Below are 142,644 nucleotides of genomic sequence, written 5' to 3' on the forward strand. Positions count from 1 at the left end.
GCGAAAAGTATCGTACAATTTAGGGGAAATCTTAAAAAATATAAAATTGTGTTCGAGTTTTCCTCTATTACCTTAATATTTTGAATGAACTGATTAATTAACAGTTCAATATAGATATGTGTATAACTATCACACTCACTGTTGTTATAAAAAATATATTTTTCTTGATGTAAATCAAGTTATATAACCCAGTATCAAATATATTTTCAGTATAATGAAAAACGGTAAAATGAAGAACTCGAATAATGGAGAAGATGCATTATGCTTAGGATGGCTTTCACTTTCACTTTCTCATCGACAAATAAACATGCAAATTATAAAATGCATAAATGATAGTTGATGTTATGTACATATCTTTGTTTATCTGATCAGATCAAGAGCCACGTTGAAGAAGATGAAGCACAAAAAAATTGAGAAAAAATTATTATACTAAATCGTTTGGAGAATGCAAACAAAAACAATGCCATCACTATCTAACCAATAGAAACCGTACGAATGCTATAAATTCTTTTACCTAAGGCCTTTAATAGCTTTTCAAATATAAATGAATTTACATCAATTATTAAATTATAAGTATATGTAAAGTTAATATTCTAGGGAAAATGTTAAATACATAACTATTTTTAACATCTAGAGCAAATAAGATATGAGCACGGTTGGATAGCTCAAGTGGTTAACGCCTTGCTCCCGAGTTTTAAAAAGGAAGGAAATCAAATGGATGATAAGTAAAGTTGTTTTACTTCCCTCCGTAATCGTGCTCCCGAGTTTTTAAAAGGATCGAAAACAAGTGTTATTGAATGCAAATTTAACAATATTTCACTCCAAAACTTTCACTTCAAAAATGGGATGAAAGTACTTTACCTCCTAATCACTTACTTCCTTCCCATTAAAAAACTCGGGAGCAAGCCGTAAGAGTTTATCCTCTGTCGGCCCAGGTCAATCTGTTGGCCCAGGTCAATGGCCATCTCTGAATATACATCAATAACTCCTGAAAATTTTAATGTGAAGTTAAGACCGTCTTTTCACAACAAGTTTGCTCTGAAAATTAAAAAAGAGCTTTGAATTTAATATTTCCCTATTATATATGAGTTTTTTGGTCTTAGGGCGATCTCTACAAAATTAGTATAAATTAAGGTATCTTGTGAATAATAAAGGGTGATATTTATATTTACAAATTTGTCATTACGATTTTGTATTGAAAAATGACTTTACTATATTTTTTTTGTTATAACGGACTTTTGAGACTTAAATTTGTTACGTTCCGCCCTTCAAACGTATTTTAGACTTAATTTATCCGTTAAAATATTTTATCAAAATTTATCTGTTAAAATATAACGTATTATTATAACGAAATTTTAAGTTTGAAGGCACAGTTTTTCGTCAAAAATGTCACAAATATTCTCGTAACGTACATAACGTACTTATTTTAAAATATAAACACGAACTAAATCTCACGAATATTTTCGTAACGTGTTTTTTTTTTAATATAAAATTAACCCCAACAAAAATGCTCACTCGAATTCAAGTAACCCGCAGAATTAAAGACTTTTCGTTGGTATAGTAAACAGAAATAATATAAACAGGTTCACGTGATTTGCAGACTATTGCGTAAGGTTTACCAGGTGCTCAACCAAAGGTTAGCGGCTGCGGGTTATCTACGATAAAAAAAAATACAAACAGGTCCCTTTATTTTGTTTTGAGGCGATTTTTGACATGACCTTTGTCCCATATATGAACCTTTCTTTCATGTTCTTGCATGAGAATTATGATTTGGATGATTTGGTTTGTGATGTAGGGCATGATAATATATATGATGTCTCTATCTTCTTTATATCCTTTGGTTAGTACAGACGAAAATGATATATCAGCCACAAAGGGACAATTTGTGTAATTGAATCAGGTCCATCTGATACAACAAAATTGGATTATGTGAAGTTGAAATTAGTTAAATTTTGTGTTTAGGGGTAATTGTTTACTAGATTTGTCTAAACATGGGTGATTATCTGTTTTGTTTTGCTAATTAAGATTCATACATGCCATTAAAGATCCGTGTTTAGGATGCATTAATCAATGTTTGATCGAAAAAATATCTGAGGTTGCAAACTAAATTTTTGATACTTAAAGGCCTGTTTGTAACTTATAATAAGTTACTTATAATTTATAAGTCTGTAATGACTTATTTCGGAATGTCGTCTTAACTTATATAACTTATAAGCTGATAAGTTGAATATCAGTAAAAACGAATTTTTTCTCAACTTTTTTTGAATTTTTATTTTTTTTATTAACTTTAGTTTTAAAAAATATTTCTAAATTATTTCTCTAATATAATAATTACGAATTGCGATAATTTTATTTATAATTTATTTATTTTTGTTCAATTAAGTAAAAAAAAATTCTGATTTTTCTCCAAATACTTATATAACTTATAAGAATTTATCTATTTATCATTTATAAGACACTTATTCATTTTAAGTCGTAAGTTACATATTTTTAGATTTCTCAAACGGACACTTAATCTTATCGCACAAAACAATAGTCATCTAGCTAAACATCACAAGAGCAAGTCCAACGGCTCCTTAAACATGCTCTTAAGTCCAAATATAAGGAAAATGACATAAAATTGCACTCCAACAGTGTCTTAGTGGTTCCTTATATCACTGAGATACTTCTCTCATACCTTATCTTTAAGGAATCACAAGTCATCCCTTATATCATTTTTATTAATAAAAAATTGATTTCTCTCTCTTCTTTTTAGTTCTTTTCTCTCTATTCTTTTCATATTTCATTCAAATTTATTATTATTATTATAATAATAAGGAATGAAGATAAGTAACATTATTGGAGTTGAAATTCAAAATTATGTCTTAAATCACTAAGAGTTAATATTTTATAATATTTATAAGAAATTAATTAAGAGACTGTTGGACTTGCTATAAGAAGATAAGAGCTCAATCATTACTCCAACTAGGGATGGCAATCGGTTCGGTCGAAACGGGTTTAGCAAAAACCAAACCCGAACCCGATTATTTTTGTCGAACCTGAACCCGAACCCGAACCCGGAAAAACCCGAACCACTAAACCCGAACCCGAACCCGACGGGTTCGGTTCGGGTTCGGTTCGGATTCGGGTTTGTAGATCACTATCAAATTGCACCTTAATTTGCACAAACTCTAATGAAAAATTACTAGGATCTGGTATGAGCAAAGTGCTCATAAATATGACGGTATTGAAATTTTTGAGATTGAATTAGAGGGTTTTAAGAAGACAATGGATAATATACCTCTATGAATAAAATTGTTGGTGAAATAATGCAACGATCTTGACCTTTAGTATACTTGTAGTGAAAATGCTGCTAAAAACATATTTAAACAACTTTAATGCAATAGTTTGTAAAAAGTATAATTTTTTAGTACTAATATTAGTAAAATATTGTATTATATATTATATTATTACTTATAAAATATAAAATATTATTTATATATTAACACCGGTTTCGGATCGGGTTCGGGTTCGGATCGGAACGGAACGGGTTTCGGGTTTTCGGGTCGGGTTCGAAACGGTATGCCTTAAAACCAAACCCGACCCGAAAATGATTCGGGTTTAAAAATCAAACCCGAACCCGAATCCAAACCCGAAATATTCGGGTTCGCTAAAACCCGATCGGATCGGTACGGATCGGGTATCTATCGGTTCGGTACAAATTGTCATCCCTAACTCCAACTCTTTGTTGACGTATTAAATTTTAAGACAACAAAACTTTGAAAACTAATTAGTGAGTTGTGCTGCTTGATATTCCGGCAAAGTCTCGAATTTTAAAAGTATGTGAGATTTTTAAATTTTAATATGACCGATCACTTAAATATATTATCGAATTTCAGGTAATCGGCTTGAAAAAAAAACATTCATGTAATCATCAAATTTTTTTATAACTACAACACTCACTCCGAGATTCGAACTCGTCTTTTAAAGAAGTCAAGAGTTTAAACAAATACAGTAACACAGATATCCTTATCGGTCAATTTTTTTAAAATTCATTTTTAATATTCACAGCATACACCCGAAACGATTAATTTCTCAAAAATACTCGATTTAATCAATCAATTTTTAGAAGGGTGAGTGATCAAAATACCAACCATTTGGGGAGATTTGCCCAAAATACCCACCGGCGGGAAAAGTGCCCAAAATACCGACGAAATACGCATTATCATCTTGCGTATTCTGATTTTCAAAAATTTTACAAAGAATACGCATGTCAGACATGCGTATTCTTTGTAAAATTTTTGAAAATCAGAATACGCATATCTAAAATGCACATTTTGTCGGTATTTTGGGCACTTTTCCGGCGGTTAGTATTTTGGGCAGTTAGAAGCTGGAAAATGATGTATTTTCTACATTCTTTCTTTTTAGAACACCAACCAAAATTTTATATCACAACCTGCACATTAATGGGTTAGGTCAGTGATAGATGGGGGCAAGACAAACACCCTACCAATATTCTTGGTGTTTTGATAACTTAACGCAAGACACAATGCGTCACATCAGCGAATTGTATTAAGCTTTGTTTAATTAACTAATAAAACTAATTAATTAAAAATGTAAGTTTATTTTTTTATTAAAAAGTACAGTAATAGCTGGATCAAGCACAACCCAGATATAGAAAAAGGGGAATCCAAGTTCTAGTTTGTGGGTTCCAATAAAAATAACATGTACAAAGTCAACAAATAATTGAATAATAAAAAATTAACAACGAATAAAATGCTTAGTGTTCACACAGCTAATTGTAGTTTATGTAGGTACAATTGTATAATAATTCAGTTTTGTTTAATCTAATTCTTCGATTTTGTCACACTGGGTATTATGTTAATGATTAATCATGAACGCCGGGACTATATTATTTACCGGTGTCTCCAAATGTGGTTACGTTTCAGGATCTCGATAAATTAATATTCGATAAACGAATAATTTTGTCATAAAATAAATATTTTTTTCCGGTTCCAATACAATAAAAACAGTATATTTTTTAACTTGATAAGTGAATAATTTTAATTAATTAATAAAATATAACGGTCCCAAAAATATTTATTTATCGAGATTTAACTGTATATATGAATTGAAAATGCAAAATTATTTCTTTATTAATATCGTCCTAAGATCTTGGATTCCATTGGCACGACTGCTAATGAGTATTATATGATTTAATCAAAAAAAGAAAATTTGAAATAATTAGTATAATTTTACGGAAACAGTGAAACAAATAAATTGAAAAAATATTAGTTACAGATACGTTTTCATACAATCGAATTAAAATATTTGAAAAAGTAGGCTCATTCATTATTTACGGAAATAGTGAAACAAATAAATCGAAAAAATATTAGTTACAGATACGTTTTCTTACAATCGAATTAAAATGTTTGAAAAAATAGGCTCATTCATTATTTTTAAACTCACCTCAAACTGTATATGAAATATCAGACTCCCTAAGCACTTAAGTATTTATTAAATAACTAATTGTTGTAATTTAGCAAAAAATTAAATTGTTTGTAATATTGTTAACAAAAGTCAACTCATGGTCAAACCTTTTGATAAAGATTTTGGTGCATTTTATTCCAGTAAGGCCCAAGTCAGATATAACTGGGCTGGACATGAGCAAATCCAATCCAAGTTAAATAATACACACTGAACAGAGAAAAGGTCCACAAGTCTATGATTCATGTGTGTTCTGGGAAATAGACTTTGGGCCTAGGGAAGCCTAAAAGTACTTCACTAGTGGCCCTAAAAAAAACAAGAAAAACCGGTAAAAATAAGAAGGCCTTATAGATTTGAGTCATTTTTTTTGACTAATTAGGCCCAAATTCGGGGGTTAGCAAGTATCAAATCCTGGGACATGGGACAGTAAAAGATAAATTTTTATCACTTAAGTTATCTCAAGATTTATCTTGGTTCACTGATTTGCAGGATATTGCGTGAGCTCGTAGGGTTTACCCAGTGCGCACCCGAAGGGTAGCGGCTGCGGGTTACCTACGATAAAAAAAAGATTTGAGTAATTTTTGGTGTCCTAGATAATCATTATGACTCATGAATCAGAGTCTGTCGTTTAAATGCGGTTTAAGTTGGTTCACGTGGTTTGCAGGATATTACGTGAGCCGTGGGTGCGCACTTCAGATAGCGGCTGCGGGTTCCGTACGATAAAAAAACCGAAAAAGGTGACTAGAAAAGAACAAAACAGAAAATAAAACTTCAGTTACACACTGAATTAATATTACAAAATTAAAGTACAATTAAATCTACAAATACTTAATTTCTGTAAGAAATCCACTTCTACAAGTCTTGTCCATGTCATGTTGTACCACATAGCTTCATAAGTGATCACTAGAATTTATACTCAAAGAATATATCATAGTCCCTAAAGATCTAAAAAGAGTAGCAAATAAATAAGTAGGAATACAGAAGAACAAAATTCTGTCTGAAGAAACGGTTGATTCTTCATTTACTCTGTTGTGTATTTAAAACTGTCATTACTCATTACACTTGTTCTTAAAAACCTATTTTTAGGGTTTCTTTTAGCTGATCAGTTTTGAAGAAGTTGAAGAGTGTGTTAGAAATGATGAAGAAAACTAGTCTTTGGATTTTTGTCTTCCTCATGACATGCTACTTGGGTATGTAAAACTCTCTCGTTTTTCGTGTTTTCGGTGTCTTGTTATGGTGCCGTGTTTCTGTTTCATAGAACGGTCACCAAATTTTATGAGTTTGGTGCATTTTTATTGGTAGAGTTGTTATAAATGCAGGGTCCATCAATATTTATGATTAGAGGACCGATCAAAATGATGATTAAAGGACCGATCAAAATGCACCAAACTCATGGGAATTAGTGCTTATTGTGTGCCCAGCCCTTGGGCACACCTGTTCATAGAATTAGCAGAGTAGGAATGTTTTGAAGGTCTTGCTTGGCGCGGAAAAGTGTTTATTAGCATGATATCTGCCACTGCTAGTGCTTTGAATTGATGGAAACGAGTCTCGAGTTTCTGCACTGTAGTATAATGTTTCGGGGTTAGCCTGTTATGAAAATTTCTCTGATCTTTGTGCTTGCATGCTTACTAATTGGTTACATTTTGATTACTGGTTTTTCATATGTGTTTATGTTAGAGAAATTTGATCAAGTTACTGCTAGTTCTAAACAACCCAGGCTTTGTGTTCTTGCTTTTCGCAACATATATTTTTGAGCTGCTGACAATAATTATTCTTGCAAATATGGTGAAAAATTACCTAGATAGTTTAACTGACAGTATCGAACCTCTGTTTTCTGTAATGTTAGTTTATTAGTGTTCATCGTTTTCTCTGTACGAGTTCTCGTGAGAACCAAACTGGAGGTGTAAATAAGAATCAGAAGAATTGAGTACTGGTCTTGTTGCTTTAACTGGAAGAAAGGTTATGAATAAAAATGTACTGCAGTACTTTAGAAACAAAGAGACACTTAGGTGCTTTGCTTCTTCATTGTATCTTATGCTAGTTATGCTAAAATTCCAAAAAGAAAAACACTAAATTAGTGAGGCAAAACTACATCATGCGAGCCCCAGGTTCTTTAGAGAATATAAGAGTAAGGTTGCATATGTCGGGACTTTCCCCAGAAACTGTCGATGTTAGAGCCTTGAGCAGTTGAGCTACTAGATATGGCCTTTTTAGCATAAATTTATTTTCATAAGAGTAATTTTTATTTTTTGAAGTTAATATTGTGCAGTATGTATTCAAATCTTATGACATGAATATTGTTTGGTTTTTTTGTTATCATTTTCACCAGAGCACGACTGGATTGAATATAATGGCATAAGGTCCATTTCCAAACAATCGCCATCTGAGCTTTGATTAAAGTTTTGCAACTTCAGAATTATGAAGCATATTGATGATAAAACTACTAGTTCTGTCATTTTATGACAAAGCTAAAATCTGCTCTTTTTTGTCGTTTTTTGGTTCTCAGCCGATGCAGTAGAGTTAATGCCTGTTCAAGAGAAAACTGATGATAAAACTACTAGTTCTGTCATTTTATGACAAAGCTAAAATCTGTTCTTTTTTGTCGTATTTTGGTTCTCAGCCGATGCAGTAGAGTTAATGCCTGTTCAGGAGAAAACTGATATAACCAACTATCAACCAGTGCTAACACCACCAGAAGGCAACACAACATTCCTTGATGGAACAAGCTGGTGTGTTGCGCGGCCTGGGGCCTCTCAAGGAGATCTGCAGGATGCATTAGACTGGGCTTGCGGCATGGGAAAGACTGATTGTAGTCCGATTAAATCTGGCGGTCCATGCTTTGAACCGAATACACTTTTGTCCCATGCCTCTTTTGCTTTCAACAGCTATTACCAACAAAATGGGAATTCTGATATCGCCTGCAATTTTGGAGGAACTGCCACCTTAACTAAGAGAAACCCTAGTAAGGAATCCTCACTTTTTTTATCTGAATTTAAATGTGTTTTTTGGATTCTATCAATAATTAAAACTACAATTTACTTGATCATGAGCTCCATAAATAAAAGCGGCTCAGTGGTAGATTTACATTAACATATAAGCATGTTTGAAGTAAGATCTGATTGTGACTTGAAATGGTCTGAAAGCTATTCTGGCATAGCAGCAGTCTGTGTTGAGTAACTAGCAAGAGGAAGGTCCAACAGGATCTATATTTCTCTGCCATCCTGAGCTCTGATACCATGTTGAGTAACCAGCTCATCTAAAATCTTAAGGTGTTAGAGAATGACCCAACCGCATCTATATTCTAACAGTCCGGAGATCAACTGCCAAGAATTTCAATATTCTAAATATTCATCTTGGACTGAAGTAAAATAGTATTCCACATTCGATTAATGGAAAAACTTGTACTACACAACGAGAAAACACATTCTCCTTTATACAATCTAACAGAGTAGTCTAATTCCACTCTTTAATCGTTTATTCTTAACTACAGGTTATGGAAAATGTGCTTACTCTACATCCGAGTAAGTCTAGAGTATGTGCACTCCAGAAATTGATAATTTTGCTCTTGACAATAACTTATTTCTAAATTTTGGTTGCACTAATGTTTTGGCTTCAGATCTTTACGAGCTTCGGCATCTGCATTGTCAAGGTACAGACAGAGGTTTATGCAATGGAAGTTATCTGGGATTCTGCTTCTCTTATACTTGGGTAGTTGATCTGTATAACACAATGTGACCATGTAAGATGTTCCCTTGTGAAGCAATCAGAGTTGCAAGTGTAGGATTAAATTTTGGTAAAATTATTTAGGAAAATTAAAGCAGATGGGGAATATGTTTGGGAAATTAGCACTTTTTCAAAGGATTCTTAGCTTTTTTGTTGGTTTACTAATCAAATGTAAATTAGCCTCTGCAGCATCCTTTCACATTTATCCACTTTCATAGTTTGTATTGCTCACAAAAACTATGTGTACACAAATAATAATAAAAACTCATACAATAACAAATTTTACGTTCATACAAATATAAAAACTCACACAATACCAGATTTTTTGAGATACGTATTTACAAGTTGAGCACTCCGTACAGAGTGAAATGGAATACCGGTTATGCATTTGATCCAAATTACCAGTTGATGCAAAAATTTAGAATTAGTATATTTTATAATTTCTCTAAATTTTAAGGACCAAGAATTTCAGTGGTCTAATATTTCAGGAGTTTGCAAGTATGTAAATTGTTGTACATATAAGTGCAACTTCTCTTTTAAGCTTCTAGTTATAAATTGAAGTACAATTCTTGGAGTTAATGTTACTGCACTCCTTTGAAATTTCATAATAGTCTTTTAAATTTTAATTTCGTTATTATGCATCTTCATCGAAGATTAACCAGATTATATATATATAACAGCATATGATCAATAATCAAATAATCCCAATTTTAAAGTTATGTAAATTTTTAAAAAACTGGTATAACCAACTATCAACCAGTTCTAACACCACCAGAAGGCAGCACAACATTCCTTGATGAAACAAGCTGGTGTGTCCCGGGGTCACGCAAGGAGAGTGTAAAACTTAGGGGGTGTATTCAATTGAGATTTTGAAAGATTTTTAAGGATTTTAGAAATTACTGGGTATTCAATCTAGATTTTAAATAATCCTTCAAAATTTGAAGGTATTCAACAAGGATTAGAAAAAATCTTTTAAAATCTGAGTGTATTCAATTTAGGTTTTAAAAAGTCAATCAAAATTTGGTGGTATTCAATTTGGATTTTAAAAAATCCATCAAAATCTGATGGTATTCAAAAGTCCATGGATTTTCTTTTATTTAAAAAAATTATGGATTTTGATGGATTTGATAGGACATTTTTAATATCTTGAAATCTCTTCAAAATACATGAGATTTTGATGGATTTCTAAAAAACTCCACAAAATCTGCAAGACTCTACAAGATTTTGGATCAATTCCATCAAAATCCAAGAAGAATTAAAATCAACAAAAATTCTTTAAAATCCATGAATTATTAACAATACTTTAAAATCTGAAATGAATACACTCCCTAAGTATCGTATTGATACAAGTTGAATATATTTATATGAATCATACATGTTATAACTGGGAATTTATAGAAATGAAATGATAAATACAATAAGTGATAAAAATAAGATTTAATTAAGTGATAAACTAAAGAATACGCTATATACAAATAACTAATATCTAACTGTAGGGATTTAGTGATAAACTTCCCGGAATGTAGGATATGAACTCTTCTAATTTGTTATTATTGACTAGGTCGTGTCCATATGCGAGTTGTTGTTGTACACTTGGATAATACATGTAATACCCCCTTAAGTTGGAGAGGGAGAAGCGTGAAGACGAACTCCCAACTTACTAGCTAATTTGTGGAATTGGTCTGCACCGAGGGGTTTTGTGAAAATATCGGCAAACTTGTTTTTGGAAGCAATTTGTGTTGGTGAAATGAGACCGGAGAGCACCTTTTCACGAACAAAATAGCAATCGAGTTCAATGTGTTTGGCGCGTTCATTAAAGACGGGATTAGCAGAAATGTGAATGGCTGCTTCGTTGTCACAGTAGACTGGAACCGGTGCAGTAAAAGAAATACCTAGATCGGTGAAAAAATAATGGAGCCATTGAATTTCAGAAGCGAGATTGGATAAGGCTCGATATTCTGCTTCAGCTGATGAGTGAGAAATTGTAGGCTGTCGTTTAGACTTCCAAGATACTCCATCCGTCCCACTGGATTCTTAAATTGGGGGACGGGGTATCGCCACGCATTTTAAGGCTCCCGTAAAACATGTTTTCCTAAATAATTTTAAATATTATTTTCTTTTAAATAAAATTATGATGTTTAAACTTTTATACAGAAAAAAAAATTCTAAAAATAAATTATAGAACTATACTTTATAGTAGCCTTAAAATGCGTGTCAAGCATGAGTAAAAAGTATGTAAAGAATCCAATGGGACGGAGGGAGTATTGGACTAGCACCAAACATAGTAAAATAGCCAGTAGTAGAGCGACGGGTTGTTGGACATCCTGCCCAATCTGAATCAATGTAACCTTGCAAATGAACGTTACTGAATGAAGAAAGGAATAAACCATGATTAAGAGTTCCCTTTAGATAATGAAGAATGCGAAATGCATCATCCTTATGAGAAGTTCGAGGGTGCTGCACAAACTAGCTTAAATAATTGACCGAAAATGAGATGTCGGGTCTAGTGACAATAAGATAGATTAGTCTGCCTCTTAAGCGGGGATAAGTACTCGGATCTGGAAGTGGATCACCGGTGAATGGAAGTAATTTGAGATGTTGTTCCATCGGAAAAGATGAAGATGTGGTGTTGAAAAAATCATAATCATGAAGTATGTCAATGATGTATTTACGTTGACATAAAAATATGCCAGAAGATGATCTTGAAACTTCCATCCCGAGAAAATAATGCAGATTTCCACGGTTTTTGATAGAAAATTTTGATTCAAGGTAAAAGATTAATGAAAAGATAAATACATTACCGGAACCTGTGATGATATTATCATCAACATAAACAAGGACATATATAGCCATAGTGTCAGTTTTATAGAAAAACAAGGAGCACGAGATTGATGAAAACCTTGGTCGAGAAGTGTTAAAATATAAGATCCTGGAAAGGGCCATTCTCCAAAACCTTGATGTTCTAGAGTAACTGGTTCCTTGACATGGTATCAGAGGTCAGGCCGGCAGAGGAATCAGGTTCGATCCCTGCCAGCCCCAATATTTCTCACAATTTATGAGGGACACGAAAGGCAAATTTATGCCCCAAAGATGGGCGCCCGTGATTTACTCTTCGACCCATAAATGGGCTCTCGAGTGAGGGGGAATATTAGAATATAAGATCCTGGAAAGGGCCATTATCTAAAATCTTGAGATTCTAGAGTAACTGGTTCTTTGACATGGAGATCAGATGACTTGTAGAGATTTGTGGGCAGTTAAGAGATGATTTATACAGTCCTTTATTATGGGAATAATGTCAGGGATCTGTTTTATTAATTCCAGATTTGATGATGATATGATTTCTAGTCTGTTGGGATTATTGTATGTCAAGAATAAGCCTGTATAATCTGAGACTCCTCTTATATATGATAAGCAAGAATAATACAATAAAAATGTTTTATCAAGCTTCTCTTCTGTGCCATTGTTACATGGTATCAGAGCAAGGCTATTGTTGAAAGAAAAAAACACCATGACACGCTATAGACAGGCCCTTACCGGATCAAGAAAGGACAGAAATGATGAAGCTGTTGTGGAATCATCTCAACTACCTAAACTTGCTATTAATCCCATTGATAACTCTACCCTTCCCCTTCAGATTACTCCCTTCAAACTAAATGAAAAAAATTATCTTCAATGGTCAAGATTTGTACAAATGGTTATACGATGAAGAGGAAAAACTGGGTTTCTTGATGGTTCGCTAAAGAAACCAAGTTCAACTAATCCTTCGTACAATACGTGGGACACTCAAAATGCTTTGGTGATGTCCTGGCTCATCAACTCCATGGAGGAACAAATTGGGTCATTATATTTGGTCCACTCCATAGCCAAGGTCATTTGGGACAAGGTGAAAGTTTCATACGCTAATTTGGATAATTCAGTACAGTTGTGTGAATTAAGAGATAAAGCCAGAGATCTCAAACAAGGAAGTATGGACGTCATAGAGTACTAAACAACTCTTACCAAGTTATGGCAGGAGCTGGATATATTTGAGCCAAATGACTGGTACAGTGATTGTGTAGGCAAATATGCAGAACTTGTTGGAAACACCCGTACTTTTGACTTACTAGCTGGATTGAACAAGGATCTAGATGAGGTCCACGGAAGAATGATAGGAATGCGACCACTGCCTCAAATTAAAGAAGTCTTCGCTGAAGTTTGAAGGGAGGAAAGTAGACGGAAAATTATGCTTGGTGATCCTAAATCTACTATTCAATCAGAGGCTTCTACACTTGTCTCTAAGAGTTATGATCAGATGCGAAAATCCGAATTCTCGAATGAACCAAGGCGTCCTAGAAAAGGAAATCTTTGGTGTGACTATTATAAAAAAACTAGTCACACTAAAGAAACTTGCTGGAAATTGAATGGAAAACCTCCAAATCAGAATTATCGTGAACATCAAAGGCAGTCTGGGCACTTTCAGAAGGATACTCTTGCCTATCAAACCAATGTTAAACGAGCTGAACAAAAACCTGGTGAAAATATAGGCGGCATCAACCTCAATAAGGAGCAACTTGAGCGCCTTTATAAGCTTCTCTCTCCTGATAATAAAACTTGTACTTCTTTAGTTTCCCAACAAGGTAATTTTCTTTCTCCTGGTACTTTCATTGCACATGAAGGACATTTGCATTCAGTTGTAAGTTGTCACAAGATAAATTAAGATCTTGGATTATAGATTCCGGTGCCTCAGATCATATGACAGGTTGTGCTCAATTATTTTTCTCATATATTCTGAATCATGGGAATACTAAAGTAAGAATTGTTGATGGGTCATTGTCTCCGATTGCTGGAATTGGAACTGTTAAAATTAACTCAACTCTTGTTCTCGAGGCTGTATTACATGTTCCAAATCTATCATGTAATCTATTGTTTGTAAGCAAAATTTCAGAGGATTGTAATTGTAAAGTCATTTCTCACAGAATTGTTGTGAATTTCAGGACTTGAGTTCGGGGAAGAGGATTGGCAAAGCTAGTGAGTATGAGGGGTTGTATTACTTTGACATGGGCAACGACGAGAATAAATAAGTTCATAATGTTAGTTGGGAACCTTCATCAAGGTAAAATCAAGTAATATTGTGGCATTTCAGATTATGACATCCCAGTTTTACATATTTGAAGCATCTATTTCCTTCCTTATTTAAGAATGATGATAATTTTCAATGTGAAATCTGTCAGTTATCCAAACATCAAATATCTGTCTTTAAACCCAAACCTTATAAAGCTACTAGACCTTTTTCCATGATTCATATTGACATTTGGGGGCCTTCTCAGTTTCATAACATTTACTCAAAACTTTGGTTCATTACCTTTATCGATGATCATACTCGTGTGTGTTGGTTGTACTTGCTCAAAGATAAATCTGATGCCAAACAAATTTTCATAAATTTTCACAAAATGGTTGAAACTCCATACTCTACGAATATCTAAATCTTACACACAGATAACGGTAAAGGGTATTTTAACCAGATTTTAGGAAAATATCTCATTGAAAATGGGATCATTCATCAAAGTTCTTGCACCTACACCCCCAACAAAACGACATCACTGAAAGAAAAAATAAACACCTTTTGGAGGTTGCTAGGTCAATTATGTTCACATCCAACACTCCTAAACTTTTCTGGGGGAATGTTGTTCTCACTGCTTGCTACCTTATAAACAGAATGCCCTCAAAGGTTCTTCAGTTACAAACTCCACTAAGCATATTATCTAAATCTTTTCCAGAAAATAGGACTATCAGTAGTCTTCCTCTAAAAGTGTTCGGGTGTACTGTGGTTGCCCACAACCATGAACTCAATCGAAACAAACTTGACCCAAAATCCTTAAAGTGTATTTTTCTTGGATATGTTGCGAACCAGAAGAGGTATAAATGTTACTTTCCTGAAAAGAAAAAATTAATTGTGACCATGGATCTTAACTTCTTTGAAAATACTCTTTTCTTTCCCTAAAATTTTCTTCGAGGGGAAGAGAAACAGAAACACGGTGAAAGAATTAGTGAAGAAAATATTTGGCAAAACTCTACCTCTTGGAAATATTTTCCAGAAATCCTCGATTTCCCTCTTTATCCCTATGAGTATTCATCTTTGCCAAATGAAGAGACTGGTGATGAGAATAAAAAACAAGGGGAGAATCTTGATGCTGAAAGTAATCAAAAGAAAAACAAGGTGTCTGATTTAGATGAACAGAAAAACACCCATCATAATAAAGAGCTTCTTGTTTATTCTCGTTGGAAGAATCAACAGCCACCTTCAGCTCTCGAGACTTATCATGAATCTGACCCGGAATCAGGTAACTTACATGTTCATTCTCTTGTGGAAAATTCAATAATTTACCTATTGCTTTAAGGAAAGGTGTTCGCTCTTGTACTCAACATCCTATAGCACAATTTGTACAATATGATCATTTATCACCTTCTATGAAAACACTGGTATCCAATCTTGAAGGAAAATAAATTCCCAAAAATATTCAGGAAGCTTTACGACCTGAGTGGAAAAGGGCATTTGAAGAGGAAATGAAAGCTCTGAAAAAGAACGACACTCGGGAATTGGTAAATAGACCCAAAAATGTTGTTCCAGTAGGATGTAAATGGGTATTCACTGTGAAATATAAATTTGATGGGTCTATTGAAAGGCACAAAGCACGTTTAGTTGCCAAAGACTTCATCAAACATACGGGATAGATTATCAAGAGACTTTTGCTCCTGTTTCCAAGCTAAATATAATTCGTGTACTTCTCTCTCTTGCAGCAAATCTAAACCGGACGCTCCATTAACTTGACATCAAGAATGCATTTCTTAACGGAGACTTGAAGGAAGAAATTTATATGAAACTACCTCCTGGTTTTAAGAGTGTTGGAAAAATAAGACAAGTTTGTAAGCTGAAAAAACTATTTATGGACTGAAACAATCACCGAGAGGATGGTTTGAAAGGTTCACAAAAGTTGTCCGCCAACAAGGGTATAAACAAGCTCATGCTGATCATACCTTATTCTACAAACACGAAGGCGGCAAGTCAACTATACTAATAGTATACGTTGATGCTATTATCATAACAGGTGATAATATTCCCGAGATTAATAGCTTAAAAAGAAAGATGGAAGACGAATTTGAGATCAAAGATATGGGAATGCCAAGGTATTTTCTTGGTATGGAGATTGCTCGAAATAGATCAAGCATTCTTGTTATTCCTAGTGGACTAACAATGAGATTTACAGAAGGGGGGTTGAATGTAAATCTCAAAACTTTTTCAAGTTTTGAGCAGTTTTAAAGGCTAAGTGTTCAAGATAAACAAGTGTGTGAATTGCTTTAAGCTAATACAGACATATATATATTCAAACACTAATGAAAAGAACACAACAGACCTTAAAAACTTTTCTGGTGGATTGTTGTTCCACCAGAGATGGTATTTCAGAAATTTTGTGATCTAAGAATTTGATCACAGCTGCGTCCTAGTACAAACTAGATAATTTTTCTCTCAAGATTTTTCTAAACAGCTCTGGAAAAATTATTCTCTAATTACTAGCTGCTACTTGGTTTATATATCACCAAGTTTACAAGTGAAGACAAGGATAAAATAAAATAATAAAATAAGTTCTCCACTTGTTTCTTCTCCAGTTTACTCCGATACATTGTTGACTATTGCCTCTTTATACTAGAGTAGAACGGCTGCTTTTTCTGATGTTCCTGAAATTAGGCTGTCACATCTCAGTTGTCTCTGTTTACCCATGTGCCTCTGTCTGCAGTTACAACTACCACTTATCAACTGTTATTTAACAGAACATCCGTTGAAGCCTTCATCCGTTGATGGCTTTATCCGTTGATGTGTTAGCAGTTGAAGCTCTATCCGTTGATGCGCTCATCCGTTGAAGGATGTTATCCGTTGAAGCTTTAGAGACATCCGTTGAAGCTTTGTTTCTCATCCGTTGAAGGTCTTTAAGTTATCCGTTGACACCACTTCATTTATACAAATTTACAAGGCATGAAATATTTACAATTGGCCTTCCTATCTGCATATCCTCTAGTAGTCAACATGACTTATAATTTCCCTCAACTTCTAAGAATAATATCTTAAATTCAGAGACTGAAATGTGCTACAACACTAGACTTATTTCTAAGTAAAGCTACACCATCAACGGATAGCCAAAGTGGTCTTATCCGTTGAGGCTACAAACACTAGACTTCTACTTAAGTGTTTTGTTAAACATATCATCAAACTAATGCACATATATTCCTAACAATCTCCCCCTATTTATGTCTATAAGAATTGTAGGCATAAATTCAGAGTTAACTTGATGATAACAAAACACTTAACAAATATATGAATTGAAACTAAGTAGAAATTTAAAAGTGCTGTAAAAGTGTATGTACTAGGAGGTAATTGAAGATTTACAGAATTTCCAAGGGTGCTCCTCTAACCTGAGCAAATCATCTTTTTCTTCTTTGTTCCCTAGTTTTCTTTCCTAGCCCTTTGTCATTTTCCTCAATTTGGAGTTGGAGTTGTCTGAAGAATTCAGCTTCATCTTCATCACTGATATCCAACTTAGATTGCATTTCCTTGAGAGTTTCATTGCTGGCAATCTTGAGTTGGTCTTCAAGTCTGAAAAATCTTCTGACTCATTTATCATCTCTAAATTCCATCAACCAATGAGGTGATTTGTGAATTGTAGTTCCCTTTTCTTGAATGAGTAAGGTTCTGGGCAAAGCATTGGGCTCCCTCCAAGTTTTCCTTATGTTGGCAATCTTGTTGAGAATTTCAGTCTTGGCAGTCCTGGTAAAGCCAGAATCCTTTTGTATGGATGAATAGACTCTGATCAAGGTAGAGTAGCCTTCATTCAGAATCCTGTAGAGAGGCCGTGTTCTTTCCCCAGCTCCTTTGTATCTGAACACCAGTCTCTCTGGTAGCTGTCTGTAGGCAGCTATTCCCCTTACATCCTCCAGCTCATCCAGATAGAGATCAATGTCTGAAATTTCTTTTATGTCACAGATGTGAATATAATCATCTTTAGAAATGGGTGGCTCAGGGTTAGGTTTTTGTTTTTGAGTGAATTTCTTAGAGGTTAGGGGAGGTGTAGATTTGGATTTTCTTTTCTGTTTCTTTGGTAGTGGAAGAGTGGTTAAAAAGGTAGGCAATTTGATGTTCTCCCAATCAATAGGTTCCTCTTTTGGGATGATTGGTTCACCGTGGATGTTTATAGTGGGATCAGCAACAAAGGGTTCAGGTATGGAAGGTAGTGGTTTAGATATTGATATAGTTTCTTCAGTGTTATCTTCACTCCTTCTATGTGCCTTGGCCTTTCTTCTGTTTCCCTTCTACCATTCCTCTCTTTCCTCCATATTTTCACCAAATATACTCCCAAGAACCTCATCTAAGTTAGCAATCTTGTCTTCACCCCTGACTTCAATTCCTTTCTTTTCTTCAACTTGACTTGACTTTAGCTGTTGTTCAAGCTTTGCTTGTGCTCTTTTGTCAGCCTTGAGTTTTTCAGCTTCTTTCTTCAACCTTTTGGTTTCTTCCCTCTTGGCCTTTGGAAATTTGGGATGTCCTTGCATCACACAGATACTCTTTCCCTCTCTATAGATAATGGCCATGTTCATTCTCTTAGCTTTGTCCTTGGTCTCCTTGCGTTTTATGATGCTAGCACCCAGAACTTTGTCTTCATCAGGCTTTGGAAGAGGAAAGTCCACTTCTTTCATCTGAGCAAAGTCTAGGGGGTTCTTTGTGGAGTCCTTGCTGGATCTAGTGTTGGGCTTGAGAACCATAGGTTTTAAATTCTTGAAAGAAGTCTCTCCAACCTTATTTCTCCTTTCTGGCTTGTGCTCCATATTGATTGGTTCAACCTTTGTGCTATGTTTCACTGATATTGATTTATCTTGTGTAGAGCCAAACAACTGTTGCATCCTTTCATCAATTCTCCTCCTTTGCTCTTTCACTTGAATTTCAGCTGCTGCCAGCTGGATTAAATCAATTCCATCAGGCTTTCCTTTGATTTGAATGATTGGAGAAGTAGTGATGGCAGGAACTAGCACTTTAGATATTTGGATTTTTGTAGATGGCTCTCCTTCCCCTTCCCTTTTACTCTCCCCCTTTTTGTTATCATCAAGGAGAGGGGTCAAGCCCTGTGCTTTTGCCAGCTGCATAAGTAGACTTGTTTGAGATTGTTGGTTATGAAGAATGGTGGCCACAGAATCTTCAATACCTTGAACTCTGTCTTCCAACTTGGCCAGTCTCTTTTCAGTATTTGATTCCTTTTTCAATCTCAACAAAAAGTCCTGCATTGTACCATAGGGCATGACTGAATCCAATTTTTCAGAATTGTAGGATTTCAAGTCAGCAATATCCTTTCTGAGTTCATCCATACTCAGATTCTGTCTTACTTGCTGCAACTTCATGAGATGCAGTGAGTCCAGGTGAGCTGTAAGGATAGCCTTGGTACCGGCATGAGAAGTTTTCTGAATGGCCTATTGAATAGTACTGATTTGTTTGACTAAGGAGACATTGAATTGCCCTGGTGTAGACTCCTTTGTCAAGGCCCATTCAGGTAGATTTGGAATTGAACTAGGGCCTTCATCTCCCCCTAAGTTCATGCTTCCATCAGAAGAAACAGAGTCATCATCATCAGAATTTACTCCAAATTCCTCAGATGACTCACCAGCTGTAGAAGGCATCTTGTTAATAGCAGCTTTATCTCTTTGAAGAGATTCTGTTGTATGTACTAGATGTAGTGTATTTTCTGCCTCCTCATTGCCCTGAGCAGCCAACAATTGATAGGCTGGCACAGGATGAGTAGAAGTGTCAGCATCCAAGGAAATGTTATCAATTACAGCTTTGTAATGTTGCTGAAATTGTCTTTCCTTTTCAGCATCATCCACAATCATTGACTCACTTGCAATGGCTGGTTCCACCCTTATATCTGCTGTACCTGCCTTTCTCTCATTTTCTCTATTTTCTTGCATCAGGGGCTCCCCCTGGCTCACACAATTGACTCCCTCACCTTCACCTACTAAGGTGATACTCCTCTCACTTACTTTTGCCATGCTGGAAGAAATAGCATGCATATTTGAGCTCTCAATCTCTCCTTTTGCCTGGGAGCAACCCAGCCTCTCACTCAAATTATCACTCCCTTCCCTCAGTCCTAGAAGTGATTGTACAGTAATCATGTCTTCTACACTTGGAATTGTTTCAGTTGAGTGTGTAGAGACTATCAACGGATATGGAGTATACTAGTGCACCTGTAGACAAATGTAGATATCAATGACTTGTTGGGAAACTCATATATTTAGCCCACACAAGACCTGATATAGCTTTTGTCGTTAGCATGGCAAGTCAGTTTATGCACAAGCCATATAAAGAACACATGGACGCGGTTATTTGAATATTAAGGTATTTAAAGAGAACTCCATGAAAAGGATTGTTCTTCGAGAAAGGAGAGTCGCGAGAAATTGAAGCCTATACTGATGTAGATTGGGTTGGTTCAGTAGTAGATAGGAGATCTACCTCTGGGTATTGTACTTATGTTTGAGGAAACTTGGTCACGTGGAGGAGCAAGAAACAAAATATAGTCGCCAGAAGTAGCGCAGAGGCTGAATTTGGGTCTTTGGAAAATGAAGTTAGTGAACTGATTTGGCTGAAGCTATTACTCAAAGAACTTCAAGTTTCAACAAAAAGCCCTATGAAATTGTACAGTGACAACAAGGCTGCCATCAACATAGCTCAAAACCCTGTCCATCATGATCGTACGAAATATGTAGATGTTGATCAATATATTATTAAAGAGAAGATTGAAGACGGGAACATCTGCATTCCTTATATACCTTCAGCAGAGCAAACATCAAACATTTTAACTAAAGGATTTTCTAAACCCTTATTTGGAAGAAGGATCAGCAAGCTAGGATTGTTCGATATGTACAATCTACCTTGAGGGGGAGTCTTGAAGATCAGATGACCTGGAGAGATTTGTGGACAGTTAAGAGATGATTTATACAGTCCTTTATTATGGGAATAATCTCACGGATCTGTTTTTATTAATTCCAGATTTGGTGCTGATCTGATTTCTAGTCTGTTGGGATTCTTGTATGTCTAGAATAAGCTTATATATTCTGATACTCCTCTTGTATATGATAAGCAAGAATAATACTATAAAAGTGTTTTATCAAGCTTCTCTTCTGTGCCATTGTTTCTTACAAGAAGTGTAGAGGAAAATTTTGCGAACCACTCCCTAGAAGCTTGTTCAAGACTATAGATTGATTTATTTAAACGAAGAACACGAGTATCGCGCTTTTTCTGAAAACCAGGAGGAAGGCGCATGTATACTTCTTCTGAGAGATCACCTTGTAAAAAGGCATTATTGACATTTAATTGATGTAGATGCCATTTTCTTACATCAACAATAGAGAAAAGAGCACGGACTGTGATAAGTTTTGAAACTGGAGCAAATGTATCAAGATAATCAATGCCTTCTTGTTGTATGTATCATTTTTCAACAAGGGGAACTTTATATCAATCGAAGGAACCGTCAGGAGAGAATTTAGTTTTGTAGACTCATTTACAACTAACGGCTTTCTTTCCTAGTAGTAGTTGAGTAATTGTCCAAGTTTTATGAAGTTTCAAGGCTTTGATTTCTTTCGCCATTACATCCTTCCAATGAGGATATTTCATTTCCTCGTGAAAGGTATGTGCCTCAGTTGCAGAGATTATGGATACTAAAGCCTTTTGATGTTGAGAACGAGTACAATTAATCAAACATCATTATGAAGACCGCAAAAGTGAGGCAACAAGTACGAGCCCGAAAGTTTGTGACAAACTATGAACCTAAGAGTATACACACGCACAAATATTTAATCTACAGACATCAAAATATGACAACAACTTGGATGCAACTTTGCACAACTTCAAACAACCGAGAATATTAACATCATGACGAGTCATGTACAATGGCTGGACAATTTGTCTACAATGAAGTAGATAACAACCAATACATCTACATGCAAGTCTAATCGGCAAAATCCGATTACTTCGTCAAGATAACAAGTCTATTCGAAGGTACATACTTATCAAAGAAACAAGTGCATGACCTAGAAACATCATGATATAGTACAACAATAGATCAAAAAAATACTCATACATAAGCTGAACATATCGATGGACTATGAAATCTAAACTTCAAGACAAAACTACTGCAAAGAAGATGATACATCACTCTTGTACGAATCAACACATATGAAAACTCCACTCATCAACTTGACAACAACTGTACTTGTAGTGTTTGGCGTTCAGGTAGGACAAGGAATTGATCTACAATCAAAGCGACTGAAGTACGTGTGGTAACAAGTTATCCTTTGATGATGTTACAAAGATTAGAATCGACATGAACATGAAATGAAGATAATTTCATTAGATGTTGAACACTCCCAATCAAATTAAGGGTAATTGTTGGTGTCAGATTTTTGCTTGACTGGACGAGAAGGCAAGGACAAGAAGCTGTCTAATGACGTAAATTTACAAGGACATAGCTAACAGACAGGGAAGATCAATACAAATGGACGAGTAGAGTACCATAATAGAAACAAATCAAATAACAGCCCTGGAAATTAGGAGGGTGGTTATCTAAAATACCAATTATACAACAAAGTTAGGGGCTGGTGGCAGGAAAGTAGTAATGGATGAAGGCTAGTGAAAGATGATATATCAAGAAAAGAGTTATATACAAATCAGAAGATATACATACAAGAACAAAAATTATAGAGTACCTTTAAAAAGAATTAGTGTGAAGTTTGGTTTTCTACTAAATTTAGCCTAAACATAAGCAAAGAGGATTCAATGCAGTTTTTATTTAGCTTGATAAGTTACTCGCACATGACTTCGATAATTATAATATGATATAGATATAGATTGATTACACTATTAACGAAATTTTCAGTAATGTTTTAATATTGTACTTTTTTTTATCGTAGGTAATCCACAGCCGCTACCTTTCGGGTGCGCACTGGGTAAACCCTACGGGTTTACGCAATAACCTGCAAATCACGTGAACCAATGTAAACCACCCTACGGGTTCACGCAATAGCCTGCAAACCACGTGAACCAAGGTAAACCGCATTTAAGCAACAGGCTCTGGCTCATGAGGCATAATCATAAACTCTTTTTCCGTGGGATTCGAACATGTGATTAAGAGGATAATTATCCACTCTTTAACCAACTGAACCAACCCTTGCGGGCTTAATATTGTACTTTGTAGAGGTTAAAAGTGAATATATGTGTATTATATAATTTAGCAATAATTTATATGGGCGTACCGTGTACGTTTGTATTAGTGTGTGAAATAAAAAAATGATATTATTAAATAGTGAATAATGACATAATGAACAAATTATATAATAACAAACCACACTAATAACGAAATACTGATATTTCGTTAGCAATATTATTGTATAAATTTCTTAAAATAAGTAATTTATTAAAACACTTTCTAAAAATCCACTTGATATTAATACATAAATACTAAACACAAAATCAGGCCTAAGAAAGCTACATTAGGACAACAATTAGAAAAAATAAAAGTTACTACTGATATTAAATAAAATTAATTTTGTCTAACCTAGCATTTTGTCAATTTCATATTATATATCAAATATTGGTTGTTTAAGAGCCTAACTTCTAGGTTAAATAAGGCGTCGGTCCCAAATATCACTTTCTTGAGTCAAATGTTCCTCAATGTCATTTTTTAAATTATTGGCCCCAAATGTCAATTCAAAACGGGGTTTCGGTTAAAGTTTTCAAAATAAACGAAAAACGCAATTTCGTGTTGAGTTTTCTATAACAATTTTTTTAAAATAAAAGAAAAACGTAGTTTCGTTTTGTGTTTTTGTTTAAAAACATGGTTTCAAACTGTGTTTTGGATGAAAACGCAATTTCAGAAATTATTTTGGTAAAAAACGTAGTCTCGTCTTTAGTTTATGGATATAAAAACGGGTTTTCAAACTTAGTTTTCTGTAAAAACGCAGTTTCCAACCGAGTTTTTCTGATGATGCAAAAAAAACAAAACCAAAACGCAAATCCAAGATGAGTTAATATGAAAAACTCATCCTGAAATTGCGTTTTGGCCCCATAAACATGAATTGAAGTTGCATTTTCATTTTAAAAAAAAAATAAAAAAAATTGAAAACGTAACAGGCTACTCCATTTTTCATTAAAAATAAAAATTTCAACCAAAACTCCATTTTGAAATAACATTTGAGGCCGATTATCTAGAAAATGACATTCAGGGCCGTTTCAACCGGTGACATTTGGGGTGAATGACAAATTTAGCCTATTTTTACACAAAATTGACAAAAATAATCAATTTCTAAAAAGTTGGCCAACTTTGGCCGATGGGATACCCAACTGTCAGTGGAGTATCCACTTTATATAAGATACCCAACTGGCAGTGGAGTATCCCATATATGAAATACCCAACTACCAGTGGAGTATCTTATATAAATTGGGATACCCAACTGACAGTGGAGTATTCAATCGGCCAAAATTGGCCAATTTTTTCATAATTGCTATTTTTGTTAATTTTTTTTTAAAAATAGGCTATTTTTGTTAAATTTTTTTAAAAATAAGCTATTTTTGTCATTTTTTCTGACATTTGGGCCCTTTTTTTTGTTAAACACAATACTTGTTGTTTATTAGCTACCTTCTAGGTTAAACACAACACTAAAGCCTCTACACGACCCTAGATAAAAGCCATCGTGTTGGTGTTTTATATTTACTCGTTTATCTTGCAACTTGTTTTTGTTTTGAGTTGTTGCAGTAAATATGTCCAACAATGAAGGTGTAGCAATTGGAATAGACCTAGGAACAACCTACTCATGTGTTGGAGTTTGGCAACATGATCGAGTTGAAATCATTGCGAATGATCTTGGTAACAGAACTACACCATCATGTGTTGCTTTCACTGATACGGAGCGTTTCATTGGCGAGGCTGCTAAGAATCAAGCGGCTCGTAATCCCGTCAACACCGTATTTGGTACTCGTATTTACGTGAATATCTCTATTTGAGTGTTGCCTGAACCATGTTTAGCTTGATTTTAAATTATTCGTTGGAGTTGTTATAAGTTTCACTTCTGGGCTTATAAAAACATTAAAGATTTTTTGTAGAATCGTATTTTACGTGAATATTTCTATTTGAGTGTTGCCTGAATTCTAGCTTGATTTTAAATTATTGGTCGGAGTTTTTATAAGTTTCAGTTATATTTACGTGAATATCTCTATTTGTGAATACCTCTTGATAACTCCTGGTGGCGGGGCTGCTCCTTCGACGCCGTCCTGGATCCTTCGCCGCTGTAGAGGTGTAGCTGTGGTTGGGTTCCTACAAAACAACACCGGAAGGGGGGTTAGAGTCCCGCGGCGCCTCCGGCGTGAGAGTAAGAACTAGCTTTTTGGGAAGATGAAGATGAATATGAATGTAAGGTTGCTGTGTGTGTATATGAGCGTGAAAGAATCATTAACCCCAAAACCTCACCTTCTTGGGCTATTTATAGCTCAAGGGTAGGGTTTTGGGGTTGGTACCTTTGAATCGTAGTCATTGGTTCTGGGAGCGGAGGGCACCTGGCGGGAGTGGATGCTTTACACGCGTCAGCGCGGGACTGGTCGAGGAATGTTTTGAGGATCCTCTGACACGTGCCCTGATTATTCCCATGATTGATGTGTGACAGTTGTCCCCGTCACGTGCTTGGGCCAACGTCTCACGTGTTGGGGTTTATCAAGGTTCCGCTTATGGGACTAAGCTGGTCAGGAGTGGTAGTGTGCGGGACTACCCCTTCCAGGAGCTGCGTAGAGTTATGAGCCTAGGAGTAGGCATCCCCGGAGCTGTATGGAGTTAGGAGCTTAGGAGTAGGCCTCCCAAGAGCTGCATGGAGTTAGGAGCTTAGGAGTAGGCCTCCCAGGAGCTGTATGGAGTTAGGAGCTTAGGAGTAGGCCTCCCAGGAGCTGTATGGAGTTAGGAGCTTAGGAGTAGGCCTCCCAGGAGCTGTATGGAGTTAGGAGCTTAAGAGTAGGCCTCCCAGGAGCTGTATGGAGTTAGGAGCTTAAGAGTAGGCCTAACAGGAGCCATATGGAGTTAGGAGCTTAAGAGTAGGCCTAACAGGAGCCATATGTACTATCATGTGCCCCCCACTCCCTTATGCAGATTTTATGGATGGGGGAGTGTTTTTGGGTTTGTTTTTAGAACATGAGTTTCTTATTATTTTATTGGAAGGAGTTGAGCTTTTCTTGCCCTCCAGTCCGGATTGCACTGAGTTTGGCGAATCCGGACTAAGGTTGTTGCCCTTGTCAGGAGTTGCGTTTTTCTTGCCCCCCCAGTCCGGATTGCGCTGAGTTCGGCGAATCAGGACTAAGGTGGTTGTCCTTAGCAGGAGTTGAGCTTTTTCTTGCCCCCCAGTCCGGAGTTCGTTGAGAATCAGGACTAAGGTGGTTGCCCTTGTCAGGAGTTGCGCTTTTCTTGCCCCCCAGTCCGGATTGCGCTGAGTTCGGCGAATCAGGACTAAGGTGGTTGTCCTTAGCAGGAGTTGAGCTTTTTCTTGCCCCCCAGTCCGGAGTTCGTTGAGAATCAGGACTAAGGTGGTTGCCCTTAGCAGGAGTTGAGGTTTTTCTTGCCCCAGTCCGGAGTTCGTTGAGTTCGGCGAGTCAGGACTAAGGTGGTTGTCCTTAGTAGGAGTTGAGCTTTTCTTGCCCCCCAGTCCGGAGTTCGTTGAGTTCGGCGAATCAGGACTAAGGTGGTTGTCCTTAGCAGGAGTTGAGCTTTTTCTTGCCCCCCAGTCTGGAGTGCACTGAGTTTGGCGAATCCGAACTAAGGTTGTTGCCCTTGTCAGGAGTTGCGCTTTTCTTGCCCCCCAGTCCGGATTGCGCTGAGTTCGGCGAATCAGGACTAAGGTGGTTGTCCTTAGCAGGAGTTGAGCTTTTCTTGCCCCGAGTCCGGATTGCGCTGAGCTCGGCGAGTCAGGACTAAGGTGGTTGTCCTTAGTAGGAGTTGAGCTTTTCTTGCCCCCCAGTCCGGAGTTCGTTGAGTTCGGCGAATCAGGATTAAGGTGGTTGTCCTTAGCAGGAGTTGAGCTTTTTCTTCCCCCCAGTCTGGAGTGCACTGAGTTTGGCGAATCCGAACTAAGGTTGTTGCCCTTGTCAGGAGTTGCGCTTTTCTTGCCCCCCAGTCCGGATTGCGCTGAGTTCGGCGAATCAGGACTAAGGTGGTTGTCCTTAGCAGGAGTTGAGCTTTTCTTGCCCCCAGTCCGGATTAAATTGAGTTGTGTAGTCCGGACTTGGAAGTTTAAACGGTTTTGGGGAATTTCCCCCCAATTATTTGAATTGTTACAGTTGTCTTTTTCAAAAGACGTGCTGTAATAATGACTCTTCAATAATGACCGCTCGTGATGGGCGGCTGAGATCGTGCCACGTGGCGTGGCTATTTAGTTTTTAACCCCCTATAAAAGGAGGCGCTGCCTTCTTTGTTTTCTTTTTATTGCTTCTTCAATTCTTCTTTTATCTTTTTATTTCTTTCTCTCGAGGTCTTTCTTTGTTGTTCTTGCCGTCGTTACCTGTCGCTGTAGCTTGGCCTGTGGTTGATTATTGGTCGTCCCCAGTCGCTCCGTTATATCAATCTCGTAAGTGTTGCTCTTTTTCCCTGTTTGTGTCTTTACTTTGAGTCCTCCGTGGCCCTCATTGTTTGGTTGTATTGTTTATGTGTTCTTGCATTTTGTTGTTGTTGTTTTGCTGTATGTATGTGTATATATATGTGTTTGTGGGCATGTTTTGGTTTTTGATCTGTGTTAATTGTGTTTCTGGAATTAGGGTTTTCTGTTAGGGTCCGGACTTGGATACCCCGTCCGGACTCATAGCCTAGGATTTGGAGTTTGTAATTGGTGGGTTTTTTTGTGTTTCTGTGTTATTTGAGTTCGTAGTAGTAGGCTAGTTTTGGTTTATCTTCGAGGTTTTTGCAGTTCGGAGCGCCTGTTTAGTGCTGTATTTTTCATTGGGTCTCCGGATTGTTGCTTTTAACTTGTAATAAAAATGAATCATAGGGTAGTCCGGACCATGTAGCTTCAAAGATAAATAAACTGTAGGAGTTTTAGACTAACCTTTGTAACTTGTTTTAGGTTTATGGTCCGGACTAAAGCTCTTGCCAAGGCCTTCATAACTTGTTATCCGGGGCCATCTAGTTCAGATTCTGAGTCTTCTGCTGATTCTGAACGGGTCGCGATGGGGAAGAGGGCTTCCACTTCGGATTCTGAGGCAATAACGAAGCTTACGGTTGCTAAGATATCTTCGAGAAAGGTACCCTGTAGTCCGGAGGGTTTGTGGGTGGAGGATCTTGGTTATTTTGTTACTAAGAGCGAGGAGATAGAAAACAGTTTTTATTTTAGGAGCGTTAGGTCCGGATATGCTAGGCAGGAGAATGCTGGCCCGGGGCCCTATGATAGGGAAGCTTTTGATAGGAAGTTTGCGAACAGCATAGTGGCCAATGAGCACTATGAGTTGAAGGATGAGTATGCTGGGCTAGATAATGAAGCCCAGGATTCGGCGGTCCGGGCTGCTTTTCAGTTGGATCGCCGGATTGAGTGGAGGTGGCCGACTCCGGACGAGAGGGCTCATCATAGACCGGCTGATGGCTTCGTTCCCGTGTGGTTGGAGCATCTCCGGTCTGGATGGAATCCACACTGGCATTTGTTTCTAAAACATTTGTGCAAATATGTGTACAAGATCTCTCCAATGCAGATAACGCCTAATGGAATAAAGTGGATGACTTGGTTCATTGCCACCTGCAATCAATTTAAAGTTCAGCCCACGTTCAAGCTGTGGCATCACATCTTTCATTTAGTCCGGTCTAGCCAGTTCCCGTTATACGAGCTTCGGTTCCGGGCTCCGGAGTGTGGGTACGGTGGCTCTTATAGGCCCGTTATTCAGCAATCTTCGCTGAAGTTTTGGAATGGGGAGTTGATCATGCTCCGGGGTTTGGACTTGTACTATCTACCCCATATAGCTTCGGAAGGAGTCCGGACTCGCTTCCGCAGGGATGTGCTCCGGGGTGACGCTCTCCGTTTAATTTTTGCATTTTGTGAATCTCTGGGTTTCCAGATGACCCGAGACACCTTTATGAATCATAGAACTTTGCATAGGTTGGGCTGTAAGTAGTTTTCTTTGTTGTCCGGACCTTTTAAATGTTTCTTTTCTGCTCCCCTTTGTTTTTGCTTCTTGTTTTTGACTTGTGTTTTTTGTTTGTTTCCTGCAGGTTTGCCACATTATAATCCGGACATGCCGTCCTCCGCTTACAGTGATGCTCTGAAAGGTTTGGGCAAGGCTTTCAAGTTGCCAAAGAAAAATGCTGCTGGTGGCTCCGGATCGAACGCCTCGGCCGAGGAGGGATCACAGAGCAATGCCGTCCCCAATCCGGAGCCTGAAGTTCATTTAAACCAATCCACTCCGGAGCATAATGTTGAGTTGGATATGGGTAATGAGTTTGACAATCTTGAGGATCTAGGTCCTATTGGGGAGGTTCCAGGTGCTGATTCTGGGCGGAGGAGGAAGAGGCTCCGGACTCTTGGGTCGAAACCTCCTAGGGCTGAAAACTATGAAGCTGGCTCTGGGTCCGGGGCTGGCAAAGGGAAAGCAGTTGATGTGGATAGTCCGGATGAAGGTGGTCCGGGGCTGGAGGAAAAGGTGGCGCGGTTCATGGCTGGGATTCCGACTCAACCTCAGTGGAGTAAGATGAATGAGTCCAGATTCGATGCCACAATGAAGGAGTGTTCCCGGCTCTGGGGTCAGGTATTTTCTTTATGTTCTTGTTTTTTGCCTTGATTTGCCTTAGAATATTTTTCTGAGTTTTTTCATTTTTTGCAGCTTGGTGGGTATATGGCCGGATCAGCTTCTCTGGCCTACAATGAACTGAAAATCTCCCGGAGTGCCATTGCTGATAAAGACTCGGAGATTAGTCACCTCCGGGACCAGATTATTGAGAAGGATAACTCTTTGTCCGGGTTGAACAAGAATCTGAATGAAGTGACTATCCGGGCTGATAACGCGGAGAGGGAGGTTTCTGATTTAAAATCCGAATTGGCAGAGCTCCGGAGGCAAATGTCTGCTGTTCGTCCGGAGGCTGAGGTTATCGATGAGTTTAAAAGATCTGAGGAGTACGATAGGGCCCTTGCCAATGCTGGTGCTCCGGAGATAGCTCGCTGCTGGCTGGTTGCTGAGCGACACATCAAGACTAATCCGGAGGCCGATTGGGATAGCTTCGTCTCCGAGTTTATCAAGGCTAAGGAAGACATTGAGCTCGGATTGGGGGAACCGGAGCCATTTGACGGCCCCTGTCCCAGTTTCATTCCTCCCAGTGCTCCGGACGCTTGACTTTCTATTTGTTAAGGATTTTTTGATATGTTCGATCTATGTAATATTCGTACTTTGCTCCGGACTTTGTTGAGTCCGGTGAATTTGTGATGAATGCTTTCCTTGACGCTATTTTACTTTGTTTCTGTAGTTTGTTTTTGCCTTAGAATATTTTTCCAGGTAAGATTTGTTGCTCTAGTCCTGACTAATCCTCTTATCCGGACTAGTGGCTGCTTTTAGTTAGAAAATTAATTCTAAGTAGAAATTGGTTGCTCTAGTCCTGACTAATAGCTTGTCCGGACTAGTGGCTGCTTTTAGTTAGAAAATTAATTCTAAGTAAAAATTGGTTGCTCTAGTCCTGACTAATAGCTTGTCCGAACTAGTGGCTGCTTTTAGTTAGAAAATTAATTCTAAGTAAAAATTGGTTGTTTTAGTCCTGACTAATAGCTTGTCCGGACTAGTGGCTGCTTTTAGTTAGAAAATTAATTCTAAGTAAAAATTGGTTGCTCTAGTCCTGACTAATAGCTTGTCCGGACTAGTGGCTGCTTTTAGTTAGAAAATTAATTCTAAGTAAAAATTGGTTGCTCTAGTCCTGACTAATAGCTTGTCCGGACTAGTGGCTGCTTTTAGTTAGAAAATTAATTCTAAGTAAAAATTGGTTGCTCTAGTCCTGACTAATAGCTTGTCCGGACTAGTGGCTGTTTTTGAAACATATGCAACTTAAAAAGAAAGCTTTTCACTGATCATTCATACAATGTAGAAGGAGAAACATATTGGTTGCTTGCCGTATTGGCTACAAGTTTGTTTGCTTTACTACTTGTAGAATTTTCTTAGCCTTAGTCCATGCCAGGTGTTTGGGACTTCTGAGTCATCCATGTTCAAGAGCTTGTAGGTTCCTGGCCTGAGAACTTCTTTGACCTTGTATGGTCCTTCCCATTTGGGCATTAACTTTCCGGTGTTTGTGGGATCTGATGCTTCAGTGTCTCGAAGGACTAAGTCTCCAACTTGGAAGTTTTTGACTCTTGACTTCTTACTGAAGTGGTCTCTTGTTTTCTCCTTGTATTTTTCCATCCTTTGTACAGCTTGGTCCCGGACCTCATCAATTAGTTCCATGTTTGTTTTGAGTCCTTCTTCGTTTGCTTCTTCTTCAAAGTTTATTGCTCTGTGTGTAGGAGCCATATGATTTTTGAAGTATGTTTAGCTTGATTTTAAATTATTAAGTTGGAGTTATTATAAGTTTCGGTTGTTGTCTTGTATAAATATTAAAGATTTGTAGGAGAATCGTAGGTATACGTATTCAGTGACGGATACAGAAGTTTATAAATGGTGTGTTAAGAATTAAAGGTGCATACAAACTTTTCACTGAGCCTAAAATGTTACATAATAACACTTATCTAATCACACAATCCTAAATTAACTAAATACAATCCCAAATTAACCTACTGAGACTTATCTAATCAGAGATTAACAAGCCAGTGAAAATAGAAAAATAGTAAAGTAAAACATCTATTTGACAATTTCACAAACTTGTAAGCAGTAGTATACTCTTTTTTCATTGATATTGATATGAGCAATAAATGGGATGAGTTTGGAATACAAGTTGTACTTGTGAACATAAATGAGACTTCGGTAGAGAATGGAGGCACAAGCATAATTCGTATAAGCCGTAAAAAAAAGAAATAATTTCCTTGAAAATAATGGTGTGTCAAGTGACACACCATGCATTACACTACATCCGCCACTGCTCGTATTTACGTGAATATCTTATTTGAGTTTTGCATGAATTATGTTTAGCTTTATTTTAAATTATTGGTTGAAGTTATTATAAGATTCAGTTAGGATCTTTCTCTAACAATTAAGATCGGTTGCAGGACGAGAAAGTGTCGATATTATGCCTCTTAAAAAATACTGCAGATACATGCTTATGGTGGATTTTATTGCACCTGTAGTTAGTAAACTTGAACTTTTTGTGTGCACAGATGCTAAAAGGTTGATCGGAAGGAGAGTCACAGATTTGACTGTCAAAAGCGACATGAACCTGTGGCCTTTTAAGGTTATCGGTGACCAAGATAAAAAGCCCAAGATTGTTGTCGATTATAAAGGTGTGGAGAAACAATTCTCACCTGAGGAGTTGTCTGCGATGGTTCTTACTAAGATGAAGGAGATTGCAGAAGACTACTTGGGAAGTAAAATAAAGAATGCTGTGGTCACTGTCCCTGCACACTTTAATGACTCACAGCGCCAGGCTACAAAAGATGCAGCAACAATAGCAGGTCTCAATGTTCTGCGTATTCTTGTTGAGCCGACAGCTGCTGCAGTTGCTTATGGTCTTGACAAGGAGCTTACAAGTAGCTTAGAAGGGGAGAAAATTGTCCTTGTATTTGATCTTGGTGGTGGTACTTTTGATGTTTCGCTTCTCAAAATTAAAAAGGATAATATTGAAGTACTAGCTACTGCTGGTGACACTCACCTTGGAGGTGAGGATTTTGACAATCGTCTTCTAAATTATTGTGTTGCTGATTTCAAAACGAAGCACAGAAAAGAGATCAACCGAAATGCCAAAACATTAAGAAGATTGAGAACCGCTTGTGAAAAGGCAAAGAGGTTTTTGTCTCATAATGTTATGACAATAATTGATGTAGATTCTTTGTTCGAGGGAATTGACTACTGCACAAAAATCAGCCGTTCTAAATTTGAGGATTTAAACATGGATTTGTTTAGATCTTGTGTGGAGACAGTAAAGAAATGTTTGGAAGATGCGAAGATGGACAAGAGCAGGATCCATGATGTTGTTCTTGTGGGTGGTTCTTCTAGAATTCCAAAAGTACAAGAGCTTTTGCAAGAGTTTTTTGATGGGAAAGAACTTTGCAAGAGCATAAATCCTGATGAGGCTGTTGCCTACGGTGCAGCTGTCCAAGCTGCTATATTAAGTGGAGAGGGTAATAGAAAGATCAAGAATTTGCAGCTGATTGATGTGACTCCTCTGTCTCTCGGGACTGAAGTTAAAGGTGGACTCATGTCTGTAGTTGTTCCAAGAAACACAACTATTCCTAATACAATGCAAGGTAGTTATATAACAGCGGCTGATAATCAAACATTCATCCGAATCAGAGTTTTTGAGGGTGAGAGAGCAAGAACAGAAGATAACAATTTTCTGGGAGAGTTTGAGCTAACTGATATTCCTGCTGGTCCAAGGGGAAAATTTATTTATCGTTTAACCTTTACAATTGATGCTAATGGGGTACTAAATGCTTCAGCTGAAGATGAAGATAATACTACTGGAATTAAAAACAGCATTCAAATTATCAAAAAAGGAATGCTGACAGATGAGGAGATCGAAAAAATGGTTCAGGTTGCTGAACAGTTCAAGACTGAAGATGAAGAATTTAGGAGAAAGATGAATGCAATGAAAGCATTTGAGGATTATGTATATAAAATAAGAGACTGCACCGAAAGAAATAAGAATCTTAAACTATCTGTTAAGAGGAAGATGAGGTCTTCTTTCAAAGAGGCTATCAAATGGTTAGATGCAAACAGAAATGCTGAAGTTCATGAGTACGAGTACAAGAAGCAACAGCACGAAGAACTCTGCAATCAATACATTCCTAGCAGTGCAGACATTAAGACTGAGGAAGTTTGATACCTTACATGTTTTCATAATTTGCAGACATTTTCCATTATGGCTCTCAAAACTTTCACAATTTTTGGGTATTCACTTGTTTAAGAATCATCTTAATCAACATTAAGCACATAAACTTTCTAACATCCAAATTGTGGCTTGTGAAGAACTAATACCTTGGCAGAGTTCAAACTATCAAGACATAGTAGGTAATTACTATACTTTCACTTTTTAATACACTTGCATGTTTCTATATGGATCTACAACATCATATTTATAGATATCTGTGGTGGTCTTAAACCAACGATTTTCATAACATATCAAACCGTGATAAGTAACTGTGTTGTAACAATCATTTATTGAAAAATGACTTCCATAGTATATCATATCGTGATAAATAACTGCTATGTAACAATCATTTGTTGAGTATTAAGATTATGTATATATTTACTCGTAATTTAAAAAATAAATCTTGAAATGCATAAATATGTTATAAGTACTATAGTAATAAGCAATGTTCTTCGCTAAATACCCACCCCGTGTAGCTCAACTGGTTGAGGCAGGGACTTTAGCCTTCTTCGGGATTAGTCGAGGTGCGCGTAAGCTGACACGGACACCTGATTATAAAAAAACGTTTTTCATTTTTTCCAGTCCAAACCTTAGGTGAATAATACGCCTGGTAGGCGTGAAACAAAATATTATCCAATTGCTAAAGGTGATCACCAATACACAAGTGCCAAGTCAGCAACAAGATTCTTAGTGTATCCTGCATCAACTACTCTTAAGGCCACAAACCCTTCATGTGGTTGTCACAACACTGAGCTGCTTCCAGTTTAAAAAACTTTTCAAAATCCACTGCAACTTAAATTTATACAAAAAACTAGAATAGTAATACATAGAATCTTTGCATTGTGAGTAGCAAAATGGCAACTGCAGTCATGACATCTCTCCCTCAGTTCAGTGGTCTAAGAGCCAGTTCTTCATCAGTTTCTCCAGTCAGAGGCCTGGTCAGTCCTCATTTCCTGTTATTAATGTTCTTTTTTCGTATTCGATGCTTGTCACATATCTGCTACGTTAGCTTGTTAAGATTTTGGAAAGAACAGTATTCAAATGTTAGGCCAGGAACAATTTATGTTTTGATCTACAGCTTCTTACAAAAAAAACGACTTCAAAAATTTGCAGCTAGTTCTGTTCACTGAAATGTAGGTCTTGTTTTTACCCTATTTTGGCCTTTTCCAAATAATGAAATCTCTTAAGCTTTAACGGTAAGTATAGTGGAAGTTTACTGCAGAGGCAACTGTAGGGGTGGAAATTTTGGGTTTCGAGTCGTGTTCGTGTTCGTAAACAGGTCAATTTTGGATCAAGTTAAAATTACCTAAAATTAAATGAAAACAAACTTTTAAGTGGAAATAAATGAAATTCTTAATAACGGGTCATTTCGGGTCACTTTCGGGTTGTGCAGGTCATGTTCGGTTCACTTTCGGGTTTTCCCTCAGTAAATCGGGTTATGAATCGAGTCGGTTTCGGATCGGGTTTGGGGTCGTGTGCGATATTGACGCCCCTAGGCAACTGCATTATGTCAAATTTCTAGCAGTTCAACTTTAGGTTAAGGTTCAAGGCTCAATTAAGACATGGGTACGTGAGTATTTAAGTTCGTGCAATTAAACTAAAAGTCTAAAAATATCAACCTTAGATGACATGAACTTAACAAGAAAAATTACTGTAGTCTGTAGAGGGCCATTGGCTTGGTAAACACAGTTATTGCAATCAACATATTGCAGATCTTTTTCTTTTTGTAGTATAATAGAAAGTGCACCTTCTTGAAGGTTTATGAAGTTTTGTTATTAACTAAACTTGTCCTAAACATAGCAGTGAGGATTCAGGCTTTGTCATTCTCTGAAAAATATAACGGTCTCTAAGGCTAAGAAAATGTATCGTCACTGTGTGACAGGTAGCAGTTCAGCCAATGAAACGCAAAGGGAATGGAGCTCTGGGAGCTCGTTGTGATTTCATTGGATCATCGACAAACTTGGTTAGTCACCTTCTTGACACGCACTCATAAACAACATCTTACTCCATCAAACACTTGAACGAAAGACAAGGTTTAGTAGATTTTCTATACTACAAGACTGAGCTAATATATGTGTTTGCATATGGCAGATAATGGTGACTTCTACAAGCCTAATGCTTTTCGCAGGAAGATTCGGATTAGCACCATCCGCAAACAGGAAGGCGACCGCAGGCTTAAAGCTTGAAGCGAGGGACTCTGGACTACAAACAGGGGACCCTGCTGGTTTCACTCTTGCAGACACATTGGCTTGTGGAACTGTTGGTCACATTATTGGAGTTGGGGTGGTTCTTGGGCTCAAGAACATTGGTGCTATATAAACATTTGTTCTTATTAAGCTGTTAATAACAATTTCTTGTTCAACTTTTTATTCCATTTGCAAATAGGTTCTCATGTTTGAACATTTGTGTCCAGTGAATAGAATCTACTGTTTTGGCTGAAACTATACAAAATGACCTGATTTACTCGAAAATTTACACACCCCCTAATCTTGTTAGAGACAACCAGTAATGAGCAAGCTTGATAAATTTTTGATACTACTATATTTTTAATTTTTAATTGAACACAGCTTGAATCAGTGCATACTATTACAAAAAAAAAAGCTCTAAATTATAAAATATATTACTAGAAATGATTCTAAACAACTTTACCATTGTTTTTCAATTCTGGTTACTTTTCAAGTTCTGCCACAGAATTTTCTTTCTAATTTTCCTCCCATGTTTCTTTCTGTTCTATATAACAGTTTCGTCCGGAAACATAAGCTCCGAAAAACAAAGAGAGTTGACATAATGATTTAGCATATTTTTTGTTCTAATAATTCAACCAGCAAAATAAATCAACCAGCAAAAACAATTACCCTACTAGTAAACAATCATATGAGAGACGTTACCAATAAAGAGCAGTGTAAACTGTAAGGCCTGAAAAACAAATACAGATGAAATACAAAAGTAACCCTACTAGTTTGTCAAAAAAGCTCTGCTGGCATTACTTACAAGCTTCAGGCGCTAAAATCCACAGAAAATATCCTATTGAACAATGACAAGAAAAAAAATATACCGTTTTTCCAGTCCGGGATCAAGTTGTTAGGCACCTGCCTCAGCATACGTTCTCTGTCGCTGCCCCTCCTCGTCAGCATTTCTGAGAAATTGATCCCAACCACTTCCCTGACTGGTATCAATGTAATCATAGGGAACGGCAGTTTTTAGACCTGGTCGAACTCCACATTGGCTCTCTACAATCCGAAACTCCAACCCATTCTCCTCTACGTCAGAAGTTTGTTCCAGTTCTTCCCAATTGAACAGCAATGGCAATGTGAATGCTCCCCAGGGGTTAAAATCTAAAACTTTAACTTTCCTGCTAGTGGTAACATAGACATCAAAGGTATAGTTCTCCAATTCAAAATTCTGGCTAACCTTATCTCTGAAAATTTCTTGGATTACCATTTCCAAATGGGTTTTATCCTCAAGAATGGTAGGGTAGTATCCAGTGACCTCCCGCTGGGAGATTCCAACTAAGATCTGATCGCGTACAAAGCAACGAAATTCCCTCTCCGGTCGGAGGGATGGGTACCACTTACGAAGGGCAAGGAAAAAGGTTGTGGGTCTTGACGAGGTCTTATCAGAGCATGAATCATATGCATGGCACAAGTCATGAACAAGCGAGTCAGAGGAGCGAAGCAAAAGAGCAATCTCACTGAAAGAAGTGCATCTGAGACTTCCAGTTGAGCTTATCCAGGCACAATCTTTAGGAGCACTCCAATTCAGCTTAGGAAAGACAGAACCCCCAAGGGATTCAATTGATTCCTTGATCTTCAATTCTAGCTCTTCAAAAGAAGGTGGAGGAGAAGTTTGTTCTGCTTCATCTTCAGATCCTTCTTGCACTACAAAGTCTTCTTCCTCTTCAGGATTATGAATCCTATTCGGCAAAGCATCATCATTTGAGATGGAAAGAGGAAGCAAGAATGGACCGTAATCATCGAGAAGGTATTGAACAAAGGATTCGGGAAGTTCATGAATTATGGTTTTTATGGAGTCAGATCTAAATTTCGGGTACCATTCCTGAATCTGGCATTTGTTTACTTCTTCTTCCTTCATCTTCTCTATATCAGCAAAAACAGTTATTACTTAAGTATCGATAATGCCAATTTCTTGTATGTTCTGCTCAATTGAAATTCGGAAAATAAATAAGTACAAGTAAATTTAGTACACAACACACTAATTTACCTAGATAGATAACAGAATTTGGAAATTAAATGATATAAAAGTAGAAAAAGAAAATATTGTTGACAAGAGGAAGCATCACTGCATACGAATGAACAAAAACTCGTGGCTCACACAAAACACATAATGAATATATTAGGACAACGCTAAATATTAGATGCTGAAATAGCAGACAAAAAACATAGATTGTAAGAACTTACAAGTCAGTCAACAATTAATCTACCTGTTTCAAAAAAGTGTATGTTCTTCTCAGTTGGTTCTGGCCATAAAGGTAGTTAATTTTAATACTAACGAAAACACGCTTCCCCACACGTTCGAAGAATTGAATCATATTATCTACATATTGCCTACACTTCATCAACAATCCAGGCCACACTGTTATTATTAACAATTAAATCATAAGATTCATAACAAATTCTTTACCCGAAAACAGAATTAGTATCTTTCACGCTTCTACTACTTTTCATTATCATCAATACCTTAACAAAGATGTGATATCTCTTTTATTTCTTAGGCAACCTCCAACCATTCCTCTACTTAATAACCATTTTATCTTCAAATTTTCATCTTTTTCACTTCATAATAGCATTTCATCTCCAATCATTCCTTCAAACTTTATTTTATAACTACTGTATCACTATGTATGATGATTAAATATATTAAAATAGAGATATTTCTTAACGACGCTATTTATTATCCCCTAGAAACGTATAGGAAGTTTTCTCCTCGTACGGATAGATATAGACATACACAGGATTAAAATGTGAGGGGGTTATTATAAAAATAATAACTTTATATGCATAGTGTAACTCCAAATTTGGAGTTGAATTGTGTTTTTCTTTATAAATAAAGATAGAGAAATGCATGGTTGGAGCTCAATAACTTCATTTATAAAGCTAAAAATGAAGTAATATAACATATAAAGATGTGATTGGAGATGCCCTTATCTAATTTTCATATACGGCCACAAACCAGGCAAAACTAATACAACTCAAATCCGGTACAAATAAAAACTGAAACATAAGTTTCGTAGATAGCCTAGTAACAAGATTCTCCCCCTCCCCCTCCTCACTCACTCCCCTCAGCGTACCCTATTCAAGAAACACATAGAACATAATACTAATCCGAATCTATTTTCCAACATTCAAGAAACACATAACACTAACAAAATTATCACACTTATGCATATAAAGATTCAAACTTTTAACATACCATATTCAAAGAAAACAATATAACACACATAATCTATGTAAACCAACACTACATACATTATATCAATCACAATTTCAACTTATCAACAAATATACATATTCTATTCAAGAAACACATAAAACATAATACTAATCCAAATTTTTGCCGAACTATGGAACATTTACCAATTATCACTCACTATGCCTATAAAGATTCAAACTTTTCACATACCATCTTCAAAGAAAACAGTATAACCCACATAATCTATCTAAAACAACACATACATTTCCATCACAAGCTATTTTCCAAGATTCAAGAGAGCCGTAAAATCATCAATTTATCAAACTCTATGCACATAAAGATTCAAACTTTTCACATACAATCTTCAAACAAAACAATATCACACACATAATTTATCTAAAACAACACATACATTTCCATCACAATCTATTTGCCACGATTCAAGAAACCCGTAAAATTCACCAATTTTCATACTATATGCATATAAAGATTCAATCTTTTCAGATACCATCTTCAAAGAAAACAATTTCACACACATAATCTCTGTAAAAAAACCACATACATTTCCATCACAAGCTATTTTCCAAGATTCAAGAAACTCATAAAAATAATCAAATTTTTACACTCTATGCATATTAAGATTCAAACTTTTCACATACCATCTTCAAATAAAATAATTTTACACAAATAATCAATGTGAAACAACACATACACAAACAAATATATATCAATCACAAATTCAACTTAACAATAAATATACACATGTATGCATAATTATTATCCCCTAATTTATAATTGTTGCTACAAGAATGATATGTAAAGGGAGTGAAAACATACCCAGATACTAAAAAAGAGGGAAGATGAGCAAATTATCATGGATCTTGCTCTTTGAGCACCTTATATTTGTTTGCGGTTTGGGCCGAAGAGACTGACCTATTGGGCTTTTATTTGGGCCCAATAAATGTCTACCCAGTATCATTTGGGCTTATACATTTTGCGGTTTGCTGTATTTGCAAAAGAAAATTTGTCACATATAGGAAATTTGGTACCGAAATGTCACTATTTGGGTAAAAAAAAATGTCACTTTATAACTACATATCGTGTAGCGTTTTGAAAACAGGACAAAATGTTACGAGAAGTATGTTTTGCTATCTTTTTTTTACATTCCAAGGTGGAAAACGTTAGATGAACTAATATTTTGTGTGTATGTTTTCGATATTTCTTTTTTATTTAGTATTTTTAAAATTTAAGATTATACTATTGTTTAATAATTTTTAACATTTAGGGTTCACCGATCCCCTTTGGGTTTTAGAAATATTAAAAAATAAAGTAATAAATGTTAAATTGATTTAGGGTTTAGAGTGTAGAGTTTAGGGCTAGGGTGTAGGGCCCTAAACCCTAATAACCAAAAGTGTAAATTTTAAATTAAACAATTTTAAATTTAAAAGTATAACTTAATAAATTTTAACATTTTAGGGTTTACCAATCACCTTTTGGGTTTGAGAAACAATTTAAATATTTCTTTTCTATTTTGGGAATTAACAATTTTTTATTTGAGGTTAAAAATATTTTCTTAAAAAAAATATATGTGTAAAACGTTAGATTAAACCAGTGTTTTGGGGTCAAAACGTTACATAATGTAGTGTTTGGTTTCAAAACACTACTTAATCTCACGTTTTGCCAACTTAAAAAAAACAGGTTAAAACGTTCTTTTAAGTAACGTTTTTATTATTTTTAAATTATTAAAAACAACAAAACGTTACACGAAATACCGTTTTAGGGGTTGAAAAGAAAAACGCCTTAAACGCTACACGAAGTTCCATCGTGAAGTGACATTTTGGGCCTTAATTTTCAAAAGTGACATTTTGGACCATAATTTGTGTTGGAGTTAAAAACTGTTTGGTAAAACTCAAAATCTTTTTTTCAGAAAAATGTTTTTATCTCAAAATTGCGGTTAGAGAAAGATTCAGCTTTTAAGAGAATCACATGTTGATTTTACCATCAAATCTTATAAAAAATATTAATTTTTTTAATTTTTTGCATCAAAATATATACCTATCAAAAAAATACCAAACAACCATCTGATTTTTACAACACTTTTTCTAACGACAGTACAATTTTAAAAGTAATTCCGAACAGAACCGTAATTATAGCTTTCGGAAATTAAAAATATACCGTTCATATATCAATTTATGATTTATCCATAATTTTTTAAAAATCAAATAATTTATTGACGATTTATCAGATATTTTTTTATCAATTTATCAAAAAATTTTGATAAATTAATCGATTTCTATCACGGTGATTGGGGAAGGCACCCTAATAAAGCAATCAGTTTTTTAGGCCCGTAAGCAATGACTTCATGTGTGTTACAGTGCTAGCTAGTGTGCTATAATGACAGTTAGGTGTGACATTATTATTACTTTCATTCCAAATATCCAAAACTTTATTATTATATTATTTGGCATAGATCTCTCCCCTCCCACAAGTTATCAACATTGACTCTGTAAGAAATGAGACCCGCTTTTCTTTATTATTAAGACTTCACTCACACATGCGTGTGCTTTGTATGTACCCTTGACTTCAGTTTGGTGTTTGCTGTACTAGGTAAGCATATTCAACTTCATGTTTCACATTTACTTGTAAAGCAGTTTCTTGTCTTAAAACTATGTATGTACTCTGTTTCATATGTTATGTTTAGTTGGATGTTTGATCAAGTTAATCTTGAATATCAAGATTTTGCATGTTTAATGAGTTGTGTTGTGATTTTTGAGGTTTGGTTTTGATTTTTGTATGTGGGTTGTGAGAGTTTGGTGGGTTAATTAAGTTTGTTAGTTTGATACCTAAGATTTTTGTATTAAGTTGACTTCTTTTCTTTCCTGATATTTTAGTTTTTTTCTTTACTGAAAATTAATGTAGATTGAAGGCAATTAAAAATTAAAATAGTCATGTGATTTAAGGTTTAGGGTTCTGGATTATTGATTATTAGTATAATAAATGCTCTCCTTTGTCTTTACCACTAGGATTAGGGGTAAGATTTGTGTCACTATACTGGTTAGGACTTGTTTAAGTATAAATGCCTTACATTGTCTTTACTACTAGATGTAGGGGTAAGATTTGCACACATTTTCCGTATCCAGAATGCTTGCGAGATATAGGTGGTGTTTGATTAGGCTTGCTAACCACTTTTGATAGGCGAAAGGTTCAATCATGTGCTTTTTGCCTCTTGTAAGAGGTTAAAGTTAGGATTTATGTATGGTCTGATTTATGATAAATGCTTGAGTTACTTGTTATCTCTTTCAAGTCAGCTTTTAAAAGAAGGCCTCATAAAAATGAATCCAATGTTTGGTTTCCTCCAATTGTCAAATGGTTGTTTTGCATCTAATAAGTTCTTTAGGTGATTCTTTATGTTTGTAGTTGCTAATATCACAATTTTGAACTTACCATTATCATGTTTTTGCAGGAATCTAGTTCTGTTAACATGAGGAACTGTTGAATCAACTTAGTAGCAGTAAAGTGCAAGTCTACAACTATATAGAGTATTGGGGGAGTAATGCTTTTGTAACGTATAGTGGTGATATAGAACTGCACAAGTAACTAAGGATGGCTATTAAACCATTTGATTGGTATTGTCAGCCAGTGGCAGATGGGGTGTGGGCAAAGGCAGTCGAAAATGCATTTGGAATATATACACCTTGTGTAGACTCTGTGGTCATCTTTTTTTCTTATGTAATTGTCGTCGGTCTGTGCTTGTATCGAATATGGCGAACTAAGAAAGATTTGAAAGTTCAAAGGTTCCGACTGAGGTCCAACTACTACAACTATGTGTTGGGACTATTGGCTGTTTTCTGTACTGCTGAACCCTTGTTTCGATTAGTTATGGGTATATCTGCGGTAAATCTAGATGGACAGAATAGTCTTGCCCCATTTGAGGTGGGAAATCCGGTCCCTTCAATGTTTTACTTTTGCGGTTTAATTTATTAGAAGTAGTGAGGTTTTGTCTTTTAGAAGCACCTCGGTTAGAAACTACAATGATACATCATTGTATAAATAAAATAGAGAACTTACTACTGCCAACTATCAAGCTTAGACTATGTATACACAGTAACTCATTCTATGCTGCAAAATCTCATTGTATGAAGAGCGTATTAGAATTCTTCAGCAGGGTTTTGGTAAATTCTGCTTCTATAGTGATAAGCTCTATTTCAAGTTTTTTCAGAAAATGCATTCAGTAGATTTTCCAATTTATTTTAAAAAAGTAAGCTAGAATGTTAAGATTTACCATTTTAATACATATTTCTGAAATATTCTAATCTAATTTTGGTAATTTGAGTATATTTAAATTTAACAACTTCTGTTTTCTATAAGATTATCGCGCCCTTTATCCTGGACCTTTTTTATTTGCTTATTTTATCGCCCTTTTTATCTAAAGATATCCCCTTTAAATGCTCTAATTTGAGTAATTATTCATTATATCATTACTTGTTGCAGATTGTCACCCTAATTATCAAGGCACTTGCCTGGTGTTCTATGCTCACCATGCTTGTTGTAGAAACCAAAGTGTATATCCTAGAAGGCCGTTGGTTTGTTAGGTTTGGTGTCATTTATGCTTTGCTGGGGGACACTGTGATGCTCAATCTGGTTTGGTCAGTAAAAGACTTTTATGACCGGTTAGTTTTTCGGTATAACTTCCCTTTAAAATTTTACGATAGCTCCTAGAAACAGTTTTTTGAAACTTTTGTGCGAAAAAGATGCTATCAGACAACCAATGTGCAGTTTGACCTGTTATCATTCAACATTTTGAAACCATGCACATAAAGTGAGTGAGATTCTTGTAACTTGTGTGTAAGAGTAGAATTATTTTGTATTGTTTTTGAAGTTAAAGCCCATAATTTGATAGAAAAAAGGCCCATGGTCTATAAATATTCATTAATGCATTTATTAAATCATTGCAGATCTGTCCTATATCTTTACATCAGTGAGGTCTTCATCCAGGTTAGGCACTACCTTTTATAAACTTTTAATATTTTGGTATATATATATATTATTACTCTGTGATATGCCTAAAGTACCCATTTTAACATTAGGAGACTGGTATGAGTCTTAGGACACTTTATTGTATATAAAGTTTAGAAAAATCGGTTAACTGTGTGTTTAGAGTAACCGTGACCTTTCTGCCCATCTCAGTACATGCAAGATAGCTGTATTGACATTTTCAAGTTTGGGAAATTGGCAAATTGCTGAAACTGTCGAAATAAGGCCAGGCCACACTAGTAGCTCCTTTGTTGACCACAATATAGTTGCCAAGTGAGGCACCGAAAATATTGCTAATTGATTCCCTGACTTTTAAAATTAACTTTGTGAACATCATTACCAAATAAATGTTAGTAGAAGATTAGACATGGTTCAGATAAAAGGATTCAAATTTGAATGAAATATAACTGGGAATTGGAATATATTTCTGCTGCATTTTTCCTAATGCCCGTACTGGAGAATTTTACTTGCTTGTCTTAGCTTTTGAATGTATAATATAAGGGTAGGTAGTAACACTCCCTATTTGTTTTGTTTTCTGGTTGGCCCCTGATAAGGTTGTTGTGACTGGCTGCAAGCTTGTCTCCATGCTATATAATTGCAGAAAGAAAATGTTTAATGTGTCGACTGTATGCGAAGCTTGTCAAAAAGTTCTTTTTTATAAGAACATAACGCGAGTCTGCAAATTTTAACAATTTATTGTAGAACACTGATTATGATCTATCATTTTAAAAATTTCATCCCTTACCTGTATAATTAATCTGATCTCAGTCTTTCCTTTATTTTAGGTTTTGTTAGGAGTGATGTTGCTTATATATGTTCCCAGTTTGGATCCTTACCTTGACTATGTTCCGGTGCTAACTGAGTCTGAAGATAATGGTGAATATGAAAAACTTCCTGGCGATAGAGAAGATATCTGTCCGGAGAGACATGTCAACCTATTATCTAGTACGTTCTGTACATTCTATATTACTTCTAGCAAAAAGTTATTAATAGGTGGACAAAATATCAGAATACTTGATTAATTATGTTGGTTTTTGAACCATGATGTAAATTAAATTAAATATTTGCAGCATGATGCTCATTGTTTACCCTTTAGATTACTTCATATTAGCTAAAACATTTGATTCTACTGCCACAGATATTATATTTAGCTGGATGAACCCCCTTATGCAATTAGGCTACAAAAGACCTCTCACTGAGAAGGATATATGGAGGCTGGATACATGGGACCAGACTGAAACTTTGAATAATAAGTGTGTTCCCTTTTTTTCTTAGGTATATTTCTTATTTTTTTAATTAACGGAACTGGTATTTATAATATATGACTCTTCAGGTTTCAAAGATGTTGGGCAGAGGAGTCTCGCAGACCTAAACCTTGGCTTTTAAGAGCGTTAAATAGTAGTTTGGGGGGAAGGTATCAAAATTTATACTTTTGAAAAAAATATGTTTAGCACATGGAGTGTTTATGTTATGACGGCATGTATATCATGTTGTCTCCGAGATCTTAACATTTTGCTGAATTCTGTTATCCTTTCTGATTTTTCAGATTCTGGTGGGGAGGATTTTGGAAGGTAGTTATCCATATCAAACTACATCACGCACACACTGGCACACTCTAGTGCTACACATGTATCATCATGCAACCTATACTTGCAATTTTTATATATCGATCCTTCTGGTAATCTAAGTGAATGTAGCTTTTAAAGGATTATTATTTACAAGATCTGATATAATTTTTTTTTTATCATTTTCACCTTTTTATCTCATGATAGATTTTAACTATCACTAACATGTATGCCTCGAATACTGCTAGTCTGTTGTTTTCAATCAGTTAACATTTTTGTTCTTGTTTGGACAACTTGCAGATTGGTAATGATCTTTCCCAGTTTATTGGCCCTATGATTTTGAACAAACTCTTAGAGGTCAGTCCCACTTCATTATTTAATATACCATGAAATATATAGTTTTTGTATATTCTTTATTTTGTAATATCTGTATGATTCGTACTGTCAAGTAATATGACAATCAGAGGAATTGATTTTTTATTCATATGAGCCAATAATGTAAACTCCGACTTTGTTGCTCGCGGGGAAAGGGGGGAGTCAGGGTTGTTTTATTAGCTAAAAATGACATTTTATGGGCTTAAACGGTCACCAAGAATTGGTTTGGTAAGTTTACTGCAGATGTGTAACAATTTGATTTAGAAAAAGGTTTTGTATGTGATCATTTTATGTTTCAATATGAAAGTAGCTCTGGAAGAACTTATTGGTGGGCTACGTGAATGATTTACTTATCAACGGGGATAAAAGAGCTTTTTCTAATCTAATGCAGCAATTTGAGGGCCTAGGATTTCAGTAGATTATAATATTTAGTAGGTTTAGCTCAATCTTGAAGGCGAATTCTCTCTAAAATGAAGTATGCCTTGGAGTTACTTAAGAACTAGATTCTTTCGGGTCAAGCCCTATTAAGTTACTCATAAATAATGGTCAATATCCGACTAACAAAGGATCAGAGTTACTAGAAAATACTGGACACAGTTACTCGGCCGGACATTACTTTTCCATTTATTACTTTCCACGGAGAAAATCACATCCCCATGCAGTTATTATAACATTTTGATATTTCAGACTCAGCGTAGTATTTTGTTTGGAGATCGTGGACATATAAGAGTAGAATTTTTTTGTGCCGACATGGTTGTTAGAGGTAATCTGGTATCTTGGAAGAGTAAAAACAGCATGTGGTATCTTGATCAAGTGCAGTGTTTGTTCAATATAGGGAAAAGGGATATGTCATTTAATATGACTGTCAATACTGTAAAGTGTCATCACAAATTCCTCAGAAGCGTGTAGATTTTCAGCTCCATATTTCTCTGTCACAAATTATATAATTACCTAAAATTTTAAACTGTTTGATTTTATGAACTTGAAAAATAAAACGGAGGAGCTAGTAAACTACATGTGTTATAACCTACTCGTTACCTACTTGGTTTATACTTTTGTATCCTAATCTGCAGTCTATGCAACGAGGGGATCCAGCATGGATTGGTTACATCTATGCCTTCTTAATATTTGTCGGCGTGGTATGTAATATAACCTTTTATCTCCTTTTCTAATCTTCTATACATGAAATTTATTAGTTGAATAATTTTATCGAGAACTTGTTAGGTGTTTGGCGTGTTGGTTGAAGCTCAATATTTTCAGAATGTCATGCGAGTTGGCTACCGCCTTCGATCAACTCTGGTAAGTTTGGTTCAAGCATTTCAGAAATTTTGGTGCTGACTCTTTAAAGTCAGTTGAAATGATATGATATGTGTTTACGTAAGTTTGGTGTTTCTCCTTCAAATTAGTTAGCTGTCTATGCAGTTGAATCTCATGCTAAATATTTAGTTATTATCGCACTTACTGGTAAAAGTTTAGTGGAGTACTATATGTTCTGCAATTTATTCTGCACCAGAACATTGCGAAACATTATGCAGGACATGTAGTACTCCAATTATAACTCCGCAGAACAAAACACTAATATAATTGATAAAGAAATCGGATAAAATTATCTCATCTATTCCAAAAATTAATTGTTCATAATAATTTAATTTATACCGATCCAGTTGTTTGCTAGAAATCTAGTAGAATTTACAATTTGTTTATAAGGTAAGGATTACAAAAAAAATAATGATAAAACTTTCTATCACTTTTTGTCTTGTTGTGAAAACAAATAAACCCTTTCCCACTATTGTCCCCACTTAATTTTAGTACCTACTTTTTTTCAAGAAAAATCATCACCATAACTTCCACTTATTTGAACATTACCATATCATGCTTGGATGGATTATATTTCATGGTTAGGTCACGTGAGTAATCAATTAATCATTCGTACTGACTGTCAGTGTAACATGCATGACATTTAGGATCCTGGTGTTGTAATGTTTTAATGAATATCTCAGTGCTGTAAACATTTCTTTCATTTACTTTCTGGCAAGCTTTTACATTCAGTTTTTCCAGGCCACTAAACAACTTTACTCTCTTCTGTAGATTGCTGCAGTATTCAGAAAGTCATTAAAACTAACACATGAAAGTCGCAGAAAGTTTCCTTCAGGAAAAGTCACGAACTTGATGACAACTGATGCTGAATCACTACAGGCATGATTCTGCATATCATATTGTGCATGTATATTATTATCACTTTTTATTTGATGCAATTGGTTTCTATATTGAGCAGGAAATTATTTAAAAAATTAAATACGTGCAAATGATTCTTTATGATATATATATATTCATGACTATTAATAACGGTACACTACATTAACATTAAGAAGAGAGACAAATGGAAGCTTGTTATTAAATGTTTTCGCACAATTTTTTGTTCAATCTGTCTTATTAGTTCTCTGCAATTTTACACTATAAATAGATATTTGAGAAACATATATCGCACCCAGAACGTACATGAACTAACAAGCAACTGAACCAAGATAATATAATAAATTTGCATGGTTTTGATTACTGGTTCAATGTGTTGGGACATTTTTCCTTTGCACATTTATCATTCTATATATTTACTTTTAAATATAAGGGAAAGTATAAATGCTCAAGTTTGTTGGTGCAATAGTCAGCTGGTTGTTTTCTTTTGACAGCAAGTTTGTCAGTCACTACATGCTCTGTGGTCTGCACCTTTTCGTATCACCATTGCGCTTGTTCTTCTATACCAACAGCTTGGCGTTGCTTCACTTCTTGGTGCACTGCTTCTAGTTCTTATGTTTCCCATACAGGTAGACATTTAAAATATTGAGCTGTGTAATGTGCATAAGAAGTGATAATATCTGTCATTTTTTCCTTATGATTGCTTTTCCATTCCACAACTTATCGTTACAGTTTCCTTGACACTGATTCCTAGGTCCATTTAAAAATTTACTGCTAAGTTTGAGCAGTGTAAATCCATATTATTCAATTTGAGAATCGTGGAATTAGTTAAAAATATAAGTAAGCTAGTTACAGATACCAAAGAAACGCATGTAAATAATCTGTCTTGATTAAGTGGACCTAGATAAAATACCCTCTAGTACCTTCAGGACATTGACGAGTGTCCATCATTAATAGCATACTATTGCACATGTAACTTGCATTTTGGTCTATATGTCTCGTGTATGTGTATGGCTTGCACATACGCGTTCTTTCACCCTTTGCATGCTAACAAGGGTGTATTTAATTGAAATTTTGTTCTCTGGACAGACATATGTCATAAGCAAAATGCAGAGATTGACCAAGGAAGGTCTGCTACGTACTGACAAGAGAATCGGCCTAATGAATGAAATTCTGGCTGCCATGGACACTGTAAAGTATAACTCGGTTGTACTGTGTACATTGTTTTTTTATAAACCAGTGCTATATTTGTAGTTGATTGGATCTTCCTCATTCATGGGTCAAAACCTTTCAGATGTTATGCATGGGAAAGTAGCTTCCAATCTAAAGTTCAAAATGTTCGTGGTGAAGAGCTGGCATGGTTTTGGAAAGCGCAACTACTTGGGGCGGTATGCCATATAAAAGTTTTAAGGATTATGTATATATTTGATTAAGTGAACACTGTCATTCAAAGTTATGACATTTCGTAATGGAACTTCAATGTAAATTAATGTATTATGTGTCGACTTTACATGCCATCCCCTATGTTCATTATTCAAAGTTTATACTCCCAATACCACATATTTTGAAGTCCCAATACTTTTCCCCATAAGTTGATAAGACAATTAACATTATTCTTAGCGTCGTAGACTTCCAATCCCCTGCATACGAACATGTGCAGCAGAAAAGCATGCTGCACAATTGTTAAAATCTGACTAGTTAGAAGACTTGACATGCCAGATAAGTTTCTTATTTGCAATGATGAAAATCTCTAGTATCCCATGTCTCTTATTTGCATTTCTGCTTAATGTTCTGTAGCCATATTCAATAATTATTATGTAATTGTCATTTTCCTTTCATTTAATCATAACTTATCATACTCTTTATTCTTGTCTTTCAGTGCAACATGTTTATTCTCAACAGTATTCCCGTTATCGTGATTGTGGTGTCCTTTGGATTGTTTTCTTTACTTGGAGGAGATTTAACACCTGCGAAGGCATTTACATCACTTTCGTTGTTCGCAGTCCTGCGCTTTCCATTATTCATGCTTCCAAATATAATAACACAGGTTTGGTTGTCTGTTCCCTTGTTATATATATGATATATATACACATATATCATTACATTTTCTGGCCTAATGTAGCATGTCACTGGTAGTACAATGCACTGGCTTACATCAACAGGTGATGACAGTCCATGACTTGCTAATCATGGCTGTCATTTTTGCTTGCTAATATATCTTCTTTTTAAAAAAATGTAAATTGGCTGAATATTTTATTTATCAGAAAGAAATAACAATGAGATAATAATGTTAATATGATCGCTTATAAATGATTTGGAAGGAAGATTTAGAATACTTAATGTTACAACTTCCTAGGTCAAAGAATCAATTACTAAAAATGATCTGGCCACTTATGTAAGTAGTGGAATATTTCTGGGTGATTTTCTATATGCTCTTGTTTATGTTGCTTTTTAAAGAAGATAAATAGGAGTCCTAACTTCATTTACTTGAGATTTTAATTTTGTTTTCCTTTGGCAGGCTGTAAATGCAAATGTATCTTTGAAGCGACTGGAGGAACTTCTCTTGGCTGAGGAAAGAATTCTTTTGCCGAACCCACCTCTGGAACCAGGACTTCCTGCAGTCTCAATCAAGAATGGTTCATTTTCTTGGGAGTCAAAGGTTAATATTTCATGTTAAATAATAAGAATAAACTTCAAGCCATACACTAACAGCCTTCTTTTAATTAGAATTATATTCTCATAAATAATCCTGAGAAGATTGCTCCTAATTGCATACTGTCACTTTAGACCACAAACCCGTGAAAAATTAACTCAAGACTGTGAGAAAAATATACAGAACAAAATTATGTTCATGCAAAACTATATCCTTATTATTTGTGTTTAAGATTGGCAATTCAAAAAATATAAAGAGAACACCGAGATGGCATTTGATGCATAGAAATTTCACAAGTTGGCCGGTACCATCTGGCTACATTAGGAAGATTTGAAACTTTAGAGTGCAAAGCATCGGCTTACATTTAGACATTTGTCTCGTTTGTGTTCATAGTTTATGCACTATTTTGTTTGCATATGTTACTAATGATAGATATCTTAAAAAACGATTCCACTTAACACATGTCATTTGGAATTGTACAATCATATGCTTTATATTTACGGACACTTTTTATTCTTTCTATTCCAGTCAGAGGAGCTGACACTCTCAGATATTAATTTGGATATACCACAAGGTAGTCTTGTCGCAATTGTTGGTAGCACTGGAGAAGGAAAGACATCACTTGTATCAGCGATGCTTGGAGAGCTTCCACCAATTGGAGAGACAAATGTTGTTATTAGAGGAAAAGTTGCATATGTTCCCCAAGTATCATGGATCTTCAATGCTACAGTGAGTGAAAGCACCTTTTCTGTTGTATCAATTAATTTCCCTAGTCTGGAAACTACCAGTTAATAAATTCATTCAACTCAATATTCGGCATTGCTTCCATTTTATGCAAGAGATACACTATGTTAAGAGGTGTATAACGCATTTTTAATATTGTGTACATTAAAGCCAAAGACAAAAGGCTGTCTAAAAACCGTATTTGCATCCTAATTTGTGTAATATGCATTTTTTAATTTTCAGGTACGGCAGAACATTTTGTTTGGATCTGCATTTGATCCTACAAGGTATTCAAAGGCAATAGATGTGACTGCCTTGCGGCATGACCTTGACTTGCTTCCTGTGAGTGCTCATGCGACATTCTTGTGCTGCTAATGTTATAAATGTAATATGGAATATGGAATTATTGTTTTTTGTCAATTTGATCAAATTGTTTGACCTTCAAATGCTTGTATAGGGGAGTGATCTTACTGAGATTGGCGAAAGAGGGGTTAATATTAGTGGAGGGCAAAAGCAACGAGTATCCATGGCCAGGGCTGTATATTCCGATTCAGATGTTTATATTTTTGACGACCCTTTAAGTGCTCTGGATGCTCATGTGGCTCGACAGGTAGCTTTACTTTTAATAACAAATAGTTATTAGTTTAAGCGGTCCTAGGTTATTGTTTCTGTTTCTCTACTCAGAAGAAAGATACTAAGCATAGATTTGGGGTACATTTACCCTTATTATATTTCTCTGTACACTCTACATGGGCTACATTCCTCGACAAATTTTCAAGGTTTACTACATTGGGATCTCATAATTGTAGTCACTGTTGATATATTGATAAAACTTCTGTTGCATCTCCAGGTTTTTGAAAAATGTATTAAGGAAGAACTGAGAGGGAGAACAAGAGTTCTTGTCACAAACCAACTACATTTTCTTTCACAAGTAGACAGAGTCATTCTAGTGCATGAAGGAAAGGTGAAAGAGGAGGGAACTTTTGAGGAACTGTCAAACAACGGTCAACTGTTCCAAAAGCTAATGGAGAATGCAGGGAAACTGGAAGAATATGTGGAAGATACTGAAGACGGCTTGAACATCGATAGTAATATTTCAAAACCTACTGTGAATGGTGAAACAAACGAGGTTCCTCAGGATGCAAGCCAGACAAAGAAAAATGAAGGAAAATCTATACTTATCAAAAAAGAAGAAAGGGAAACAGGAGTAGTCAGTTGGAAAGTTTTGGATAGGTAAGCAGTAACTAATTTTTCTACCAATTTTTTTTATTTTAGTGTGTTTTTTCAATCTGCTACCTGTGTTTACTATTTAGGTGCTTCTTATATACCAACCTGACGCAGCCACTTACTTTTCTGTTATAAAGTTCTCGAGGATAACATACTTGGTATCAGAATCTTATATATTTATTCATAGTGAAGAACTGGTTTCTGATGCAAAGTTTCTTTTGATATAATTTCAGATCAATGTGGCAGTCATCTAGTCTTTGATCTTCGATAGTTGATATTTGGTTATAAACCAATAAATGTAGTTAAAACTTAAGTTATGTGTTTATAATGATTACAGTTTCGTGCAAGTCATGCATTTATTTAAAATGTTATTTTTCTGCAATTCTGTATTTCAGTAGACCTAAGTTCCGTTGGAACACGTGGATGAGATAGTGTACATAGGTTAACATTAACAATATGGTTAAGTGTACCAACATGACCTTTTGGGTGGACTAATAAACCAAGTTGCATCCCAGTCATTGCAATTGAGCCTTTAATTGGTTATAGATTGGGTTCTACAGCTGTGTTGTTTCATTATATGCATCTATTAAATTAACCTCTACAAATACTACTGACTGCTCATCTGCAAAGCAAGCATAATTGTTTTTTTCTTAATTTTCTTTTTCCAAGATTTTACTATATTTATCGATATATTTTTGATGATTAAATTCTAATACATAATTTAAACATTGTTATTCATGTCGTCAATTGTCAAAAATTCATACATGACATTTTCTTTTTTCTTGATTGGGTTGGATGGAGATCATGCGTATCATTTTATCGAACCTAGTAGCCTCTCGACATTTTAGATGTAAACGCTACATTATATATACTATCTTTTCACACTAACGCCTTTTCTTACCTTTCAGGTATAAAAATGCATTAGGAGGGTGGTGGGTAGTTATGATACTCTTCATGTGCTATGTCCTTACCGAAGTTTTGCGAGTTACAAGTAGCACATGGTTAAGTGTTTGGACAGATACAAGTAGCCCGAAGAGACATGGACCTGGCTTTTATAATTTGATTTATTCACTTCTGTCGCTTGGTCAGGTATAATTTACATATAGTCTGTATCCTCCTAACAATATATAAAAGTTTGCAATTGTTTTTGTTGGAAATGCATAAATTGAATTCCTTCTTACAATTGGTTAGGTTTTTGTGACATTGGCAAATTCATATTGGTTAATCTTATCAAGCCTTTACGCATCCAGAAAGTTGCATGAAGCTATGCTCAACTCTATATTAAGGGCACCAATGGTCTTCTTCCATACCAATCCACTTGGCCGTATTATCAATAGGTTTGCGAAGGATCTAGGTGATATTGACCGTAATGTTGGGCCTTTTGTGAATATGTTTTTAGGCCAAGTATCCCAGCTGATTTCGACTTTTGTGTTAATTGGAATACTGAGCACTATGTCCTTGTGGGCCATATTGCCACTTCTACTCTTGTTCTATGGAGCCTATCTATATTTTCAGGTACATAAACACTTCTTGCATAAACCTTATTACCTCTTTTCTATTTTTAGAGCAAAGTAGTATCATTTCAAATGATTGATTATGATATTTGCACATTATATCAGTGTATAACTCTCTTGATGTTATAATCCAGTTTAACCAATTTATCGATATTAATAAATAATTAATATATCAAATAAAGTGTTCTTCTGGATAAATTGATGCATAGATATGAGCAAGAAGTAGTTAAGAATCTCGTAAGACATCATCTTCTTCCTCAAGTAATCAATATCTCACTATATGTCCTTGCAGAGTACGGCACGTGAAGTGAAGCGCTTAGATTCTATTACCAGATCTCCCGTGTATGCGCAGTTTGGAGAAGCATTAAATGGCTTGTCATCTATTCGGGCATATAAAGCCTATGATCGGATGGCCAAGATTAACGCAGACTCCATGGACAATAATATAAGGTTTACTCTTGTGAACATGAGTGGAAATCGTTGGTTGGCCATCCGCTTGGAAACATTGGGGGGAGTCATGATTTGGCTTACTGCAACGTTTGCTGTTGTGCAGAATGGAAGGGCAGAAAACCAGGAAGCTTTTGCCTCTACAATGGGTCTGCTTCTAAGTTACGCATTAAATATCACAAGCTTATTGACTGCTGTATTGAGACTTGCAAGTCTAGCCGAGAATAGTTTAAATGCCGTTGAGCGAGTTGGCACATATATAGAGCTTCCTCCAGAGGGTCCATCTATTATTGAAAACAACCGCCCCCCTCCTGGATGGCCTACCTCGGGATCAATCACATTTAAGGATGTTGTTCTCCGTTATAGGCCTGAACTGCCTCCAGTATTGCATGGATTATCCTTCTCAATTTCTCCAACTGACAAGGTTGGGATAGTAGGAAGGACTGGAGCAGGAAAATCTAGCATGCTTAATGCTTTATTTCGAATTGTTGAACTGGAAAAGGGAAAAATTTTGATTGATGATTATGATGTTTCAAAATTCGGACTGACAGATCTTCGTAAAGTTCTTGGTATAATACCACAGGCGCCAGTTCTTTTTTCAGGTAAAACCTATAAGAAGTCATCTTTTGTATTTCTGGTTCGGTCAGAAACTTCTGCAAAACAGAAGAAGCCAAAATAAAATGGACGCGGGTCAGTTCAGCTCTGACAACGGCACCTTTCAGTAAATCTTGTTTCTATAGAACAGAAGGATGACACACGAAACATAAATATTCTTTGACCTTTTTTATGTTTTAGACTTTTAATAATACAAACATATAGCCTGTGCAAAGCACGGGTATTTTAATCAAACTCAGCAGCCAAGCCTAACAATTATTTTAGGGGTGGTGGGGAGAAGCTGAGTCTTTAATCAATATAGAAGGAGATGTTTTTGAGGAGAAAATTTTTGATAAAAACCTCTTGCCTTCGAGCTTTTATTTTCCTAATGTTATTTTTATTTGTTAAGGAACCGTGAGATTCAATCTTGATCCCTTTGATGAACATAATGATGCTGATTTATGGGAATCGCTAGAGAGGGCACATTTGAAGGATGTCATCAGGAGGAATTCCTTGGGGCTGGACGCAGAGGTATTTAAGCATAAAAACTGAGTGTTCATAATATGTCGGATTGATAATGTACATGTCTTTTCAGAACTAATTATGTTCCATGTTTATATGTCTAATTTTCAATCATCTTTCAAAGCATTTTATCTTGAATATATATATATTTTTAAATACTTGCAATTTGAGCGACAATTTGTTCAAGTTGTGCAAGATTTATGCAGAAGTTTAAGTTTCTTTACTGCTCAATAGGTAAGACAGTGAAGGTTTTTAATCCTTACTGAATTCAATTTTATTAGTAATATCCAACACTTGTACTTATATTAGCTTAAAAACTTTTGTTTCCTCGATTCTCCATTTCTTACTAATGTCAGGTGTATGTTTAGAAAAATAAACTTCCTTTTGAAAAAACTGATTTTGAAATGTCACTTTGAGGAGGAGGAATAATACAAAATAATTTCCTTTGTAGAGGGGTTATTGCTATAGTGTAGCTCAGTTCATGTAGCATGAATCTTTTATATCTACATTTCAGTTAGTAAAAATAACACAAAATTATGAGATTCGTAATTTGTGAGACCATATACTTCTTGCATGAGATTATGCCTTGTATGTATGTAAAAAGATCCTGTCATTCAATGATGCCATTCATAAGGAGAACTTCCGCTTGTTAAAGATCATTTTTAAGGTTTATAAGATGTCAGACCTATTGTCACTCTTCAGCAAAAATTGTTTCGCTTTTTCACCTTGGCCGTCCAATTAGTTCCTCAATTGTAAATGGCACAACCAAGGGATTAGGGGCCATAGGTGCGTCAGTGAGAAGCTATAGTTGCTTAGATTGTGTATTAAATAAAGATAATAATTCTACTATCAGTTTTCAAGATAAAGTCTAATAGTTCCGGAGTACAGAACTTGACTCACTTTAGCATATGCTGCTCAATCTATGTACCTACCCCGTTTTATCTTTGCTTCAACTAAGAGTTTTATCTTTCCTTCAACTTGTCAAGGTTTCAGAGGCAGGGGAAAATTTCAGTGTTGGGCAGAGACAACTACTAAGTCTTGCTCGAGCATTGCTTCGTAGATCGAAGATTCTTGTTCTCGATGAAGCAACAGCTGCTGTTGATGTTAGGACTGATGCACTTATCCAAAAAACTATTCGTGAAGAATTCAAATTCTGCACAATGCTCATTATTGCTCATCGTCTAAATACGATTATTGATTGCGACCGAATTCTTTTGCTAGATGCGGGTCAGGTATGGAATATATCTCGTTGCTTTACTTTATGTTGAGGTTACACCAACTTGCATTTTTCTAAAATGCAGATAAGTTGCTTGTACTTCATAGTTTAGGGTAGCTATGTTTTTAAAAAATTTAATCAAATCTGCATGTATCAGGTCCTAGAGTATGATACCCCCGAAGCACTGCTTCTAAATGAACAGAGCTCTTTCTCCAAGATGGTTGAAAGCACCGGGGCTGCAAATGCTCAGTACTTGCGCAGTTTAGTACACAGCGGGGAAGGCGAGAACATATTGGGAACACATGAAACCAAGCAACTAGATGGGAAAAGGAAATGGCTAGCCTCGTCTCGTTGGGCTGCTGCTGCACAGTTTGCTTTAGCTGTTAGCCTCACCTCATCACAGAATGACCTCGTGCAGTTGGAACTTTTAGAAAATGATGACAATATTCTCAAGAAAACAAAGGATGCAGTTATAACTCTTCAAGCAGTTCTTGAAGGGAAGCATAACAAAGTTATTGAAGAGACTCTTGATCAGTACGAAGTCCCCAGAGATGGATGGTGGACAGCTCTCTACAGGATGGTTGAAGGTAATCCCAAGTACATTATAGTTATTAACATTACATAACATGATAGGAACAAGCAAGGTAAAGATTAAAAAGTCAGCTACCAGATGATGGAAATGAAGGTTAAACTTGTCGAGTAATGCTGTAAAGAATAGGACTCTCCTCAACTAACATATGCATATATATGTATATATACACTAATTCCTTGATCGAAGTACAGTTATTTATCCTGGTCCACGGCCTCGCTGACTTACTCATCAGTTAAAACTTTATAGACAAATTTAAAATATTCATATGTTTAAAGGTGTCACGGCCATATCACATGTTATCCTATGATATACCCAGTCGAAATCTTAGCCCAAATTGGAAATCTGGGTCTATATCAAATCCTAACTCTAAATAAACCCTCAGTCCATTGTCTCAAATGCAAAAATCCAATCGAATTCTTATCCAAAATTGAAAATCTGGGTATACATTGAACCTGAGCACTAAACACACTCTCAGTCCATTGACGCTCAAATGCAACCAACTTAGGTACGTAATTCACAAACCTACCACATGCCCCCAAAAATCATTACTATTTGTTTGTGCAGTTAACAGTCAGACTTAAATTTAGATCATGCATAAAGCGGTCTACGTGTTTCAGTGCGACTAACTATGATGCTTTCTTATTAAAATCGCCAGGTCTTTCAATGATGAGTAGGTTAGGTCGGAACAGACTTCAGCATTCAGCGGATGGTTTTGGAGACAGCACAATTGATTGGGACCAGATTGAGATGTAGTAAAGAGTTCCTCTCTGCTCTCTTTCGATATATTCCCGGAGATTGCAATCTGCTGATATACAAAATCTTGTACTTCATTTGAGAATGCAATGTACTTGCTACTTCTAAGGCTGCTCAACTCAAAGGTGCCTTGCTTAGATCATACATGCAAATATCTCTTAATGAGAGAAAAGATAGTGTATTTTAAAACTTAAAATATATTAGTCAAGTTTCATTATATTGTGCTGTTGATTAAACTGATAGGACAGTTTTGCATAGTGTCAACTTTTTGTAACTGAACAGTCTGTAAAATATAAGTGTATCCACTTTTGTCATCAAGATTCAAGATTACATGAACAACAACTTTTCTCTTCTTCGATCAGTTTGTAATTTGATAAACATGATGATTATTGGATAATAGTTGTAATAAAAAATGTTTAAGTGGAAAAATAGGAGAAAGGTATTTGTAAAAATATGATTCAAATATATTATTTGTATGTGTAAGAAAAAAAAAGATATTTTTTATTTGATAAGCTATAGCAAAAATTTATTTGTGTACGGGTAAGATCTAAAATTATGATTCAAACTATGAATATAGGGATGACAACGGGTTGGATCGGATCGGGTTTCGTAAGATTCAAATCCGATTCGTTATGTTTCGGTTTGGTGCGGGTCCGGGTCCGGATATTGAAAATAAGGATACAGATCCGAACCTTCAGGTTTTTTCGGGTTTAGGGTCGGTTTCGGGTTTAATTCGGATATATTAAAAATAATTAATAACAAAATAAATAAATTTATATTATTATACAAATATGTCACATACACATTTTCACTTGATGGCAAGAATACAAAAGTAGTACATAGAAAGTGCACACATCTCATTTTAAAAGTTACTACATTTCTAAAAAAAATCCCGCTGCACTTTCTTTGATTTATTAATTCCGGCGGGTTTACCGAATACGCACCTGAATGGTAGCGGCTGCGGATTATCTACGATAAAAGAAATTGAAAAAAATGATAAAGATGCTCATAATGTAGTAAATATTGATGTTGATATTAGTAGTGGTGTTGATATTAGTAGTGGTGAATGTTTAAATAAAGATAAGTAGAATATGTGAATCTTATTAATGATGGTGATGCTGATATTTATATTAGTGAAGATTTGTATGAAAATAAAAATTTGCATGAGACTAATGATTTTATGCATAATACTAGTGAGAAATGGATAATAATGTTCATGAGGAACAAAATATTGTAATCGCTTACCACAACCAAACTTTTCCTGATTTAGAAGTCATGAAAAATGTATTTAGGGTTTACGCTTTACAAAATAGCTTTGCAATTAAAATTCAAAACACTCAAACGCGTGTTAAGGATAAATCAATATATGTTCATACTTATGTTTATAATTTAGCGGGAGAAAACCGTGATAAAGAACCCATAAAGAATGAAGAAAATTTTAATCGAAGTGTTAGTAGTACAAAGAAGAAATGGCATAGAAATAAACCTCCTAGAAAGTGGATGCAAATTTAGGACTTACGTGGCTAATAGGAGAAAAACAAGTTATTGGGAGATAACGTCGTTGGAGTTAAAACACAATCACGAAGTTGTGTAACCATCTAAGATGAGCTTGATTATAAGGAAGAGACATTTAACCGTCGCCCAAAGTAATTTAATTAAGAGTTTACATGTTTCGGGTATCCAACCTAGAAAACATATCAAATAAATAGGTATGCTATGTCGTTTGTACCAATCGGTTCTCTTTGAATTTGCACTAACGCGTGATGAATTGTTTAAGTGGATTTCGGGTACTTGGTTAGAGAACGTTGAAGGAAAAAACCCTTGATTATTATCACCGATCATGATCAAGTCATGGCGGGGGGAATTGAATCTCAACTACCGAACATCACAAATTTGTTGTGTTCATGACACATTAGTCACAGATTTCTCGTGAAGTTTTCAACTTATTTTTCGAATGATAGATTTTTAAAAGTGATTTCAACAATTACATATACCATCATCATTCATTGACCGTAGATGTATTTGAGAATAAGTGAAAAACATTAGTCTTATAGTATAAGTCGGTCTTGAGGATAGTTAAAGTATACCAAATCAAAATGGATTTGAATTCTCATACCCAATTTGATACCCACCTCCATGTAGGGTATAGAAACTCATATATTTGGGGTTTAAGGTATGTATTTGAAAAAAAAAAATTGCAACCAAATATTAGTTACGAGTTTAGAATAAACAGAACATACATGAAATATCTGAACCAAACTGACTAAGGTTTACAAAAGATTCTCCAAACTTTATAAAGTTTTGACTTAAAATGTCTTATCAAATTTTTAAAAAGTTTCGATTTTCTTTCGAAAATAGAACCTAAAAAGAGAGTTTATATATACTTTTATTTTAGATTTTTTATTGAATTCAAAAACTATTTCAATTTTGTTTGATTTTAAATATCTCTTATTCAATGTAAAAATTAATTAATGTAAAATTATAACCTTATTTGTCTTTATAAATAATAATATAAACACTTATTGTTGGCGTATTCGAACTTGCGAAATTATTTATTTTTTATAAATATTAATAATAATATAAATATTTGTTATTAGCGGGTGTGGAACATGAGAACTTGGGTTTTCTATAAATAATATGCCCAAATTCCAAGTCCTCGAACTCCAACACTATCTAACTCGAACTCTTAGGCGAAATCTGAAATTTGAAAGAATGAGCTATACAACCCAGTAAGTACAAATTGACTAACTATTTAACCGGAAAACAATGGCTGTTTTTAATAAAACAAATTTTCTCAAAACGATAATAATTTTGTAAAAAAAAATTCTAAAATAAATCCAACCCAAAATTTTATATTTTAAAATTCAAAATTTAAAACAAAACAGAGCAGATTTTATAACAGAACAGATTTTATAACAGATCTGAACAAAATAAAACAAAATAAAACGATAATTCTTATAGGTACCACAGTCTTGATCTACGGCCACACTTTACCAGTAGCCGGCATCTTATTCTTATTTTTATTCTTATTTACCACACTTTGCCAGTGGTCGGCATCTAAGACTAGTTCCGGAACTATAGCGTAAATTACGAACGGGTTCGAAACGTAGAGACTGAGTTTTCAAAGATTCTCGTATCTTATATCTTTTACAGTTCGAAACAATATTCTTATATATTATACGAAATTCGAAAATCAGAGTACCAAAACTTTTCCGAAAATAAAAGTAAGTCAAAAAGTACTTACCTCAAAGTCTGACCAGATCTGTAATTAGCCTTTTTGACCCTCTAAACGATGTTTTCTTGAAAAACACGAAACAAGAAAGTTGTAGAGATCAAAAAGATCTTTCCGAAAATTCCAGGATCACTTAATTCTGACTTACGAATAATTTTCTACGAATTTTACAAAATAGCTGATTTTTGCTGAGAAGAGTCCTACGAATTTTAATGATTAAAACGAGGAAGACGAATAGAATGTATTTATAAGACCCAAATTTTAGGCCCATTAGTTTAACTCAATTCTAAATCCTAATCCTTATCCAATTTTAATCATTTTTATTCTATTATTCAATTATTATTCTTATTCTAAAAATTATGGGATATTACATCTTGCTTTTTAGAATAATACCTAGAAGTATATAATTTTTTCAGTCTAATAATTATCATGAACCAAATTATCCTTATCTTATTTTTGTGTTACCACTTCCTCAAAATGAATAAAATAGAGATCCGGCCATTTGAATTTTCAACAAATATGTTTTAATAATTTTTTATGATATATAAATATAAGTCGGGAGAATAAAAACGCGGATGTTAGATAAAATAAATTATTTATTTCTATATTTTTTTATCAATCATTTTCATTTGTGGTTATGAAATATCTTATTCAGAATTTTTCGATATTCGAATTGCCAGAAACCAAAGTTGTTAAAGTCGAAATTTTATCTAAAGTGAAAATGATCATAAAAAATTTAAGGTGACAACCATATTAACACATCTAATATTAAATTATGAAAAATAAAATTAACTATTCATGTAGTTTAATGGAGTTAAGTTAAATTTAATATTATTAATGCTTTTTATAGATGTCAAAATCGATTTATTTATTATAAATATTTTATGAAAAAATTTATATTTTTTTAAGTTTTAGTGAATGCGCATCATGAAGATGCGTATTTTTACTAAAGTCAAAAAGAAACCCGCAACTTAACATGCGTGTTATTTACACATTTTAAAAAGACTTAATACGTATGATAAAAATGCGTAATTCGTGAACATTTAGGGCGGAACCTCGCGCATACAGATATTTTTGATACTAAAAGTTAAAAAATAGTATATTTTGGGCATTTTTTAAATAAAAAGAGAGAGGAAAATATAGTCTAAAATTTAGATATGATGTGCATAAATAAATTTAGGATGTGAATAAATCACAATCATTATTATAATAAAATCACAACCCTTGTTATATTGATGAGGATAGAGTAATGTTAGTTAACAGAGGAGAACATGTACCGGTTTGAGTTGATTTTCGAATAAAATCGAAACCGTAATTTATATTTTTAATTTTGTATTCAATTTTATACCTATTTTTTTTTTAATTTACGACTGATATATTTCAATATTAAATTTTTAAACTTCTGATTTATATATTTATGTGTTCTATTTCTCATGTTCATATGGGCCCTAAACATAGTTATTATAAGTATATTTTACCCAAGCAAACCCTATATTTTGAGAGAAAAGGCTCAAATTGTCACTATTTGAATGAATAATGCCCAGAATGTCACTTGATATGGAAAAAACCCAAAATGTCATCTCATAACGGAACATTAACTCCCGTTTTTAAAAAACACAAAAACGGAACATCGTTCCCCGTTTTAGTGTTTTTATATTTTAAATAAAACTACCCATCGTTCCACGTTTAGTTCTTGAACAAAGGCCCAGATTGTCACTATTTCAGTTAATAATGCCAAATTGTCACTTCAGGACAGAAAGACCCAAAATGTCACCTCATAACGTCATATAATGTTCCGTTTTTTAATACATACAAAACGGAACATCGTTTCCGTTTTGCCTGTTATTTTTTTAATAATGTAGCAACGTGACTTCAAGTCACGTTTTGTATTTCCTTTATTTTGTGTTTTGTTTTCTTATTTTAAGCTTGTTTTGATGTATTATTTAGGGTTCCAGAAACATCATTTAATGTTACGTTTTTCAATATTTATATTTATTTAATATTTTTAGAATTTATAAATGATACCATAATTTAACAATTTTTAACATTTAGGGTTCACCAATTACCTTTTGGGTTTTAGAAACATTTAAAAAAAATTAATAAATGTTACACCGATTTAACCTAAACCCTAATTTAATCCAGTAAAGGCCCTAAAACCTAGGAACCATAATTATTAATTTTAAATTAATAATTATAAAATTAACAATTTTTAACATTTAAAGTTCACCAATTCCCTTTTGGATTTTAGAAATATTTAAAAAGAAATTAAATAATGTTACACCGATTTAGGGTTTAGGACCCTAGAGCCTAAACCCTAATTTAATCTAGGGTTTAGGGCCTAAACCCTAGGAGCCAGAAATATTAATTTTAAATTAAATAATTATAAAATTTAAGGATGTAACTTAATTTAATAATTTTTAACATATAAAATTTAAGGATGTAACTTAATTTAATAATTTTTAACATTTTAGTGTTCAACAATCCCCTTTTGGGTTTTAGAAAATAATTTAAAATATTTTTTATTAATTTATGATTTAATAATTTACAAGATATAGCGTTTTGTTTATTTTTTTTTAAAAAAAGGTAAAAACGTTATTTTATGTGACGTTTTGCTATAAAACGCTGCTTTATCTAACGTTTTACCCTATAAAAAAATCAAAGTGCTAAAACGGTACACGAAGTTCCGTTTTCCCATATATAAAAAAAATTAAAGTGCTAAAACGGCAGACGAAGTTCCGTTTTACCTTTAAATAAAAAAATCAAAACGGAACACGATATTCCGTCAAAAAATGACATATAGGGTCATCTTTTTCGAAAATGACAATTTGAACTATTTTTTATGTAAAAGTAATATAAGGCCACCACCCATATTTTGAGCGGCATATACCTGTATATGTTTGGTTTATTTGGTTTATATTTCAATATTAAATTGCAAATAGGATTTATTTAATATTTGAACACAGCAGAGATTCTCTAGCAAATGAGACCCGCTTTTCTTATTATAAAAACTCCACTTGTATGTATGTTTGTATGTAGTATACTTGAGTTTGGTGTTTTCTTCTGTGCTGTTAAGCACATTCATCTTTTACTTGTATGGCAATTTCTTGTTTGCAATATTTATGTACTCTGTTTGATATGTTATGTTAAGTTAAATATATGTTAAGTTAGATATATGATCAAGTGAATCTTGAATAACATGATCTTGCATGTTTAATATAAGTAGTGTATTGATTCATGAACTATGCTTTTGATTTTCATATGGGTTGTTAGAGTTGATTAAGTTACTTAAGTTTGTTTTTGGTTTGATATCTAAGACTTATTTTTTGTGTTTTTGTGTTGTAGCTGTGTGAGTTGACTTGTATTTTCCTCATATTTTGTTTTTTGTTTTATAATGAAAATTAATGTAGATTGGATTGGAAGCAATCAAAATAGTCAAATGGTTTAAGTTTAGGTTTTAGGTTATTGATTATTGGTATAATTTCTCTCCTTAGTCTTTGCGATTAGGGGTAAGATTTGTGTCTCTTGCAAAGTAAGATATACTGGTTAGGACTTGTTGAAGTATAAGGTTGTGTTCACTTGGTGAGAATCGAATACCGAAGGAATGGAATGAAAATTACAAACTAATTGTATGAAGAAAGAAAGTATGTACCAGAGTTTAGTGAATGAAAATGAGGAGTAGAAATTTTCTATGATGAAGATTGTATAAAAAATGATGAAAAAGGAGAAGAAATCCTTCTAAAACACATGGTTAGAGTTTTAGTTCGAATTTTATGGAAAAGGAATGGTGGAATAGAAATTACAAGTAATTCACTCAATCTTCCCTAAAAATGAGTGCAAATTTCATTCAATTGAATCTCTCCCCATTCCATTCCATCCAAGTGAAAAACACAATCTTAGTGCTCTACATGGTCTTTACTACTAAATGTAGGGGGTATGATTTGCACACATTTTACGTCTGTGGACTGCTCGTAAAGCGAGATTTAGGCTGTGTTTCATTTGACTTTCTTATCTCTTATAAGAGGCAAAATGTACATTTAGGTACTTTCTTCCTCTTGTAAGAGGTTAAAAAGAAAAAAACAAACTAGTTAGGACTTATACATGGTCTGATATATGATAAATGCTTAAGTTACCTGTCATCTGTATCAAGTTAAGCTTCTAAAAAAGTCCTCATAAAAATGAAATTCAATGTTTGGTTCCCTCCTATTGTCAAATGGTTGTGTACTTGTGTTTGCATCTAGTAACTTCTATAACTGATTCTTTATGTTTTTAGTTACCAATATCACAATTCTGAACTTATCATTTTCATGTCTCCCCAGGAATCTTGTTTTGTTAACATGAGGAATTGTTAAGTCAACTTTGTAGCAGTAAATTACAAGTTTACAACTGCATAGAACTTCGGGAGAGTAATTCTTTTGTAACACATATCGGTGATATTGAACTGCACGAGTAACTAAGGATGGCTTTAAAACCATTTGATTGGTATTGTCAGCCAGTGGCAGATGGGGTGTGGGCAACCGCAGTGGAAAATGCATTTGGAATATATACACCATGCGTAGACTCTGTGGTGATCTTTTTTTCTTATGCACTTGTCATGGGTCTCTGCTTGTATCGCATATGGAGACTCAAGAAAGATTTGAGAGTTCAGAGGTTTCACCTGAGATCGAACTACTATAACTATGTGTTGGGACTTTTGGCTGTTTACTGCACTACTGAACCCTTGTTTCGATTGATCACGAGTATATCTGCAGTAAATTTAGATGGACAGAAAGGTCTTGTGCCATTTGAGGTGGGAAATCCTGTCCCTATAATGTTTTATATTCGTGGTTTTGTCTGTTAAAAGTATCTCAGTTAGAAACTAAAATAACACACCATTTTATTAATAAAATCAAGAACTTAATACTGCCACATATTATAGAGTATGTAGACACATTAAATCATTCTATGCTGCAAAATCTATTTAAATAAAGAGCATAGAAGAATACTTCAGCGGGATTGTGGTAAATTCTGCTTCTTCAATGATAAGCTCCTTTTACAGTTTTCTCAGAAAATGCATTTAGTAGATTTTTCAATTTTTTCTAAAAAGTGAGCTAGAATGTTAAGTTTCGCCATTTTATAAACATATTTCTTAAATATTCAAATCTAATCTTGGTAATATGAGTATATTAAAATTTAAAACTGTTATTTTGTACGACAGTATTGCCTTCACCGTCCTGGACTTTTTTCATTTTGCTTATTTTATCGCCTTTATATTTGAATCAATATACTCTTCAGATGCTCCACGTGACCTGACCTTTGCCTGTTTTTTCATGGATACTAACATGAAAGCAACACAGTAGTAATTACTCATTATATTTTACCACTTTTTTGTAGATTCTCACCCTAATTATCAAGTCACTTGCCTGGTGTTCTATGCTCACCATGCTTGTTCTAGAAACGAAAGTATATATCCTAGAAGGCCGCTGGTTTGTTAGGTTTGGAGTCATTTATGCTTTGCTGGGGGACGCTGTGATGCTGAATCTGATTTGGTCGGTAAAAGACTTTTATGACCGGTTAGTTTTTCGGTGTAACTTCCCTTTAAAACTTTACAATAGCTCCAACAAACAGTATTTTCAAACTCTGTATCTTTTGCGTGAAGAAGATGCTAGAAGACAACCAATGTGCTGTTTGACCTGTTATCATGAGGTTCTTGTAACTTGAGTTTGAGTATAGAATTCTTATGTATTGTTACTGAAGTTAGCACTAATAAGAACACCCATAGTCTTATAGAATAAGGCTCATGGTCTACAATTTTTTATTTATGCGTTTATTTAATCATTGCAGATCTGTCCTATATCTTTACATCAGTGAGGTCTTCATCCAGGTTAGACACTACTTCTTCAAACTTTTAATATTGTGGTTAATATTTTAAAATAGGCAAATGTTCCATGTAGACCACTTAAATCTCAGACCGCTTAGACCCACTGCAGTATACAGTGCAGTACAATGTATTTATGCCTTATAATATTGCATAATATTAGAGTGCAGTACAAAGTATAATACTGCAGTATGTAGGGAAGGACAATACAAGTGGTGTAAGGGTCTAAGATTTATGTGGTCTACACTGAACACAACTCTGTTATAACTTATAATATATTGTTAATTTGTTATTACTCTTTACAAAAGTCGATAAACTGTGTTTTAGTGTTTAGAGTAACCGTGCTGTCCATCTGTGTACATGTAAGATAGCTGTCTTGACTCTTGACATATTTCAAGTTTAGGAGAATGTTGAAACTGTCGCAATATGGCCAGGCCACAGTACTAACTCATGTGTTGACCATGTTATAGTTGCTAAGTGAGGCACCGAAATTGTTGCTAATTGATCCTTGACTTTTTGAAAGAACTTTGTGTACACCACTACCAGTTGCGTGTTAGTAAATAGAAGATTAGACATGGTTAAGAAAACAGGATTCATATTTGAATTCTGTAAGACTCATTATTAGAATATAATTACTAGTATTAGCTTTTGAATGTACAATATACGGATAGGTAATAACACTCCGTATTCTATTTTTGTTTTCTGATTTGGCCCGTAACGAAGTTGCATAATTGGCTGCAAGCTTGTCATTATGCTGTATAATTGCAGAAGGTAAATGTTTAATGTATCGACTGTGTGCAAACCTCTGTCAAAAAGTTTTTATTTGAACAGATCGTGGTTCTGCAAATTTTAACTATTCTTAGTAAAATACTGATTAGGATATGTCATTTTAAAATTTCATCCCTTGCCTGTAAAATTAACCTAATCTCACCTTTCCTTTATTGCAGGTCTTGTTGGGAGTAATGTTGCTTGTATATGTTCCCAGTTTGGATCCTTACCTTGCCTACGTTCCAGTGCTAACTGAGTCTGAAGATAACGGTGAATATGAAACACTTCCTGGCAATAGAGAAGACATATGTCCGGAGAGACATGTCAACATATTATCCAGTAGGTGCCAATCCAACAGTCTGTGCTAAATTTGAACAATGGGTTGCTTAACCTTGCACTAATGAAATAATGAATGATCTTAAAGCTACAAACTTATTATTTTTATGAGAACCATCATGTATTTAGCCTGTATGACGTGATCAGATTGTTGTTTGGCTTGAATGGAACAAGTATTTTCTGAAAATGAATAATTGTTATTAATTTACAACAAGTACTTGACCAGGTGGCACTCTAGGTCCCCTTCCGCCACCATAAATTATCTCAGAGCTCAATATGCACGGGTTGTGAAATATGAAAAAATTGAGAAATGTAAAAATACTTTCAATCTATATATGTTTACATTCTATTCACTCAAATAAGTTATGTTGGTTTTTGAACCCCAATGTAGATTAAACAATTTAAAATTTGCAGCATGATGCTCATTATTTAGCTTTTAGATTGCTTCATCTTGGCTAAACATTTGATTCTACTGCTGCAGATATTATATTTAGCTGGATGAACCCCCTTATGCAATTAGGCTTTAAAAGACCTCTCACTGAGAAGGATATCTGGAAGCTGGATACATGGGACCAGACTGAAACTATGAATAATAAGTGTGTTCCCGTTATTTTTTAGATATATTCCTAATTATCTGAATTAATGGAACTGGGATTTACAATATATGACTTTTCAGGTTTCAAAGATGTTGGGCAGAGGAGTCTCGTAGACCTAAACCTTGGCTTTTAAGAGCGTTAAATAGTAGTTTGGGGGGAAGGTATCAACATTTATACATTTGAAAAAATTTACGATTTAGTCCATGGATTGTTTAATTGATAATGTATGTTCTGACTGCATATAAATGAAATACGTGCGTTAAGTTATGTATTATGTTGTCTCTGTGATCTTAACATTTTTCCGAATTCTGTTTTCTTTTCTGATTTTGCAGATTCTGGTGGGGAGGATTCTGGAAGGTAGTTATCCAAATCTATCTACATCACACACAAACGAGCGCGCGAGCGCGCACACACACACATCAGTGCTACACATGTATCATCATGCAACCTATACTTGCAAGTTCACATATCAATCTTTCCAGAAATCTAAGTGAATATAGTTTCAATGGATTATTATTATCAAGATCTGATGTAATATGGAAGATTTAAACTATCACGAACATATATGTTTGCCTCAAATACTGCTAGTCTGTTGTTTCAATCGGTTGACATTGTTCTGGTTGGGACATCTTACAGATTGGTAATGATCTTTCCCAGTTTGTTGGCCCGATGATTTTGAACAAACTCTTAGAGGTCAGTCCCATTTCACTATTTAATATATCATGAAATATATAATTTTATATATACTTTATTTTGACTATCAGATGAATTGATTTTTAAGAAATAGGCTTTGAATGTGATTATTTTTAGCAATTTGAGGGCCTAGGATTTGGGTAGATTAGAATGTTTACTAGGTTTTGAGATAGCTAGATCTTGAAGTTAAACTTTTCTCTCTCAAATGAAGTATGCCTTAAATTTACTTAATGAAATAAATATTTTTTTTTGGGTCAAGCCTTGTTAATTCGCCTATAAATACTGGTCAAAATCTGACTAACAAAGGAGCATAATTAATAAAAATCCAGGACACTGTCGACAGGTTGACAGACTGAACTACCTTACAGTTACCCGGCCAGACATCACTTTTACATTCATTTCTTTCCATGAAATTCCTAAGAAGCGTGTAGATTTACAGCACCATATATCTCTTTCCCAGAGAATGATGCTACACTAACTTTAGGAATAAAAAGTATATGATTACCTAATTTTCTAATTGTTTGATTACAAGGACTTGAAAACTACATGTGCTATAACCTATTTGTTACTTACTTTGTTTTTACTTGTCTATCCTAATCTGCAGTCTATGCAACGAGGGGATCCAGCATGGATTGGTTACATTTATGCCTTCTTAATATTTGTTGGCGTGGTACGTAATAAAACCTTTTACTCCATTTCTAATCTTGTACACATGAAAACTATCAGTTAGATAATTATACTGAGAACTTGTTAGGTGTTGGGCGTGTTGGTTGAAGCTCAATATTTTCAGAATGTCATGCGAGTTGGTTACCGCCTTCGATCAACCCTTGTAAGTCGCCTTCAAGCATTTCATAAATTATGGTGCTGACTCTTTAGAATAGTTGAAACCATAGAAATGTTGTTACATAAGTTTGGGTGCGTCTCCTTCACATTAATTAGCTAGCAATGCAATTGAATCTCATTCTAAAGTTTTATTATTTATTGCACTTATTGGTAAAATTTCTGTGGAGTACTCTTAAATGGAGTACTTACTATTCTGCAGTACATAATATAGTACTCCGTTTAGGACTCCACAGAAGCGAACCCTTGATATAATTGGAATTTTATTATATAAAGTAATCTCATCTATTGCAACACTCAATTAGTCATTTACATTTTATTAATACCGATCCAATTGTTTGCTAGAACTCTTGTAGAGTTTACAATTCGTTTGTAAGATAAGGATTACAAAAAAAATAATGACAAAACTTTCGATCATTTTTCATCTTATTATGAAAACAAAAAAGCCTTTCCCACTGACTGTCATTTGAGTAATTATTCAGCACTGACTGTCAGCATAACATGCATAACATGTAGGAATCTGGTGTTCTTAGTTTCTTATGTCTTACGTGTCATTTCTGTTCCCAATTTAATGCTTTTTTTACCTGAGCTTTGTAATGTTTTAATAAATATCTCAGTGCTGTAAACATTTTTATCATTTACTTTCAGGCAAGCTTTTACATAATTACATTGAATTGTTCTAGCGCCTACTAAGAAACTTTACTCTTTTCTTTAGATTGCTGCAGTATTCAGAAAGTCGTTGAAACTAACACATGAAAGTCGCAAAAAGTTTCCATCAGGAAAAGTCACGAACTTGATGACAACTGATGCTGAATCACTACAGGCATGATTCTACATCTCGGATTGTGCATGCATATTTTGGTAGCTTTTTATTTGATGTAATTGGTTCGTATACTTAGCATGGAATTTTTTTAAATATAGATAGGCGCAAATGATTTTTTTGTAATATATTTGCATGATTATAATTATGGTACACTACATTAATATTATGAAGGGAGTGTATGTATGCTTGGTATTTAAGGTTTTTGCATAATGTATTGTTCAACTTGTCTACTTAGTTTAAGTTCTCTGAATTTTTACACTATAAAGAGATATTTGAGAAACATATATAGTATCCAAAAAGTGCATGAACTAAATTTTCATGGTCTTGTTTACTGGTTCAATGTGTTGGGGCATTTTTCCTTTGCACTTTTATCATTCTATATATTTACTCTTAAATAGAAGGTGAACTATAAATGCTCAAGTTTGTTGGTTTAATATTCAATTGGTTGTTTTCTTTTGACAGCAAGTTTGTCAGTCACTTCATGCTCTGTGGTCTGCTCCTTTCCGTATCACCATTTCGCTTGTTCTTCTATACCAACAGCTTGGTGTTGCTTCACTTCTTGGTGCGCTGCTTCTAGTTCTTATGTTTCCCATACAGGTAGACATTTATAATATTGATCTGTGTAATGTGCATTAGAAGTGTTAATATATCTCTTTCTTTCCTCATGATTGCTTTTCAATTCTACAACTTAGCATTACAGTTTCCTTGACCCTGATTCCTAGGTTCATTTAAAAGTTTACTTCTAAGTATGAGCGAAGTGTAGATTCATATAATGAAATTTGAGAATCGCAGAATAAATTAGAAATATAATTAGGCTTAAAGTTACATCATAAATAGCATAACATTAGACATGTAGCTTGCATTTTGTTCTATTTTTCTCGTGTGTGTATGTGTGCCTACGCGTTCGTTCACTCCTTGCATGCTAACAATGGTATGTTTAATTGACATTTTGTTCACTGGACAGACATATGTCATAAGTAAAATGCAGAAATTGACCAAGGAAGGACTGCTACGTACTGACAAAAGAATCGGCCTCATGAATGAAATTCTGGCTGCCATGGACACTGTGAAGTATAACTCACTTGTACTTTGTACATTGTTTTTGTATTAGCTAGTTCTATTTTTGTAGTTGATTGGATCTTCCTCATTTATGGGTCAAAACCTTCCAGATGTTATGCATGGGAAAGTAGCTTCCAATCTAAAGTTCAAAATGTTCGTGGTGAGGAGCTGGCATGGTTTTGGAAAGCGCAACTACTTGGGGCGGTATGCCATATAAAAAGTTCTTAAGGAATATGTATAAATTTGATTAAGTGAACACTGTCTTTAAAAGTTATGACATTTCGTAATGTAAATTAATGTAATATCTAGCGACTTTATATGCCATAACCACATTATTCAAAGTTATGGGCGGTATTCTCATTATTCAAAGTTTATGCTCCCAATAACACATTTTCTAAGTCCCAATACTTTTCCCCATAAGTTGATAGGAAAATTAAATATGATTCTTAGCATCATAGACTTCTAATTCCGTGCATATGAACATGGGCAGCAGAAAAGCATGCTGCACTTCTGTTAAAACCTGACTAGTTTCTTCAATTGTAATTATGTTATTGTCATTTTTCTTTGGTTTGATCAAAACTTTCATACTCCTTATTCTTGTATTTCAGTGCAACAGGGTTATTCTCAACAGTATTCCCATTATCGTCATTGTGGTGTCATTTGGATTGTTTTCTTTACTTGGAGGAGACTTAACACCTGCAAAGGCATTTACATCACTTTCATTGTTTGCAGTCTTGCGCTTTCCACTATTCATGCTTCCAAATATAATAACACAGGTTTGGTTTTGTGCTCCCTTATTATATGATATATTTTTACACCGATATCATACATTTTCTGGCCTAAATAGCATGTTACTGGTTTTACATAAATAATCATTGTTAATATTCAGGATAGCGATCCAAAACTTGCTAATCATTGTTGTCATTTTTGCTTGTTAATATAACTAGCATAAATCCCGTGCGATGCACGGATTCCCATTAATATTTTAAATTTTTATTTATCCAGTTATATTATATTTTTAAAATATTTATATAAATATATAATGATTATAAATTTATAATAAAAATAATAGAATAACATGTGGTCGTAATTTAGTAGAATAAATAGATTATTTCTAGTAGTTTAACAATTAAGTAGTTTAGCAGATATATAACACTATTATTTATATCTTTTAATAATAGGATAAGTTGTATTCGTAGTTTAGTAGGATAAGTATATTATATTTAGTAATAGTTTAATAATTTAGTAGTTTATTAGATATATAACACTATTTATCTATTTTTGTAATAATCAAAATTAGGGAATTATCGTTGAACCAAACCGTTGAACCAAATTATCTCTATTCCGGCTATTATAGTATTGTATAGATTCCTTTTTTTTCTTTTTATATATATAACTTGAGTGAATATTTTTGTTTTATTCAGAAATATTACTAAAAATGATCTGGCATTTTATTTTAGTGGTGGAATATTTCTGGGTGATTTTCTATACGCTGTAGTGTTGTTCATGTTACTTTTTTAAGAAGATGAAAAGAATGCTCAACTTCATTTACTTGAGATTTTAATTTTGTTTTCCTTTGGTAGGCGGTAAATGCAAATGTATCTTTGAAGCGACTGGAGGAACTTCTCTTGGCTGAGGAAAGAATTCTCTTGCCAAACCCACCTCCAGAACCAGGGCTTCCTGCAGTCTCAATCAAGAATGGTTCATTTTCTTGGGAGTCGAAGGTTAAAAATTTCATATTTAATAACAAGAAAAAACTTCTGTCCATAGACTAAGAGCTTGATTTATTCAGAATTTTATTCTCATAAATAATCCCAAGAATATAGCTCCCAATTTCACACTGTAACTTTGGACCACAAATCCATGTAAATTTTTTCCAGGACTATGAGAAAAATATACAGAACAAAATTCTGTTCAAACAAAACTATATCCTTATTCTTTGTGTTCAAGATTCGCAAAGCAAAAAATATAAAGAGAACACTGAGATGACATTTGATATATTGCAATTTAACAAGCTGGATGGTACCTTCTGGCTACATGAGGAAGATTTGGAACTTTAGAGTGCAAGCCATCAGCTTAAATTTAGATATTCGTCTCCTGTCTGTTCATAGTTTATACAATATTGGTTGCATATGTTACTAATAATAGAATCTTACAAAACAATTCCACACAACAAATGTCATTTGGAATTGTTCAAGCATATGCTTTAGATTTACAGACACTTGTTGTTCATTCTATTTCCAGTCAGAGGAGCTGACGCTGTCAGATATTGATTTGGATATACCACAAGGTACTCTTGTCGCAATTGTTGGTAGCACTGGAGAAGGAAAGACATCACTTGTATCAGCGATGCTTGGAGAGCTTCCGCCACTTGGAGATACAAATGTTGTTATTAGAGGAAAAGTTGCATATGTTCCCCAAGTATCATGGATCTTCAATGCTACAGTGAGTGAAACCACTTTTTCTGTTGTATCAATTAATTTCTTTAGTCAGGAAACCACCGGTTAATAAATTCATTCATCTTCAATATTCGGCATAGCTTCCATCCTATGTAAGAAGTATGTTAAACAATAAAATCACTTGAGAGGTGACAACCACATCTCTAATATTGTGTTCATCTAATGTTTCAGGTACGGCAGAACATTTTGTTTGGATCTGCATTTGATCCTATAAGGTATTCAAAGGCAATAGATGTGACTGCATTGCGGCATGACCTTGACTTGCTTCCTGTGGGTGCTAATACAACATTCTTGTGCTGCTAATGCTATTAATGTAATATGAAATAATTGTTTTTTCAGTATGAACAAATTGTTTGACCATCTAATGCTTGTACAGGGGAGTGATCTTACTGAGATTGGCGAAAGAGGGATTAATATTAGTGGAGGGCAAAAGCAACGAGTGTCGATGGCTAGGGCTGTATATTCCGATTCAGATGTTTATATTTTTGACGACCCTTTAAGTGCTCTCGATGCTCATGTGGCTCGACAGGTAGCTTTACTTATAATAACAATAAGTAATTAGTTATGTGGTGCTAGGTTATTTTCTTCTGTTTCCCTACTCTGAAGAAAGACACTTACTATATTTCTCTGTGTACTGTAAAGGGGCTACATGCCTCAGCAATTTTTTCATGGTTTACAACACTGGGCTATTATAATTTTTGATATCTTGATAATACTGCTGTTGCATCTCCAGGTTTTTGAAAAATGCATCAAGGAAGAACTGAGAGGGAAAACAAGAGTTCTTGTCACAAACCAACTACATTTTCTTTCACAAGTAGACAGAGTCATTCTAGTGCATGAAGGAAAGGTGAAAGAGGAGGGAACTTTTGAGGAACTGTCAAACAATGGACAACTGTTCCAAAAGCTAATGGAAAATGCAGGGAAGCTGGAAGAATATGTGGAAGATAATGAAGAAGGCTTGAACATCGATAATAAAATTTCAAAACCTATTGTAAATGGTGAAACAAACGAGGTTCCTCAGGATGCAGGCCAGACAAAGAAAAATGAAGGAAAATCTATACTTATCAAACAAGAAGAACGGGAAACAGGAGTAGTCAGTTGGAAAGTTTTGGATAGGTAAGCATTAACTAATTCTTATACTCAGAAATTTTGGACTTTTTGTGTGCTTTTCAGTCTGCTACTTGTGTTTCGTATTTAGGCTGCTTCTGATGGACCAACCTGAAACGACCACTTACTTTTCTATTATAAAGTTCTTTAGGATAACTTCCTTGATATAAGAATCTAATACAATTCGGTGATGTTATATACAAGGGTAGTTTTATTCCTAGTGAAGAAATCTGATGCAAAGTTTATTTTTAAAGAACTTCAGATCATTGTGGCAGTCATCTAGTCTTTAATCTTGGACTGTTTATAGTTGGTTATAATTATAAACCATTAAATGTAGTTAACACTAAAATTATGTGTTTATAATCATTACAGATTCGTTCAATTCGTGTAATTATTTATCTGCAATTCCATATTTCAGTAGGCCTAAGCTCTGTTGGAACATGTGGATGAGATATGCGTACATAGGTTAACACAATGGTTAAGTGCGCTATGTTGTAGACTAAACTAAACCAAGTTGCATCCCAGTCATTGCATTTGTTATAGAATAGGTTTCTACAGCTATGTTTTTTCAGTTATGCACCTATTTAATCAACCTCTACAATACTACAGCTATTCATCTGCAAAGTAAACATAATTGGTTTTCTTAATTTGCTTTTTCCTAAAACTAAGAATTTACCTCGATATATTTCTGATGATTAAAAAAGTCGAATACATCATTCATTCTTTGTTATGCGTGTCGTCAAACTTCAAATATTCCTACATGCCATAGCATTTTTTTTTCTTGATTGGGTTGGCTGGTGATCATACATATATCTTTACCTAGTATCCTTTCGACATTTAAGACGTAAACTCTACATCTATGTACTATCTTTTCTTACTTCTCAGGTATAAAAATGCATTAGGAGGGTGGTGGGTAGTTATTATACTCTTAATGTGCTATGTCCTAACAGAAGTTTTGCGAGTTATGAGTAGCACATGGTTAAGTGTTTGGACAGATGCAAGTAGCCCGAAGAGATATGGACCTGGCTTCTATAATTTGATTTATTCACTTCTGTCGCTTGGTCAGGTATGATTTACATATAATCTGTATCCTCCTGATAAAATATAAAATTTGCAATTGTTTTTGTTGAAAATGCATCAATTGAATTCCTTCTTACAATTGGTTAGGTTTTGGTGACACTGGCAAATTCATTTGGGATAATCTTATCAAGCCTTTACGCATCCCGAAAGTTGCATGAAGCTATGCTCAACTCTATTCTAAGAGCGCCAATGGTCTTCTTCCATACCAACCCACTTGGACGCATTATCAATAGGTTTGCGAAGGATCTAGGTGATATTGACCGCAATGTTGGGCCTTTTGTGAATATGTTTTTGGGTCAAGTGTCCCAGCTCATTTCAACTTTTGTGTTAATTGGGATACTAAGCACTATGTCATTGTGGGCTATATTGCCACTTCTACTCTTGTTCTATGCAGCCTATCTATATTTTCAGGTACATAAAAATTTCTTCAGTAAACTAATTATCTCTTTCCTATTTTTAGAGCAAAGTAGTATCATTCGACCTGATTGATTATGATATTTGCACATTATATCAAATGATCACTCTCTTGATGTTATAATCCTGTTAAACCAACTTATCGATATTAATATATAATGAACATATCAAGTGAAAGTGTTTTATATCTGGATTCTGGTGCATAGTTATGACCAAGAAGTCTCGTAAGACATCATTTTTCTTTCTCAAGTAATCAAAATTTCACACTGGACCTTGCAGAGTACAGCGCGTGAAGTGAAGCGCTTAGATTCTATTACCAGATCTCCTGTCTATGCCCAGTTTGGAGAAGCATTAAATGGCTTGTCATCTATTCGTGCATATAAAGCCTATGATCGGATGGCCAAGATTAACGCAGACTCCATGGACAATAATATTAGGTTTACTCTGGTGAACATGAGTGGAAATCGTTGGTTGGCCATTCGCTTAGAAACTTTAGGGGGAGTCATGATTTGGCTTACTGCAACATTTGCTGTTGTGCAGAATGGAAGGGCAGCAAACCAGGAGGCTTTCGCCTCTACAATGGGTCTGCTTCTCAGTTATGCATTAAATATTACAAGCTTATTGACTGCCGTACTGAGACTTGCAAGTCTAGCCGAGAATAGTTTAAATGCTGTTGAGCGTGTTGGCACATATATAGAGCTGCCTCCAGAGGGTCCATCTATTATTGAATACAACCGCCCCCCTCCAGGATGGCCTACCTCGGGATCAATCACATTTAAGGATGTTGTTCTACGTTATAGGCCTGAACTTCCTCCAGTATTGCATGGATTGTCCTTCTCAATTTCTCCAACTGACAAGGTTGGGATAGTAGGAAGGACAGGAGCAGGAAAATCCAGCATGCTTAATGCTTTATTTCGAATTGTTGAACTGGAAAAGGGAAGAATTTTGATTGATGATTATGATGTTTCTAAATTCGGATTGACAGATCTTCGTAAGGTTCTTGGTATTATACCACAGGCGCCAGTTCTATTTTCAGGTAAACCTATAAGAAGTCATCTGTTTTATTTTTTGTGTTGTCAGAAAGTTCTGCAGAACAGAAGAAGCCAAAATATAATAGACAAACATATAGCATGTGCAAAGCACAGGTATTTTGATCATATTCAGCAGCAAAGCCTAAAAATTATTTTAGGGATGGTGGGCAATACCTGAGTCTTTAATCAATTTAGGAGGATATGTTTTGAGGAATTTTATTTTTATAAAAACCTTATGCCCTTGAGCATCTTTTTTCCTAATGTCGTTTTTATTCGTCAAGGAACCGTGAGATTCAATCTTGATCCCTTTGATGAACACAATGATGCTGATTTATGGGAATCGCTAGAGAGGGCACATTTGAAGGATGTCATCAGCAGGAATTCCTTGGGGCTGGACACAGAGGTATTTAAGCATAAAACCGAGTGTTTTAAATATATCGGATTGATAATGTACACTTCTTTTTAGAACAAGTTGTGTTACATTTCAATCGTATTTCAAAGCATTTTATCTTGAATATAAAAAATCTTTATAATACATTTGTTTTCTATGGGGCAGAAGTTTAAATTTCTTGACTACTCAGTAGGTAAGACAGTGAATCCATCTCTTGTACTTTAAAAAATCTTTATAATACATTAGTACTCAGTAGGTAAGAAGTTTAACTTTTGTGTCAGTTTGGAAAACTGTTTTTGAAATATCTCTTTGAGGAGGTGAAATAATACACAAAGATTTTCCTTAGTGGAACTAAGGGTTATTGCTAAAGTCTAGGTCAATTCATGTAGCATATATTTTTTATATTCTACATTTCATTTAATCAGAACAACACAAAATTATAAGATTCTTTTTTTATGAGACCATAAACTTCTTGCATGAGATTATGCCTTATATTTACGTAAGAAGATCCTGTCATTAGAACATTTTCAAGGTTCATTAGATGCCATACCTACTGTTACTCCAGCAAAATTATTTCGTAATTTTTTTACCTTACCTTTCCGAATATTTCCTCAATTTTAATGTGCATAAACAAGGGATTAGGGGCCACAGGTGCGTCAGTGAGATATATTTTCTTATGTCGTTTCTTATATACTTATAATAATTCTACCATCAGATTTTCAAGACAAAGTCTGAGCAATCTGAATTGCAGAACTCGAAGGTTCTTGGTATTTTACCTACCCTGTTTTATCTTTTTTTCAACTAAGAGTTATATCTTTGGTTCAACTTGTTAAGGTATCGGAGGCAGGGGAAAATTTCAGTGTTGGGCAGAGACAACTACTAAGTCTTGCTCGTGCATTGCTTCGTAGATCAAAGGTTCTTGTTCTCGATGAAGCAACAGCGGCTGTTGATGTTAGGACTGATGCACTTATCCAAAAAACCATTCGTGAAGAATTCAAATTTTGCACAATGCTCATTGTTGCTCATCGACTAAATACAATTATTGATTGCAATCAAATTCTTTTGCTAGATGCGGGTCAGGTATGAAATATTTCTCGTGTCTTTACTTTATGTTTAGTTTTGCACCAACTCACATTTGTCCAAAATGCAGATTTGTTGTTTTTTCTTCACAGTTCAGGATAGCTATGTTTTAATGATAAATGTGCATTTATCAGGTCCTGGAGTGTGATACCCCTAAAGCACTACTTCTTAATGAACAAAGCTCTTTCTCCAAGATGGTTGAAAGCACAGGGCCCGCAAATGCTCAATACTTGCGCAGTTTAGTACAAAGCGTGAAAGGTGAGAACATATTAGGAGCAGATGAAACCAAGCAACTAGATGGGCAAAGGAAGTGGCTAGCCTCATCACGTTGGGCTGCTGCTGCACAGTTTGCTGTAGCTGTTAACCTATCTTCATCACAGAATGACCTCATGCAGTTGGAACTTCTAGAAAATGATGATAATATTCTCAAGAAAACAAAGGATGCAGTTATAACTCTTCAAGCAGTCCTTGAAGGGAAGCATGACAAAGTTATTGAAGAGACTCTTGATCAGTACAACGTCCCCAGAGATGGATGGTGGTCAGCTCTCTACAGTATGGTTGAAGGTAATCCTCAGTAGATTATAGTCATTAACATTGCGTAAAATAACAGGACAGGAACAAGGAAGGTGATCCTCAGTACATTATAGTTATTAACATTGCCTAAGATAACAGGACAGGAACAAGGAAGGTAAAGTTCAAAAAAAATAATAACCAACTAAAAATGGATGGAAACGAAGATTATCTGGGTCTATTTTGAATCCGAGCACTAAATAATCCCTCGTCTCAAATGCGACCAACTTGGATAATTCATGAGCCTGTCACGTGCTCCCAAAAATCATCATTTTGTTTGTGCACTTCATAGTTTAACTTAATTTTATTTCATGTACAAAGTGGCCACGTGTTCAATGTGGGACTGGTGTGTTACCGGACTCCTATTCATGAAACCAAAAGAGCATGGACGTCATTCACCTTGCACTACTACAATTCTCTAATACACACATTCAGACTGCAACTAACTATGATATCTTATAACTCAAATTGTCAGGTCTTTCATTGATGAGTAGGTTAGGTCGAAACAGACTTCAACATTCAACGAACGATTTCGGAGACAACACTATTAATTGGGACCAGATTGAGATGTAGTTAAGAGATAATCCTGGAGATTGCAATCTGCTGATGTACAAAATCTTGTTCTTCATTTAAGAATGTAATCTACTGACTACTTCTAAGGCTGCTGAACATAATATATTTTACAGTTTAAAATATACAAGTCAAGTTTCATTATACAAGTCAAGTTTCCTTAAGCTCCTCCAACTTTGGACATTCAAAGTGAATGTCCAAAGTTGGAGTACCAAGAACTACCAAGCACAAAGTGTAGTAGTTGTAATGCAAATGAAATGTTAGGTGATAAGGAATGTGCGGCGAAGATCTGCTGAATAATTCTACTCTTCATTTATGGCCTTGGGGTAGTTGTATTCTTCATGTATTCTCCTTGTCGGTGCTTATTAGTCCGTTGAATAATTGAATTCGTAATAAATTATAATTAAAGTGATAGGCGTAAACATGGCTCGAAGGAGATCCAAGTTTTATTAATGACCTCTGTTTCTGAAGACCGGCCCACCAACTAACGTAGGCAGATCAGCTTTAATCTTACCTCTTTAAATTATGCAGTCAATTATTATTGTTTCTGAAAAAGTGTTCGACGTATTTTAAGATGAATATAAAGTGTAGTTTTATAATTTTTTTTAAAATTTTCTTTTTTTAATATAAATAGAATATTTAAAATTTTATTAAAAAGAAATTTTTAAAAAAAATTATAAAACTATACTTTTTATTCATTTTAAAATATGTGCAAACACTCTATTAGAAACGATAACAAGGGACGGAGGGAGTAACGGTTGAGGAGTTGTTGTAAGACAACTAGACCTGACAAATCGGATAACCGGATCGGTTTCGGATCGGATCTATTTCGGATCGGTTCCACTTTCGGATTATGATATAACTTGAGGTCATTCGGATCGGATCGGATGTGATTCGGTTCGGATCTAATTCGGATCAAAAACGGATGAAACTCGAATAAAAATAGGACAAAATTCGGTTCGGATTAAATTCGGTTCGAATATTTCAGATCATAACTTTTTAATTTTTTCATGTTTTGAGACTTAAAAAAATATCTTTTTATTAAATGTACTACTTTTAATATAATATAATGTACTTTTACATTAATTTATAATTAAATAATCAAAGTATCAAGAATATAAGATACATTTAAGTATGAATCTTGCTTATTTCAGATCATATTCGGTTGAAATATTATCTGAATCGGTTTTGTTCGGTTCCAATTTATAATCGGATCTAGTACTTCGGACCATTTTCGGTCAAATTTTCGGTTCAGGTAATTTTCGGACCGCTTTAGTTTGGTTTTCGGATAATTATCGGATTTTATAATTCGGATATCGGATCGGATCTCCGATCCATAGATTTCGGTTCGGTTTTTCGGATTCAGACCCATTTTGTCAGGTCTAAAGACAACTAAGTATTATAGTAGTCGTTAACACACATCTTTGAATTATTACCAATGAAATAATTTTCCAAAGCGAGGAGTGAAGCATATTGGAGTAATCTGATCTAAAGCTAATTGGCTTGGAAATATTCGATAATTCTGATTGAAATGCAGATGAAATTGCTTTTGGTAATCTCTGAAGCAGTATTCAGTATTCCATTATCTAAAGCTAAGTAAAATACATGAAAGAGAACTATAGGGGTGAAACCAAAATACCGTATAACCGTACTAAGATGAAACCAAGTACCCTATCAAGAAATAATTTGGAGTTCTACGAAAATAGAATTGTAATCATATTATGGTTTGAACAATTTTATTATTTTCTAGTAGTGAAATCAAAATATAATTTTTTTTTGCCCGCAAGGGTTGGCTCAATTGGTTAAAGAAGGGATAACTAAAAATACAATTTTTTATAATATTCATACCATTTTATTAAAATGGAATTCTACCAACAAATTAAAAAATTCTAAATTAAAAAATTTTAATTTAAACACATTGCCTATTTAATTGGTCGTGGTTTATATTTTTCGGAACCTATTTAGTTGAGCCAATTTATGAACTTATTTATTTTAAAATATAATTAAAATAGGATTCAAACCTATAAAATTAATAAAAAATTATGGCTTATAAAAAATTTAAAAATGAGTAAAAATAATACATATACAATTATAAGTCATATAGAAATAAAAATGGATAAAAATAATACTTGGAGTTATAAAAGGTGAAAACAAAATGTGGTGTAACTAAAAAATAAGTGAATATGTTTAGTTTATTAATAAAAAAACGGGTAAAAATAATACATATAGAATTATAAGTCATATAGGAATCAAAAAGAATAAAAATATTAAACCTAAAGTTACACCATGAATCATAAAAATAAAAAAAATAAAAGGTGAAAGAACCAAAAAATAAGTGAAAACAAAGTATCACTTAAAAAATTTATTAATAAATAAAAATGGGTAAAAATAATATATATATATATATATCTATATAATTCATATAGGAATAAAAAGGATAATAATAATACAATTAGAGTTAGAGTTATAACATAATCATGATGAAACCAAAAGGTGGTGATACCAAAAAATAAGTGAAACCAAGTATCACTTAAAAAGAGGTTTGACTTATTATCACAAATTGGTCAAATAACCACACCACCTAAACATTCCACTGCCTGCACTACCTGAGTCTGTGAGGTCAAAACTGCCAACTCCCCTAATCATGCCTGTCACCAAGACTAACGGGGAGATAAAAGTTAGGATTCAACAATTCAAGGATGCTGGCAAGTCAAAAAAAGTGATCTCTACAACGCATGGTCAAAGCTCGCTGCAGATACTTTCAAATAACCAATTCAAATGATACTTGATTTCACTTATTTATTAGCAAATGTAAACACATCTCCAAATGAATATAATAATTTACATGTAATTTTATAGTTTAAAATTATTTTTTTAAACTTGAATTTTCTTTTCAACTAATATAATATGAATAATATATCTCAAATTAGGTTGGCGTCTCCAATTTGAATTTGTAAATATTAGTATTTATGTTTTCATTGATAAATGTGCCTATTCAATATTTTGACACAAGAGAAAATACTTAGAAACATTTTAAAAAATGAGCGGAATCAATCCACATCTTTCATACTCTAGTTTTCCATTTCAAATGGTCAAGAATAATCTCAAGACAACTTTAGTTTTTTCAAGATATATAATATTTATCTATTCTAATTTTAGACTAGTGAAACTATTTTCATAACATGATGCATAACTTAAAATCTATTATTTAGATATGTAAAAATATTTAACCATTCTTAAATTAGAATAGGTAAAGAATATTTGCAGAATTATAAGGTTAATGATATTTTCATCCTTAGCATTTAGGCACACTCATGATGACATAACTATTTTATGTCTAATTTTATTCCACTAATCCTTTATTGGTTGCTTCTATTGCTACAAGGATGATATTTGTACCATTTCGTTTCACTCTTATCCAACGGACTCATCTTTTAAAAGTCTATGTCTACCCATAAATATCCTACACACAAATGAGAAATTTAAATACAAGAATTTCAAATCACGTTAGCACATAACTCACTTTGCACCTAAATCACGTTAGCACAAGAATTTAGGTTTTGAAAGTATATTTAATGAAAGTGGAATAATTTTTCAAGTCTAGACAAGTTCATGTCGTATAACGAGAACAAACCATGGACTTATTGTTAATAAAATATGAATATTTCAATTAATAACAATATTAATTAATTATTCCATATAATGATAAACTTTTAAAATCTTATTTTTTTTAGTACATTAGTTGGCTTCATTATAAATAATCACATTTTGTTTAACTAGTTCTAAATAAAATTAAATGATTAAATGAATGCGCTAACTAATTAAACAATTAATTAATTAACTAAAACAGTTATAAATAATTAAATCAAATTTGGATTAACAAAAATCATTTTTTGGAATTAAATTATTTACGTTAATTATTTAAAATAATTAATTGAATAAATTTTTAATTAAAAAATATTTTTGGAATAAAATAATATAACTTTAATTTATTTTAAAATTAAATCATGGAAACAGTTTTTGGATTTAGTGTTGTCTTCAACCTTGGATTAAAACCAAGGGTTTAGGGATGAACTTGGCCTAGCTGCCAAGAACATTGCCCTAAATCTCCAGAATCCAAAAAATATTATAGAATCCGATCTATTTTAAACCTACAAAAGTAGAATTATAATATATGAATAAGTGAATAACTGAAACAAAAGTTGGTGATACAGAAATTATGAAACCAAAATTAAGTATTACTTAAAAAAGGATTTCCGTATTAATAAAAGTTATTAATTTCCTCCATCCCTCTCATTTCTCATTTGTGTCCCACATGCATTTTAAAGCACATATAAATTAGAGTTTTGTAACTTAATATTAAAATATATTTTGTTTTGTATAAAAATTAAAACATTCAGTTTTTATGCATTTTTTTAACAATTATGAAAGGAAATTGTGCCCAACAGCTAACAAGTCGTGGATTCTCAAAGTACAATTATCAAATCAAAAAAATAATTAAAAACAAAATTGGAAAGGGAAATTGTAGCATTTATAGTTGATTTTCTACATGGTTGATATTGGGGATTAAGCTTGTGGGTATTTTATTCTGAGATCGGAGATATGTGCGACCTTGTAATAATCTTGTCACAGAATTCCAAAAACTCTTATGTGTTACTCTTTCAAGAGACAAAACTCTTAGCAACTTAAAATTGGCCAAATACAGTCCCAATCGTAGTTGCTGACTTTCATCTTCACGATCCAGAAATAAAATTGATCGGTATTGTTGGTGATTGAGTTTCTTGGTAAAGTAGGAATTAGCTTCTACGCCACTTTTCAGATAAAATACAAGTTGTCTAGTTTTAGCTTCCCGGGAGATAACTGAACGATTGAGATTCAAATCATTTCCTTCTCCAGTATCAATTACTTTGAAAAAATCTTCTGCTTTTGCCTGGGATAAAGATAGGTCTCTCATAAGATCATGAAGAGAACAACTTTTGAACTTCGTAAGAGATGATTCCAAATCATTAAACCTCACTTGAACCATACTCCTATGGACAAGTTCTCCCATGTAAGATTCAGCGACTTGCATCATTGTTTCTCCTTCCTTTTTATCACTCGATAGTACCATCCCTTCAGCGATCCACAACTGATATAAATTTTCTGCATCGATCCATTCATCTTCCATAAATTTACCTAAATATAGAAAGCATGGCTTCAGCTGCGGGGGTACGTCATTGTAACTCCAACCTAAAACATTTAATATTTGACTTTCATAATCTTGTCCCGATCCTTTCCCCCTCTTCAGGGATGTGATAATGTCACCATGTACCTTCTCCCACTCTATCAGTGATGGTTTAGTGACAAGAACTCCACCCAAGGTTACTATGGCTAGTGGAAGACCACCACAATTTGCCACCATTTCTCTTCCCAGTTCTTCCATTTTTTTATAGTCTCTAGCAATGTCTGTAACAGACAAAACAACAAGAAAGGTATGTATAAGCCCACATAATATTAAGCTAGGGCGATTCATTAAGAAAAAAGAGAACACCTGGAAACCTCTTCTCCTGCTTCTTTTTCACGAAACAAATTACTTATGGTCAGGAACTCTGTAGGAAAGCAACTGGTTTTCCGTAAGTTTCAAAACACGGTTTAACTACTTTTATTGTTCATACTAGGAGTTTCAGAGTTTTTCATTTGATTTTTCAAGTCTAGTTTTACAAAAATCAGCTGTTTCATAAGAGGTGTCATAAACAAGAAAGGTATGTAAATTACCTAGATAACCTCCTCTTGTAGGAAGTGCTTTCAACTGAAGTAGCTCCCAACTTTGATCTGGGCTTAGAAGTCCTGGTTGGTGAATGAGTCCATTTGGATTTACGTACTCAGCAACATCAATATTACGACTTGTAAGCATTAATTTGCTTAAAGATTTTCCAGCAGTGAAAGCCGCCTTTATAGAATCCCAAGCATCATTTGACCAAATGTCATCAAGTACTATCAAACATTTCTTCTTTTGCTGGATTTGTAGCAGATTCTCCACTAGCTTGTCTTCGTCCCAAGTAAAGATTTAGCATTCCTATAAGTCAAAAGGAATAAAAAGGATAATAATAATACAATTACACTTAAAGTTATAACATGAATAATGAAAAGTGAAATCAAAAGGGGGTGATACCAAAAAATAAGTCAAATCAAGTATCACTTGAAGGAGGTTTCGCTTATTAATAAAGGTTATTAATTTGTAGTTTAATGTATGAATCCACATGGACAATTTTCAAGTTAGCTTGCTACATTGAAATGAGATATGGTTTAAATAAAAAATTAATATATGTGATAATTTTTTTTATATCGTAAATAACTCGCAGCCGCTATCGTTCGGGTGCGACAGTCTCTGCCTCAGGAGGCATAATCATAAATTCTCTTCCGTGAGATTCGAACATGTGACCAAGAGGTTAGTTATACCCTCTATAACCAACTGAGTCAATTATTGCGGGTAATATATGTGATGATTCGAAAACAATATTTTGATAATATACATATGAGACTTTAATCTGTACTTCTATACTATATTATAATAACTGAAATGGGGTATAATTTGGTTCAACGGTTATTCCCTAATTTTGGTTATTAAAGAAAATAAATAAATAGTGTTATATATTCGCTAAACTATTGAATTATTAAACTACTAGATATATAGTCTACTTATCCTACTAAACTACAACCACAACGTATTCTATTATTAAAAAATAAATAAATAGTGTTATACATCCGGTAAACTACTAAATTGTTAAACCATTATACGGAATTTATTTATTCTACTAAAGTTATAATTATTATATATTTATTAAAATATTTTCAAAATTAGAATATGACGGGATAAATAAATTTTTTAAATATTAACGGAAACCCGTGCATCGCATGGGATTTAAGCTAGTCAATTTAAGATTAAAATGTAAGATAAAGTATTGTTTTAGGAAAAAACACTACTTATTTTTTTATTGATATTAAATTATCTAAAGAACATATATTTGGTTCGTAAGATAGAGATACAATTCGTTTCACAAAAATAAAACTAATAAATAATTAGGTGCATGCATAACTAGAACTATATAGTGAAATTTTAGAGTTACACTTAACTTCGCTTTTTTAACTACATATTTTAATAACATTTTATCTATTATATTTAGATCTGTATTTTATACGGATTATGAGCTTCAATTTATGCAAATAATAATGTGAAAATAATATTTTTAATTCTCGGCCCTGTAAAAGTCGGGTCCTTGTTCACCATTTTCCAGGCGAATCTTATCACACAATTCTGAAGACATCTCATACCGTCTTAGTTTTCGAAGACAATTGAGAAATATGAGTCCTTCTGGAAGCTCCTCCAACTTTAAACAATTAAAAATTAACAACTTTTGAAGAAGAGGCATGCTTCCTTTCTCCACCATCCAACTTTAAACAATTAAAAATTAACAACTCTGGGAGCTTTCCGTCCATTTCTAATTCCTGAAGGCTGAACTTATAATTCCAAAACAGCTGTCTGATCATGTCTGGATCATTTCTGAATCCTGGATCACCAGATATCCGCATAACAAGGCTCATGTACCGGATAGAGGAATTTGATGACAAGGCTAAATCAGATAAGTATTTGAACATCTCTTTCACATCATCATAACCACCCTCTGCTTTCAGCTTTAGTCTCCGAAGACCGGATAATTTTGGCAGATCCTTAATCTCACACCACTTAGTATTGAAATTTTCGAGCGTCTCTAATTTGCTCACTCCATTGAACCTTAATTTGGTATTCTTCAGTAATTGGAGAGAGACCCAAGGAGGTAAATACAAATGACGCAAAAATGACAACTTGCCCAAATCATTACTGAACGCTGGTGATGTCCTAGGTACGTTTAGGTTGAGAGTCTGTAGCAGCACCAACTTTTTTATGAACGGGAAAGTTTTCAAATTAGAACCCCTTAGACTGAGATAGCGCAAATAAACAAGGCTGCCTAATATTCTTCCAATATTTGTACCAGAAAAAGTACCTAAAACGGATCGTCATTGTAACTCCAACCTAAAACATTTAATATTTGACTTTCATAATCTTGTCCCGATCCTTTCCCCCTCTTCAGGGATGTGATAATGTCACCATGTACCTTCTCCCACTCTATCAGTGATGGTTTAGTGACAAGAACTCCACCCAAGGTTACTATGGCTAGTGGAAGACCACCACAATTTGCCACCATTTCTCTTCCCAGTTCTTCCATTTTTTTATAGTCTCTAGCAATGTCTGTAACAGACAAAACAACAAGAAAGGTATGTATAAGCCCACATAATATTAAGCTAGGGCGATTCATTAAGAAAAAAGAGAACACCTGGAAACCTCTTCTCCTGCTTCTTTTTCACGAAACAAATTACTTATGGTCAGGAACTCTGTAGGAAAGCAACTGGTTTTCCGTAAGTTTCAAAACACGGTTTAACTACTTTTATTGTTCATACTAGGAGTTTCAGAGTTTTTCATTTGATTTTTCAAGTCTAGTTTTACAAAAATCAGCTGTTTCATAAGAGGTGTCATAACTTTGCAGTCCATTTAGTTACCTTAAACAGATGAAATGAAATTAACAAGAAAGGTATGTAAATTACCTAGATAACCTCCTCTTGTAGGAAGTGCTTTCAACTGAAGTAGCTCCCAACTTTGATCTGGGCTTAGAAGTCCTGGTTGGTGAATGAGTCCATTTGGATTTACGTACTCAGCAACATCAATATTACGACTTGTAAGCATTAATTTGCTTAAAGATTTTCCAGCAGTGAAAGCCGCCTTTATAGAATCCCAAGCATCATTTGACCAAATGTCATCAAGTACTATCAAACATTTCTTCTTTTGCTGGATTTGTAGCAGATTCTCCACTAGCTTGTCTTCGTCCCAAGTAAAGATTTCCTCTTTCTTCTCATGGACGAGACCTATAAGTATTCTCTGCAACACTTGTCTCGTTTGCCACTTTTGTGAAATGGAAACACAAGCTAAACCTGCAAAGTGAGTCTTGATGGTGGAATGATTGTATATTTTGTGAGCCAGAGTTGTCTTACCCAGACCTCCCATTCCACAAATAGAGATGAGCGGGTATGAGGCATCACTTTCATCCACCAGATATCCAACCAATCGGTCAACATCGGCTTGAAATCCAACAAATAACTCTGGTTCAACAGTAGTGAAAGTGTGAAATCGCTTTAGCATTCCTGGTTGTCCATGAGATGAATTTGATGATTCAGGGGATTCTAATGATGTTTTGATATTACAATCACGAAAGCGATTGAAGAGAAGAGACATCTTTCTTTTAATATCTTTGAGCTTTCTTGAAAACGTCCTTGTGTTCATCCTCTGCATTATTTTTCCAGGGGATGATAAAGCTTGGACAAGATAAGTTTCGACGACATGTTCAGCATCATAGGCAACCTCCCGTACATCCGCAAGCAGAATTCGGATATTTTGGTCATGTAACCTTGAATCAGCATCTGGTAAAAATGTCTTGATCCGCATGAGCTCCGTCACCAGTTCTTGAATTTCATCTTGCACTCCATGCAGTACTTGAGCTTCTTCCGACAATAAATCAGTGAGCCTTCCGACAACAATGGACACAATTGATTCAGCCATTCAGAAACCAAGCACAAAATGCAGTAGTTGCAATGCAGATGGAATGGCCTTCTGTAAAATGTTAAGCGATAAGGATTGTATGGTGAAGGTTTTGGAAGGAATTGAATGGGGTGTTTGACAAGAACTACCAAGCACAAAGTGTAGTAGTTGTAATGCAAATGAAATGTTAAGTGATAAGGAATGTGTGGCGAAGATCTGTTGAATAATTCTACTCTTCAAGATCGATAACGTTAATTAGTTAGGCATGCCTTTTTCATGTTTTGGCATGCTTTTTTACTATTTTTTTATTTTTTAATAATTATTTTAATATTAAAAATATCTAAAAATAAAAAATATAATTCTAAAATATTTACATATATTTGAATATCTAAAAAGTTATTAATATAAATGCGTATTATGATGTTATTCAGTTGTTATTATGTTAATTTTAATTTTATATTCAAATTTATTGTATATAAGTCTAAAAATTATGTTTTAAATTTTATTATATTTAATTGATAAATGCCATGTCATTTGGGCATGTCTTTTGACAAAAAACTGTCTATAGGCATGCCTTATAAGAGTCTCATGACAGGTACCTTACTCGGGGGTTAAGTGTAATTCTATAACTAATGACTTGACTGAATTATGGTAACAAAGCTGAGTGAAGTAGAAGTAGTATACATTTGTTATATGTGCACGGAGGTTAAGAAAAAGTTAAATATTGGGAGTGAAAATAAGAAAATTGAGTAAAGTGGCAAGATCAATCAATATTTAATGTATAAAGTTAGTGTAGTGGAAAAAAATAGCGAATGTGAGAATGTATAGTTAATTTTTATATTGTAAAATTTTTATTATTTTTGAGAAGTTTTGAAATATATAGAAAAAAAACAAATTTTTATATTAAAAACAAATTTTTATAGTAGTCGTTAACACACCTCTTTGAATTATTACCGATGAAATAATTTTCCAAAGCGAGGAGTGAAGCATATTGGAGTAATCTGATCTAAAGCTAATTGGCTTGGAAATATTCGATAATTCTGATTGAAATGCAGATGAAATTGCTTTTTGTAATCTCTGAAACAGTATTCAGTATTCCATTATCTAAAGCTAATTAAAAAATGAATAAGGTGGTCATCCACTTAATTATTTTTGCAGGGGATGATAAAACTTTGATAAGATACGTTTCGACGACATTTTCACATTGTTTTGAAAATCACCTGTATAAATTTAGTTAAGGGTAATTTTATTTATTTTGTATTTTATGTTTAGTGTTATAAGTTCTTTTTCAGAAAGAAAGTTTTGTATTATAATAAAATTTCAAGTTTAATATAAATGCCTATATACATCTTGCTACTAGTTTGATATTTATTTATTCATATTTATAATTAAAATCTTTCAAATTTCTTTGGTGCAGTTTTTTATAAATCATTTTGTTAGGAATATATGTGCATTAGTTTGATGATATGTTAAACAAAACACTTAAGTAGAAATCTAGTATTTGTAGCCTCAACGGATAAGACCACTTTGGCTATCAGTTGATGGGGTAGCTTTACTTAGAAATAAGTTTAGTATTGTAGCACATTTCAGTCTCTGTATTTAAGTTATAATTCTTAGAAGTTGTGGGAAATTATAAGTCATGTTGACTACTAGAGGATATGCAAATAGGAGGGTTAGTTATAAATATTTCATGCCTTGTAATTTTGTATAAATGAAGTAGCATCAACTGATAGTTTAAAGGCCTTCAACGAATGAGAAATAAAGCTTCAACGAATGTCTCTAAACCTTCAACGGATAACATCCATCAACTGATGAGTGCATCAACGGATAAAACTTCAACTGCTAAAGCATCAACGGATAAAGCATCAACGGATAAGAGTGTCAACGAATAAAGCCATCAACGGATGAAAGCTTCAATGGATGCTCAGTTCCATAGCAGTTGATAGTGACAGTTTATAAAGCTGACAGAGGCACATGGGTTGACAGAGACAACTGGAATGTGGTAGCCTCTTGGAGGAACAAAAGAAAAAGCAGTCGTTTCACTCTGGTACAAAAGGAAATAGTCAACGGATTATCCCATATTGTACTGGATAGAAAAATAGAGTAGAAATAAGTGAAGAACTATTTTATAATCGAACTTTATCTTTGTCTTCACTTGAAAAACTTGGTGATATAAATACCAAGTGGCAGCTAGTAATTAGATAAGATTTTCCAGAGCTGTTTAGAAAAACATAGAGAGAAAACCATCTAGTTTGTACTAGGACGCAGCTGTGATCAATTCTTTGTATCACAGATTTTCTGAAATACACATCTCTGGTGGAACAACAAATCCACCAGAAAAGTTTTTTAAAGGTCTTTGTGTTATTTACATTTGTGTTTTGAATATACATCTGTCTGCACTTGCTTAAAGCAATTCACACACATTTGTCTTTTATTCACTTAGCCTAACCAGATAAGTTTCGACAACATGTTCAGCATGATAGGCAAGTTCCCGTACTTCAGCAAGCAGAATTCGGATTTTTTCTTCACCTAACCTTGAATCAGCATCTCGGAAGAATGTCTTCATCCGCATGAGTTGCGTCACCAGTTCTTGAATTTCATCATGCACTCCATGCAGTACTTGAGCTTCTTCAGACAATAAATCAGTGATCCTTCCGACAACAATGGACACAATTGATTCAGCCATTCAGAAACCAAGCAGTACAAAATGCAGTAGTTGCAATGCAGATGGAATGGCCTTTTGTAAAATGTTAAGCGATAAGGATTGTATGGTGAAGGTTTTGGAAGGAATTGAATGGGGTCTTTGACAAGAACTACCAAGCACAAAGTGTAGTTGTTGTAATGCAAATGAAATGTTAGGTGATAAGGAATGTGCGGCGAAGATCTGCTGAATAATTCTACTCTTCATTTATGACCTTGGGGTACAGTAAAACCTCTGTAAATTAATACTCGATTAATTAATAATCTCTCTAAATTAATAATTTTGTTCGGTCCCGACTTGGACCAGTTCAAAAAATGATCAATTTCGATAAGATAATAAGATAATAATTTTTTTGAAAACCCTGTATAAAAATATGGTCCCAATAAAACTATAAATTAATACTTCCCTTATATTCATAAAAATATAGCTATTACATCTTTGTAAAATATGATTCAATTGTAGTTTGCTTTTTCATATAATTTAAATCAACATGAACCTCATCCCTAATCTTCCTTATAAGCTCATCCCTTAATAATTTTCCCCCCAATCTAGTATATACAGTATATATAATATATTTTATGACTACACATACATTGAATACTTTCTATGTAAAATACAATGAATTAAATTAATTCATATACTTTGAATTTTCCTAATATACATTGAATATTTTCTATGTAAAATACAATGAATTTAACTTATACACTACATGGACTTTGAATCTAATATATTGTACATTGACTTTCTAAATTCATATACATTGAATTAATTGAATTAAGTATAAAATATAAATTGTACAATTCATTTTATTTAAATTTATGTGAATAAAAATTTAATCAAAAGTTAATTTTGTTTGCTACCGAAAATTCTCTATAAATTAATAATTATTAATTTATCGATTAATTAATACCTCTCTAAATTAATAGAATTCTCCGGTCCCAATTATATTAATTTATAGAGGTTTTACTGTAGTTGTATTCTTCATGTATTCTCCTTGTCGGTGCTTATTAGTCCGTTAAATAATTGAATTCGTAATAAATCATAATTAAAGTTATAGGCGTAAACATGTGCTCGAAGGAGATCCAAGTTTTATTAATGACCCCTGTTTCTGAAGACCGGTCCACCAACTAACGTAGGCAGATCAGCTTTAATCTCACCTCTTTAAATTATGCAGTCAATTATTATTGTTTCTGAAAAAGTGTTCGACGTATTTTAAGATGAATATAAAGTGTAGTTTTATAATTTTTTTTAAAATTTTCTTTTTTTAATATAAATAGAATATTTAAAATTTTATTAAAATTTTTTTTTTTAAAAAAAATTATAAAACTATACTTTTTATTCATTTTAAAATATGTGCAGACACTCTATTAGAAACGATAACAAGGGACGGAGGGAGTAACGGTTGAGGAGTTGTTGTAAGACAACTAGACCTGACAAATCGGATAACCGGATCGGTTTCGGATCGGATCTATTTCGGATCGGTTCCACTTTCGGATTATGATATAACTTGAGGTCATTCGGATCGGATCAGATGTGATTCGATTCGGATCTAATTCGGATCAAAAACGGATGAAACTCGGATAAAAATAGGACAAAATTCGGTTCGGATTAAATTCGGTTCGAATATTTCGGATCATAACTTTTTTATTTTTTCATGTTTTGAGACTTAAAAAAATATCTTTTTATTAAATGTACTACTTTTAATATAATATAATGTACTTTTACATTAATTTATAATTAAATAATCAAATTATCAAGAATATAAGATACATTTAAGTATGAATTTTGCTTATTTCAGATCATATTCGGTTGGAATATTATCTGAATCGATTTTGTTCGGTTCCAATTTATAATCGGATCTAGTACTTCGGACCATTTTCGGTCAAATTTTCGGTTCAGGTAATTTTCGGACCGCTTTAGTTTGGTTTTCGGATAATTATCGGATTATATAATTCGGATCTCGGATCGGATCTCCGATCCATAAATTTCAGTTCGGTTTTTCGGATTCAGACCCATTTTGTCAGGTCTAAAGACAACTAAGTATTATAGTAGTCGTTAACATACCTCTTTGAATTATTACCAATGAAATAATTTTCCAAAGCGAGGAGTGAAGCATATTGGAGTAATCTGATCTAAAGCTAATTGGCTTGGAAATATTCGATAATTCTGATTGAAATGCAGATGAAATTGCTTTTGGTAATCTCTGAAGCAGTATTCAGTATTCCATTATCTAAAGCTAAGTAAAATACATGAAAGAGAACTATAGGGGTGAAACCAAAATACGGTGTAACCGTACTAAGATGAAACCAAGTACCCTATCAAGAAATAATTTGGAGTTCTACGAAAATAGAATTGTAATCATATTATGGTTTGAACAATTTTATTATTTTCTAGTAGTGAAATCAAAATATAATTTTTTTTTGCCCGCAAGGGCTGGCTCAATTGGTTAAAGAAAGGATAACTAAAAATACAATTTTTTATAATATTCATACCATTTTATTAAAATGGAATTCTACCAACAAATTAAAAAATTCTAAATTAAAAAATTTCAATTTAAACACATTGCCTATTTAATTGGTCGTGGTTTATATTTTTCGGAATCTATTTAGTTGAGCCAATTTATGAACTTATTTATTTTAAAATATAATTAAAAATAGGATTCAAACCTATAAAATTAATAAAAAATTATGGATTATAAAAAATTTAAAAATGAGTAAAAATAATACATATACAATTATAAGTCATATAGAAATAAAAATGGATAAAAATAATACTTGGAGTTATAAAAGGTGAAAATAAAAGGTGGTGTAACTAAAAAATAAGTGAATATGTTTAGTTTATTAATAAAAAAACGGGTAAAAATAATACATATAGAATTATAAGTCATATAGGAATCAAAAAGAATAAAAATATTAAACCTAAAGTTACACCATGAATCATAAAAATAAAAAAATAAAAGGTGATAGAACCAAAAAATAAGTGAAAACAAAGTATCACTTAAAAAATTTATTAATAAATAAAAATGGGTAAAAATAATATATATATATATCTATATAATTCATATAGGAATAAAAAGGATAATAATAATACAATTAGAGTTAGAGTTATAACATAAAACATGATGAAACCAAAAGGTGGTGATATCAAAAAATAAGTGAAACCAAGTATCACTTAAAAAGAGGTTTCGCTTATTATCACAAATTGGTCAAATAACCACACCACCTAAACATTCCACTGCCTGCACTACCGCCAAAACTGCCAACTCCCCTAATCATGCCTGTCACCAAGACTAACGGGGAGATAAAAGTTAGGATTCAACAATTCAAGGATGCTGGCAAGTCAAAAAAAGTGATCTCTACAACGCATGGTCAAAGCTCTGCAACAACTCAAATCACTCATGATGTTGGAAAAGAAAGACTCTTGAAAACTGCAGATACTTTCAAATAACCAATTCAAATGATACTTGGTTTCACTTATTTATTAGCAAATGTAAACACATCTCCAAATGAATATAATAATTTACATGTAATTTTATAGTTTAAAATTATTTTTTTAAACTTGAATTTTCTTTTCAACTAATATAATATGAATAATATATCTCAAATTAGGTTGGAGTCTCCAATTTGAATTTGTAAATATTAGTATTTATGTTTTCATTGATAAATGTGCCTATTCAATATTTTGACACAAGAGAAAATACTTAGAAACATTTTAAAAAATGAGCGGAATCAATCCACATCTTTCATACTCTAGTTTCCCATTTCAAATGGTCAAGAATAATCTCAAGACAACTTTAGTTTTTTCAAGATATATAATATTTATCTATTCTAATTTTGGACTAGTGAAACTATTTTCATAACATGATGCATAACTTAAAATCTATTATTTAGATATGTAAAAATATTTAACCATTCTTAAATTAGAATAGGTAAAGAATATTTGCAGAATTATAAGGTTAATGATATTTTCATCCTTAGCATTTAGGCACACTCATGATGACATAACTATTTTATGTCTAATTTTATTCCACTAATCCTTTATTGGTTGCTTCTGCTATTGCTACAAGGATGATATTTGTACCATTTCGTTTCACTCTTATCCAACGGACTCAGCTTTTAAAAGTCTATGTCTACCCATAAATATCCTACACACAAATGAGAAATTTAAATACAAGAATTTCAAATCACGTTAGCACATAACTCACTTTGCACCTAAACATAAACTTGGTTCTTTAGATGATGGTTCTGTTATGTGTGTTTAAATTTGAAAATTGTATCAAAATACGACTTTCATTGACTCATATATATTTGTAAAATAAACGATCTTTCAATATAAAAAAATTTAGGTTTTGAAAGTATATTTAATGAAAGTGGAATAATTTTTCAAGTCTAGACAAGTTCATGTCGTATAACGAGAACAAACCATGGACTTATTGTTAATAAAATATGAATATTTCAATTAATAACAATATTAATTAATTATTCCATATAATGATAAACTTTTAAAATCTTATTTTTTTTAGTACATTAGTTGGCTTCATTATAAATAATCACATTTTGTTTAACTAGTTCTAAATAAAATTAAATGATTAAATGAATGCGCTAACTAATTAAACAATTAATTAATTAACTAAAACAGTTATAAATAATTAAATCAAATTTGGATTAACAAAAATCATTTTTTGGAATTAAATTATTTACGTTAATTATTTAAAATAATTAATTGAATAAATTTTTAATTAAAAAATATTTTTGGAATAAAATAATATAACTTTAATTTATTTTAAAATTAAATCATGGAAACAGTTTTTGGATTTAGTGTTGTCTTCAACCTTGGATCAAAACCAAGGGTTTAGGGATGAACTTGGCCTAGCTGCCAAGAACATTACCCTAAATCTCCAGAATCCAAAAAATATTATAGAATCCAATCTATTTTAAACCTACAAAAGTAGAATTATAATATATGAATAAGGGAATAATTGAAACAAAAGTTGGTGATACAGAAATTATGAAACCAAAATTAAGTATCACTTAAAAAAGGGTTTCCGTATTAATAAAAGTTATTAATTTCCTCCATCCCTCTCATTTCTCATTTGTGTCCGACATGCATTTTAAAGCATATATAAATTAGAGTTTTGTAACTTAATATTAAAATATATTTTGTTTTGTATAAAAATTAAAACATTCAGTTTTTATGCATTTTTTTAACAATTATGAAAGGAAATTGTGCCCAACAGCTAACAAGTCGTGGATTCTCAAGTACAATTATCAAAGCAAAAAAATAATTAAAAACAAAATTGGAAAGGGAAATTGTAGCATTTATAGTTGATTTTCTACATGGTTGATATTGGGGATTAAGCTTGTGGGTATTCTATTCTGAGATCGGGGATATGTGCGACCTTGTAAAAGTCCGGTCCTTGTTCACCGTTTTCCAGGCGAATCTTGTCACAGAATTCCGAAGGCATCTCCCACAATCCTAGTTTTCGAAGGGAGTTGAGAAATATGAGTCCTTGTGGAAGTTCCTCCAACTTTGGACAATTACGAATATACATATAAAGAACATGCATGCTTCCTTTCTCCACCCTCCAACTTTCAAATTTGTCAAGACGCCACAGATAAAGACGGGTGAGTCTTGGGAAACCCATGGCTGAGCATACCATTTCCTTTCCTTTATATGCGCCAAATGATAAATATAATTTCCTCAAAGTTGGGAATCTTCTCCAGTACTCGCATTGGGTCTTCCTCTAGGTACGAATCCCATAATGTTAACTTGGTGATACGAATCAAAGACACATCAATATGATTATGATTAAGTTCCTGCCGCTGCTCCTCAAATATTTCAGACAACTCTGGGAGCTTGCCATCCATTTCTAATTCCTGAAGGCTGAACTTTTGATTACAAAACAGCTGTCTTATCATGTCTGGATCATTTCTGAATCCTGGATCACCAGATATCCGCATAACAAGGCTCGTGTACAGGATAGAGGAATTTGATGACAAGGCCAAATCAGATAAGTACTTTAACATCTCTTTCACATCATCATAACCACCCTCTACTTTCAGCTTTAGTCTCCGAAGACCGGATAATTTTGGCAGATCCTTAATCTCACACCACTTAGTATTGAAATTTTCGAGTGTCTCTAATTTGCTCAGTCCATTGAACCTTAATTTGGTATTCTTCAGTAATTGGAGAGAGACCCGAGGAGGTAAATACAAATGACGCAAAAATGACAACTTGCCCAAATCATTACTTAACACTGGTGATGTCCAAGGTACGTCTAGGTTGAGTGTCTGTAGCAGCACCAACTTTTGTATAAATGGAAAAGTTTTCAAATTAGAACCCCTTAGGCTGAGATAGCGCAAATAAACAAGGCTGCCTAATACTCTTCCTATATTAGTACCATAAAAGGTACCTAAAACAGATCGTCTACTATGTGTTACTCTTTCAAGAGACAAAACTCTTAGCAACTTAAAATTGGCCAAATACAGTCCCAATCGTAGTTGCTGACTTTCATCTTCACGATCCAGAAATAAAATTGATCGGTATTGTTGGTGATTGAGTTTCTTGGTAAAGTAGGAATTAGCTTCTACGCCACTTTTCAGATAAAATACAAGTTGTCTAGTTTTAGCTTCCCGGGAGATAACTGAACGATTGAGATTCAAATCATTTCCTTCTCCAGTATCAATTACTTTGAAAAAATCTTCTGCTTTTGCCTGGGATAAAGATAGGTCTCTCATAAGATCATGAAGAGAACAACTTTTGAACTTCGTAAGAGATGATTCCAAATCATTAAACCTCACTTGAACCATACTCCTATGGACAAGTTCTCCCATGTAAGATTCAGCGACTTGCATCATTGTTTCTCCTTCCTTTTTATCACTCGATAGTACCATCCCTTCAGCGATCCACAACTGATATAAATTTTCTGCATCGATCCATTCATCTTCCATAAATTTACCTAAATATAGAAAGCATGGCTTCAGCTGCGGGGGTAAGTCATTGTAACTCCAACCTAAAACATTTAATATTTGACTTTCATAATCTTGTCCCGATCCTTTCCCCCTCTTCAGGGATGTGATAATGTCACCATGTACCTTCTCCCACTCTATCAGTGATGGTTTAGTGACAAGAACTCCACCCAAGGTTACTATGGCTAGTGGAAGACCACCACAATTTGCCACCATTTCTCTTCCCAGTTCTTCCATTTTTTTATAGTCTCTAGCAATGTCTGTAACAGACAAAACAACAAGAAAGGTATGTATAAGCCCACATAATATTAAGCTAGGGCGATTCATTAAGAAAAAAGAGAACACCTGGAAACCTCTTCTCCTGCTTCTTTTTCACGAAACAAATTACTTATGGTCAGGAACTCTGTAGGAAAGCAACTGGTTTTCCGTAAGTTTCAAAACACGGTTTAACTACTTTTATTGTTCATACTAGGAGTTTCAGAGTTTTTCATTTGATTTTTCAAGTCTAGTTTTACAAAAATCAGCTGTTTCATAAGAGGTGTCATAACTTTGCAGTCCATTTAGTTACCTTAAACAGATGAAATGAAATTAACAAGAAAGGTATGTAAATTACCTAGATAACCTCCTCTTGTAGGAAGTGCTTTCAACTGAAGTAGCTCCCAACTTTGATCTGGGCTTAGAAGTCCTGGTTGGTGAATGAGTCCATTTGGATTTACGTACTCAGCAACATCAATATTACGACTTGTAAGCATTAATTTGCTTAAAGATTTTCCAGCAGTGAAAGCCGCCTTTATAGAATCCCAAGCATCATTTGACCAAATGTCATCAAGTACTATCAAACATTTCTTCTTTTGCTGGATTTGTAGCAGATTCTCCACTAGCTTGTCTTCGTCCCAAGTAAAGATTTCCTCTTTCTTCTCATGGACGAGACCTATAAGTATTCTCTGCAACACTTGTCTCGTTTGCCACTTTTGTGAAATGGAAACACAAGCTAAACCTGCAAAGTGAGTCTTGATGGTGGAATGATTGTATATTTTGTGAGCCAGAGTTGTCTTACCCAGACCTCCCATTCCACAAATAGAGATGAGCGGGTATGAGGCATCACTTTCATCCACCAGATATCCAACCAATCGGTCAACATCGGCTTGAAATCCAACAAATAACTCTGGTTCAACAGTAGTGAAAGTGTGAAATCGCTTTAGCATTCCTGGTTGTCCATGAGATGAATTTGATGATTCAGGGGATTCTAATGATGTTTTGATATTACAATCACGAAAGCGATTGAAGAGAAGAGACATCTTTCTTTTAATATCTTTGAGCTTTCTTGAAAACGTCCTTGTGTTCATCCTCTGCATTATTTTTCCAGGGGATGATAAAGCTTGGACAAGATAAGTTTCGACGACATGTTCAGCATCATAGGCAACCTCCCGTACATCCGCAAGCAGAATTCGGATATTTTGGTCATGTAACCTTGAATCAGCATCTGGTAAAAATGTCTTGATCCGCATGAGCTCCGTCACCAGTTCTTGAATTTCATCTTGCACTCCATGCAGTACTTGAGCTTCTTCCGACAATAAATCAGTGAGCCTTCCGACAACAATGGACACAATTGATTCAGCCATTCAGAAACCAAGCACAAAATGCAGTAGTTGCAATGCAGATGGAATGGCCTTCTGTAAAATGTTAAGCGATAAGGATTGTATGGTGAAGGTTTTGGAAGGAATTGAATGGGGTGTTTGACAAGAACTACCAAGCACAAAGTGTAGTAGTTGTAATGCAAATGAAATGTTAAGTGATAAGGAATGTGTGGCGAAGATCTGTTGAATAATTCTACTCTTCAAGATCGATAACGTTAATTAGTTAGGCATGCCTTTTTCATGTTTTGGCATGCTTTTTTACTATTTTTTTATTTTTTAATAATTATTTTAATATTAAAAATATCTAAAAATAAAAAATATAATTCTAAAATATTTACATATATTTGAATATCTAAAAAGTTATTAATATAAATGCGTATTATGATGTTATTCAGTTGTTATTATGTTAATTTTAATTTTATATTCAAATTTATTGTATATAAGTCTAAAAATTATGTTTTAAATTTTATTATATTTAATTGATAAATGCCATGTCATTTGGGCATGTCTTTTGACAAAAAACTGTCTATAGGCATGCCTTATAAGAGTCTCATGACAGGTACCTTACTCGGGGGTTAAGTGTAATTCTATAACTAATGACTTGACTGAATTATGGTAACAAAGCTGAGTGAAGTAGAAGTAGTATACATTTGTTATATGTGCACGGAGGTTAAGAAAAAGTTAAATATTGGGAGTGAAAATAAGAAAATTGAGTAAAGTGGCAAGATCAATCAATATTTAATGTATAAAGTTAGTGTAGTGGAAAAAAATAGCGAATGTGAGAATGTATAGTTAATTTTTATATTGTAAAATTTTTATTATTTTTGAGAAGTTTTGAAATATATAGAAAAAAAACAAATTTTTATATTAAAAACAAATTTTTATAGTAGTCGTTAACACACCTCTTTGAATTATTACCGATGAAATAATTTTCCAAAGCGAGGAGTGAAGCATATTGGAGTAATCTGATCTAAAGCTAATTGGCTTGGAAATATTCGATAATTCTGATTGAAATGCAGATGAAATTGCTTTTTGTAATCTCTGAAACAGTATTCAGTATTCCATTATCTAAAGCTAATTAAAAAAATGAATAAGGTGGTCATCCACTTAATTATTTTTGCAGGGGATGATAAAACTTTGATAAGATACGTTTCGACGACATTTTCACATTGTTTTGAAAATCACCTGTATAAATTTAGTTAAGGGTAATTTTATTTATTTTGTATTTTATGTTTAGTGTTATAAGTTCTTTTTCAGAAAGAAAGTTTTGTATTATAATAAAATTTCAAGTTTAATATAAATGCCTATATACATCTTGCTACTAGTTTGATATTTATTTATTCATATTTATAATTAAAATCTTTCAAATTTCTTTGGTGCAGTTTTTTATAAATCATTTTGTTAGGAATATATGTGCATTAGTTTGATGATATGTTAAACAAAACACTTAAGTAGAAATCTAGTATTTGTAGCCTCAACGGATAAGACCACTTTGGCTATCAGTTGATGGGGTAGCTTTACTTAGAAATAAGTTTAGTATTGTAGCACATTTCAGTCTCTGTATTTAAGTTATAATTCTTAGAAGTTGTGGGAAATTATAAGTCATGTTGACTACTAGAGGATATGCAAATAGGAGGGTTAGTTATAAATATTTCATGCCTTGTAATTTTGTATAAATGAAGTAGCATCAACTGATAGTTTAAAGGCCTTCAACGAATGAGAAATAAAGCTTCAACGAATGTCTCTAAACCTTCAACGGATAACATCCATCAACTGATGAGTGCATCAACGGATAAAACTTCAACTGCTAAAGCATCAACGGATAAAGCATCAACGGATAAGAGTGTCAACGAATAAAGCCATCAACGGATGAAAGCTTCAATGGATGCTCAGTTCCATAGCAGTTGATAGTGACAGTTTATAAAGCTGACAGAGGCACATGGGTTGACAGAGACAACTGGAATGTGGTAGCCTCTTGGAGGAACAAAAGAAAAAGCAGTCGTTTCACTCTGGTACAAAAGGAAATAGTCAACGGATTATCCCATATTGTACTGGATAGAAAAATAGAGTAGAAATAAGTGAAGAACTATTTTATAATCGAACTTTATCTTTGTCTTCACTTGAAAAACTTGGTGATATAAATACCAAGTGGCAGCTAGTAATTAGATAAGATTTTCCAGAGCTGTTTAGAAAAACATAGAGAGAAAACCATCTAGTTTGTACTAGGACGCAGCTGTGATCAATTCTTTGTATCACAGATTTTCTGAAATACACATCTCTGGTGGAACAACAAATCCACCAGAAAAGTTTTTTAAAGGTCTTTGTGTTATTTACATTTGTGTTTTGAATATACATCTGTCTGCACTTGCTTAAAGCAATTCACACACATTTGTCTTTTATTCACTTAGCCTAACCAGATAAGTTTCGACAACATGTTCAGCATGATAGGCAAGTTCCCGTACTTCAGCAAGCAGAATTCGGATTTTTTCTTCACCTAACCTTGAATCAGCATCTCGGAAGAATGTCTTCATCCGCATGAGTTGCGTCACCAGTTCTTGAATTTCATCATGCACTCCATGCAGTACTTGAGCTTCTTCAGACAATAAATCAGTGATCCTTCCGACAACAATGGACACAATTGATTCAGCCATTCAGAAACCAAGCAGTACAAAATGCAGTAGTTGCAATGCAGATGGAATGGCCTTTTGTAAAATGTTAAGCGATAAGGATTGTATGGTGAAGGTTTTGGAAGGAATTGAATGGGGTCTTTGACAAGAACTACCAAGCACAAAGTGTAGTTGTTGTAATGCAAATGAAATGTTAGGTGATAAGGAATGTGCGGCGAAGATCTGCTGAATAATTCTACTCTTCATTTATGACCTTGGGGTACAGTAAAACCTCTGTAAATTAATACTCGATTAATTAATAATCTCTCTAAATTAATAATTTTGTTCGGTCCCGACTTGGACCAGTTCAAAAAATGATCAATTTCGATAAGATAATAAGATAATAATTTTTTTGAAAACCCTGTATAAAAATATGGTCCCAATAAAACTATAAATTAATACTTCCCTTATATTCATAAAAATATAGCTATTACATCTTTGTAAAATATGATTCAATTGTAGTTTGCTTTTTCATATAATTTAAATCAACATGAACCTCATCCCTAATCTTCCTTATAAGCTCATCCCTTAATAATTTTCCCCCCAATCTAGTATATACAGTATATATAATATATTTTATGACTACACATACATTGAATACTTTCTATGTAAAATACAATGAATTAAATTAATTCATATACTTTGAATTTTCCTAATATACATTGAATATTTTCTATGTAAAATACAATGAATTTAACTTATACACTACATGGACTTTGAATCTAATATATTGTACATTGACTTTCTAAATTCATATACATTGAATTAATTGAATTAAGTATAAAATATAAATTGTACAATTCATTTTATTTAAATTTATGTGAATAAAAATTTAATCAAAAGTTAATTTTGTTTGCTACCGAAAATTCTCTATAAATTAATAATTATTAATTTATCGATTAATTAATACCTCTCTAAATTAATAGAATTCTCCGGTCCCAATTATATTAATTTATAGAGGTTTTACTGTAGTTGTATTCTTCATGTATTCTCCTTGTCGGTGCTTATTAGTCCGTTAAATAATTGAATTCGTAATAAATCATAATTAAAGTTATAGGCGTAAACATGTGCTCGAAGGAGATCCAAGTTTTATTAATGACCCCTGTTTCTGAAGACCGGTCCACCAACTAACGTAGGCAGATCAGCTTTAATCTCACCTCTTTAAATTATGCAGTCAATTATTATTGTTTCTGAAAAAGTGTTCGACGTATTTTAAGATGAATATAAAGTGTAGTTTTATAATTTTTTTTAAAATTTTCTTTTTTTAATATAAATAGAATATTTAAAATTTTATTAAAATTTTTTTTTTAAAAAAAATTATAAAACTATACTTTTTATTCATTTTAAAATATGTGCAGACACTCTATTAGAAACGATAACAAGGGACGGAGGGAGTAACGGTTGAGGAGTTGTTGTAAGACAACTAGACCTGACAAATCGGATAACCGGATCGGTTTCGGATCGGATCTATTTCGGATCGGTTCCACTTTCGGATTATGATATAACTTGAGGTCATTCGGATCGGATCAGATGTGATTCGATTCGGATCTAATTCGGATCAAAAACGGATGAAACTCGGATAAAAATAGGACAAAATTCGGTTCGGATTAAATTCGGTTCGAATATTTCGGATCATAACTTTTTTATTTTTTCATGTTTTGAGACTTAAAAAAATATCTTTTTATTAAATGTACTACTTTTAATATAATATAATGTACTTTTACATTAATTTATAATTAAATAATCAAATTATCAAGAATATAAGATACATTTAAGTATGAATTTTGCTTATTTCAGATCATATTCGGTTGGAATATTATCTGAATCGATTTTGTTCGGTTCCAATTTATAATCGGATCTAGTACTTCGGACCATTTTCGGTCAAATTTTCGGTTCAGGTAATTTTCGGACCGCTTTAGTTTGGTTTTCGGATAATTATCGGATTATATAATTCGGATCTCGGATCGGATCTCCGATCCATAAATTTCAGTTCGGTTTTTCGGATTCAGACCCATTTTGTCAGGTCTAAAGACAACTAAGTATTATAGTAGTCGTTAACATACCTCTTTGAATTATTACCAATGAAATAATTTTCCAAAGCGAGGAGTGAAGCATATTGGAGTAATCTGATCTAAAGCTAATTGGCTTGGAAATATTCGATAATTCTGATTGAAATGCAGATGAAATTGCTTTTGGTAATCTCTGAAGCAGTATTCAGTATTCCATTATCTAAAGCTAAGTAAAATACATGAAAGAGAACTATAGGGGTGAAACCAAAATACGGTGTAACCGTACTAAGATGAAACCAAGTACCCTATCAAGAAATAATTTGGAGTTCTACGAAAATAGAATTGTAATCATATTATGGTTTGAACAATTTTATTATTTTCTAGTAGTGAAATCAAAATATAATTTTTTTTTGCCCGCAAGGGCTGGCTCAATTGGTTAAAGAAAGGATAACTAAAAATACAATTTTTTATAATATTCATACCATTTTATTAAAATGGAATTCTACCAACAAATTAAAAAATTCTAAATTAAAAAATTTCAATTTAAACACATTGCCTATTTAATTGGTCGTGGTTTATATTTTTCGGAATCTATTTAGTTGAGCCAATTTATGAACTTATTTATTTTAAAATATAATTAAAAATAGGATTCAAACCTATAAAATTAATAAAAAATTATGGATTATAAAAAATTTAAAAATGAGTAAAAATAATACATATACAATTATAAGTCATATAGAAATAAAAATGGATAAAAATAATACTTGGAGTTATAAAAGGTGAAAATAAAAGGTGGTGTAACTAAAAAATAAGTGAATATGTTTAGTTTATTAATAAAAAAACGGGTAAAAATAATACATATAGAATTATAAGTCATATAGGAATCAAAAAGAATAAAAATATTAAACCTAAAGTTACACCATGAATCATAAAAATAAAAAAATAAAAGGTGATAGAACCAAAAAATAAGTGAAAACAAAGTATCACTTAAAAAATTTATTAATAAATAAAAATGGGTAAAAATAATATATATATATATCTATATAATTCATATAGGAATAAAAAGGATAATAATAATACAATTAGAGTTAGAGTTATAACATAAAACATGATGAAACCAAAAGGTGGTGATATCAAAAAATAAGTGAAACCAAGTATCACTTAAAAAGAGGTTTCGCTTATTATCACAAATTGGTCAAATAACCACACCACCTAAACATTCCACTGCCTGCACTACCGCCAAAACTGCCAACTCCCCTAATCATGCCTGTCACCAAGACTAACGGGGAGATAAAAGTTAGGATTCAACAATTCAAGGATGCTGGCAAGTCAAAAAAAGTGATCTCTACAACGCATGGTCAAAGCTCTGCAACAACTCAAATCACTCATGATGTTGGAAAAGAAAGACTCTTGAAAACTGCAGATACTTTCAAATAACCAATTCAAATGATACTTGGTTTCACTTATTTATTAGCAAATGTAAACACATCTCCAAATGAATATAATAATTTACATGTAATTTTATAGTTTAAAATTATTTTTTTAAACTTGAATTTTCTTTTCAACTAATATAATATGAATAATATATCTCAAATTAGGTTGGAGTCTCCAATTTGAATTTGTAAATATTAGTATTTATGTTTTCATTGATAAATGTGCCTATTCAATATTTTGACACAAGAGAAAATACTTAGAAACATTTTAAAAAATGAGCGGAATCAATCCACATCTTTCATACTCTAGTTTCCCATTTCAAATGGTCAAGAATAATCTCAAGACAACTTTAGTTTTTTCAAGATATATAATATTTATCTATTCTAATTTTGGACTAGTGAAACTATTTTCATAACATGATGCATAACTTAAAATCTATTATTTAGATATGTAAAAATATTTAACCATTCTTAAATTAGAATAGGTAAAGAATATTTGCAGAATTATAAGGTTAATGATATTTTCATCCTTAGCATTTAGGCACACTCATGATGACATAACTATTTTATGTCTAATTTTATTCCACTAATCCTTTATTGGTTGCTTCTGCTATTGCTACAAGGATGATATTTGTACCATTTCGTTTCACTCTTATCCAACGGACTCAGCTTTTAAAAGTCTATGTCTACCCATAAATATCCTACACACAAATGAGAAATTTAAATACAAGAATTTCAAATCACGTTAGCACATAACTCACTTTGCACCTAAACATAAACTTGGTTCTTTAGATGATGGTTCTGTTATGTGTGTTTAAATTTGAAAATTGTATCAAAATACGACTTTCATTGACTCATATATATTTGTAAAATAAACGATCTTTCAATATAAAAAAATTTAGGTTTTGAAAGTATATTTAATGAAAGTGGAATAATTTTTCAAGTCTAGACAAGTTCATGTCGTATAACGAGAACAAACCATGGACTTATTGTTAATAAAATATGAATATTTCAATTAATAACAATATTAATTAATTATTCCATATAATGATAAACTTTTAAAATCTTATTTTTTTTAGTACATTAGTTGGCTTCATTATAAATAATCACATTTTGTTTAACTAGTTCTAAATAAAATTAAATGATTAAATGAATGCGCTAACTAATTAAACAATTAATTAATTAACTAAAACAGTTATAAATAATTAAATCAAATTTGGATTAACAAAAATCATTTTTTGGAATTAAATTATTTACGTTAATTATTTAAAATAATTAATTGAATAAATTTTTAATTAAAAAATATTTTTGGAATAAAATAATATAACTTTAATTTATTTTAAAATTAAATCATGGAAACAGTTTTTGGATTTAGTGTTGTCTTCAACCTTGGATCAAAACCAAGGGTTTAGGGATGAACTTGGCCTAGCTGCCAAGAACATTACCCTAAATCTCCAGAATCCAAAAAATATTATAGAATCCAATCTATTTTAAACCTACAAAAGTAGAATTATAATATATGAATAAGGGAATAATTGAAACAAAAGTTGGTGATACAGAAATTATGAAACCAAAATTAAGTATCACTTAAAAAAGGGTTTCCGTATTAATAAAAGTTATTAATTTCCTCCATCCCTCTCATTTCTCATTTGTGTCCGACATGCATTTTAAAGCATATATAAATTAGAGTTTTGTAACTTAATATTAAAATATATTTTGTTTTGTATAAAAATTAAAACATTCAGTTTTTATGCATTTTTTTAACAATTATGAAAGGAAATTGTGCCCAACAGCTAACAAGTCGTGGATTCTCAAGTACAATTATCAAAGCAAAAAAATAATTAAAAACAAAATTGGAAAGGGAAATTGTAGCATTTATAGTTGATTTTCTACATGGTTGATATTGGGGATTAAGCTTGTGGGTATTCTATTCTGAGATCGGGGATATGTGCGACCTTGTAAAAGTCCGGTCCTTGTTCACCGTTTTCCAGGCGAATCTTGTCACAGAATTCCGAAGGCATCTCCCACAATCCTAGTTTTCGAAGGGAGTTGAGAAATATGAGTCCTTGTGGAAGTTCCTCCAACTTTGGACAATTACGAATATACATATAAAGAACATGCATGCTTCCTTTCTCCACCCTCCAACTTTCAAATTTGTCAAGACGCCACAGATAAAGACGGGTGAGTCTTGGGAAACCCATGGCTGAGCATACCATTTCCTTTCCTTTATATGCGCCAAATGATAAATATAATTTCCTCAAAGTTGGGAATCTTCTCCAGTACTCGCATTGGGTCTTCCTCTAGGTACGAATCCCATAATGTTAACTTGGTGATACGAATCAAAGACACATCAATATGATTATGATTAAGTTCCTGCCGCTGCTCCTCAAATATTTCAGACAACTCTGGGAGCTTGCCATCCATTTCTAATTCCTGAAGGCTGAACTTTTGATTACAAAACAGCTGTCTTATCATGTCTGGATCATTTCTGAATCCTGGATCACCAGATATCCGCATAACAAGGCTCGTGTACAGGATAGAGGAATTTGATGACAAGGCCAAATCAGATAAGTACTTTAACATCTCTTTCACATCATCATAACCACCCTCTACTTTCAGCTTTAGTCTCCGAAGACCGGATAATTTTGGCAGATCCTTAATCTCACACCACTTAGTATTGAAATTTTCGAGTGTCTCTAATTTGCTCAGTCCATTGAACCTTAATTTGGTATTCTTCAGTAATTGGAGAGAGACCCGAGGAGGTAAATACAAATGACGCAAAAATGACAACTTGCCCAAATCATTACTTAACACTGGTGATGTCCAAGGTACGTCTAGGTTGAGTGTCTGTAGCAGCACCAACTTTTGTATAAATGGAAAAGTTTTCAAATTAGAACCCCTTAGGCTGAGATAGCGCAAATAAACAAGGCTGCCTAATACTCTTCCTATATTAGTACCATAAAAGGTACCTAAAACAGATCGTCTACTATGTGTTACTCTTTCAAGAGACAAAACTCTTAGCAACTTAAAATTGGCCAAATACAGTCCCAATCGTAGTTGCTGACTTTCATCTTCACGATCCAGAAATAAAATTGATCGGTATTGTTGGTGATTGAGTTTCTTGGTAAAGTAGGAATTAGCTTCTACGCCACTTTTCAGATAAAATACAAGTTGTCTAGTTTTAGCTTCCCGGGAGATAACTGAACGATTGAGATTCAAATCATTTCCTTCTCCAGTATCAATTACTTTGAAAAAATCTTCTGCTTTTGCCTGGGATAAAGATAGGTCTCTCATAAGATCATGAAGAGAACAACTTTTGAACTTCGTAAGAGATGATTCCAAATCATTAAACCTCACTTGAACCATACTCCTATGGACAAGTTCTCCCATGTAAGATTCAGCGACTTGCATCATTGTTTCTCCTTCCTTTTTATCACTCGATAGTACCATCCCTTCAGCGATCCACAACTGATATAAATTTTCTGCATCGATCCATTCATCTTCCATAAATTTACCTAAATATAGAAAGCATGGCTTCAGCTGCGGGGGTAAGTCATTGTAACTCCAACCTAAAACATTTAATATTTGACTTTCATAATCTTGTCCCGATCCTTTCCCCCTCTTCAGGGATGTGATAATGTCACCATGTACCTTCTCCCACTCTATCAGTGATGGTTTAGTGACAAGAACTCCACCCAAGGTTACTATGGCTAGTGGAAGACCACCACAATTTGCCACCATTTCTCTTCCCAGTTCTTCCATTTTTTTATAGTCTCTAGCAATGTCTGTAACAGACAAAACAACAAGAAAGGTATGTATAAGCCCACATAATATTAAGCTAGGGCGATTCATTAAGAAAAAAGAGAACACCTGGAAACCTCTTCTCCTGCTTCTTTTTCACGAAACAAATTACTTATGGTCAGGAACTCTGTAGGAAAGCAACTGGTTTTCCGTAAGTTTCAAAACACGGTTTAACTACTTTTATTGTTCATACTAGGAGTTTCAGAGTTTTTCATTTGATTTTTCAAGTCTAGTTTTACAAAAATCAGCTGTTTCATAAGAGGTGTCATAACTTTGCAGTCCATTTAGTTACCTTAAACAGATGAAATGAAATTAACAAGAAAGGTATGTAAATTACCTAGATAACCTCCTCTTGTAGGAAGTGCTTTCAACTGAAGTAGCTCCCAACTTTGATCTGGGCTTAGAAGTCCTGGTTGGTGAATGAGTCCATTTGGATTTACGTACTCAGCAACATCAATATTACGACTTGTAAGCATTAATTTGCTTAAAGATTTTCCAGCAGTGAAAGCCGCCTTTATAGAATCCCAAGCATCATTTGACCAAATGTCATCAAGTACTATCAAACATTTCTTCTTTTGCTGGATTTGTAGCAGATTCTCCACTAGCTTGTCTTCGTCCCAAGTAAAGATTTCCTCTTTCTTCTCATGGACGAGACCTATAAGTATTCTCTGCAACACTTGTCTCGTTTGCCACTTTTGTGAAATGGAAACACAAGCTAAACCTGCAAAGTGAGTCTTGATGGTGGAATGATTGTATATTTTGTGAGCCAGAGTTGTCTTACCCAGACCTCCCATTCCACAAATAGAGATGAGCGGGTATGAGGCATCACTTTCATCCACCAGATATCCAACCAATCGGTCAACATCGGCTTGAAATCCAACAAATAACTCTGGTTCAACAGTAGTGAAAGTGTGAAATCGCTTTAGCATTCCTGGTTGTCCATGAGATGAATTTGATGATTCAGGGGATTCTAATGATGTTTTGATATTACAATCACGAAAGCGATTGAAGAGAAGAGACATCTTTCTTTTAATATCTTTGAGCTTTCTTGAAAACGTCCTTGTGTTCATCCTCTGCATTATTTTTCCAGGGGATGATAAAGCTTGGACAAGATAAGTTTCGACGACATGTTCAGCATCATAGGCAACCTCCCGTACATCCGCAAGCAGAATTCGGATATTTTGGTCATGTAACCTTGAATCAGCATCTGGTAAAAATGTCTTGATCCGCATGAGCTCCGTCACCAGTTCTTGAATTTCATCTTGCACTCCATGCAGTACTTGAGCTTCTTCCGACAATAAATCAGTGAGCCTTCCGACAACAATGGACACAATTGATTCAGCCATTCAGAAACCAAGCACAAAATGCAGTAGTTGCAATGCAGATGGAATGGCCTTCTGTAAAATGTTAAGCGATAAGGATTGTATGGTGAAGGTTTTGGAAGGAATTGAATGGGGTGTTTGACAAGAACTACCAAGCACAAAGTGTAGTAGTTGTAATGCAAATGAAATGTTAAGTGATAAGGAATGTGTGGCGAAGATCTGTTGAATAATTCTACTCTTCAAGATCGATAACGTTAATTAGTTAGGCATGCCTTTTTCATGTTTTGGCATGCTTTTTTACTATTTTTTTATTTTTTAATAATTATTTTAATATTAAAAATATCTAAAAATAAAAAATATAATTCTAAAATATTTACATATATTTGAATATCTAAAAAGTTATTAATATAAATGCGTATTATGATGTTATTCAGTTGTTATTATGTTAATTTTAATTTTATATTCAAATTTATTGTATATAAGTCTAAAAATTATGTTTTAAATTTTATTATATTTAATTGATAAATGCCATGTCATTTGGGCATGTCTTTTGACAAAAAACTGTCTATAGGCATGCCTTATAAGAGTCTCATGACAGGTACCTTACTCGGGGGTTAAGTGTAATTCTATAACTAATGACTTGACTGAATTATGGTAACAAAGCTGAGTGAAGTAGAAGTAGTATACATTTGTTATATGTGCACGGAGGTTAAGAAAAAGTTAAATATTGGGAGTGAAAATAAGAAAATTGAGTAAAGTGGCAAGATCAATCAATATTTAATGTATAAAGTTAGTGTAGTGGAAAAAAATAGCGGATGTGAGAATGTATAGTTAATTTTTATATTGTAAAATTTTTATTATTTTTGAGAAGTTTTGAAATATATAGAAAAAAAACAAATTTTTATATTAAAAACAAATTTTTATAGTAGTCGTTAACACACCTCTTTGAATTATTACCGATGAAATAATTTTCCAAAGCGAGGAGTGAAGCATATTGGAGTAATCTGATCTAAAGCTAATTGGCTTGGAAATATTCGATAATTCTGATTGAAATGCAGATGAAATTGCTTTTTGTAATCTCTGAAACAGTATTCAGTATTCCATTATCTAAAGCTAATTAAAAAAATGAATAAGGTGGTCATCCACTTAATTATTTTTGCAGGGGATGATAAAACTTTGATAAGATACGTTTCGACGACATTTTCACATTGTTTTGAAAATCACCTGTATAAATTTAGTTAAGGGTAATTTTATTTATTTTGTATTTTATGTTTAGTGTTATAAGTTCTTTTTCAGAAAGAAAGTTTTGTATTATAATAAAATTTCAAGTTTAATATAAATGCCTATATACATCTTGCTACTAGTTTGATATTTATTTATTCATATTTATAATTAAAATCTTTCAAATTTCTTTGGTGCAGTTTTTTATAAATCATTTTGTTAGGAATATATGTGCATTAGTTTGATGATATGTTAAACAAAACACTTAAGTAGAAATCTAGTATTTGTAGCCTCAACGGATAAGACCACTTTGGCTATCAGTTGATGGGGTAGCTTTACTTAGAAATAAGTTTAGTATTGTAGCACATTTCAGTCTCTGTATTTAAGTTATAATTCTTAGAAGTTGTGGGAAATTATAAGTCATGTTGACTACTAGAGGATATGCAAATAGGAGGGTTAGTTATAAATATTTCATGCCTTGTAATTTTGTATAAATGAAGTAGCATCAACTGATAGTTTAAAGGCCTTCAACGAATGAGAAATAAAGCTTCAACGAATGTCTCTAAACCTTCAACGGATAACATCCATCAACTGATGAGTGCATCAACGGATAAAACTTCAACTGCTAAAGCATCAACGGATAAAGCATCAACGGATAAGAGTGTCAACGAATAAAGCCATCAACGGATGAAAGCTTCAATGGATGCTCAGTTCCATAGCAGTTGATAGTGACAGTTTATAAAGCTGACAGAGGCACATGGGTTGACAGAGACAACTGGAATGTGGTAGCCTCTTGGAGGAACAAAAGAAAAAGCAGTCGTTTCACTCTGGTACAAAAGGAAATAGTCAACGGATTATCCCATATTGTACTGGATAGAAAAATAGAGTAGAAATAAGTGAAGAACTATTTTATAATCGAACTTTATCTTTGTCTTCACTTGAAAAACTTGGTGATATAAATACCAAGTGGCAGCTAGTAATTAGATAAGATTTTCCAGAGCTGTTTAGAAAAACATAGAGAGAAAACCATCTAGTTTGTACTAGGACGCAGCTGTGATCAATTCTTTGTATCACAGATTTTCTGAAATACACATCTCTGGTGGAACAACAAATCCACCAGAAAAGTTTTTTAAAGGTCTTTGTGTTATTTACATTTGTGTTTTGAATATACATCTGTCTGCACTTGCTTAAAGCAATTCACACACATTTGTCTTTTATTCACTTAGCCTTAAAACTGCTCAAAACTTGAAAAAGTTTTGAGATTTACATTCAACCCCCCTTCTATAAATCTCATTGTTAGTTCATTAGAAATAACAATTGGTATCAGAGCAAGCTCTTGACACACAAAGAGTTTAAAGATCTTGGAAGCTAACAAAGATGAGCAAGAAGGATGTTGGTGTAAAGATCCCAGTTCTTGACAAAGACAGTTATCACCACCGGAAGGTGAAAATGCACCTTCATCTTCTCTCTCAAGATGAAGGTTATGTCAACTGCATAGAGAATGGTCCTCACATTCCCCACAAGGTAGTCACAGTTGCTACAGCTACAGTTGTTGTTGGCCAATCTTTTCCAAAGCCTAGAGCAGAATGGACAATTGAAGACACTGATGAAGTTCACAAGGATAAGAAGACCATGAATATCTTGTTTAATGGCCTGTATAAAGACATGTTTGATAATGTGATCAATTGTACAACTGCCAAAGAGGTTTGGGACACAGTTCAGTTGCTGTGTGAAGGTACAGAACAAGTAAGAGAGAATAAGATGCAGCTTCTCATTCAACAGTATGAGTATTTTCACTTTGAAGAAGGTGAATCTTTAAATGACACATTCAATAGATTCCAAAAGCTGTTGAATGGATTGAAGCTGTATGGTAAAGTGTACCAGGTGAAGGATTCAAATCTTAAATTTTTAAGATCCTTGCCAAAGGAATGGAAACCCATGACTGTTTCCTTGAGAAATTCTCAAGATTATAAGGACTTCACTCTTGAAAGATTATATGGAATTTTGAAGACTTATGAACTTGAGTTGGAGAAGGATGAGGTGTTGGAAAAGGGAAGGAAGAAAGGAGGTTCAGTTGCTTTGGTAGCTGAAAATGAAAAAGAAGAATGCAGACAAGAGACTGTGAGATCAACACCAAGTTTCAAGGTTGGTGTAAGCAAGCAAGAATCAAGCAAGGGATAGGAAGTAGCTGTTGACATTGAGGACAACTCCAGTCAAGATGGCTCTGATGGAATTGATGAGCATCTTGCATTCCTGTCCAGGAGATTTGCAAAGATGAAATTCAGGAAAAACACTAGAGCCACTAAACCATACAAGAACATGGTGGACAAGTCTAAGTTCAAGTGTTATAACTGTGGCACAAGTGGACACTTTGCAAGTGAGTGTAGAAAGCCAACTTCTGAAAAGAAGAAATTTGAGCAAGTGGATTACAAAAAGAAATATTTTGAACTGCTCAAGCAAAAAGAAAGGGCTTTCATCACTAAAGAAAAAGACTGGGCAGCTGATGGAGCTGAAGAGGATGAAGATGTGGAATATGTCAACCTGGCTCTCATGGCTGATTCTGAAGAAAATGAAGTTAGTTCATCTAGCAACCAGGTAATCACTACTGATGTATCACAGCTTACTAAAGATGAATGCAATGATGCTATCAATGACATGTCTACTGAATTGTATCATTTGCGTGTGTCTCTTAAATCTCTTGCTAAGGAAAATAGTAGGATTAAAGAGAACAATCTATTTTTAAGTGATAGAAATGCTGTGCTAGAAAATAAGTTGATTGACCTAGAGAAAATTAAATTGCATTGTTTATCTGTTGAAAGTGAGCTAGCTGAATCTGTTAAGAGAGTAGAGATACTTTCTAAACAATTAGAGAGAGAGCAAGAGGTGATTAAAGCCTGGAAAACAACTAGGGATGTTAGTGCTCAAATTGTCAAGGTTCAAGGAATTGAATCATTCTGTGAGAATGCCTGGGAGAAAAACAAAAAGAAAATAGAATTAATTGATGGATTATCAACGGATGTGGAATCAACGGAAGAAAAGGAGCATCCGTTGAAGGCTCATCAATTAAAACAGGCAAATGATTCTAAAAGAGATAATTTGAAAAATCTCAAAAAGAAGTTTGGTTCAACTTCCAAGAACTTTGTCAAAGAAGAAGCTAGCACATCCAAAGATGCTAGTAAGGTGAATATAGGACACATGATTTTAGATCAGTTGAAGAATAGTCTTAAGTTGGTTGAGGATGAAAAGGAAACCAAAAGAAAATCCAATAGAAATGGGAAGGTAGGGATTAACAAACATAAACAATTACACACCTGATAAGTATGCTCCTAGAAAAAGTTGTGTGCATTGTAGTAGTGTTAATCATCTATCTGCTAACTGCAAATCTGTTAAGAATGCTCCCACGCCTTTAACCTCTTCCATGCCTAACATGTCTATGTCACCATTGAATGCCATGCCTGTTCTGTCTCAATAGAATTCTTATGCATATTTTGCAAACATGCCATATGTTAATAATCCTTATTTTGCTGCATTTAGTATGCCTCAAATGTCATACAACATGCCTATGTGTAATAACATGTTTGCACAATCCATGTCTTATCAAATTCAACCAAATGTGCTAAATAATTCTGTGACTAATCCTACACTTCAGCCATCTACATCTGAGACCAAGGTTGACTCAAAGTTACCTAAGTCAAAAGGTGCAGTAAGTGTGAAGTCTAGGAAAAAGACTAACAAGGCTGGACCCAAGGAAACTTGGGTACCAAAATCAACTTGATTTGATTTTGTTGTGTGTATGGAAAAAGAAGGAATATATGGTACTTGGACAGTGGTTGTTCAAGGCACATGACAGGAGATTTCACCCTGCTCATAGAGTTTAAGGAGAGAGCTGACCCTAGCATAACCTTGGAGATGACAGCAAATGGTTCACTATGGGATATGGCTTGATTTCAACAGAAAATGTCATCATTGATGAAGTTGCATTAGTTGATGGTCTCAAACACAATCTACTGAGCATCAGTCAACTATGTGACATAGGGAATACTGTTTCCTTCAATTCTGAAGCCTGTGTTGTTACCAGCAAGAAGGACAACAAAGTGGTTCTAACTGGAGTTAGAAAAGGAAATATGTACTTGGCTGACTTCAACTCTACAGATGCAGAATCAATCACTTGTCTTTTCAGCAAAGCAAGTCAAGAGGAAAGTTGAAGTTTCAAAGGATGGTCTGTGTGATGCTTGCCAGAAAGGTAAACAAAGGAAAGCATCATTCAAAAAGAAGCTTGAAACAATAATTGATGAACCACTACAGCTATTGCATATGGATTTGTTTAGACCAGTCAATGTATTGTCAATTGCAAGGAAAAGATATTGTTTAGTGATTGTAGATGATTTCTCTAAGTTTTCATGGACATACTTTCTTGGATCAAAGGATGAAGTAAGTGAAATCATTATCAATCACATTAGACAAGTCAATAATCATCCTGACTTGAAGGTTAGGAATATCAGGAGTGACAATGGAAATGAGTTCAAGAATTCTACAATGAGGCTGTTCTGTGAAGAAAATGGAATCATGCATGAGTTCTCAGCTCCAAGAACACCACAGAAAAATGGTGTAGTTGAAAGAAAGAACAGATCCTTGATTGAAGTTGCTAGAACAATGCTTGAAGAATCAAAGCTACCAACATATTTCTGGGCTGAAGCTGTTAATTGTGCTTGCTACACTCAAAATATTTCTTTGGTCAATCAAGCTAAAGGCATGACTCCTTATCAGTTGTTCAAGAGAAGAAAACCAACTCTAAACTTTCTTCATGTCTTTGGATGTAAATGCTTTATACTAAGGAATCAACCTGACCACAAAGGGAAGTTTGATGCAAAGGCTGATGAAGGAATATTTGTTGGTTATTCAGCTGAAAAATCATATAGGGTCTATAATCTAAGAACCAACATTATTATGGAATCTGTGTATGTTGTGTTTGATGATAAAAAGATTGATGGACTAACAGATGAGGGACACCATGAAGGACTCAAATTTGACAATATTGAGATATATTGTGATGATAGTGAAGATGAGAATGGTGGAGAAGAAACTTCAAAAAGGATTCAAAATATGCCTTTGGATAATACACAAAATGTTGCATAAGTTGAAAGTCATAATTCAGCATCCGTTGATAGAATTCCAAGTTCCCTGCAAAGGACCAAAAACTCAGGGGGAGTTTCAACCAATCAACACTCTATCTCACATCATGACAATACTGAGGCCACCTCATCTAGAGCAAATTTTCCACCTCAAAGGAAATGGACCAAGAGTCATCCCTTTGAACTGATCATTGGTGATGCAACATCTAAAGTGCAAAATAGAAGGGCTACTCAAGATGAATGTCTGTACAATAGTTTTCTATCACAAGAGGAGCCTAAGAGAGTGGAAGAAGCTCTATTGGATCCAGATTGGATATTAGCTATGTAGGAAGAGCTAAACCAATTTTAGAGAAACAAAGTTTGGAAGCTGGTACCCAAACCAAAGAACAAGAGTTCTATTGACACAAAATGGGTATTCAGAAACAAGATGGATGAAAATGGCATTGTCATAAGGAATAAAGCTAGATTGGTTCCCAAGGGCTACTCTCAACAAGAGGGAATAGATTTTGATGAGACATTTGCTCCTGTTGCAAGACTTGAAGCCATCAGAATCTTTCTAGCCTATGCAGCCCATGCCAATTTCAAAGTCTATCAAATGGATGTCAAGAGTGCATTTCTGAATGGAGAATTGGAGGAAGAAGTTTATGTGAGCCAACCTCCAGGGTTTGAAGATCCAAATTTTCCAGACTATGTGTACTATCTGTTGAAAGCACTCTATGGACTGAAGCAAGCACCTAGAGCCTGGTATGAAACTTTGTCAAAATTCCTTTTGGAGAATCACTTCACTAGAGGTACTGTTGATAAAACTCTTTTCTTTAGGAATGTTAATGGCTCTAGTATACTTGTTCAAATTTATGTAGATGATATCATATTTGGTTCTACAGATGATAAAATTTGTAAAAAGTTTGCTAAGTTAATGCAAAGTAGATATGAAATGAGCATGATGGGAGAACTAACTTATTTTCTTGGTTTACAAGTTAAACAAGTTAGTGGTGGAATTTTCATTAGTCAAACTAAATACATTTATGATCTTTTAAAGAAGTTTGACTTAATGGAATGTTCATCTGCAAAAACTCCCATGGCCATTGCCACTAAGCTTGAATTAAATAAGACTGAAAAGTCTGTTGATATTACAAGTTATAGAGGCATGGTAGGTTCAATTTTATATTTAACTGCTAGGAGACCAGATATAATGTTTGCTACATGTCTTTGTGCTAGATTTCAAGCTGATCCTAGAGAGTCTCACTTAATTGCTATTAAGAGAATTTTCAGATATCTCAAGGGTACACCGGATTTAGGTATTTGGTACCCTAGAGAGTCTGGCTTTGATCTAATTGGCTATTCAGATGCAGACTATGCAGGTTGTAAGATAGACAGGAAAAGTACAACAGGCACCTGCCAATTTCTAGGAAACAAGCTTGTATCATGGTTCAGCAAGAAGCAAAATTCAGTCTCTACTTCTACAGCTGAGGCTGAATATATTACTGCAGGAAGTTGCTGCTCTCAAGTGTTATGGATGAGGAATCAACTCCTTGATTATGGACTTCATGTTGATAAAATTCCTATCTTTTGTGACAACACAAGTGTCTAGCCATAACTGAGAATCCAGTGCAGCATTCAAGGACCAAGCACATTGATATCAAGTACCACTTCATAAGGGAGCATGTCATGAATGATACAGTGGAACTACATTTTGTTCCAAGTGAATAACAAATTGCAAACATCTTTACCAAGCCACTTGATGAATCAACATTCACAAGGTTGGTAAGTGAGCTAGGTATGCTTAATTTCTCTTAAAATTCTTGTCTATATTGCAATTTGCATTACAGCCTGAAATGAATTTGTTGCAAGAACAAAGTTGGCTTTTAGTAAAGATTATTCCATCAATGGATATTCCCTATCCGTTGAAAGTCAAAGTTGTTCTACCAACGGATGTCCATTATCTGTTGAAAGACAAATACATTTCTAGAAATTTGATCCTTCGACGGATAAAATTGTGTTACTCTTCAACGGATGACAGTTTACTTTATCCGTTGAAATGTCACATCAGTCGATTCAAGTAGATCACAGCCGTTGATTCTATTTTCTTAACCGTTGATACTTATATATACAGCTGTATGTATTTGTATTAAAGGCAGTTTTTAGAATACATACAGTTGATTCTTAAACGGCTGTTGTTATTCCTAGTGAACTAACAATGAGATTTATAGAAGGGGGGTTGAATGTAAATCTCAAAACTTTTTCAAGTTTTGAGCAGTTTCAAGGTCTATGTGTTTAAGATAAACAAGTGTGTGAATTGCTTTAAGCTAATACAGACAGATATATATTCAAACACAAAAGTACAGAACACAATAGACCTTAAAAACTTTTCTGGTGGATTTGTTGTTCCACCAGAGATGGTATTTCAGAAAATCTGTGATTCAAGAAGTTGATCACAGCTGCGTCCTAGTACAAACTAGATAATTTTTCTCTCAAGATTTTTCTAAACAGCTCTGGAAAAATTCTTATCTAATTACTAGCTTCTGCTTGGTTTATATATCACCAAGTTTACAAGTGAAGACAAAGATAAAATACAATAAAAAATAAGTTCTCCACTTGTTTCTTCTCCATTTTACTCCAGTGCATTGTTGACTATTGCCTCTTTATACTAGAGTAGAACGGCTGCTTTTTCTGATGTTCCTGAAATAGGTTACCATATCTCAGTTGTCTCTATCAACCCATGTGCCTCTGTTTGTATGTACAACTACCACTTGTCAACTGCTATTTATCAGAACATCCGTTGAAGCCTTCATCCGTTGATGGCTTTATCCGTTGATGTGTTAGCAGTTGAAGCTCTATCCGTTGATGCACTCATCCGTTGAAGGATGTTATCCGTTGAAGCTTTAGAGACATCCGTTGAAGCTTTGTTTCTCATCCGTTGAAGGTCTTTAAGTTATCCGTTGATACCACTTCATTTATGCAAAATTACAAGGCATGAAATATTTACAATTGGCCTTCCTATTTGCATATCCTCTAGTAGTCAACATGACTTATAATTCCTCTCAACAGTTAAGAACTATATCTCAAATACAGATACTGAAATGTGCTACAACACTAGACTTATTTCTAAGTAAAGCTACACCATCAACGGATAGCCAAAGTGGTCTTATCCGTTGAGGCTACAAACACTAGATTTCTACTTAAGTGTTTTGTTAAACATATCATCAAACTAATGCACATATATTCCTAACAATCTCCCCCTATTTATGTCTATAAGAATTGTAGGCATAAATTCAGGGTTAACTTGATGATAACAAAACACTTAACAAATATATGAACTGAAACTAAGTAGAAATTTAAAAGTGCTGCAAAAGTGTATGTACTAGAAGGTAATTGAAGATTTACAGTATTTCCAAGGGTGCTCCTCTAGCCTGAGCAAATCATCTTTTTCTTCTTTGTTCCCTGGTTTTCTTTCCTAGCCCTTTGTCATTTTCCTCAATTTGGAGTTGGAGTTGTCTGAAGAATTCAGCTTCATCTTCAACACTGATATCCAACTTAGATTGCATTTCCTTGAGAGTTTCATTTCTGGCAATCTTGAGTTGGTCTTCAAGTCTGAAAAATCTTTTGACTCCTTTTTCATCTCTGAATTCCATCAACCAATGAGGTGATTTGTGAATTGTAGTTCCCCTTTCTTGAATGAGTAAGGTTCTGGGCAAAGCATTGGGCTCCCTCCAAGTTTTCCTTATGTTGGCAATCTTGTTGAGAATTTCAGTCTTGGCAGTCCTGGTAAAGCTAGAATCCTTTTGTATGGCTGAAAAGACTCTGATCAAGGTAGAGTAGCCTTCATTCAGAATCCTGTAGAGAGGCCATGTTCTTTCCCCAGCTCCTTTGTATCTGAACACCAATCTCTCTGGTAGCTGTCTGTAGGCAGCTATTCCCCTTACATCCTCCAGCTCATCCAGATAGAGTTCAATGTCTGAAATTTCTTTTATATCACAGATGTGAACATAATCATCTTTAGAAATGGGTGGCTTAGGGTTAGGTTTATATTTTTGAGTGAATTTCTTAGAGGTTAGGGGAGGTGTAGATTTGGATTTTCTTTTCTGTTTCTTTGGTAGTGAAAGAGTGGTTAAAAAGGTAGGCAAATTGATGGTGTCCCAATCAATAGGTTCCTCTTTTGGGATGATTGGTTCACCATGGATGTTTATAGTGGGATCAGCAACAAAGGGTTCAGGTATGGAAGGTAGTGGTTTAGATATTGATTTAGTTTCTTCAGTGTTGTCTTCACTCCTTCTATGTGCCTTGACCTTTCTTCTGTTTCCCTTCTGCCATTCCTCTTTTTCCTCCATACTTTCACCAAATATACTCCCAATAACCTCATCTAGGTTTGCAATCTTGTCTTCACCCCTGACTTCAATTCCTTTCTCTTCTTCAACTAGACTTGACTTTAGCTGTTATTCAAGCTTTGCTTGTGCTCTTTTGTCAGCCTTTAGCTGTTTGGCTTCTTCCTTCAACCTTTTGGTTTCTTCCTTCTTGGCTATTGAGAATTTGGGATGTCCTTGCATCACACATATGCTCTTTCCCTCTCTGAAGATAATAGCCATGTTTCTCCTTACAGCCTCATCCATGGTCTCTTTGAGATATGCAATACTCCTACCTAAAAGCTTGTTCTCATCAGCTTTTGGAAGAGGAAAATCCACCTCTTTTAAAGGATTCTTTGTAGAGTCCTTATTGGATCTGTTGTTGGGCTTGAGAATCATAGGTTGCAGATCTTTGAAAGAAGCTTCTCCATCCTTATGTCTCCCTACTGGCTTCAGTTCCATATTGATTGGTTCAACCTTTGTGCTATGTTTCACAAATATTGATTGATCTTGTGTAGAGCCAAACAACTGTTGCACCCTTTCATCAATTCTCCTCCTTTGCTCTTTCACTTGAATTTCAGCTGCTGCTAGCTGGATTAAATCAATTCCATCAGGCTTTCCTTTGATTTGAATGATTGGAGAAGTAGTGATGGCAGGAACTAGCACTTTAGATATTTGGATTTTTGTAGATGGCTCTCCTTCCCCTTCCCTTTTACTCTCCCCCTTTTTGTTATCATCAAGGAGAGGGGTCAAGCCCTGTGCTTTTGCCAGCTGTATAAGTAGATTTGTTTGAGATTGTTGGTTGTGAAGAATGGTGGCCACAGAATCTTCAATAACTTGAACTCTGTCTTCCAATTTGGCCAGCCTCTTTTCAGTATGTGATTCCTTTTTCAATCTCAACAAAATATCCTGCATTGTACCAAAGGGCATGACTGAATCCAATTTTTCAGAATTGTAGGATTTCATGTCAGCAATATCCTTTCTGAGTTCATTCATACTCAGATTCTGTCTTACTTGCTGCAACTTCATGAGATGCAGTGAGTCCAGGTGAGCTGTAAGGATAGCCTTTGTACCAGCATGAGAAGTTTTCTGAATGGCCTGTTGGATAGTATTGATTTGTTTGACTAAGGAGACATTGAATTGCCCTGTTGTAGACTCCTTTGTCAAGGCCCATTCAGGTAGATTTGGAATAGAATTAGAGCCTTCATCTCCCCCTAAGTTCATGCTTCCATCAGAAGAAACAAAGTCATCATCATCAGAATTTACTCCAAATTCTTCAGATGACTCACCAGCTGTAGAAGGCATCTTGTTAATAGCAGCTTTGTCCCTTTGAAGAGATGCTATTGTATGTACTAGATGTAGTGTCTTTTCTGCCTCCTCATTACCCTGTGCAGCCAATAATTGATAGGCTAAAACAGGATGAGTAAAAGTGTCAGCATCCAAGGAAATGTTATCAATTACAACTTTGTAATGTTGCTGAAATTGTCTTTCCTTTTCAGCATCATTCACAATCATTGACTCACTACCAATGGCTGGATCCACCCTTATATCTGCTGTACCTGCTTTTCTCTCATTTTCTCTATGTTCTTGCATCAGGGGCTCCCCCTGGCTCACACAACTCACTCCCTCACCTTCACCTACTAAGGTGGTACTCCTCTCACTTACTTTTGCCATGCTGGAAAAAATAGCATGCATATTTGAGCTCTCAATCTCTCCTTTTGCCTGGGAGCAACCCAGCCTCTCACTCAAATTGTCACTCCCTTCCCTCAGTCCTAGAAGTGATTGTACAGTAATCAAGTCTTCTACACTTGGAATTGTTTCAGTTGTGTGTGTAGAGACTATCAACGGATGCGGAATAGCCGTTGAAGGTGAAACTGATGGTATCAACGGATAACTGCTGTTAAGCTTATCCGTTGAAGAACAACCACTTGTCAACGGATGAGTGATATCCGTTGAAGAAGGAAAAGAAGTATAAATTGAAAGTGATATAACTGTTGAATCTGTGTAGATTGATGTGAGTTTTGGTGACACAGATCCTTCAATTATATCTGAAAGAATTTGCGGGTGATCCAACAAATCATCTAAAAGATGATGATCACCTGTATTTGAGTGGGGCTCCTCCCTGAGTTGTAAAGAGGGAGAATCAGGAATTGATGGGAATAACATATCCACATCCAGAGATGGTGATGAAGTGTGTGGTGATTGATGTGTGTTAATTGTGAGAGAATGGGGTTGTGACTCCACATTTGTTGGAGCCACATCAAACTGAGTTTGAGAAGGCATAGATACAGATGGATGTATCTGTGCAGTGTGTGCACCCTGTGTAGAAGATTGGGTTCTAGCTCTCTTTCTTCTAATAAAGGCTTTTGTTGGTGAGTGTTTGGCTTTAGTGTCCCTCCCTCATTTGTGTGTTCCTGGTTGGGAACTATTTTCAATAGTTACATCCTTTTGGGAGGATGCAGCTAGGGATATGCTAGTAACCTTTTCAACCACCACAGCTTTTTGAGAAACTGTGGCTTGGCTAGCTTGGGAAGCACTTTTCTCTCCTTCCTTATCCTGGGGGTTTCTTTGATGTTCACCCCTCCCCTCACCACTCACACCCTGTTCACTCCCCTCAGGGTTAATGGTAGGTGTTACAACTGTTGTCTTTTGAGAAACAACAGAGGTGGTTTTCTTTGACTTTGATTTTGAAAGTTTAGTTTTGGTGACCTTGGTAGGAATCTGTTGGGGCATTGTCACAGATTCCATGGCCACACTAGAAGATAAAGAAATAGAGGGGTTGGAAGAAGTAGGAGTTGTAGAAGCAATTACCTCACCTACCTGAGGTGCATTCATGATTGGTAAATATACCAATGGCACACTGCTGTTTAGATCCATTCTCACTAAATCTGCAAGAACTCTTTTCTCTTGTGCCCAGCACTTGAGTTTATTGTTCTCATTGGTTATGACCAAATCTTCAGCAACATGGTTAGCCAATAACATAAAGAATCTAGCATAATAGATGTTATTAGGTCTATTAGCTTTGTTACCTAATCTAGTACCCAATTCTAGCATTACATAGTTGCTAAAATTAAAATACCTATCAGAAACAAGCATATAGAGCATATTAACCAGAGATGAAGTTATGGCATCAAAATTGCTAATTTTCCCAGAGAAAACCTTGATAAAGGCATCCCCAAGAAAACTCCATTCTTTCCTAAGGCCTTTTCTTTTAATACTCCCTAAACTAGCAGAGTTAAGAGAATAACCTATGGAATCTAACATGCTGGATACATCATTATCAGTGTGTGGTGTCATGGCATTGTTCTCAGGTAATTTAAAACAAGCTAGTAAATCATCACAGTTAACACAGTGATTTATACCTTTGAGAGTGAAGGAGATAGTCATATCTATGGAGTTGAACTCAGCAGTTGTCCAAATCTCCTCAACTACTTCACAGTAAATCGTTGGGGCTTCCAGCATTGCATAGCTAAGTTTACAGTTTTTGATGAAGTCCATCATTTTGTGATAATCTGAGTGGGCTTCATTCTTTTCTACCAAAGCTATGAAATTGTTCTTCTCATAGATGAACCCAGATTGAGACATAATCTTTACTACTGGTGCCATTGTTGTGAGTAGAAATTGCAGAGAATAACTTGAAGGTTTTGCAGAGAGAAAATGGTAATAGCTTTGAAATTTCAAGAAAGCGTAAAGTAAAAATGAAAAATCAGAAGGGCTTATATACTTTCTCAAATTAAAAAGCATAAATAAAAGATTAAACAATAAATATGTGTAAGTGAATATCAGCCGTTTAAGAATAAACTGTAAGTATTCTAAAAACTACCTTTAAAACAAATACATACTGCTGTATGTATGAGTATCAACGGTTAAGAAAATAGAATCAACGGCTGTGAAACACCTGAATCGACTGATGTGACATTTCAACGGATAAAGTAAACTGTCATCCGTTGAAGAGTACTTCAGTTTTATCCGTTGACGGATAAAAATTCCAGAAATGTATATGTCTTTCAACGGATAATGAACATCCGTTGACAGAACAATTTTGACTTTCAACGGATAGGGAATATCCGTTGATGGAATAATCTGTGTTAAAAATCAAATTTGTTCTAGCAGCTAATACATTTCAGGCTTCAATTCAAATTGCAGTTAAGACATGAATTTTTAAGAGTAATTAAGCATACCTAGCTCACTTACCAATCTTGTGAATGTTGATTCATCAAGTGGCTTGGTAAATATGTCTGCAATTTGTTGTTCACTTGGAACAAAATGTAGTTCCACTGTACCATTCATGACATGCTCCCTAATGAAGTGGTACTTGATATCAATGTGCTTGGTCCTTGAGTGTTGTACAGGATTCTCTGTTATGGCTATGGCACAAGTGTTGTCACAAAAGATAGGAATTCTATCAACATGAAGTCCATAGTCAAGGAGTTGATTCCTCATCCATAATACTTGAGAGCAGCAACTTCCAGCAGCAATGTATTCAGCCTCAGCTGTAGAAGTAGAGACTGAATTTTGCTTTTTGTTAAACCATGATACAAGCTTGTTTCCCAGGAATTGGCAGGAGTCTGTTGTACTTTTCCTGTCTATTTTGCAACCTGCATAGTCTGCATCTGAATAACCAATTAGATCAAAGCCAGATTCTCTAGGATACCAAATACCTAAATTTGGTGTACCCTTGAGATATCTGAAAATCCTTTTGATAGCAATTAAGTGAGACTCCCTAGGATTAGCTTGAAATCTAGCACACAGACATGTAGCAAACATTATATCTGGTCTACTGGCAGTTAAATATAAAAGTGAACCAACCATGCCTCTATAACTTGTAATGTCCACAGACCTTTCGGTCTTATTTAATTCAAGTTTGGTGGCAGTGGCCATGGGAGTTTTTGTAGATGAACATTCCATTAAGTCAAACTTCTTTAAAAGATCATGAATATATTTAGTTTGACTAATGAAAATTCCATCACTAACTTGTTTAACTTGTAAACCAAGAAAATAGGTTAGTTCTCCCATCAGGCTCATTTTATAATTACTTTGCATTAGCTTAGCAAACTTTTTGCAAAGTTTATTATCTTTAGAACCAAATATTATGTCATCTACATAAATTTGAACAAGTATACTAGAGCCATTAACATTCCTAAAGAAGAGAGTTTTATCAACAGTACCTCTAGTGAAGTGATTCTCCAAAAGGAATTTTGATAAGGTTTCATACCAGGCTCTAGGTGCTTGCTTCAGTCCATTGAGTGCTTTCAACAGATAATACACATAGTCTGGAAAATTTGGATCTTCAAACCCTGGAGGTTGACTTACATAAACTTCTTCCTCCAATTTCCCATTTAGAAATGCACTCTTGACATCCATTTGATAGACTTTGAAATTGGCATGGGCTGCATAGGCTAGAAAAATTCTGATGGCTTCAAGTCTTGCAACAGGAGCATATGTTTCATCAAAATCTATTCCCTCTTGTTGAGAATAGCCTTTAGCAACCAATCTGGCTTTATTCCTTATGACAATGCCATTTTCATCCATCTTGTTTCTGAATACCCATTTTGTGTCAATAGGACTCTTGTTCTTTGGTTTAGGTACCAGCTTCCAAACTTTGTTTCTCTCAAATTGGTTCAGCTCTTCCTGCATAGCTAATATCCAATCTGAATCCAATAAAGCTTCTTCCACTTTCTTAGGTTCCTCCTGAGATAGAAAACTACTATACAGACATTCATCTTGAGTAGCTCTTCTTGTTTGCACTTTAGATGATACATCACCAATGATCAGTTCAAAGGGATGATTCTTGGTCCATTTCCTTTAAGGTGGAAGATGTGCTCTAGATGAGGTGGCCTCAGTATTGTCATGATGTGAGACAGAGTGTTGATTAGTTGAAACTCCCCCTGAGTTGTTGGTCCTTTGCAGGGAATTTGGAGTTTTATCAACTGATGATGTAAATCAATTATCCGTTGATGAACTATGATCAACGGATGCTTCATTTTGTACTTCAACGGATGATGCACTATGTCTTTCAACGGATACTGCATTGCCTCTATCAACGGATGCAGAATTCTGACTTTCAACAGATGCAGTATTTTGTGCATTATCCAAAGGCATGTTTTGAATCCCTTTTGAAGTGTCATCTCCATCATTCTCCTCTTCACTATCATCACAATATATCTCAATGTTGTCAAATTTGAGTCTCTCATGTTGTCCCTCATCTGTTAGTCCATCAATCTTTTTATCATCAAACACAACATGCACAGATTCCATAACAATGTTGGTTCTTAGATTGTAGACCCTATAAGATTTTCCAGCTGAGTAACCAACAAATATCCCTTCATCAGCCTTTGCATCAAACTTCCCTTTATGGTCAGATTGATTCCTCAGTATAAAACATTTACATCCAAAGACATGAAGAAAGTTTAGAGTTGGTTTTCTTCTCTTGAACAACTGATAAGGAGTCATGCCTTTAGCTCGATTGATCAAAGAAATGTTCTGAGTGAAACATGCACAATTAACAGTTTCAGCCCAGAAATATGTTGGTAACTTTGATTCTTCAAGCATTGTTCTGGCAGCCTCAATTAAAGATCTGTTCTTTCTTTCAACTACCCCATTTTGCTGAGGTGTTCTTGGAGCTGAGAACTCATGCATGATTCCATTTTCTTCACAGAACAGCCTCATTGACAAATTCTTGAACTCAGTTCCATTGTCACTCCTTATATTCCTAACCTTCAAGTCAGGATGATTATTGACTTGCCTGATGTGATTGATAATGATTTCACTTGCTTCATCCTTTGATCCAAGAAAATAGACCCATGAAAACTTTGAGAAATCATCTACAATCACTAAGCAATATCTTTTTCTTGCAATTGACAATACATTGACTGGTCCAAACAAATCCATATGTAGCAGCTGTAATGGTTCATCAATTGTTGTTTCAAGCTTCTTTTTGAATGATGCTTTCCTTTGTTTGCCTTTTTGACAAGCATCACACAAACCATCCCTTGAGAATTCAACAAGAGGAATTCCTCTGACTAAGTCCTTTTTGACTAGATCATTCATTGTCTTGAAATTCAAATGGGATAGCTTCTTGTGCCATAGCCAACTCTCAACTGAACTTGCTTTGCTGAAGAGACAAGTAATAGATTCTGCATCTGTAGAGTTGAAGTCAGCTAAGTACACATTTCCTTTTCTAACTCCAGTTAGAACCACTTTGTTGTCTTTCTTGCTGTGACAACACAGGCTTCAGAATTGAAGAAAACTGTATTCCCTCTATCACATAGTTGACTGATGCTCTGTAAGTTATGCTTGAGACCATCAACTAATGCAACTTCATCAATGATAACATTCCTTGTTGAAATCAAGCCTTATCCCATAGTAAACCCTTTGCTGTCATCTCCAAAGGTTATGCTAGGGCCAGCTCTCTCTTTAAACTCTGTGAGCAGGGTGAAATCTCCTGTCATGTGTCTTGAACAGCCACTGTCCAAGTACCATAGATTTCTTCTTTTTCCCTGCACACCACCAAATCAATCAAGTTGATTTTGGTACCCAAGTTTCCTTGGGTCCATTCTTGTTAGCCTTTCTCCTAGACTTCATTCCTCCTGCATCTTTAGACTTAGGTAACTTTGAGTCAACCTTGATCTTAGATGTAGTTGGTTGAGGTGTAGGTTTAGTCACAGAATCATTTAGCACATTTGGAATATGATAAGGCATGGATTGTGCAAACATGTTATTCCACATAGGCATATTGTATGGCATTTGAGGCATACTAAATGCAGCAAGATAAGGATTGTTAAAATATGGCATGTTTGCAAAATATGCATAAGGATTCTGTTGAGACATAGTAGGCATAGCATGTAGAGGTGATGCAGACATTTTAGGCATGGAAAAGGGTACAGGCATGGGAGTTTTCTTAATAGATTTGCAGTTAGCAGATAGATGATTAACACTACTACAATGCACACAGCTTTTTCTAGGAGCATACTTGTCAGGTGTGTAATTGTTATGTTTGTTAACCCCTACCTTCCCATTTCTATTAGATTTCCTTTTAGTTTCCTTTTTATCCTCAACCACTTTGAGCCTATTCTTTAACTGTTCTAAGGTCATGTGCCCTATATTCACCTTACTGAAATCTTTGGATGTGCTTGCTTCTTCTTTGACAAAGTTCTTGGAAGTTGAACCAAACTTTTTATTGAGTTTCTTTAGAAATTCACTTTTAGAAACATCTGCCTGTTTTAATTGAGAAACCTTCAACGGATGCTCCTTTTCTTCCTTCAACGGATAACTTTCATCATCCGTTGATTCCACATCCGTTGACAGTCCATCAATTAATTCCATTTTCTTTTGTTTTTATCCCAGGCAGTCTCACAGAATGATTCAATTCCTTGGACCTTGGCAATTTGAGCACTAACATCCCTAGATGTCTTCCAGGCTTTAATCACCTCTTGCTCTCTCTCTAATTGATTAGAAAGTATTTCTACTTTCTTAACAGATTCAGCTAGTTCATTTTCAACAGATATACAATGTAGCTTAGTTTTCTCTAGGTCAATCAACTTGTCTTCTAACACAGCATTTCTATTACTTAAAAACAGATTGTTCTCTTTAATCCTACTATTTTCTTTAGCAAGAGATTTAAGAGACACACGCAAATGATACAATTCAGTAGACATGTCATTAAAGCATCATTGCACTCTTCTTTAGTAAGCTGTGTTACATCAGTAGTGATTACCTGGTTGCTTGATGAACTAACTTCATTTTCCTCAGAATCAGCCATGAGAGCCAAGTTGACATATTCCACATCTTCACCTCTTCTTCTCCATCAGCTGCCCAGTCTTTTTCTTGAGTAATGAGAGCTCTTTCCTTTTGCTTGAGCAGATCAAAATATTTCTTTTTGTAATCTACTTGATCAAATTTCTTCTTTTCAGAAGTTGGCTTTCTGCACTCACTTGCAAAGTGTCCACTTATACCACAATTGAAACACTTGAACTTGGATTTGTCCAACATGTTCTTATGAGGTCTAGTGGCTCTAGTGTTTTTCCTAAATTTCATCTTTGCAAATCTCCTGGACAGAAATGCAAGATGTTCATCAATACATCAGAGTCATCTTGGCTGGAGTTATCTTCATTCTCAGCAACTTGCTCTTTATCCTTGCTTGATTCTTGATTTCTTATACCATCTTTGGAGTTTGATGTAGATCTCACAGTTTCTTGTCTGCATTCTCTCTCATTTTCAGCTACCAATGCAACTGAACCTGCTTTCTTTCTCCCCTTTTCCAATACCTCATCCTGTTCCAGCTCTAGTTCATAAGTCTTCAAGATTCCATATAATCTTTCAAGAGTGAAGTCCTTATAATCTTGAGAGTTTCTTAAGGAAACAGTCATGGGTTTCCATTCCTTTGGCAAGGATCTTAAGAATTTAAGATTTGAATCCTTCACCTGGTACACTCTACCATACAGCTTCAGTCCATTCAACAGCTTTTGGAATCTATTGAATGTGTCATTTAAAGATTCATTTTCTTCAAAATGAAAATACTCATACTGTGAATGAGAAGCTGCATTTTGTTCTCTTTTACTTGTTCTGTACCTTCACACAGTAGCTGAACTGTGTCCCAAACCTCTTTGCAGTTGTGCAATTTATCACATTATCAACATATCCTTATCAAGACCATTAAACAAAATGTCATAGCCTTCTTATCCTTGTGGACTTCTTCTGTGTCTTCCATTGTCCATTCTGCTCTAGGTTTTGGAATGGATTGACCAACAGCAATTGTGGCCGTAGCAACTGTGGCTACTTTGTGGGGAATGTGAGGACCATTCTCAATGCATTTACATAACCTTCATCTGGGGAGAGTAGATGAAGGTGCATTTTCACCTTCCAGTGGTGATAATGTCTTTGTCAAGAACTGGGATTTTACTCAATATCCTTCTTACTCATCTTTGTTAGTTTCCAGATCTTTAAGCTCTTTGTGTGTCAAGAGCTCTGATACCAATTGTTATTCCTAGTGAACTAACAATGAGATTTACAGAAGGGGGGTTGAATGTAAATCTCAAAACTTTTTCAAGTTTTGAGCAGTTTCAAAGGCTTGTGTTTAAGATAAACAAGTGTGTGAATTGCTTTAAGCTAATACAGACAGATATATATTCAAACACAAAGTAAGAACACAGACCTTAAAAACTTTTCTGGTGGATTTGTTGTTCCACCAGAGATGGTATTTCAGAAAATCTGTGATTCAAGAAGTTGATCACAGCTGCGTCCTAGTACAAACTAGATAATTTTTCTCTCAAGATTTTTCTAAACAGCTCTGGAAAAATTCTTATCTAATTACTAGCTGCTACTTGGTTTATATATCCCAAGTTTACAAGTGAAGACAAAGATAAAATACAATAAAAATAAGTTCTCCACTTGTTTCTTCTCCATTTTACTCCAGTGCATTGTTGACTATTGCCTCTTTGTACTAGAGTAGAACGGCTGCTTTTTCTGATGTTCCTGAAATAGGCTACCACATCTCAGTTGTCTCTGTCAACCCATGTGCCTCTGTTTGTAGGTACAACTACCACTTGTCAACTGCTATTTAACAGAACATCCGTTGAAGCCTTCATCCGTTGATGGCTTTATCCGTTGATGTGTTAGCAGTTGAAGCTCTATCCGTTGATGCACTCATCCGTTGAAGGATGTTATCCGTTGAAGCTTTAGAGACATCCGTTGAAGCTTTGTTTCTCATCCGTTGAAGGTCTTTAAGTTATCCGTTGATACCACTTCATTTATCAAAATTACAAGGCATGAAATATTTACAATTGGCCTTCCTATTGCATATCCTCAGTAGTCAACATGACTTATAATTTCCTCTCAACATTTAAGAATATATCTCAAATACAGATACTGAAATGTGCTACAACACTAGACTTATTTCTAAGTAAAGCTACACCATCAACGGATAGCCAAAGTGGTCTTATCCGTTGAGGCTACAAACACTAGATTTCTACTTAAGTGTTTTGTTAAACATATCATCAAACTAATACACATATATTCCTAACAGTGTAATTTACTTAAAAATATTATTTAATCATTTTATTTACGCTTTTTAATTTGAGAAAGTATAAGAGTCCTTTTGTTTTCTCATTTATACTTTACGCTTTCTTGAATCTTCAAAAGCTTTTACTATCCTTTCTCTGCAAAACCCTCAATCTTTTCTCTGCAACTTCTACTCACAAGAATGGCACCAGTGGTAAAGATAATGTCCCAATCTGGGTTTGTCTTGAGAAAAACAATTTTATAGCTTTGGTGGAAAAGAATGAAGCCCACTCAGATTATCACAAGATGATGGATTTCATCAAGAACTGCAAACTGAGCTATGCAATGCTGGAGGCCCCAATGATTTACTGTGAGGTAGTTGAGGAGATTTGGACAACGGCTGAGTTCAATCCCACTGATATGACCATCTCCTTCTCTCTCAAAGGTAAGGACCACTGTATTAACTGTGATGATATACAGTCATGCTTTAAATTACCTGAGAATAATGCCATGACACCACACACTGGTAATGATGTATCTAGCATGTTAGATTCCATAGGCTACTCACTTAATTCTACTAGTTTAGGCAGTATTAAGAGAAAAGCCTTAGGAAAGAATGGAGTTTTCTTGGTGATGCCTTTATCAAGGTTTTCTCTGGGAAAATTAGTAATTTTGATGCAATAACTTCATCTCTTGTTAATATGCTCTATATGCTAGTTTCTGATAGGTACTTTAATTTTAGCAATTATGTTATGCTAGAATTGGCTACTAGGTTAGGTAACAAGGCTAATAGACCTCATAACATCTACTATGCTAGATTCTTTATGTTGTTGGCTAACCATGTTGCTGAAGATTTGGTCATAAATAATGAGAATAATAAGCTCAAGTGCTGGGCACAAGAGAAGAGGGTCCTTGCAGACCTTTTAAGGATGGACCTCAACAACAAGGTGCCATTGGTATATTTACCAATCATGAATGCACCTCAGGTAAGTGAGGTAAATGCTTCTTCAACTCCTACTACTTCCAACCCCATTATTTCTTTGCCTTCAAGAATGGCCATGGAATCTGTGTCTTTGCCCCAACAGATTCCTACCAAGGCCACCAAATCTAAAGTTTCAAAACCAAAGTCAAAGAAAGCCACCTCTGTTGTTTCTCAAAAGACAACAGTTGTAACAACTACCATAAACCCTGAGGGGAGTGAACAGGGTGTGAGTGGTGAGGGAAGGGATGAACATCAAGAAAACCCCCAGGATAAGGTAGGAGAGGTGAGTGGTACCCCAGCTAGCCAAGCCACAGTTTCTCAAAAAGCTGTGGTGGTTGAAAATGATTCAAGCTCATCCCTAGTTGCATCCTCCCAAAAGGGCGCAGCTATTGAAAATAGTCCCCATCCAGGGACACAGAACAAAAGAGGGAGGGACACTGAACCCACACACTCACCTGCAAAAGCCTTTACAAGAAGAAAGAGGGTCAAAACCCAAATTTCCACACAGGGTGCACACACTGTACAGATACACCCACCTGTATCTATGCCTTCTCAAATTCAGCTTGATGTGACTCCAACAAATGTGGAGTCACAACCTCATTCTCTCAAAATTGACACACATCAATCACCAAATTCTCCATCACCATCTCTGGATGTGGACATGTTATTCACATCAATTCCTGATTTTCCCTCTTTACAACTCAGGGAGAAACCCCACTCAAATACTGGTGATCATCATCTTTTAGATGATTTGTTGGATCATCAGCCAATTCTTTCAGACTTAGTTGAAGAATTTGTCACCTAAATTAAAATCAATCCACACAGATTCAACAATTATGTCACTTTCAATTTCTACTTCTTTTTCTTCAACGGATATCCCTCATCCGTTGACAAGTGGTTGTTCTTCAACGGATAAGCTTGACAGCAGTTATCCGTTGATACCATCAGTTTTAACTTCAACGGATATTCCTTATCCGTTGATGGTCTCTACACAAACAACTGAATTAATTCCAAGTGTAGAAGACATGGTTACTGTACAATCACTTATAGGGCTGAGGGAAGGGAGTGAAAATTTGAGTGTGAGGCTGGGTTGCTCCCAGGCAAAAGGAGAGCTTGAGAGTACAAATATGCATGCTATTTCTTCCAGCATGGCAAAAGAAAGTGAGAGGAGTACCACCTTAGTAGGTGAAGGTGAGGGTGTGAGGGATGTGAGCCAGGGGGAGCCCCTGATGCAAGAAAAAGAGAAATTGAGAGAAAAGCAGGTACAGAGGGTATAAGGGTGGATCCAGCCATTGCTAGTGAGTCAATGATTGTGGATGATGCTGAAAAGGAAAGACAATTTCAGCAACATTACAAAGCTGTAATTGATAATATTTCCTTGGATGCTGACACTTTTACTCATCTTGTGTCAGCCTATCAGTTGTTGGCTACTCAAGGCAATGAGGAGGCAGAAAAGACTTTAAATCTAGTACATACTTCAGAATCTCTACAAAGGGTTAAAGCTGCTGTCAATAGGATGCCTTCTACAGCTGGTGAGCCATCTAGGAATTTGGAATAAATTCTAATGATGATGACTCTGTTTCATTTGATGGAAGCATAAACTTAGGGGGAGATGAAGGCCCTAGTTCTATTCCAGATTTACCTGAATGGGCATTGACAAAGGAGTCTACACTAGGACAATTCAATGTATCCTTAGTCAAACAAATCATGTCTATCCAAAAGGCCATTCAGAACACATCACATGCTGGTACCAAGGCTATTCTTCAAGCCCACTTGGATTCTCTACATCTCATGAAGCTACAACAACTGAGATATAATCTAAGTGTGGATGAACTCAAACAAGAAATAGCTGACTTGAAGTCCTACAATTCTGAGAAGCTGGACTCAATTATGCCCTTTGGTACCATGCAGTAACTGTTACTGAGACTGAGAAAAGAATCAGATGCTGATAAGAAGATGGCCAAATTGGAGGAAAAAGTTCAAGTTATTGAAAACTCTATGATCACCATTCTTCAAAATCAACAGTCTCAGACTAATCTACTAATGCAGCTGGCTAAAGCACAGGGCTTAACCCCTCTCCTTGATGATAACAAAAAGAGGGAGAATAAAAGGGAAGGTGAAGGGGAGCCATCTACACAAATTCAAATATCCAAAGTGCTAGTTCCTGCCATCACTACTTCTCCAACACTTCAACTCAAAGGAAAGCTTGATGGAATTGACATAATCCAGATAGCAGTAGCTGAGATTCAGGTGAAAAAGCAATGGAAGAAAATTGATGGAAGGATACAACAAGTGTTTGGCTCTACAACTTCAAAATCTTTTCTGTGAAACACATCACAAAAGTTGAGCCAATCATTATGGAGCAAAATCCAGTAAGGAGGAATAAGGTTGGAGAAACTTCTTCATGGAATCTAAAACCCATGATACTCAAGCCAACCACCAGATTTAACAAGGACTCTATAAAGAACCCTCTAAACTTTGCTCAACTAAAAGAAGTGGATTTTCCTCTTCCAAAGCCTGATGAAGACAAAGTTTTGGGTGGTAATATCTTAAAGCACAAAGAGACCAAGGATGCAGTGGAAAGAATGAATATGGCTGTTATTTATAGAGAGGGAAAGAGAATCTGTGTGATTCAAGGTCATCCCAAATTCTCAATAGCCAAGAATGAAGAGATCATGAGGTTAAAGGAAGAAGTAAAAAGTTGGAAGCTGACAAAAGAGCACATGCAAAGGCTGAAAAACAGCTAAAGTCAAACCAACTTGAAGAAGAGAAGAAAGGGATTGAAGACAAGAGTGAAGACAAGACTGAAAATATAAATATGGATTTTGGGAATCGGCTTTGTGAAAGTGTGGAGGAAAGAAGTGAGGAAATAAAGGAATGGCGAAGGGGAACAGAAGAAAGGCCAAGGCACAAAGGAAAAGTGAAGATAACACTGAGGCAACCCAATCAAATCTAAACCACTACCTTCCATCCCTGAACCTGTTATTGCTGACCCCAATATAAATATCCATGGTGAACCAATCATCCCTAAAGAGGAACCTATTGATTGGGACACCATCAAATTGCCTACCTTCTTAACTACTCCTCCACCACAAAGAAACTGAAAAGAAAATCGAAATCCACACCTCTCCCAACCTCAACGAAATTCACTCAGAAACACAAACCTAAGCCCAAGCCACCAACTCTAAGGATGATTATGTTCACATTTGTGACATAAAAGAATGCACAGATATTGAACTCTACCTGGATGAGCTGGAGGAAGTGAGGGGAATAGATGCCTACAGACAGCTACCAGAAAGGCTAGTGTTCAAGTATAAAGGAAGAAATAAAAGGACTTGGCCACTTCATAGAGTTCTAAATGAGGGTTATTCTACCTTGATTAGAGTTTACTCAGCTATAAAAAGGGACACTGGTTTTACCAGAACTACCAAGACTGAGATTCTCAACAAGATTGCCAGCATAATGAAAACTTGGAGGGAACCAAATTCCTTGCCTAGAACATTATTCATCCCAGAGCATGGAATCACAATTCATAAATTACCTCATTGGTTGATGGAGTTCAGAGACAATAAAGGAGTCAGAAGATTTTTCAGACTTGAAGACCAGCTTAAGATTGCCAGCAATGAAACTCTCAAGGACATGCAATCTAAGTTGGATATCAGTGATAAAGATGAAGTGATTCTACAGACAACTCCAACTCCAAGTTGAGGAAAATGACAGGGGGCTAGGAAAGAAAACAAGGGTACAAAGGAAAAGAAGATGATTTGCTCAGGCTAAAGGAGCACCCTTGGAAACACTGTAAATCTTCAATTCCATCTCAGTACACATACTTTTGCAGCACTTTTGAATTTCTACTTAGTGTCAACTCATATAATTGTTAAGTGTTTTGTTATCATCAAGTTAACCCTGAATTTATGCCTACAATTCTTATAGACATAAATAGGGGGAGATTGTTAGGAATATATGTGCATTCGTTTGATGATATGTTTAACAAAACACTTAAGTAGAAATCTAGTGTTTGTAGCCTCAACGGATAAGACCACTTTGGCTATCCGTTGATGGAGTAGCTTTACTTAGAAATAAGTTTAGTATTGTAGCACATTTCAGTCTCTGTATTTAAGTTATAATTCTTAGAAGTTGTGGGAAATTATAAGTCATGTTGACTACTAGAGGATATGCAAATAGGAGGGCTAATTGTAAATATTTCATGCCTTGTAATTTTGTATAAATGAAGTAGTATCAACTGATAGTTTAAAGGCCTTCAATGGATGAGAAACAAAGCTTCAACGGATGTCTCTAAACCTTCAACGGATAACATCCATCAACGGATGAGTGCATCAACGGATAAAGCTTCAACTGCTAAAATCAACGGATAAAGCATCAACGGATAAGAGTGTCAACGAATAAAGCCATCAACGGATGAAAAGTTCAATGGATGCTCAGTTCCATAGCAGTTGATAGTGACAGTTTATAAAGCTGACATAGGCACATGGGTTGACAGAGACAACTGGAATGTGGTAGGCTCTTGGAGGAACAAAAGAAAAAGCAGTTTTCACTCTGGTACAAAAGGAAATAGTTAACGGATTATCCCATATTGTACTGGATAGAAAAATGGAGTAGAAACAAGTGAAGAACTATTTTATAATTGTACTTTATCTTTGTCTTCACTTGAAAAACTTGGTGATATAAATACCAAGTGGCAGCTAGTAATTAGATAAGATTTTCCAGAGCTGTTTAGAAAAATATAGAGAGAAAATCATCTAGTTTGTACTAGGATGCAGCTGTGATCAATTCTTTGTATCATAGATTTTCTGAAATACACATCTCTGGTGGAACAACAAATCCACCAGAAAAGTTTTTAAAGGTCTTTGTGTTATTTACATTTGTGTTTTGAATATACATCTGTCTGCACTTGCTTAAAGCAATTCACACACATTTGTCTTTATTCACTTAGCCTTAAAACTGCTCAAAACTTGAAAAAGTTTTGAGATTTACATTCAACCCCTCTTCTGTAAATCTCGTTGTTAGTTCATTAGAAATAACACATTTAGTGTGCATAGCCTAAAATAGAACTGAATACAATTTTTATATTTTTAAATATAATTTTTAAGCATATTCTAATTTATACTAATTTTTTAATGTTAGATACACTCTAACCTGTTTTTAAGTTATTAATCTCATTTTCTCATTTATTTTGTAAAGATCAGTTGTGATTTATTATTTTTCTTTTTTTTCATTTCATGAACTAAAACAAAATTAAGATTTATCGTTTCAAATGACGCGTTTTTTAATTCAAACTGTCTAATATTTCTTTTATTAATTTTTATTTGATTTTCTTCAAAACATTCAAATAATAAGTTAATAATACACAATATATTATCCGGTATTTACATCTTTATTTAATAAAATTTTAATCATAACAAGACTTAAATTACAATGTGATAATTTGATTCATTTCTTCTTTAAAAATATCAAAAACTAAATAAAAAAATTATAAATTTTGTTTATTCACATTATTTAATACAAACAATATTATATGGACAAAGTAGATATACAATATTTTCGAGTTAGAAATTTTTTCAGCCCCTGAGAGTTAAGTATGTTTGTCGCCCCTGGTCGATCCGCATGAGCTCCGTCACCGGTTCTTGAATTTCACTTGCACTCATGCAGTACTTGAGCTTCTTTCGGACATAATTCAGTGAGCCTTCGGACAACAAGAGACACAATTGCTTCAGCCATTCAGAAACCAAACACAAAATTTATGTTTATAAAGAAAGATATTTGTATTTGATATACATTATTTTCACGTTAATATATCCTAAAT

The 142,644-nt window shown here is 34.4% G+C and overlaps 9 protein-coding genes and 1 pseudogene across 15 annotated transcripts; 5 read left to right on the forward strand and 5 right to left on the reverse strand.

The window, feature by feature from the left end:
* Nucleotides 1–6,420: 6,420 nt before the first annotated feature.
* Nucleotides 6,421–9,448, forward strand: LOC141697941 (major pollen allergen Ole e 10-like). Of its 2 annotated transcripts, XM_074502509.1 has the most exons (4): nucleotides 6,421–6,656; nucleotides 8,087–8,428; nucleotides 8,957–8,987; nucleotides 9,083–9,448. In XM_074502509.1, the coding sequence occupies exons 1-4, from the start codon at nucleotides 6,602–6,604 to the stop codon at nucleotides 9,180–9,182; spliced, it is 528 nt and encodes a 175-aa protein (XP_074358610.1). In that variant the 5' UTR covers nucleotides 6,421–6,601; the 3' UTR covers nucleotides 9,183–9,448. The 2 variants fall into 2 exon arrangements, with proteins under 2 accessions (XP_074358610.1, XP_074358611.1); XM_074502510.1 differs by lacking the exon at nucleotides 8,957–8,987.
* Nucleotides 9,449–13,411: 3,963 nt separating this feature from the next.
* LOC141696559 (heat shock 70 kDa protein 18-like) lies at nucleotides 13,412–34,276 on the forward strand. Its single transcript, XM_074500686.1, has 7 exons — nucleotides 13,412–13,805; nucleotides 13,901–14,058; nucleotides 14,163–14,229; nucleotides 15,264–15,509; nucleotides 16,275–16,364; nucleotides 25,011–25,226; nucleotides 32,554–34,276. The coding sequence occupies exons 1-7, from the start codon at nucleotides 13,412–13,414 to the stop codon at nucleotides 34,212–34,214; spliced, it is 2,832 nt and encodes a 943-aa protein (XP_074356787.1). The 3' UTR covers nucleotides 34,215–34,276.
* Nucleotides 34,277–34,995: 719 nt separating this feature from the next.
* LOC141698174 (photosystem I reaction center subunit psaK, chloroplastic) lies at nucleotides 34,996–36,631 on the forward strand. The gene is made up of 3 exons (XM_074502807.1): nucleotides 34,996–35,200; nucleotides 36,145–36,225; nucleotides 36,354–36,631. Exons 1-3 carry the CDS (start codon nucleotides 35,117–35,119, stop codon nucleotides 36,579–36,581), a joined length of 393 nt encoding a protein of 130 aa, XP_074358908.1. The 5' UTR covers nucleotides 34,996–35,116; the 3' UTR covers nucleotides 36,582–36,631.
* Nucleotides 36,632–37,157: 526 nt separating this feature from the next.
* Nucleotides 37,158–40,558, reverse strand: LOC141698412 (uncharacterized). Of its 3 annotated transcripts, none has more exons than XM_074503100.1 (2): nucleotides 40,530–40,558; nucleotides 37,158–38,359 (listed from the first exon to the last, which is right to left on the reverse strand). In XM_074503100.1, the coding sequence occupies exon 2, from the start codon at nucleotides 38,352–38,354 to the stop codon at nucleotides 37,344–37,346; it is 1,011 nt and encodes a 336-aa protein (XP_074359201.1). In that variant the 5' UTR covers nucleotides 38,355–38,359; nucleotides 40,530–40,558; the 3' UTR covers nucleotides 37,158–37,343. The 3 variants fall into 3 exon arrangements, with proteins under 3 accessions (XP_074359201.1, XP_074359200.1, XP_074359202.1); XM_074503099.1 differs by having other exon boundaries at nucleotides 37,158–38,417; nucleotides 40,530–40,546; XM_074503101.1 differs by lacking the exon at nucleotides 40,530–40,558 and adding an exon at nucleotides 38,704–40,466.
* A 1,583-nt stretch (nucleotides 40,559–42,141) lies between these two features.
* On the forward strand, nucleotides 42,142–59,455 carry LOC141697087 (ABC transporter C family member 2-like). Its single transcript, XM_074501297.1, has 28 exons — nucleotides 42,142–42,299; nucleotides 43,156–43,625; nucleotides 44,184–44,362; nucleotides 44,648–44,687; nucleotides 45,512–45,671; nucleotides 45,865–45,979; nucleotides 46,060–46,140; nucleotides 46,273–46,297; nucleotides 46,592–46,648; nucleotides 47,740–47,805; nucleotides 47,891–47,965; nucleotides 48,755–48,862; nucleotides 49,354–49,488; nucleotides 49,949–50,055; nucleotides 50,154–50,247; nucleotides 50,739–50,906; nucleotides 51,378–51,518; nucleotides 52,041–52,241; nucleotides 52,479–52,577; nucleotides 52,693–52,845; nucleotides 53,086–53,468; nucleotides 54,371–54,551; nucleotides 54,654–54,977; nucleotides 55,269–56,025; nucleotides 56,427–56,548; nucleotides 57,526–57,771; nucleotides 57,913–58,342; nucleotides 59,003–59,455. The coding sequence occupies exons 2-28, from the start codon at nucleotides 43,296–43,298 to the stop codon at nucleotides 59,098–59,100; spliced, it is 4,875 nt and encodes a 1,624-aa protein (XP_074357398.1). The 5' UTR covers nucleotides 42,142–42,299; nucleotides 43,156–43,295; the 3' UTR covers nucleotides 59,101–59,455.
* Nucleotides 59,456–65,337: 5,882 nt separating this feature from the next.
* On the forward strand, nucleotides 65,338–82,265 carry LOC141698188 (ABC transporter C family member 2-like). The gene is made up of 28 exons (XM_074502834.1): nucleotides 65,338–65,423; nucleotides 66,649–67,118; nucleotides 67,703–67,881; nucleotides 68,153–68,192; nucleotides 69,134–69,293; nucleotides 69,772–69,886; nucleotides 69,967–70,047; nucleotides 70,219–70,243; nucleotides 70,523–70,579; nucleotides 71,184–71,249; nucleotides 71,334–71,408; nucleotides 72,135–72,242; nucleotides 72,705–72,839; nucleotides 73,207–73,313; nucleotides 73,412–73,505; nucleotides 73,910–74,077; nucleotides 74,885–75,025; nucleotides 75,546–75,746; nucleotides 75,932–76,030; nucleotides 76,137–76,289; nucleotides 76,494–76,876; nucleotides 77,753–77,933; nucleotides 78,035–78,358; nucleotides 78,641–79,397; nucleotides 79,674–79,795; nucleotides 80,618–80,863; nucleotides 80,998–81,427; nucleotides 81,909–82,265. The coding sequence occupies exons 2-28, from the start codon at nucleotides 66,789–66,791 to the stop codon at nucleotides 82,004–82,006; spliced, it is 4,875 nt and encodes a 1,624-aa protein (XP_074358935.1). The 5' UTR covers nucleotides 65,338–65,423; nucleotides 66,649–66,788; the 3' UTR covers nucleotides 82,007–82,265.
* Nucleotides 82,266–86,519: 4,254 nt separating this feature from the next.
* Nucleotides 86,520–88,046, reverse strand: LOC141698528 (putative disease resistance protein At1g50180). The gene is made up of 2 exons (XM_074503234.1): nucleotides 87,758–88,046; nucleotides 86,520–87,448 (listed from the first exon to the last, which is right to left on the reverse strand). The coding sequence occupies exons 1-2, from the start codon at nucleotides 87,894–87,896 to the stop codon at nucleotides 86,535–86,537; spliced, it is 1,053 nt and encodes a 350-aa protein (XP_074359335.1). The 5' UTR covers nucleotides 87,897–88,046; the 3' UTR covers nucleotides 86,520–86,534.
* Nucleotides 88,047–89,181: 1,135 nt separating this feature from the next.
* On the reverse strand, nucleotides 89,182–91,832 carry LOC141697071 (putative disease resistance protein At1g50180). Of its 4 annotated transcripts, XM_074501271.1 has the most exons (3): nucleotides 90,623–91,832; nucleotides 90,355–90,412; nucleotides 89,183–90,269 (listed from the first exon to the last, which is right to left on the reverse strand). In XM_074501271.1, exons 1-3 carry the CDS (start codon nucleotides 91,629–91,631, stop codon nucleotides 90,260–90,262), a joined length of 1,077 nt encoding a protein of 358 aa, XP_074357372.1. In that variant the 5' UTR covers nucleotides 91,632–91,832; the 3' UTR covers nucleotides 89,183–90,259. The 4 variants fall into 4 exon arrangements, with proteins under 4 accessions (XP_074357371.1, XP_074357372.1, XP_074357370.1 ...); XM_074501270.1 differs by having other exon boundaries at nucleotides 89,182–90,412; XM_074501269.1 differs by lacking the exon at nucleotides 90,355–90,412 and having other exon boundaries at nucleotides 89,184–90,269; nucleotides 90,623–91,830.
* A 7,763-nt stretch (nucleotides 91,833–99,595) lies between these two features.
* LOC141697070 (putative disease resistance protein At1g59620) lies at nucleotides 99,596–103,090 on the reverse strand. The gene is made up of 2 exons (XM_074501267.1): nucleotides 101,893–103,090; nucleotides 99,596–101,539 (listed from the first exon to the last, which is right to left on the reverse strand). Exons 1-2 carry the CDS (start codon nucleotides 102,899–102,901, stop codon nucleotides 99,981–99,983), a joined length of 2,568 nt encoding a protein of 855 aa, XP_074357368.1. The 5' UTR covers nucleotides 102,902–103,090; the 3' UTR covers nucleotides 99,596–99,980.
* A 7,775-nt stretch (nucleotides 103,091–110,865) lies between these two features.
* LOC141696826 (putative disease resistance protein At1g59620) lies at nucleotides 110,866–114,363 on the reverse strand (annotated as a pseudogene).
* Between the last annotated feature and the right edge of the window lie 28,281 nt (nucleotides 114,364–142,644).

This window comes from Apium graveolens, chromosome 11 (genome assembly GCF_009905375.1).
Source record: "Apium graveolens cultivar Ventura chromosome 11, ASM990537v1, whole genome shotgun sequence".
Lineage (NCBI taxonomy): Eukaryota > Viridiplantae > Streptophyta > Magnoliopsida > Apiales > Apiaceae > Apium > Apium graveolens.

Bases quoted from the DNA above. Each gene is read 5' to 3' on its own strand.
- LOC141698174 (XM_074502807.1), top strand. From the start codon at position 35,117: ATGGCAACTGCAGTCATGACATCTCTCCCTCAGTTCAGTGGTCTAAGA. The intron at 35,201-36,144 runs GTCAGTCCTCAT...ACTGTGTGACAG, and splicing joins TTTCTCCAGTCAGAGGCCTG to GTAGCAGTTCAGCCAATGAA. The intron at 36,226-36,353 runs GTTAGTCACCTT...TGCATATGGCAG, and splicing joins TTGGATCATCGACAAACTTG to ATAATGGTGACTTCTACAAG.
- LOC141698412 (XM_074503100.1), bottom strand. From the start codon at position 38,354: ATGAAGGAAGAAGAAGTAAACAAATGCCAGATTCAGGAATGGTACCCG.
- LOC141697071 (XM_074501269.1), bottom strand. From the start codon at position 91,631: ATGGCTGAATCAATTGTGTCCATTGTTGTCGGAAGGCTCACTGATTTA. The intron at 90,270-90,622 runs GTAATTTACATA...TGTCTGTTACAG, and splicing joins TACAAGAGGAGGTTATCTAG to ACATTGCTAGAGACTATAAA.
- LOC141697941 (XM_074502509.1), top strand. From the start codon at position 6,602: ATGATGAAGAAAACTAGTCTTTGGATTTTTGTCTTCCTCATGACATGC. The intron at 6,657-8,086 runs GTATGTAAAACT...TTTGGTTCTCAG, and splicing joins CCTCATGACATGCTACTTGG to CCGATGCAGTAGAGTTAATG. The intron at 8,988-9,082 runs GTAAGTCTAGAG...TTTTGGCTTCAG, and splicing joins TGTGCTTACTCTACATCCGA to ATCTTTACGAGCTTCGGCAT.
- LOC141698528 (XM_074503234.1), bottom strand. From the start codon at position 87,896: ATGCTTACAAGTCGTAATATTGATGTTGCTGAGTACGTAAATCCAAAT. The intron at 87,449-87,757 runs GTAATTTACATA...TGTCTGTTACAG, and splicing joins TACAAGAGGAGGTTATCTAG to ACATTGCTAGAGACTATAAA.
- LOC141697087 (XM_074501297.1), top strand. From the start codon at position 43,296: ATGGCTATTAAACCATTTGATTGGTATTGTCAGCCAGTGGCAGATGGG. The intron at 46,141-46,272 runs GTATCAAAATTT...CTGATTTTTCAG, and splicing joins AATAGTAGTTTGGGGGGAAG to ATTCTGGTGGGGAGGATTTT. The intron at 53,469-54,370 runs GTAAGCAGTAAC...CTTACCTTTCAG, and splicing joins AGTTGGAAAGTTTTGGATAG to GTATAAAAATGCATTAGGAG.
- LOC141698188 (XM_074502834.1), top strand. From the start codon at position 66,789: ATGGCTTTAAAACCATTTGATTGGTATTGTCAGCCAGTGGCAGATGGG. The intron at 69,887-69,966 runs GTGTGTTCCCGT...ATGACTTTTCAG, and splicing joins ACTGAAACTATGAATAATAA to GTTTCAAAGATGTTGGGCAG. The intron at 70,244-70,522 runs GTAGTTATCCAA...GACATCTTACAG, and splicing joins GGTGGGGAGGATTCTGGAAG to ATTGGTAATGATCTTTCCCA.
- LOC141697070 (XM_074501267.1), bottom strand. From the start codon at position 102,901: ATGGCTGAATCAATTGTGTCCATTGTTGTCGGAAGGCTCACTGATTTA. The intron at 101,540-101,892 runs GTAATTTACATA...TGTCTGTTACAG, and splicing joins TACAAGAGGAGGTTATCTAG to ACATTGCTAGAGACTATAAA.
- LOC141696559 (XM_074500686.1), top strand. From the start codon at position 13,412: ATGCTTGGTGATCCTAAATCTACTATTCAATCAGAGGCTTCTACACTT. The intron at 14,230-15,263 runs GCAACGACGAGA...AATATTTTCCAG, and splicing joins GTTGTATTACTTTGACATGG to AAATCCTCGATTTCCCTCTT. The intron at 25,227-32,553 runs GTACTCGTATTT...TTGTGTGCACAG, and splicing joins TCCCGTCAACACCGTATTTG to ATGCTAAAAGGTTGATCGGA.